This window comes from Pristiophorus japonicus, chromosome 10 (assembly GCF_044704955.1).
Source record: "Pristiophorus japonicus isolate sPriJap1 chromosome 10, sPriJap1.hap1, whole genome shotgun sequence".
Taxonomy (NCBI): Eukaryota; Metazoa; Chordata; class Chondrichthyes; family Pristiophoridae; genus Pristiophorus; species Pristiophorus japonicus.
The window spans coordinates 64,326,300-64,470,478 of record NC_091986.1 but is presented as its reverse complement, the minus strand read 5'-3'; the positions used below and the strand labels follow the sequence as shown (position 1 = coordinate 64,470,478).

At 45.6% G+C, this 144,179-nt stretch overlaps 1 protein-coding gene across 1 annotated transcript; it reads right to left on the bottom strand.

Moving 5' to 3' along the window:
* Positions 1 to 30,251: 30,251 nt before the first annotated feature.
* On the bottom strand, positions 30,252 to 116,866 carry LOC139274595 (putative methyltransferase-like protein 21E). The gene is made up of 6 exons (XM_070891275.1): positions 116,833 to 116,866; positions 114,937 to 115,094; positions 105,285 to 105,402; positions 94,535 to 94,615; positions 36,552 to 36,697; positions 30,252 to 30,413 (listed from the first exon to the last, which is right to left on the bottom strand). Exons 1-6 carry the CDS (start codon positions 116,864 to 116,866, stop codon positions 30,252 to 30,254), a joined length of 699 nt encoding a protein of 232 aa, XP_070747376.1.
* Positions 116,867 to 144,179: the final 27,313 nt, after the last annotated feature.

Genomic DNA, 144,179 nt, shown 5'->3' with positions numbered 1-144,179 from the left:
TGCCTTCTGCGCCGATTTTCTTCCTCCGGAGTCTTGCCACTGGAACCTGGAAGGTGAGGTCGGGTCATTTCGGCTGAATCACCTCACAGTTGGGTTGAGCGGTCTGTGTTGTCTCCACGCAGTCGAGTTGAGCGGCTGGTTTCTCAGGTGCTGTGCTGGACCCAACTTCGGGGCCGTGGAGAACGTCGATCGCTGGAGGTTGGAGGTTTTCCTAACTCCAACGGATCTTTTTCATCCACCTTCTTCCTAGCAGCGTTGGACCATACCAGCAACGATCCACAAAGGTAACTTGTGCAGCGCGCCATTATGGGACACCTGGACATCCAGGCTGAAAAAGACTGGGATGGTGACGTTTGTGTAAGTGAGCAGCTTCACTTGGATCGGGATCATTTTAGGTCGTTCGACTGGATTGTCCCAGAATTTCTCAAAGGCTGCCTGATTCATCAGTGACTGGCTCGCCCCAGTGTCCACCTCCATCGTGACTGGAACACCGTTGATTTCGACTTCCATTTTCAATGGGGAACTCTCGGTGGTGCTGGGAAACACTCCGTACACCTCATCGTGGGGCTGAACTGACTCATGGACTCTCTCTTCATCGTTGCTGGAGTCCGGATGATTGGCCAAACCTTCATCGACTCGGTGAGTACAATTTCTCTTACACATTTGCTGGAGATGGCCCTTCGTGTTACAGCCTTTGCATTTATAGTCTTTGTAGTGGCACTGGTGGGCCCTGTGATTTCCTCCACAGTGCCAACATGGGGTTAGCCGGTTGGCCCCATGTGGCGGACTCGGGGTTCTGTTCTCTCTTCCCTGAGAGAGACTGCTTACATAAGAACATAATAAGAACATAAGAATTAGGAACAGGAGTAGGCCATCTAACCCCTCGAGCCTGCTCCGCCATTCAACAAGATCATGGCTGATCTGGCTGTGGACTCAGCTCCACTTACCCGCCCGCTCCCCATATCCTTTAATTCCCTTATTGGTTAAAAATCTATCTATCTGTGATTTGAATACATTCAATGAGATAGCCTCAACTGCTTCCTTGGGCAGAGAATTCCACAGATTCGCAACCCTCTGGGAGAAGAAATTTCTTCTCAACTCGGTATTAAATTGGTTCCCCCGTATTTTGAGGCTGTGCCCCTTAGTTCTAGTCTCCCCGACCAGTGGAAACAACCTCTCTACCTCTATCTTGTCTATCCCTTTCATTATTTTAAATGTTTCTATAAGATCACCCCTCATCCTCCTGAACTCCAACGAGTAAAGACCCAGTCTACTCAATCTATCATCATAAGGTAACCACCTCATCTCCGTAATAAGCCTAGTGAATCGTCTCTGTACCCCCTCCAAAGCTAGTATATCCTTTCTTAAGTAAGGTGACCAAAACTGCATGCAGTACTCCAGGTACGGCCTCACCAATACCCTGTACAGTTGCAGCAGGACCTCCCTGCTTTTGTACTCCATCCCTCTCGCAATGAAGGCCAACATTCCATTCACCTTCCTGATTACCTGCTGCATCTGCAAACTAACTTTTTGGGATTCATGCACAAGGACCCCCAGGTCCTTCTGCACCGCAGCATGTTGTAATTTCTCCCCATTCAAATAATATTCCCTTTTACTATTTTTTTTTCCATGGTGGATGACCTCACATTTTCCAACTTTGTATTCCATCTGCCAAACCTTAGCCCATTTGCTTAACCTATCTGAATCTCTTGCAGCCTCTCTGTGTCCTCTACACAACCCGCTTTCCCACTAATCTTTGTGTCATCTGCAAATTTTGTTACACTACACTCTGTCCCCTCTTCCAGGTCATCTATGTATATTGTAAACAGTTGTGGTCCCAGCACCGATCCCTATGGCACACCACTAACCACCGATTTCCAACCCGAAAAGGACCCATTTATCCCAGCTCTCTGCTTTCTGTTAGCCAGCCAATTCTCGATGTCCACAGCCAGATCAGCCATGATCTTGTTGAATGGCGGGGCAGTGCAGGGGGGTGTTGGAACGGAAGGGGTGGGCATGTTTAAAACCAAAAAGAGGTAGACACCAACGGTTTGAGGTCATTCCCTAAATTACAACCCAGCCATCCCAGCCGAGTCACCATCCATACTCCTCCAACACCTCCTATGTAGCCTCCTTCAACCCTACAAAATCTTTATGCTCCTCCAATTATGGCCACTTGCACATCCCCAGAGTCTGAACACTTCACTTAAGTTACTTTACAAAGGCAGTCACACAAATTACTTCCATATACTATTTGGATATAACAAGATCCCAGAAACAGCAATGAGATTCTTCCAATTCTGGCCTCTTGAGTATCCTTGATTTCCATCGTTCCACCATTGGAGGCTGTGTCTTCAACTGCCTCGGTCCTAAGCTTTGGAATTTCCACCCTTAACCTCTCCGACTCTCTACCTCTCTCTCCTCCTTTAAGACTCTCCTTAAAACCTACCTCTTTGACCAAGCATTTGGTCAGCTGTCTTAACATCTCCTTACATGATTTGGTTTCAAATTTTGTCTGATAATGCTCCTGTGAAGCGCCTTGGGATGTTCTACTCCATTAAAGGTGCTATATAAATGCAAGCTGTTATTGGTGTATAGCTTTTAAATACATCAGGAAAATCTACCTGTCACTTCTTTTGAAGCTGACTGCTGGTTGCATTTCGGAGATTTTTAAAACCTCTTTATCAACTGACCATTTAAATCAAATAGCTCCTTTTAAAAAAAACATCTGTAGCTGGACTTCCTAGGTTTTGAATAGCTGACCTCTTAACTGACCTGAACTAATGAGAAAGTTTGTATATATTTGAACACTGTATGCTCGGTAGCCTTTCAATCTGCTACCAGGGAGATGATAACAATAAGATGTTGCCAACATTGCATCAAGTTAAAGCTGCTGGAAGATTCAGGCCTTTCTGGCAGTTGAATTCCCTAAACACAATGACTGAGTTACAAAGAGACAAGCACTACGTCAAAATTTGGACCAAGGAATGCATCATATTTTTTCACATTGCTGCGAGTGTTTCATAACTGGTTCATCCTTGTCATTTCTGGTAGACTGGAAGTTTCGGGAAGGTGCTTGGCTGCTATGTAAAACATTAATCCATTACATGTCTGAATGTTTTTTTCCCCTTGAGGGAATTTTGCAATCCCAGAGATAACCCTGTTTATAAATTTTAAAACCACACACCATAACACTGAACAATACCCTAATAACAACACTATTGCAATGCAGAGTTTGAGAGTAGCCTTATTAGAAAGAATAAAGAAATAAAGACTTACATTTATATAGCGCCTTTCACGACCACCGGACGTCTCAAAGCACTTTACAGCCAATTAAGAACTTCTGGAGTGTAGTCACTGTTGTAATGTGGGAAACGCGACAGCCCATTTACGCACAAGCAAGCTCCCACAAACAGCAATGTGATAATGACCAGATAATCTGTTTTTGTTATGTTGATTGAGGGATAAATATTATTTCGGACACCGGGACAGTCAAGCACCTTCCCTAACTTTCCAGTCTACCAGAAATGCAAGGATGAACCACTTATGAAACACTTGCATTTGTGTAGCTTGTGACAAAATATGATACATTTCATAGTCCAAATTTTGATGCATTTCATAGTCCAAATATTACTGCAACATCATTGTAATGCTACTAAAAACTGTGCTTGATTAAAAAAAGAAACCTTTTAAAAATGATTTTTGTTCTGCTTCTCTTATATTCTCTTCAAGATCTCTTATCTGTCTCTTCTGCATTCATTATTATAACTTCATTTTCATCATGTATTACTTGTACTATCTATATAATTTTGATTGTCTAAAGCTCTCTGGATTCAGGAATTGTGTCTTTGGAATCGGGGAATTGCAAATGTCACTTCAATGTTTAAGAAAGTAGGGAGGGATAAACCAGGTAACTACAGATCTGTCAGATTAATATCAGTTGGAGGGAAATTAGTGGAATCTATCAACAGAGACAGAGTGACTGAGCATTTGAAAAAGTATGAACTGATCAAAGAAATCCATCTTGGATTTGTGAATGGTAGGTCATGTCTGACTAATCTAGTTGAATTTTGGAGAAGCATGGATAGAAGAGTATCTGTGGGTGATGCCTATATGAATTTCCAGCAAGCATTCGATCAGGTTTTGCACAATAGATAATTAGCAAAAATGAAAGTGCATGGAATTGAAAATAATCTTATGAAATGGATTGATAACTGGTTGGGAGATAGAAGAGAGTGGGCAGGGATAAAGCATTTGTTCTCTGATTAGTGGGATGTGACAAATGATGTTCTCCAGGGACTTGTATTGGAGCCTCACCATATGTAATATTGACGTGGAGGAAGGAATAGACAGTTGTAAATCTAAGTTTGCAAATACTACTACTTCGTAAGGTTGATGTAGATGTAGAACAACAACTATAATTTTATGTTCAGGTGATTAAGCCAGATAATTGTGTCAGAGAGTGTATCGCTGTGATGCCTCCTTTATATTTATGAATTGGTCATTGAGTCGTTATACGTCCATGATCCATTCTGGGTGACCACACGGGTGAGTTTTCAGCTGTAGTTCAGTGGGTAGCATCCTTGCCTCTGAGTCAGAAAGTCGTGGGTTCAAGTTCCATTTCAGGGACTTAAGCACATAAATCTAGGCTGACACTCCAGTGTAGTGCTGAGAGAATGCTACACTGTCAGAGGTGCCTTCATTTAGATGAGACGTTAAACTTTTACGTACACTCTGCTCTCTCAAGTGGACGTAAAAGATCCCACAGCATTATTTCGAAGAAGAGCAGGAGAGTCATTTCTGGTGTCCTGGTCAATATTTGTCCCTCAATCAACATAACAAAAACAGATTTTCTGTTCATTATCACATTGCTGTTTGTGGGAGCTTGCTTGTGCAAAAATTAGCTGCCGCGTTTCCTACATTGACATTTCAACAGTGACTACACTCCAAAAATATTTCATTGGCTGTAAAGCGCTTTGAGACGTCCAGTGGTCGTGAAAGGCGTTATATAAATGCAAATGCAAGTTTTTTTTTTAATTCTCCATTTGTGACTCAAGTATCCACAGCTACCATGGTTTCTGTGGATGCAGTTTAAGATTGGCCATAAACTTCGCCAAAGATCAAAGCCAGGGATCCTCTGTACTGTGTCTGTAAGCACGCTAGTAATGACTCCACGAGGCAAGGTATTGTACTTGAACTGTGGTGACCTTACTCCATTTATTACAGCTCCTGAGTGCGGCGACAGCATAGAGAGCTCCCTTTTATACCTGGTTACCTGTCGTGTACAGGTGATCCCTGGGTCTCCACCAGTTGCACCCTCTGGTGGTACAAGCATAGTGTATACAGTGCGAAGGTACATCCAGTAGTCTTATGTATCTGTACATTGAGTATACAGGGAGTATACTTACGTTATACATACACAACATCACTCTCCCCCTCTTGTGCCACTGGCCTTTATATTGTGTACTCTGGCCCTAGACTGGAATGCCCAAAGCCCTTGCATCTTGTCTATGCTTTGGCTAAGCTCTCTCCCCCAAGTCCTTATTGCCGCAACATTGGGAAATGGTCAGCAATGGACGGTTTGAGATTGCAGTGGGGGTTGAGTGGGTTCTGGGTGTGATCTATGTATGTCCATGGCTACAAACATACATTTCTCCCCCCGCCCCCACCCCCCATACATAGACCATGTGTGTGGCTCAACACTTGCATATGCATACATGTACAGAAAGAAAGAACAGAAAAAAATACATGGGATTAAATACATCACTGTTTGGGTTCTGCAGTAGTGAAACAAGTACATTTTACAGGTAAGTTACATACATGGTATCATAGTCTTGCCCCTGGGTTGTGTAGGTGCAGGTGGGTGAGGACGATGGTTCCAGAGTGATCGGACTGTGTCCAGGTTGTCTGATAGCAGCGCTGCACCCTCTGCCAGCTGGGTGGGCTTGGATGACTCACCTGGCTGAGTCTCAGGGCTTTTGCCGTTGCCTAGTAGTGGGCAGGGCCACAGGAGTATGTGGCCTCCCTGTCCTCCTTTGAGAGTTGCGGTGTCTCTTTGCTGCCCTTCAGCGATATTGGGAGCCTGGTCAACCCAGGTTCCGTTAGGAAAGCTGGAGGGTGCTAGCCTCTTGCTCCCAGTACTGGCCCTGGTGGCCAGAGAGGTAAAGCCGATCAGGGGCAGGATACTGGTAGTGGTGCCTTTGCTGTCCGCTGATCGCTGGCCCTGCAGCTAGTATGCTCCCTCTGTGAGTGGCCATGGTCCCTGGGGCATTACATTGGTCCCAGAGGCGCAGGCTACATGGTTGGGTAGCCCGCTGGACCTGGGTGCTTCCGACGGGAGGTCGCCCTTGGTTTTGTCGGCATGCATGTAGAACCCAGCATCGCACGTCATCATTTCATTTACTCTCACAATACATTGGTTCCAACCGCAATCGACCGACTTATCATGGTTAGTTACATTTACATACTTGAATTTGTCAATTACATCTCTTACATATGTATCACCAGCACCGCTGTATAAAGAATGGAACTGTCCCTTTAATCGTGATGGGTTGCCGGTCTCCTTTATGAGGGCCTTCCAATCTTTACCCCAATCCGGTTCGCTGCTCAGCATCGCGTGTTGCTCCATCAACACTGCCCCTCGTGGCCTGGCCGCCGCCATCTTTACTTCAAGCGCTTCACCTTGTGTTTCGAGCGCCATCTTCTTTCTCTCCATGAGGTAGGTTGCGGTGAATCTTTTCTCCCCAGGTTCTGCCATCGAAGCAGGGAAGTTGCCTTCTGCGCCGATTTTCTTCCTCCGGAGTCTTGCCACTGGAACCTGGAAGGTGAGGTCGGGTCATTTCGGCTGAATCACCTCACAGTTGGGTTGAGCGGTCTGTGTTGTCTCCACGCAGTCGAGTTGAGCGGCTGGTTTCTCAGGTGCTGTGCTGGACCCAACTTCGGGGCCGTGGAGAACGTCGATCGCTGGAGGTTGGAGGTTTTCCTAACTCCAACGGATCTTTTTCATCCACCTTCTTCCTAGCAGCGTTGGACCATACCAGCAACGATCCACAAAGGTAACTTGTGCAGCGCGCCATTATGGGACACCTGGACATCCAGGCTGAAAAAGACTGGGATGGTGACGTTTGTGTAAGTGAGCAGCTTCACTTGGATCGGGATCATTTTAGGTCGTTCGACTGGATTGTCCCAGAATTTCTCAAAGGCTGCCTGATTCATCAGTGACTGGCTCGCCCCAGTGTCCACCTCCATCGTGACTGGAACACCGTTGATTTCGACTTCCATTTTCAATGGGGAACTCTCGGTGGTGCTGGGAAACACTCCGTACACCTCATCGTGGGGCTGAACTGACTCATGGACTCTCTCTTCATCGTTGCTGGAGTCCGGATGATTGGCCAAACCTTCATCGACTCGGTGAGTACAATTTCTCTTACACATTTGCTGGAGATGGCCCTTCGTGTTACAGCCTTTGCATTTATAGTCTTTGTAGTGGCACTGGTGGGCCCTGTGATTTCCTCCACAGTGCCAACATGGGGTTAGCCGGTTGGCCCCATGTGGCGGACTCGGGGTTCTGTTCTCTCTTCCCTGAGAGAGACTGCTTACATAAGAACATAATAAGAACATAAGAATTAGGAACAGGAGTAGGCCATCTAACCCCTCGAGCCTGCTCCGCCATTCAACAAGATCATGGCTGATCTGGCTGTGGACTCAGCTCCACTTACCCGCCCGCTCCCCATATCCTTTAATTCCCTTATTGGTTAAAAATCTATCTATCTGTGATTTGAATACATTCAATGAGATAGCCTCAACTGCTTCCTTGGGCAGAGAATTCCACAGATTCGCAACCCTCTGGGAGAAGAAATTTCTTCTCAACTCGGTATTAAATTGGTTCCCCCGTATTTTGAGGCTGTGCCCCTTAGTTCTAGTCTCCCCGACCAGTGGAAACAACCTCTCTACCTCTATCTTGTCTATCCCTTTCATTATTTTAAATGTTTCTATAAGATCACCCCTCATCCTCCTGAACTCCAACGAGTAAAGACCCAGTCTACTCAATCTATCATCATAAGGTAACCACCTCATCTCCGTAATAAGCCTAGTGAATCGTCTCTGTACCCCCTCCAAAGCTAGTATATCCTTTCTTAAGTAAGGTGACCAAAACTGCATGCAGTACTCCAGGTACGGCCTCACCAATACCCTGTACAGTTGCAGCAGGACCTCCCTGCTTTTGTACTCCATCCCTCTCGCAATGAAGGCCAACATTCCATTCACCTTCCTGATTACCTGCTGCATCTGCAAACTAACTTTTTGGGATTCATGCACAAGGACCCCCAGGTCCTTCTGCACCGCAGCATGTTGTAATTTCTCCCCATTCAAATAATATTCCCTTTTACTATTTTTTTTTCCATGGTGGATGACCTCACATTTTCCAACTTTGTATTCCATCTGCCAAACCTTAGCCCATTTGCTTAACCTATCTGAATCTCTTGCAGCCTCTCTGTGTCCTCTACACAACCCGCTTTCCCACTAATCTTTGTGTCATCTGCAAATTTTGTTACACTACACTCTGTCCCCTCTTCCAGGTCATCTATGTATATTGTAAACAGTTGTGGTCCCAGCACCGATCCCTATGGCACACCACTAACCACCGATTTCCAACCCGAAAAGGACCCATTTATCCCAGCTCTCTGCTTTCTGTTAGCCAGCCAATTCTCGATCCATGCTAATACATTTCCTCTGACTCCGCGTACCTTTATCTTCTGCAGTAACCTTTTGTGTGGCACCTTATCGAATGCCTTTTGGAAATCTAAATACACCACATCCATCGGTACACCTCTATCCACCATGCTTGTTATATCCTCAAAGAATTCCAGTAAATTAGTTCAACATGATTTCCCCTTCATGAATCCATGTTGCGTCTGCTTGATTGCACTATTCCTATCTAGATGTGCCGCTATTTCTTCCTTAATGATAGCTTCAAGCATTTTCCCCACTACAGATGTTAAACTAACCGGCCTATAGCTACCTGCCTTTTGTCTGCCTCCTTTTTTAAACAGAGGCGTTACATTAGCTGCTTTCCAATCCCCAGAGTCCAGAGAATTTTGGTAGATTATAACGAATGCATCTGCTATAACTTCCGCCATCTCTTTTAACACCCTGGAATGCATTTCATCAAGACTGGGGGACTTGTCTCCCTTGAGTCCCATTAGCCTGTCCAGCTCTACCCCCCCTAGTGATAGTGATTATCTCAAGGTCCTCCCTTCCCACACTCCCGTGACCAGCAATTTTTGGCATGGTTTTTGTGACTTCCACTGTGAAGACTGAAGCAAAATAATTGTTTAAGGTCTCAGCCATTTCCACATTTCCCATTATTAAATCCCCCTTCTCATCTTCTAAGGGACTAAGCAGCCTTGCCTCTGAAAGGCACCAGTCGGTTCACAGTACTTGCCAGTTAGAGTCCTGGGGATGAGTCTTCCGCTTGGAATCGAAGGCCGAGATCATGAACGCCTGGCTCATGTTAATTGCCTTCTGCAGGGTGACGGGGGTGTCTGCAGAGAGCAGCTTGTGGAGAATGCACTCGCGGCCGATTCCAATAATGAAGATGTCCCGCAATTCTTCGGTGAGATCAGGGATCCTCTATTGTGTCCATAAACACTCTAGTAATGACTCCACAAGGTGAAGTATTGTACTTGACCTGTGGTGACCTTACTCCATTTATTACAGCTCCTGAGTGAGGGTATAGCGTGGTTAGCTCCCTTTTATACCTGGTTACCTGCAATGTACAGGTGACCCCCAGTCCTCCACCAGTTGCACCCTCTGGTGGTACAAGCTTAGTGTGTACAGTGTGAAGGTACATCCAGTAGTCTTATGTAACTGTACATTGAGTGTACAGGGAGTATACTTATGTTATACATACACAACACTCTGCACCAGGTCTTTCACAAGTTTTGCAATGACACTATGTTCGGGGGCACATTAAGCAGTCAGATAGAAGCAGGAAATTGCAGAGACATAGGCAGACTAAGTGGGCAAAACTATAGCAGATGGAGTTCAATATGGGGAAGTGTGAGGTCATCCACTTTGGATCAGAGAAAGACAAATCAGAATACTTTCTTAATGGTGCAATTCTAAGAGCTGTGGAGGAAGAGATTTATGTACACAAATCACTACAAGCTAGTGCACAGTTACAAAAGGTAGTCAATAAGCGAAATGAAGGCAGCTGAAATTCAATCGTGAGGTAGTGCTGCTTCAGTTGTGCAGAGACTTGGTTAGTCCTCATATGAAGTATTGTGTTTAGATTTGGGCACCAAAGCTCAGGAAAGATATATTGGCCTTGGAAGGGGTACAGCGTAGATTCTTCAGAATGAAGCCAGCGCTTGAAGGGTTAAATCATAAGGACAAGTTGCATAAACTTAGCTTGTGTTCCCTTGAGGGGTGATCTGATCAAGGTGTTTAAAATGAAAAAAGGTATTTGATAGGGTTGAATGAAGAGAAACTATTTCTTGAGCAGGGGGAATCCAGAACAAGAGGCTATAATCTTAAAACTAGAGCTAGGCCATTTAGGAGTGAACTCTGGAAGCACTTTTTTTACACAATTGGAACTGGAGATCTGAAACTCGCTCCCCCAAAAGGCTGTGGATGCCGGGTCAATTGAAATTTTTAAGACTGATGTTGATAGATTTTTCTTAGGTAAAGTGTATCAAGGGAACAAAGACAGGTAAGTGGAGTTGAGGTACAAATCAACCATGATTTAGTTAAATGTCCTTCTCCTGCACTTTATTTCTATTTTAACATTCAAACTTGCCCATTCAGGAGCTACTCCACAACCTATGCTCCATTCTAGAGCTGGAACCTACATCACTAATATTCACCTTTGATTGTTTTTGAAGGCTGATTCCAAACACTTTGTCAACCAGAAGTTTGAAAATGAAAGTTTGACCTGTTTGTATCAGTGAGAGAGTACGCCAAATTTCCATCTATACTTCAGATCAGTGATCAAGAGAAATAAAAATAGATGTAGTGGTCGAAATTGGTTATGGCCGTTTTTGAGGCGGTGTCAATGCCTGACTGCTGATTTTAGCGCCAGGCATTAGGTGCAGCCTTAAATTTCCAAATTCAGTTTTTATGCCAAAAGATGAGAGAGCAGCGCTCGAAGTGGTGTTGCATACTCCTCCTCGGGCGCTAACGAGGCGGAAGCTCAGGAGGCCAACACAATTTTGCGACGGAAGGCTGCGAAGCTGGAAGAAAAAAAACTAAAACTTCTCCGACCCACACACACACACTTCCCCACTGGTACAACTAGTAAATAAATGTTGAAATTAATAAAATTACCTTGATCTCTGGGCGATTTCGCCTGGGATCCGTTATGTTCACACCACTTTTTGCAGGCTGTACGAACGCCTGCCGGTAAGGCCACCATCGGAGCGCAATATCAAGACAGCCGCGCCAAGGGGGTGTTGCACACTGGATGACGTCACCACGAGGGTGGCATTAGAGGGCGCCACATTACCTCTTGGCATCTCCACAGAAGACCATCCTAATTTTGACGGAGGCATGGACGCTGCTTAATGCCAATAGTAGGCCTTGCCGCCCATCGCCGGTGTTAATGGACGGCATTATCAAGGGAATTTCGACCCCTTACATTTATATAGCGCCTTTCATGACAACCGGATGTCTCAAAACGCTTTACAGCCAATGAAGTGCTTTTTGAAATGTAGTCACTGTTGTAATGTAAGAAACATGGCAACTAATTTGCGCAAAGCAAGCTCCCGTAGTGTGATAATGACCAGATAATCTGTTTTTGTTATGTTGATTGAGGGATTAATATTGTCTACGACACCCGGGATAATTCCCCATGCTCTTCTTCGAATAGTGCCATGGGATCTTTTGCATCCACCTGAGAGAATAGACAGGGCCTCGTTTTATTGTCTTATCTGAAAGTCAGCACCTCTGACAGTGCAGCACTTCCTCAGTACTGCACTGGAGTGTCAGCCTGATTTATGTGCTCAAGTCCCTGGAGTTTGACTTGAACCCACAACCTTCTGACTCAGCTGAGTGTGCTACCCACTGAGCCACAGCTGACATGAAGCAAAAATGAGATCAAGAGTTAGTGTGCTGGAGGTGGAGGATTACTCTTCACTAATGAAGAGGGCCAGGTTTGTACATTCAATGGTTTTGATATCAGAAGTGAACGTGATTTGAAAATATAAAGAAATAATTTTTGCACGTTTCATCTTGTGTTTGAAATTAATTCAGCTGTTCCAGATACTTAAAACATGACTTATAGGGAGGTTGACGTTCCTTGCTCAAGAAAGTGCAAAGTATAAAGTGATACATTCTCGGGCCAATGGCAAGCTGAGATCCACATCTCCAAACAATGGTATCTGATTAGCTGAAACTGGGCTGTCCTTTTTTCAACCCAATGTATGATGCTCTGGCCATTCAACAAGTTTGACCAAACCTTCTTGGAAAAGTAACAGCAAGTTTACAATGCTCGTCGTTAATAATGCATAAATCGGCCAGAAAATTCAAGCGAAGAAGAAATACGCCGTGAGTTGCAAATCTCCATAACTTGGTGGTCGATTTGAACCACTCCGCCATTTGCATCTCCCCCTCAACCTCCCCGTTATTTTTAAGAACGTTCTGGAATTGTACATTAATTCCCCTTGAGCTCACTGCAGAAAATTAAGACTGGAACGTAACATGTAAGTACCCTTTTAAAGAAGTGATCATTGTCTATCAACCTCTAGTTGCCAATCAACCTCTCTGGCCCAGAAAAGGAACAATTTACACTCATGAGTCTCATTCCTGCATGTTACGTTTTGTTACTTTTCCTTTCTGTCTCTATTTTCATTCTCTTAATCCAATCTTTATTTCCTTTGGTTTAAATTCGATTTATGTAATTGATTAGTATCTAATTCACCCTCCTTCCCCGTTGTTCCTGTTTCTTTCTCAATCCTTCAAACTCATTGGTTAAGGTGATAGACTGTTGGTCCCGGCATTCATTAAATCCCAGATGCCCCGTTGCCCCCATTATCAGCTCGAACTCACAGGAAGTTACGGTGCAAATTATATTCGAGCTGAAGGGTACAGGACAAAGTCTAATAAATGGCACACCCTCCAGCAAGATCTGGCCCATTATCTTGGCAGGCACTGCTCAACTTTCGCTTGCAACTCGCAAAGGATTCATAGAAAACGTAGAAACATAGAAAATAGGTGCAGGAGTAGGCCATTCGGCCCTTCGAGCCTGCACCGCCATTCAATGAGTTCATGGCTGAACAACATTCAAACTCAGAAAAGTAGGAATATCGTGTCACCTTGGCTCGATGGATAGCATGCTCGTCTCCAAGCCCTCCAGGGACTTGAGCCCAGAAATCTAGGATGACACTCCAGTGTAGTGCTGAGGGAGTGCTGCACTGTTGGAAGTGTCGTCTTTTGGATGAGATGTTAAGCCGAGACCCCGTCTGCTCTCTCAGGTGGATGTAAAAGATCCCTTGGCACAATTTGGAAGAAGATCAGGGTAGTTACCTGGTGTACTGGGGCCAATATTTATCCCTCAATCAACATAACAAAAACAGATTATCTGGCCATTTTCACATTGCTGCTTGTGAGAGCTTGCTTGTGGGTAAATTGGCTGCTGCGTTTTGTACATTACAACAGTAACTACATTTGAAAAAATACTGAATTGGCTGTAAAGGATTTTGGGACATCCTGAGGTCATGAAAGAGATGATATAAAAGGAAGAATGTTTACTTAAATGACTGTATCTATATACGTAACAGACAAATGGATGTCAACATCGTTTTAGGGACTATTCTATGATTGGGTTTCTGGAACCCAGTGCCTGCAGGGAGTGCAAGTTAGGAAATATTAGGCCTGAAGCCTGTGTTTTTCCATCCATCAGATCTGTGCTATTCGAGACCAGCTGTTCTGTGCCGGGAGTACTGATTGCTTTGCTTGTAATGTTTTAGGGAGCTTTTTCAATGTCCCTAGGGGAAAGTCCCATGTATGGCGCAGCACCGAGAATCGGATCTTAAAGGTTCCAGGTTGGACACCTGGTAAGTGCCTCATTAGGCAACTGCGAGTTGTTTGATATTGGGACTTTATGCTTCCAGTGCTATGGAGGGAAGGGAAGGGGGAATTATCTAGAAGTCCCATTGCTGTCCGATATTCAGCAACTCTAACCACGTATTGTAGCCATTGATTGAGGAAATTATGCCCTCACAACACAACAGCCTATCAATACCTATCATTCATAAAAATGGGCATGTGGTAAGTTATCGGAGGGTTACTAGAACCCTGAACCTAGCCGCTTAAGGAGAAAAGTGACAAAGAAAAAGATCTGCTTGTTCTGGATGTAGAATACTTGGGGTCAAAATTCACTCCCGGCGGAAACGGGTCGCACTTACTATTTTTAATGTGTTTTGGCCGCTGCCCATTATCAAAATTCAGTTCTTTGTCATTTTTTTTCAAGCGGGATGGAAATCGTTCAAAATGGGGGCAGAAGTGGGGCGGGAAGAGTGTCAGCCGCTGTCACTCATCAACGCCGGGCTGGTGATGTCATCACGCTGGCGCGTCAAAACGCCTCTCCTTCAGTTAAAGGGGAGAACCGCTGCGAACTCTGCAGCTTTAGAAGTTAAGTCCACTGGGCCACTAGGGAGGGTTTCGGCCAGACCAGCGGCCTGGCATTTTGGCGGCCCGGCCAAACCCGGGGCTTAATTGTCGGGCTGATCTGGCAGTCGGCCAACAAAAAAAAATAAGATTGCGGCCGCGGCAGTCGGCCCTCCCCTTTAATGGAAGGCGCACTGCCATTTTATACACACTGCGACCACAATGCACCGACAGAAAGAGCTCTCGGGGGCACCAAGTGAAAGCTGGAAAAACTTCTACGGTGAATTTTGCTTGCGAGACGGGACATCGGCGGTGAGCGCTTTGATGATTCACTTAGGAAGGTTCAGCAGCAGCGGGGCAGAAGTGGGGACGTCCGGAAAAACCACTGGGGAGAATTTTGTGAACGCCGACCATTCGACAAAAAAGAATCACCGGCTATTCGAGACCACCGCGTGGCTGCCACTTTCCAGTGGTAACGAGTCTTACCAGGAGGTTGAATTTCGGCCCCTTCACTTTACCATGTGCTCAATTTAATCTCTAGGAAAAAAGACAATGGGTTGGATTTTACACTTTTTTTGCATGCATAATGCCCACTTAATGTCCATTTTACTGCTGAAATGAAGTATAACGCCCAGATAGCGGCCATTTTGGCACAAAATAGAAACTGACGCCCATTTTTGGGACACTTATCGCCGAGCGTTACTTTCCCCATGTGCATCACCCCGGGAAAAAATAATACCGCCCGGAATTATCAGAATGGGGAAACCAACGACCATAATATTGCCCAGAGTTACTTTCGGCACATAATTAATGCCGAGATTCAATAATACTGACCAGCCACTTTATTTTGTCGTAAAGATCATTTTTGCTTAAACTGACACCCAGTATATCGCCCAGCATCAGTTTCACCACCTCGCACAAATCTCGCCCATAATATCGCTCAATCAAGAAAACGCCGGGAAAAAGTGGAACTAACCGGAACTACTCAAAGTGGCATGGACACCATGTTCTAAATCACATGTCGCATCATGTAAAAGACTGCTCTGCTTCAACCTCGGGGGAGTTCAGATGTACTCTGGAGGTGTTTGGAGGTGATGTGAACATTTGAACAAACATCTTTATCATACTGTGGACGATTGGAATTTAATAGGTAGCTTCGTCTGGACATTCATTCTTTGTGACCAATTGGTGGAAAACAGAGAGCTATTGGAAAGGGACCTGTCCCTTCTCACCCTCTCTTGATGACCAATTACATGCTGCAGGCTCGAGATGGCCGTAGGTACGCTCCACAGCATCATGTGCCCAATGTAACACATGCCAGACTGATGAGGAGAACCAGACGTTACACCTCCCGCAAGTACAGGGAGAAGCAGTCTTACCTCAACTTGCCCGACACCACCTGCCTTCCGAGACTGTGCTTCCACAAAGAGGTTATCACTGAGGTATGCCAGCTGATAAGGGGAGATCTGCAGCCTACCAGCACCATCAGTCCGTCGAGGTCAAAGGCATCGCGGCACTGTCGTTCTACACATTGGTTTCTTTTCAGGCCTCAGCTGGCAATATTTGCCACACATTGCTGCATTAGACAGGTAACTGAAGCCCTGTATGCACGCAGGATGGATTTTATCAGCTTCCCTATGACCAGGGAGGCTAATGACTAAGAGGGATCTAGGATTCTACTGAATTGCAAACTTCCCCAAGGTGCCGGGAGCAATAGGTACACACATCATTATGCGGGCATCTTTGCAGGATGCAGAGGTTTGCAGGAACCACAAGGGATTCCACTCCCTGAATGTGCAACTCATTGTCAACTACCAGCAAATTATTATGGCAGTGAATGCTAAAATTCCAGGCAGGATCCATGATGCTCACATCCTACGTGAAAGCACTGTATCTGACTTGTTTAACAATCAGCCACAAGGTCAATGCTGGATGCTTGGTGACAAAGGATATGGCCTCGCCACCTGGCTGACGACCCCCTGTGTGACAGTCACACCAAAGTCGAGAAGCGATACAACGAGAGCCACAGAGCCACTCACAATATCATGGAGAAAACCATTGGAGTCCTTAAGCAGCGCTTTAGATGCCTGGACCACTCTGGAGGCGAGCTCCAATACCACCCTGAGCAGGTAGCTCAATTTGTGGTGGTGTGCTCCATGCTGCACAACTTGCCTATCAGGAAGGGACAAGAATTGCCAGAAGGGTCTGACAGTCCAACTAACCAGAGAGAGGAAGAGGAGGATGAGGAGGTGGACACTGACATTGGGCCAAACAATCAGGCTGACACTGAAGCCATGTCCCCGCCCCCCTGTAGAGCGCATGAAAGGGCTTGTGGTGGCATCATAGATGTAAGACTCTTGCGTCAGGAGCTCATAAATGAGCGCTTTGCCTGAAAGAACATTGGTGATATTTACAAGGCTGACACACTGCTGGGTGTGCAGGGTCATACTTCAATGGTGGGCATCACCTTGGTGACAGTTAAAGTTTAAGTTGATTGAAGTTAAGTGTGATTATACCCATTGATGTTAAGGAACCACTAGTGTGTAACGGTACAGCTATCTGAGCCAATGTGCAACAAGGTTTTGTTAAATAAAAAACATTTAAACCAAACAGTTATCTGAAATCATAAGTATTTCTGTAAAAACCTATCCTTTCCCGCCCCCCTCTCCCCGCGGCTTCTCATCCCCATCTCTGCCCCTTCCCCTTCCCCTCCTGATTCCAAGCCGCCTGACCAAGGAGCTCCTCAGGCGCTGCTTCATTGGTGGGGATGACGGCCGAACCGCTGCTTGGACAATACGGCACAGGACGGTCCCGAGGTGGGAACGTGCTCTGAGCCAGAAGCAAGATACTGCTCCTGGCTCTCATGTCGTTGGCAATGGGGGTGCGGCACCTTGGGGTGCAATGCCAAACTCCGGGACCACTGGGAGCCCTCTACCACCAGTGTTCCTGGCTACCAGCTCCAGGGCCTCCTCCATCCCTTCCATGTTATATATTATTTGTTGGACAAAAACTCTGTGCTAACTATGTTCTTGGTGCTTAGTAGGCTTCTTGCTGCTGGTGAATCTCCCTCGTGCCACCCAAACAAACACATACCACACCCACACACGCTTTCAGTCCCTCTTGCTCCCTTTCTCTCTGTCTCCTCTTCGGCACATGTAATGATGACCCCTGACCTCCTGAATCGTGGGAAACGAGCGTTGCCATGCCGTTGCTAAGGACGGCGACACTTTACGGCAGAATGTCAGAGAGATTTAATGCTAACGCCCATTTCAGATCGCTCCTGGTAACACCCAATGTTAAAAATGGAGACGAGAGGCTTTGAGAATAGGCAACAAGCCGGCGATCTGAAAAATCCATTTTTACCCCCAACGCCGGAAATACCACCCATTTTTAGGCGATCTGCACAAAAGTGTAAAATCTAGCCCAATATCTGATTAATTAAACGTAAAAGTGTAGTTCACTGTTTGATCACATATCCTTAACTAAGCAGCACATCTTTATCAGACTACTTTTATTATGACTAAAGAAAGAGAAGCCCTGTTATTAAAGGAATATGAAATGAAAAGCTAAAGAGTCTCCTGCAAAAAGCAAGACTGACAATCTCACCTGTAGAATGTTTGTGTTGGTATTTTCCTCAGAGCTGTCCATTTTGTCTGCACATTGTGTGGGAGCACATCCTGCCTGGAACCTGAGTTTATTTTAACACGTTGGATGCTGCCGAGAGATAAAAGCTTGTATTTATATAGCGCCTTTAACGTAGTAAAATGTCCCAGGGCACTTCACAGGAGTATGATAAGACAAAAAAAATTGACACCGTGCCACATAAGGAGAAATTAGGCCAGATGACCAAAAGCTTGGTCAAAGAGGTATGTTTTAAGGAGTGACGTAAAGGAGGAGAAAGAGGTAGAGAGGTGGAGTGGTTATGCAGGGAATACCAGAGCTTAGAGCCTAGACAACAGAAGGCACGGCCAGCAATGGTTGAGCGATTATATCAGGGATGCTCAAGAGGCAGAATTAGAGGAGCGCCAACATCTTGCGGGGTTGTGGGGCTGGGGGAGGATTAGAGATAGGGAGGGGCAAGGCCATGGAGGGATTTGAAAACAAGGATGAGAATTTTGAAATCGATCTCACTGTCTTTTCCGGAGTTGTAAACCACATCATTCTAAAAAATGGAAGGAGTGTGAAACAGTTAATTTTATCTCAGACCTAGGATATTTGCAGGAGTTCCTCAGGGCATCTTCAGCTGTGTCATTAAAGACCTTCCCTCCATCATTAAATCAGAAGTGGGGATATGCGCTGATGATGGCACAGTGTTCAGTTCCATTCTCAATTTCTCAGATAATCAGGCAGTCCGTGCTTGCATGCAGCAAGACCTGTACAACATGCAGGTTTGGGCTGATAAGTGGCAAGTAACATTCACATTGCACAAGTGCCAGGCAATCACCATATCCATCAAGAGAGAGTCTGACCACCTCCCCATGACATTCAATGGCATTACCATTGTTGAATCCCCCACCATCAACATCCTGGAGGTCACCATTGATCAGAAGCTCAACTGGATAACCCACATAAATTCTGTGACTACGAGAGCAGGTCAGAGGCTAGGTATTGAGTGATGAATGGCTCACTTCCTGACTCCCTAAAGCCTTTCTAATATCTACAAGGCACAAGTCAGGAGTGTGATGGAATACTCTCCACTTGCCTGGATGTGTGCAGTTGCAACAACACTTAAAAAGCTCGGCACCATCTACGACAAAGCAGTCCATTTGATCAGCGGTACACCCCTTGGTTTAAACTTCCACTCCCTCCATGATTGACACACCATTGCTGCAGTGTGTCCTATCTTCAGGATGAACTGCAGGAACTCACCAAGGCCTCTTCGACAGCACCTCCCAAACCTGCAACCTCATCACCTAGAAAGACAAGGGCAGCAGGTGCATGGGAACACCAGCACCTCCATCCTGACTTGGACATATATTGCAATTCCTTTATTGTTGCTGGGTCAATATGCTGGAACTCCCAAACTAACAGCACTGTAGGAGTACCTTCACCACATGGACTGCAGCAATTAAAGAAGGCGACTCACCATCAGCTTGTTAGGGCAACTAGGGATAGGCAATAAATACTGGCTTTGTAGTGAGGCCCAAATCCAGAGAATTAATTTTAAAAAAAGAATAGCCTCTTCAGTCAAATAATATATTCTTGCTTGGGCCTCAGGAATTGTACCCCAACGTGATTAATTTTATTTATAACAGGAAGGTAGAACATCAGGAGCAAATAATATAGCTCATCTTTGTTTTAGATGACATTCCATGCACTGCATTGCTCAGTCTGGAGTACATTTGCAATGTTTTGCCTCCAATGTGCAATTGTGTTTAACCTGGCCTGCCCCTTTAAGGCCACTGTCCAACTACAGAATGTGCAGACGATCTAAATAGGCACAATCCAAGGTCAATTCGAGGCTAATTGTTGACATAATGACAGCTTTTTGTAAATCCCTGGAGGATGTCATGGTCAGAAAAATAAAATCAGAAGAAAATAATTATCGTTTATACTCTTCTTAGTGCTTTTGAGACCTCGGACTGAATTTTCGGCTTTTTGCGTTTTCACCCATATCCAGGCACAATTCGCGGCGGATTTAGCGCTGGGTTAACATTAGCGCCAGAGCGTGTAACTTTCGCCAAATGAAAGTTCATGAAGAGTGTTAGCGTTAACTCCAGTGTTGCACCACACAATTTGTGCACCGAAGCCGAAAATTCCAGCACTAAAATAAATAGTTCGGTATGCGCATGTGCCATGTATAAGGGCTGGCGCTGTTCCCTGCATTTTTCCTGTAGCTGTCGCGCTGCAAAAATTATGTCCGTTGTGTCCCGTAGGGGACGAAATCCGCACTGTGACTCCGGGAGGAGCTCCTCGGCCACAGGGAGAAGACGGTTGAGAAGGACTCTCGCGAGATCTTACAAATCCCCTGGGAGGACAGGCGCACCAACATCAGCGTCCTCATCCAGGCCAACATCCCCAGCATTGAAGCACTGGCCACACTCGATCAGCTCCACTGGGCAGGCCACATAGTTCGCATGCCAGACACGAGACTCCAAAAGCAAGCGCTCTACTCGGAGCTTCTTCGTGGCAAACGAGCCAAAGGTGGGCAGCGGAAACACTACAAGGACTCCTTCAAAGCCTCCCTGATAGAGTGAGAAATCCCCACTGACACCTGGGAATCCCTGGCCCAAGATTGCCCGAAGTGGAGGAAGTGCATCCGAGAGGGCGCTGAGCAGCTCGAGTCTCAATGCCGAGAGTGTGCAGAAATCAAGCGCAGGCAGCGGAAAGAGCATGTGGCAAACCAGTCCCACCCACCCCTTCCCTCAACGACTATCTGTCCCACCTGTGACAGAGTCTGTGGCTCTCGTATTGGACTCACTTCAGGAGTGGAAGCAAGTCTTCCTCAATTCCGAGAGACTGCCTATGATGATGATGTTCTGGATTAGTTCATTGATAATGTTGTTGAATGATCACACTGCTAGATGCAGCTAATTATTTTAAGTTATTTTATTAAAGTTTCACAATGAAGGTTACATTAAAAGTTTACCATGTTACAATGTTTACTGTTAAATTATGCGCAAATGAGCCCCTTGATGTGTAACGTAAAAATGCGATGGGCTCAGGCTCAGGCTTAATGGAACACTTTTACACATGTAGACAGCAATAAAACGACATTTTTGGTTGTGTATTTTTCTTGATTTGTTTCATCCTAAGGCCACATTGTCATTTATTTTTTTTTATTCCTGTAATATTAACTTCCGCACTCAGGAGTAAGAAATACTAAAGTGTTCATTGACACCATTGCATCAGTTAATGCATTGCAGGCGGGGCAGTGAGGCCCAGTGAGGCCTCCTTGGCACCCACTGTGCCACCATAGAGTGGTTTGGCCCGGCCAGCAGCGTGACACCCAAGGGGGGTGCCAGGCTGCCTATTGGTGGCCCGGCCGAAGTAGTGGCCATCATTGTTGGGCCGACTCAGGACAATTAAAACAAAATGGCGGCTGTGGCGGTGCGCCCTCTCCTTTAAAAGGGGTTGCCGCCGGATTGTAAGGGGTTGGAGTGACAGGCGGGCCGCCCTCGGCCTGGGGGCAATTGCAGATGGGTCAGACCCTCCACCTGCCCCCTGTCAATAAGGCCTTACCGCCACGTTACCGCCTCTTAGGGCGGTACTGTCCTTTAAAAAGGAGGAAAGTATGGCCCCAAAGTATATTTACAGTTTATTTTAAAAGAGTCTCTATGAACTGCAACAAACAGAACTCATGAGAAAAACTACAGCAAAGTCTCACGATAAAAGCAGTACTACTTCTCCAGAAAAATGCAGTAAGTGGAGAACGATTACACGATACAAATTATGTGCGTAAAATCAATCCCAGTCATTTAGAGCAGTGCGATTTCCAGACATGATTGATGGGGGAATTACCCAATCATCTCCATTCTTGCCGAGAAGAGTGATATTACCATGTGCAATCAAGAAATTCACTCGATGACAAGCAACATATTTAAAACACAAGTGGGCTGGATCTGGGGTTCTGCTTATTTTGGGGCGATAATGGCAGTGGGATGGTAACGTTTGCGCCCGGGGACAGTTTGCGGCTCAGTCAGGAAAATTAATCAATTTGGCCCTGAGTATCGAGCGAAGCACTAAGGGAGATGTTATACACCTCTTTTAGGGCGCAAGGCTGGCTGATCAACTGAAAATCCGTTGCTAAAGAGCCGGTCTCGGAGTAGTCTAAGAGAGGATTCTGTGGCAAAAAAAAATCGGACCTAAAAACACAACCATTCCCAGTACCTTAAACACCTCACAATAAGCTACATCGCAAAAATAAAACAAAACAATCAGACTTATCTCATTCATTACTTACTTCACGCACCACCACCGGGACAGCTCTGACCATCTGGTTTTAAGGACGGTCCCACCACGGTGCGCTACGGGGCACTAACGGGTAAGCGCAACAAATTCCACTACGCGGTTGAAACCGATGGCATTGCACGCCGGTTCGACGCTCCCAGGCGGTAATATGCAGAGGGATATGAAACTATACAGGGAGACACAGGGAAGTAAAATGGAGGCAGAAGCAAAAGGTAGAAAGGAGATAAGGAAAAGTGGAGGGCAGAGATATCAAAGGCGAAAAAGGGTGACATTACAACATAATTCTAAAAGGACAAAGAGAGTTAAAAAAACAAGCCCAAAGGCTCTGTGTCTCAATGCGAAGAGCATTCGTAATAAGGTGGATGAATTAACTGCGCAGATAGCTGTTAACGAATATGTTATAATTGGGATTACAAAGACATGGCTCCAGGGTGACCAAGGCTGAGAACTCAACATCCAGGGGTATTCAATATTCAGGAAGGATAGACAGAAAGGAAAAGGAAGTGGGGTAGCATTGCTGGTTAAAGAGGAGATTAATGCAATAGTAAGGAAGGACATTAGCTTAGATGATGTGGAATCTGTATGGGTAGAGCTGCGGAACACCAAAGGGCAGAAAACGCTAGTGCGAGTTGTGTACAGACCACCAAACAGTAGTAGTGAGGTTGGGGATGGCATCAAACAGGAAATTAGGGATGTGTGCAATAAAGGTACAGCAGTTATCATGGATGACTTTAATCTACATATAGATTGGGCTAACCAAACTGGTAGCAATACGGCAGAGGAGGATTTCCTGGAGTGTATAAGGGATGGTTTTCTTGACCAATATCTCGAGGAACCAACCAGAGGGCTGGTCATCCTAGACTGGGTGTTGTGTAATGAGAGAGGATTAATTAGCAATCTTGTCGTGCGAGGCACCTTGGGGAAGAGTGACCATAATATGGTAGAATTCTTCATTAAGATGGAGAGTGACACAGTTAATTCAGATAAAGGGCCCTGACTTTAAAGAAAGGTAACTTCGATGGTATGAGACGTGAATTAGCTAGGATAGACTGGCGAATGATACTTAAAGGGTTGACGGTGGAAAGGCAATGGCAGGCATTTAAAGATCACATGGATGAACTTCAACAATTGTATATCCCTCTCTGGTGCAAAAATAAAAAGGGGAAGGTGGCTCAACCGTGGCTAACAAGGGAAATTAGGGATAGTGTTAAATCCAAGGAAGAGGCATATAAATTGGCCAGAAAAAGCAGAAAACCTGAGGACTGGGAGAAATTTAGAATTCAGCAGAGGTGGACAAAGGGTTTAATTAGGAGGGGGAAAATAGAGTATGAGTAAGCTTGTAGGGAACATAAAAACTGACTGCAAAACCTTCTATAAATATGTGGAGAGAAAAAGATTAGTGAAGACAACTGTAGGTCCCTTGCAGTCAGAATCAGGTGAATTTATAATGGGAAACAAAGAAATGGCAGACCCATTGAACAAATACTTTGGTTCTGTCTTCACTAAAGAAGACACCAATAACCTTCTGGAAATACTAGGGGACCGAGGGTCTAGTGAGAAGGAGGAACTGAAGGAAATCCTTATTGGTCAGGAAATTGTGTTAGGAAAATTGATGGGATTGAAGGCCGATAAATCCCCAAGGCCTGATAGTCTGCATCCCAGAGTACTTAAGAAAGTGACCCTAGAAATAGTGGATGCATTTTCCAACATTCTATCGACTCTGGACCAGTTCCTATGGATTGGAGGGCAGCTAACCCCACTTTTTAAAAAAGGAGGGAGAGAGAAAACAAGGAATTACACACCGGTTAGTTTGACATCGGTAATGGGGAAAATGTTGGAATCAATTAATAAAGATATAATAGCAGTGCATTTGGAAAGCAGTGACGGGATCGGTCCAAGTCAGCATGGATTTATGAAAGGGAAATCATGCTTGACGAGTCTTCTAAAATTTTCTGAGGATGCAACTAGTAAAGTGGACAAGGGAGAGCCAGTGGATGTGGTGTATTTGGACTTTCAAAATTCTTTTGACAAGGTCCCACACAAGAGATTAGTGTGCAAAATTAAAGCTCATGGTATTGGAGGTAATGTATTGACATGGATAGAGAACTGGTTGGCAGACAGGAAGCAAAGAGTAGGAATAAACGGGTCCTTTTCAGGATAGCAGTCAGGGACTAGTGGAGTACCGTACGGTTCAGTGCTGGGACCCCAGCTATTTACAATATACATCAATGATTTAGACGAATGAATTGAATGTAATATTTCCAAATTTGCAGTTGACACTAAGCTGGGTGGCAGTGTGAGCTGTGAGAAGGATGCTAAGAGGCTGCAGAGTGACTTGGACAGGTTAGGTGAGTGAGCAAATGCAGTATAATGTAGATAAATGTGAGGCTATCCACTTTGGTGGCAAAAACAGGAAGGCAGAATATGATCTGAATGGTGACAGGTTAGGAAAAGGGGAGGTGCAACGAGACCTGGGTGTCATGGTACATCAGTCATTGAAAGTTGACATGCAGGTACAGCAGGTGGTAAAGAAGGCAAATGGCATGTTGGCCTTCATAGCGAGAGGATTTGAGTATAGGAGTAGGGAGGCCTTACTGCAGTTGTACAGGGCCTTGATGAAGCCACACCTTGAATATTGTGTACAGTTTTGGTCTCCTAATCTGAGGAAGGACATTCTTGCAATTGAGGGAGTGCAGCGAATGTTCACCAGACTAATTCCCGGGATGGCAGGACTGATATATGAAAAAAGACTGGATCGACTAGGCTTATATTCACTGGAATTTAGAAGAATGAGAGGGGATCTCATAGAAACAGATAAAATTATGATGGGATTGGACAGGTTAGATGCAGGAAGAATGTTCCCGATGTTGGGGAAGTCTAGAACCAGGGGACATAGTCTAAGGATAATGGGTAATTCATTTAGGACGGAGATGAGGAGAAACGTCTTCACTCAGAGAATTGTGAACCTGTGGAATTCTCTGCCACAGAAAGTTGTTGAGACCAATTCGTTAGATATATTCAAAATGGAGTTAGATGTGGCCCTTATGGCTAAAGGGATCAAGGAGTATGGAGAGAAAGCAGGAATGGGGTAGTAAAGATGCAAAAATGATCAGCCATGATCATATTGAATGGTGGTGCAGGCTCGAAGGGCCGACTGGCCTACTTCTGCACCTATGATCTATGTTTCTATACTCTGCACCCCCGCAAAACTGGCAACTAATTTCCCGGCGGGGTGCTAGGAGGTGGCCGGCCGGCCGCCCAGAAACCATTGCCAACTCCATTACCGCCTCTTCGGTGCGTGAACAGAGGTGGCAACAAGGCGAAAATCCAGACCACTGATTTTGGAACTTCATCTGAGATAGTTCCAGTGAAGAACAAATCAAAGAAGGCTAATTCCCTGCAAGTGAGTAGATTCTGCAAATAGCAGAACCTTTGAATTAGGAAAATGTATTCAACGGTTTGTGTCCCAACACTTGTAGTGTATAAAAAGGTATTTAGATGCATCTTATTGAAAATGTAATGCTCCAATAAGCAACAACCGTGTTCGTGAAACAGTCTACAAGACTCTCTAAGTATCTTAGAGTGGAGATATGTATTAATTTTAATTAACTGTGTCCGCTTCCTTTTTAAACTGTTATTTTTATGTGGAAGTGAGCATGGAACTGCAGTTGTTAATATGCGCAGCACTTTGCAAGATCATAAAGAAAATCCATTCAGGCTTGCTTGTTTCTTTTAAATCAGGGGTAACTATCAGTGATACGCTGTAAAAGTATGTTTACAACGCTATTCCTTCCTGTTACATAATGTAGCAATACCCCCAGGATAAATTTTTTCCCATAAATTGGGTGTCACCCGCATTCCTGCACGTAACAATAACCATAAGCAACAACAACAATTTGCATTCATATAGCACGTTTAACATCCCAAGGCCCTTCACAGGAGTGTTATCAGACAAAATTTGACACCGAGCCACATAAGGAGATGTTACTCAGGTGCTTGGCCAAAGAGGTAGGTATTAAGGAGGGTCTTAAAGGAGGAAAGAGAGCTAGACAGGCGGAAAGGTTTAGGGAGGGAGTTCCAGAGCTTAGGCCCTGGGCAGCTAAAGGCAGGTTTCCTTTTGGTAAAAGATCAAAGTATAAGATATTCTTAGTGAGATTTTTGAAAATGAAATAAAATGTGTGCCGCACCATGCATATAATATAAAATAACAGAAGAGCACTCAAGTGTGCTGTACTCTTGAAATACAGTCTTGGCCGCCTGTAATTACTATGTGATTATAAAGCGATTTCTGCTGCAACAATAACATGAATCTGATCTCATACTCGGCAGACGGGGACCAGCTTCTCCTGGTTTTAATTGGGCAGGTAATATGTGGACAAGTTGTAGGTGCATCAGCTCGCAATTTTTAAGCATATTCGAGGCACTCTCACGTGTCAATCACAATTAAAGTGACCATTTGCTTCATTCTGAATCTAGTTATGGATGGAATTATGGATAGTCAGGAGTGAATAAACTACAATTAGGTTTCGGATAATCAAACAAGTTTGTATACTTTAAAATTAATTTATAACTCCTTATCATTTTTCTGCAAAACTTTTGTCTAATACTAGTGGATCTCCCTTGGCATGTTTGGCCAATGATTCAAAGGATGCATTATTTTAGAATGCTATGAATATTAAGACATAGTGTGTGTCATTACTTTTACACACACACATACACACACATTTATATAGCACAAAACTTGAATTTATATAGCAGCTCTAACATAGAAACATCGCAAAGTGCATCACAGAGGACACACTCACTCACACACACACGCGCACAATCTGTATTTGAATGGATTGTGTTCTTAGCGAAATTGCTGACAGCACTTTTTTAAACATTGATCAAAACAGCATTTCATCTTCAGAAATAATATTACAAGCAACAGAATCATTGGCAAGTGAAGGCATTACAACTGCTGATCATCCCTGCAATCAATTCTTTCAAGTTGATACTGTGCGCTCTTCCGAGGGATCAGACTGACTGTCTGTTGCCTGCCGAGCTCAATGGACCAGGATTATCATTCTAATCCAATACAGCATCATCTTCTAAATCTGACTGCTCTTCTAAGATGTGGCATTGTCTGCAGGAAAAAAAATCTTTCACATCTTCTAGCTACTGCAGTGTGCCTTATTAGCAATGCCACTTGAGTCCATCCTGATTGCTAGCATCACATAGCAACATCTGTTCTAGAGTCAGTGGGGGAAATCAACAGACTCTCTGAAATCATTAGGAACCGGCTAAAGTTACAATAAGACTCATTTTTACTACAGTTGGAAGACATTATGATCAGAAATGTGTGCAGAACTAATCTTTATTCATCACTGTCCTTATAACTGTGCTAGGACACTGACACTAGTTATTCTTTTGCCATCTCTTTAATTTGGGGTGCAGGGGGATGATCTTCTGCTTCGACTGGCTCCTCCCCCACGTACATCAAGATCTAGAACCTTCTGTCATGGTGAAATTGCCCAGGGCCACAGTGCACCATGACTGTCCTCATTATGCTCTCTGGACAGCATTGGAGTGATAATCCCCAGACCTGGCCAAGAGCCTGAAGCGGCTCTCAATGGCTCAACCACCTGTCTGGTGGACGCACTTAGCCAATTGTATCTCTCCTGTGCTTCGGTCCATGTGACGTGAAAAGTCTCATCAGCCACGGCAGCAAGGGGCATGCCTGAGCACCGCAGATCCATCGCCTGTTCCTGAGTTTGCGTGCGATGGCCGACTTGTATGAATGCATCATGACAGGCCCCCGTGTGCTGAGCATTCTAGTTCAAGATGTGCAGCCAGGAGTTGCCTACCAGCAGAACATTGAGGGAGTGTAACCCCTTACTGTTTTGTGGTTTTGTGGGTTCTGAGGGGGAACCTTTAGTGCCATGCAAGTTCCATCGATCGCCCTCAATACTACTGGGAAGCCAGCGATCCTGTAGAAATGTAATGACCTCTGCCCTTGTTCCATCACAGACATTCCACATCTGATGGACTCTCCAGCACTATGGAAAGGGGTATCAGTCACCTGCTGAATGTAGGTGCCCCTTGAGTAATCTTGCACAGGCCCTCCGTGGGTGCCTGGAAGGATCCAGAGCCAAGTTGAGGGCTGTAGTGTCCTTCACTTCTAGAGTTAAGGCTCTGCTGCATATGGACCGAGGGCTTGAAATCATCATGGGGCAAGTCGCACAGTCAACTCCTCAGACAGCTCCTGGAACCTCACTTGAGGCCTGTACATATGTTGGACCGAGTACTAACATGACTAACATGTAGGGTGCTATCTCTGCCTATTGTGCTTCACTCTTCAAGCCTTCTGTCTCTGGTTCTCTTCCTCTGCTTCCTCCACCCTCCCCCTCCCCCACCCCATGATAATGGCAAGCAGTGGTACAGCCAGCAAAAGAGATATTCTTATTTATCAAAAGTAATTTAAAATGGCTGTCTACCGTAACAGAATCAGAACGGCTTTGACGCTTCCTGGAGCAGCTGATTTGCATCTTCATAGAATTATCAAACTTTACAGGAGGAGGTCATTCAGCCCATTGTGTCTGTGCCAGCTGACAAAGAGCTATCCAGCCTAATCCCACCTTCCAGCTCTTGGTCGATAGCTTTGTAGGTTACGGCACTTCAAGTGCACATCTAAGTACTTTTTAAACACTATGAGGGTTTCTGCCTCTACCACCCTTTCAGGCAGTGAATTCCAGACCTTCACCACCCACTGGGTGAAAAACGTTCTCCTCAACTCCCCTTTAATCCTTCTGCCAATTACCTTAAATCTATGTCCCTGGTTGTTGACTCTTCTGCGAAGGGAAATAGGTCCTTCCTATCCACTCTATGTTGTCCCCTCATAATTTTATACACCTCAATTAGGTTTCCCTTCAGCCTCCTCTGTTGCAAAGTAAACAACCCCAGCCTATCCAATCTTTCCTCAGAGCTAAAAATTCTCCAGTCCAGGCAACATCCTCATACATCTGCTCTGTACCTTTTTAGTGTAATCACATCTTTCCTGTAATGTGGTGACCAGAACTGCACGCAATATTCTAGCTGTGGCCGAACTAGTGTTTTATGCAATTCAAGCATAATCTCCCTGTGCTTATATTCTATGCCTCGGCCAATAAAGGCAAGTATCCCAAATGCCTTCTTAACCACCTTATCTACCTGTCCTGCTACCTTCATGGATCTGTGTACATGTACTCCAAGGTCCCTCTGTTCCTCTACACTTCTCGGTCTCCTACCCTTTATTGTGTATTCTCTTGCCTTGTTCGCCCTCCCCAAATGTATTACCTCACACTTCTCCGATTGAATTCCATTTGCCACTGTTCTGCCCATCTGACCAGTCCACTGATATCTTCCTGCAGTCTACAGCTTTCTTCTTCATTATCAACCATACAGCCGATTTTAGTATCATCTGCAAACTTCTTAATCATACCCCCTATATTCAAGAGTAACTTCTTCAAGTGACTATGGGTGCCTGTGTGACTGAAAACCTGGTTGTAATTTGAAGAAATCCTCTGAGGTAGCGCAATTGCAGGATATATACATGTAAGGCTCCCTAGCTTGGCGACGAGGCCATTATTATGAGGCGAGATGTGTTCGGGCAGAGAAATAGATAGACGACCCAGGAGATTTGGGCGTATCATAATTACGCGGCAAATCACTTATGCCCAATTTTCCGTGAACTGTTAAGTATTTGCTTTGCGCCCGGATTAGGTGTGTCTCTGAGTGGAAACACCGTAGGAAATTCCAGGAAATCGATTGATGTAATTGGATGAAATAATCGGCTGTTTGACTCCACGACAATTCAGCTCCTCAGCAATATGTGACAACCGAGATTCACTGTATTTGGTTGCCAGCATCAATTCATTTTCCTGTCATTTAATCGACAAAACAGAAGCAACTTTCAAAGTGAGCGTTTACAAAATAGTAACCATTTGGAGTGATCATTAATGGTATTTAGCCCAGAGGTGCCAGCTGCTATTGCTAATGATCTCTACAAAGCAGTTATCAGGATAGTGGAAAGTGGCCACTTTGAAAGCCGCTTTTACTGTGTAGATGAAGCAATGAAAATTCTATTAGCACCGGAATTGAGACATGATGATCTAAGAGATAAAGGAGCCTTCTTTAAAAAAACATATCAATGGAGACACATCGTGATGATGATGGTGCTGCTGACATCAGCAAGTGTCTGCAATATCTTCCCCCGTCCCCAATCACTCCCTTCCTCCTGTCCTCTCCTCTCCTATCTGCTCTCTGGTGACCGGCCTTCCTACCCAACAGTCAGACAAGCTCTCAGTCTGGCTGGCCGCCGAATGGGAAATGGAGAAAGAAATTCCAATCAGGTCCTGTCATTAAATTCTTCAGGTCCTCTGCGTTACACACATTTCCGGGATTCGCAGCTGCTCAGCACTTCCCCCTCCACTCCCCTACTCCCTGCCCCTCCCCACACCCCCCCCCCTCCGTAAATAATGGCCGCAAGGAAAACTGATACCCGAACTAAATGAAGAATAAACTCGACTGGAGCAGGATATTTGGAGGCAAATGTGGAAGTATGTAGTTCTGATGGAAGAAATAGACAAGTTGCAAAAGGACATTGAGGAGATGTTGGGTAGTCAGCCTTGGTACATGAAGTTTTGGAATGCTGGACTCAATGTGCTAGTACATCTGTAGATATGGATCATATCACACGTACTGGTTGTTGTGCAAGGCGTAGTATTGGTAATCTTGCTGTTGTTAACCTGTCAGAAATATAACTGACATAAGAGGTATGTCATAGCACGAGCAATAGCCAAAACATTGGATGAAGGGAATATAGACAGTCCGGCAGAAAGAACTTATCTTGTATAACCTTGATGGGAAAGCCAACAGATGGGTTCTGCAGTTCGGGAAGTAGAGTTGCCTAAACGAAGGGACAAACCTGGGCCTCACCCACGAGGAATTAACTGGGAAATGGCCTGGATTAGGCATATAGCCAAGGGCCATAAGGGGGGATTGTAAAAATGTAAAAGTATATTTAAAAATAAAATAAGGGTATGGAAAGAATCAGTATGGAAAGAATCACATTAAAGGGTGTAGCTCATGCTTGTGTGCTTATCTTTAAATCTGCAGAACAACAACATTGCAATAGACTGAGATAAGCACCTCATGAGCTGAACAGATAAGATGAAGTTGCTGTGGAACAAACCATTCAGCAGCTCTTCTGATAAGGGTCAACGAATCAATGTAGTTCCGCTGATTAAGCTGTAGGCCAACCAGTGGTCATAAAAAGGCTTTGCATGAGGGTCGCACAACTCGGAAAATGTGTAACTGTGTGTAGAACTATTACTCGGGGAAGATCCTTTCTTAGGTGGCTAAGACAGATGCTTTCCCTGCATATGCTTGAATAAAGATCGTAAAAGTGAATCTTATCCTTGGTTTGGTTTATTACCAATCCCCTTTTTGCTCCATCCAGTGTTCATAGTTGGACACGTTGATGGCACTGGGGGGTGTGGTGGTCGGGGCCTTGGTAATGTTCACTGTTGCTCGAGTGGTTGATGGGGCCATAGTGGTGGGTTTATCTCGGGGACTGACCCTCCAATACCATTCATAGGCATCTGCACACTGGGAGGGCTGGCACATTTTCCACTCGCCCTCCCCTTACTAGGGTATTCAGAGAATTGAGTGAAAATTGGCATGCCTTATCTGCACCCCTCTTTCCTGGGTGCAGGCTCCTTGTCCCCCCTTTAGTACAAAACACACTGCAGTCTTATTCACCCTAAGTGTTATTCCCTTATTACTGGTCCATCCCCATTGTCAATGCTACGCCCCGCTATGTTGTCTTATGCTCGTTAGTCCAACATTGCAATTTAAGTCCACTGTTGCTCCGACTGTCACCGTCAGTGCTCCTGGTTCTTTATCACAACTAATGTCGTCGGAGTCCCTGTAATACAGTCCTTGCTGCCCCTCAGCCGGTTGTTCTCGATATAAGGAGGAATTACCCCATGTTGTTTCCACGAGTACCAGAATCCTGTAAAAAAATAATGTCCCTGAAATTTCGGCCTCCTCGAGTCCATATGGAGTTCTTACAGACCCGGGAAGGTATTGGAAATGCTGGTTTCTGTCTAATAAAGCGCAGGCCTGTTTCATCACCTTCCCTGTAAAGTGTGTGCCTTGACTTGAGTCCAACTGTAGCTGCATTCCCCATCGGGGTGTTATTTCCTCCGCTAAGATTCTGACCACAGTTTCGGCTGAGCAATTCCTAGTGGCGAAAGCTTCTACCCACTTCGCAAATTGATCTATTATAACGAAGCAGTATGTGTTCCCTTTGTGGCTGGGTAGCGGTCCAATAAAATCTATCTGTAGGTTTTCCCAGGTCGGGGTTGATGTCCTATCCTGAACTTTATTTTCCCCCCTGGATTGTACTTCGCGCATGTCACGCACTTTCTACAATGGTTTTCTACATCTCCACCCATACCCTTCCACCACCAATATCGGGACATCGAATTTATCATGTTGGTACTACCTGTATGGACATACCCATGGTAAATGCTCAATAGGCTTTCCTGGATGCACTCTAGGGCTATCACATTCCTATCTTTCCTCCATGTCCCGTCTGTCCCTTGCTAGGCTCCTCTCTGCTTCCACCCCTCCTTTTCCTGTGGAGTAGCTTCTCCCTGTACCTTAAGCATGTTTATTTACTCTCTCCATTTTACACATCCCATTAATTACAATTCATATCTCATTCCTGATACCTGGAGGAGCTTTACTGTCCAAAATTATTAAATATTAAAGACAGAAAACATAGATCAAATGTTCTAACTTGGTCCCCATTATTATACATTTTTTTAAATTCTTTATAACTGTTACAGTTTATTTTCCTTCTGGCATATGGGAAAATATTCACTTTCAATTAAGAAATTTAAATTAATAATGCCCAATATCTTTAAAATTTCATCTTGTTGTTTGATGAACCAAAAAACACATCTGTTAGCAGAAAGGGTTAACTCCTTTGCAGGCTTGTTAGAAGGCATGATATCATTACTTTTTTAAAAAACTTTCCCTAATATGAGAGACGTGCTCAGAATTCATCTCGAGCACGACTGTCTCTCATCAGAGAATACCGCATTTTAGATTGCCTCTAAACTTTCTAGCATTATTTCCAAACTGTCCAGTATCATCCATTTTAAAAAGGTTTCCAAACCCGAATCTTAAATCTCTGTTACTGAACTAAAAACTCACACGTAATTTAAAATAAAATGTTCCAAACAACCAAACAGCAACTTTTATTTTTCCCAGCAAAAATCATTATCAACATCTTTTTTCTCATAGCCAATATGTTATTAACTAAACACAATACAGAGCCGATAAAATAAAACAAAATAGCACACAGTAAATTACGTCACTTTTCATATTCTTCTTTCTTCACATGCCTTTTCAGATTACTGTAAAAATACTGAATATAACTAGAGAAACGTTAGTTTTGTATTTAACAAATATTCTACACAAATGGAAAAAGAGGGCAGAGCTTCCCTTAGTTTGTAGCTCTGAGATATTTATGCAGGCTCTTTAAAAAAGTGACACTAAAGAAGACAGTGCTTTTTAAACGTTCAAATAACAAATGAAAAATTCATTAACTCCCACCTCAAATACTCCACAGTCAAGAAAACTTTCACACAAACACACATACTTTCATAAAAGCTGAAACTTTTAAACAACATCCTTTCAATCAATAAATATTTTACCTCGGCAGCTTAAGTGTCGGTATTAACTTGTAACTTTCTCTTTGATTAGTTTCACATTCTTCTCTGCTCGCATATATACCAGAGACCCCTCTGGTCCCCATTCTTTCCTGTTGGCCATTTTACTAAGATCGCTGGGGTCATCACACCTTCCCAGTAGGTTACTTTTGTACTCCCTCTTGTATGCGCTGTGCAAGGTTAATACTGATTCATTAGTATTACCTCCATTTCGCCCGCCGCGCTTCAGGACCTACTCATAACCTAATTCGTTCTTATCCCTTGGTTTCTGTCCTTCCGTGGTTCGCTATAACTTAGTTCTTTATACATATTACCTCCTTCCCCCTTCATGATATTTCAGTTCTAACTTGTAGGTGGTATTTAAAAGGTACTCATTCCAATAGCTTCCACATCGTCTAGGTCGGAGAGTCTGTATCCTGTTCGTAATGCCAATTATTGGGGTAAAAGAAGGCTTCTCTTCTTCAGGGTAGATCCCTGAAATAAGGAATTGACACCTGCCCTTATAACAACCGTGGAATCAAACAGATAAAACCTTGGATTCACTTTTACAATCTTTATTCAAGCATATGCAGGGAAGCATCTCAGTCTTAGTTGCCAAAGAAAGGACCTTCCCCGAGTAATGGCTCCACACACAGTTATACATTTGCCGAGGTGTGCGACCCTCATGCAAAGCCTTCTATGGCCACGGGTTTGCCTACAGCTTTTCAGCGGAGCTGCATTGATTCATTGACCCTTATCAGAAGAGCTGCTGAATGGTTTGTTCCACAGCATCTTCATCTTATCTGTTCAGCTCATGAGGTGCTTACCTCAGTCTATTGGAATTTTGTTGTTCTGCAGTTTTAAAGATGAGCACACAAGCACAAGCTACGCCCTTTAACCTGATTCTTTCCATACTGATTCTTTCCATATCCTTATTTCGTTTTTAAGTATACTTTTAAACTTTTACCCCCTTACAATGTCACTTTTACTTTTTCCAGCACAGAAACAGACCATTCAATCCAACAGGTCCATGTCAGTGTTTATGCTTCACAGGAGACTCCTCCCACCTTACTCCATCTCACCCCATCAGCATAACCTTGTATTCCTTTCTCCCTCATGTACTGACCTAGCTTCCCCTTAAATGCACCTATGCAGTTCGCCACAAGCACTCCCTGTGGCAGCGAGTTTCTAAATCTCACCACTCACTTGAGTAAAGAACTTTCTCCTGAGTTAATTTTGTGCATGATTTCTCACATACACACACACCCACACCTTTTCCCTGTAAACCCATGTTGTGTTCAGATTTTTGTGGCCTGGCTAAATGTAAAGAACTGTAATTTATCAATACAGTAAGTGTTGGTGCAAAACCTATAGCAAGACTGTTGTTTAGTATGACAGCATACCACCTCTCTCAATTCGGCTTTGCTTAACTCTTGGGATCGACTTCTTACTCTAATCCCTCTCTTTGCAGGTTACAAATAGAGAACGAGACTGTTAATTTAGTTATCTGCACTGAGATTTGCCAGGGGCTTTGGGGAGCATACTAGCTTGACCAGTCAGCTTTTTAGGTCAAGTATGACTTTGTAAATTGTATTTTATATTATTACCTGTTCAATTAAGTCCCAATTGTTGAAAGCAATAAAGAAATCTGCTTTGCTTCAAGCAGACATTTTTGGCCCAGATAACAAATGTAAGAATTGTACATTAACTCTTTAATGCGTAAGTTTAGAAAAAACAAAGAATTTCACATATCGCCATCTCAGGACATCCCAAAGTGCTTTACAGCCAATGAAGTACTTTTGAAGTGTAGTCACTGCTGTGATGTCGAATCCATTCACTGCCACACTACCAGATCAGGGGCTGGATTTGAGGCTTTTCTGTTTTTGGGGCGAAAACAGAGATGGGGCAGAAGTTACCAGCCGGGAATAGTTTGCCCTTTGGTAAGGGGCCCTGCATCAGGAGGTGCAGCGTGAAGAGAGGCGTTGTACACTTTTCGTGGCGCAATGATGGGAAACTCACTAATTAAACTGCCGGCAGTGTGCACTCTGAGCGAGAGAGGCCTGGGCGGGGGGGGGCGGAGTACTCTTAAAAAAAAACACAAAAACATTCCCAAAATATTGTCCACGCCACCACAACACAAATCGTTAAAAAATTAAAAGAACAAATACTTGCATTTACCCTTCGGAGTATTTTACCTTCCTCTGTGCCGCCGGTTATGCTGGACCACACTGATTTCCCAGGCGGTCACTGCGGGTGCACTTTTGGGTGGGCGGATCGGGCAAAAGTCCAAAGTACTGCCGATGTCGCGACGAGAGGCGTTCCACACCCGGCGCAGCTCTTCCCGGCGATGCTGCTCAGTGCTGCCGCAAAACCGGACCGAAGGATCGCGACAGGATAGGGAAGACCTGAACGCCGCCATTCACGATGCTCCGGGGCGAAACCTGGAGCAAAAAGGAGTGGAAAATCCAGTCCCATATAGCATGTTGTAAACTTATCTCCAAAATAAATGAATTGAAGTAGATTTGACTTTGATATACAGTTATAGAGAATATTTGAAACATTATGCAAAACAAATCTAAAAATAAATTGTCCCTGAGCCTCCGGAGTACACCTCCGGCACTGAAAAAATATATACAAAAGTATCTGGTGTCTCTGGAGCTTCAGAGACTTCGGGTCCTGGGCCTGCAGGTGTATGCCTGCGTAAAGGCCCATGGACCCAGGGATGCAGGCAGTTCAGAAAAGTCCCTGGACTCATGTGGGCCAGGCCAACAATTAGAAAGGGAGATTTCTCATAATGAGAAATCCCCAAATAAATATATAATTAACTCAATTCTAATAAAATTAAATATTCCCGTGTTCAAAATTAATTAAAAGTCCCTTTGATTAAGCATTTAAAAAACATTTTTCTTGAAAAGAAATAAAAATATTTTAATTCGACTCAAAATTTACATCAAATAATTTAAAATGTTTTTGCATGTTTTACTCATTTAAAAAATTGGAATTCAACATTTATTTTAACCCTTACACTGGTAAAAGCAGGCCCTACGCCTGCTTTTACCAGGCGCCAGGGTTTCGTGGGCATTCGCTGGGCAGTGGTTGAGCAAGTAGCCCAATCTTGCGCCAGCGAGAATGATTTTGAGGTGCCTGTGGACTTGACAGATCGCAAGTTCTGGGTTGTCGCGCATACGCAGCGCAGGCAGAAACCCAGAACTTGCGGGGCCATTCTGAGGATTTACGACGTGCACACGCCATCATTGGACGTGTAACATCAGGGCCAATTAATCCAATCCATTAAATCAACAAAGCAATTTATTCTGCACTGTCAGGAACCATCTGTTCAGCAATGCAACTCTTGAAGTCTTTCTCTCAGCATAAAGTTCCATTTAATCAAGGTCAGCTCTCATATCAATACTGAAAAGGATGCCAAGGCATATTTAAAGCACCGGATGGGACCTAGGAATCTGATTTGGATCTCACACCTATATACTAACATTTCTGGTTTCATATTTGTACTGTTCCTATTCTCAAACAAAATAAAATTCAGGAGTAAATAGAGCAGTGTTTTTTTCCTACATATATATTTCATAGCAGATTGGAGTGCAGCCACAAGCTCACGTAATTTGACCTTAGTGGTTACTGGGACTATATAAAGGGTTACAGAAGTGTTCTGATTTGCACATGTCAAAGATTTCCTGCAGTCTAATGCATCCTCTTTCAACCATGGTCCATGTTTGAACTTACCCATCTGAAAGGACAAACATCTTGGTGACCACAGTATCTGCTCCACAGGCAGGGGTTTACAAACCTTTGCAATTGGTATTCTGTGCAGGTATTTCAGATTGAAATGGGATTGTTGGTGCAATTGCAGCAACTCTTACTTACTGAAGATGTTTTTAAAGTAGTTGCAATGTTTGAAATGCTGCTCCATTCAAAATGTTAGAGACCTGACAACCAAATCACATCTCTCTGATATTGCAAAGGGAGAACCTGATCATGGAGGACCCATCCTGATCAAGTTTACTAGTGTACATGACTTTTAACTATACTACATCCTGGGGCAGGAGCTGTTTTTTTTTTTAAACAGTCTTCCAATCCTGCTTAAAATAATCAATTATTGGGTATTTGCATGCTTCCCAAAACATGATCGAAAGTTCAGATTAATTTTCTCAAACTCCACACTTTTCTGCTAGCATTTTCAGCGACCTTCACTGATCTATCCTACAAAATCCAAAGAATTCGCAGTTGTCATTGGACCACAAATTGGCAAATTTTCTAATTACTTATTGCAATACTCCTCATACAACTATTGGTAGAACACTATCAGAGTTTTTTCTCAAACAACAGCCATGAACCAGGTTCTCGTTGTTAAAACCAATCTTGGCACAGTCAGTAGAAGAGAAACAATCACACAGAAAGAGAGTCATGATAGAGGTAGAGTAAGAGAGAGAAGTGTGAAGTTGAATCAGAAGGTGAGAGTGAAGAACCATCACCATAAATGGTTACCAGGAAGGGTAGTGAAGATATGTGGTCCTCGCACATATTTGGTCAAGCTGTTTGATAATCGAAAGGGTAGGTTTGTTCACATTGATCATAGTTTAACTACAGATGTGGAAGGAGTTGAAAGTTGGAATGATTCGATTATTTCTGATGAGTCAGATAGTCTTGTTACAAGTAGAACACCAGTAGAAAATCCTACATCGGGTGTACTAGAAACAAATCCAAGAGAAAGTCAGAATTTAAGTCTGTGTCCAAGTCAAGCAGACAAACTGTCTGAAGTTGTAGCGAGTCAAAATGTAGATCAAGGCTTGCCGTTGGAGATAAACTCTTCTCAGGCTCAGCCTAGAATGAGTCTACTTTCAACACCAAGTTTGGAAAGTTCTGTTCGAGAGTGAAGGTGTCCTCTTTGAAACAGAAAACCAGTGATTACATTTGATTTGTAAATATGGCAAAATATGTCCATATCTTTAGTTGTGTGTATCACTCAAGTTATGTATGATGATTATTTTGTTATGACTACTTCTTCAATAAGGAGGGAGAAGTGTAATAGAGCTCCCCCTCATGGACTATTGCTGCATCTAGTGGACTACTATGGTACTGTAACTACTATTGTAAATAATAAAGCATCATGTGGCAAGGTCACATGATTACAGTTGAGAGTCATCTTGTAGAGTGTGTTTGTCAGTGATGTCGTAAGAATATATCACAAAGACTCCATGAATATCTCCATCCTCAATGATGGTGGAGCCCAGCACGCAAGTGCAACCACCTGCAGCCAGAAGTGCCAAGTAGATGATCCATATCGGTCTCCTCCTGAGGTCCCCACCACCACAGAAGCCAGTCTTCAGCCAACTCGAACTCATTGGATATAGCAAAGGCTATGGGCTCCAACAACATCCCGGCTGTCATGCTGAAGACTTGTGCTCCAGAACTAGCCGCGCCTCTAGCCAAGCTGTTCCAGTACAGCTACAACACTGGCACCTACCTGACAATGTGGGAAATGGCCCCAGTATGTCCTGTCCACAAAAAGCAGGACAAATCCAATCCGGCCAATTACAACCCCATCAGTCTATTCTGAATCATCAGCAAAGTGATGGAAGGTGTAGTTGACAGTGCTATCAAATGGCACTTACCAATAACCTGCTCACTGGTGCTCAGTTTGGATTTCGCCAGGACCACTCTGCTCCAGACCTCATTACGCCTTGATCCAAACATGCACAAAGAGCTGAATTCCAAAGGTGCGATGAGGTGAGAATGACTGCCCTTGATATCAAGGCAGCATTTGACCAAGTGTGGCATCAAGGAGCCCTAGTAAATCTCAAATCAATGGGAATCGGGGGAAACTCTCCACTGGTTGGAGTCATACCTAGCACAAAGGAAGATGGTTGTGGTTGTTGGAGGTCAATCACCCCAGCCCCAGGACATTGCTGCAAGAGTTCCTCAGGGCATTGTCCTTGGCCTAACCATCTTCAGCTGCTTCATCAATGACCTTCCCTCCATCATAAGGTCAGAAGTGCAGATGTTCACTGATGATTGCACAGTGTTCAGTTCCATTCGCAACTCCTCAGAAAATGAAGCAGTCCATGCCCGCAAGCAGCAAGACCTGGATGACATTCAGGCTTTGGCTGATAAGTGGCAAGTAACATTCCCCTTGATATTCAATGGCATTACCAACGTCAAAACCCCCACCATCAACATCCTGGGGGTCACCATTGACCAGAAGCTTAACTGGACCAGCCACATAAATACTGTGGCTACAAGAGCAGGTCAGAGGCTGGGTATTCTGCGGCGAGTGTCTCCTGACTCGTCAAAGCCTTTCCACCATCTACAAGGCACAAATCAGTGCAGTTCCAATGCTCAAAAAGCTCAACATGATCCAGGACAACGGAGCCTGCTTGAATGCCACCTCATCCACCACCTTAAACATTCACTCCATCCAGCACCGGTGCACCGTGGCTGCAGTGTGTATCATCTAAAAGATTCACTGCAGCAACTTGCCATGGCTTCTTCGGCAGCACCTCCCAAACCCGCAACCTCGACCATCTAGAAGGACCAGGGCAGCTGAAACATGGGAACACCATCACCTCCAAGTTCCCCTCCAAGTCACACACCATCCTGACTCGGAAGTAACTCGTCGTTCCTTCATCATCGCTGGGTCAAATGCCTGGCACTCACTCCCGAACAGCAGACTGCAGCGGTTGAAGAAGACGGCTCACCACCACCTTCTCAAGGGCAATTAGGGATGAGCAATAAATTCTGGCCTTACCAGCGATGCCCACATCTGTAAACATTGGATCCCCAAGAATTGTTGGACATTATCTGGACATTGCGTATTAATATTTCTCACTGCAGAAAAGCTGGAAGCCTGTTTATAATAAAGCCTGTCATGGAGTGCTGGACCAAGTACAGGGGGAACCAAGGAACCGTTGGCTCAGGACCCGAGTGTCAATGAGTTTACCCCGGATTAGGGTAAAGTCCGAGAACTGTTTTGACAATGAGGATCTCCAGAACACGGAGGCCGGTGTGCTCCGTCTCATGAGTCGGGCGTTCAAGGCCAGCGTGGAGGAGGAGGTCAAACCAGTTAAAGGGAAGGTTCACGAGATCAAGTCCAGTGGGGGTAGTAAAAGGGATTGGCGCAAGGAAGGGGTTAGTGCAGGGAAAGCTAGGATATGTTTTGGGTGTGGGAAGACAGGACACTGGAGGGGAGACTGCCCGGCCCCGAGGAGGGGGCAAGGCAAAGGTGATCCTCCAGTGCCTAAGACAAAACCTGTCGAGGTGAAGGGACCGACCGCGGAATAATTTGATGTTCTGGTGGTCGCCCTTCGGACAGTTTTTGTGCCAGAGCAGGGAAGGGTAGACGCTGCCGTGAGCAGCGAAATCCCGACCGCTCCGGTAATCCCACCACTCTGACTAGCACGCACCCAGCCTGAGTACCTGTGTTCGCTCATGTATGATGAGTGGAGCAGACCATGTGTGAGGATGGGGTTGGAGAAGTTAGAGGGGAAGTGCTTGTGGACAACGGGGCTTCGAGCACGGTGATCCATGTGAGTAACCCGACCGATTCATCCTGGTCCAGCGAGGCTCCATTCAGTCTCGTGGGGTTCACCGGGAATGAGCAGGTGGGGGCGAATAATGGTGGGGAGGACTTTGTTTTAGAAGTAGCAACCAACGGGGACAGTTTGCTCCAGGAGCGGCACGGCAAACTGAGGCCCGTGGTGTACTCGTCAAGAGTCCTCACAGATGTAGAACGAGGATATCCCAATTGTGAGAGACATCTCCCCAGCCATGCATTGGGCCGTGAAGCACTCCCAGCTCTTCATGGGGTCATCCCAGATCATTCTACTAACCCACCATACCCTCACTCAGATGTTATTAGATGGGAGGATAAAAGACGGCACAGTGAGCAGTGCTTCATGTAATTTATTGCTCTCACAAATGAATCTGAGAGTGCAAGGCCTGTGTGAGCCCAAGCTGGCAGCTAACATGATCTATGCAGGGGCGGCCCATAAGTGTTCAGCAGAGGGAGCATGGGACGTAGTTATAGGATTTCAGGCCGGGTTATACCCCACGGGCCGTGAAATATATGTCAATATGTCAACGGATCCAGTTCGGTGGTAGCAGGGGAGCGTTTCACCGGGTGCAGGATTTGTGGCCCAACGGCATGCATTGCAAGGGCCATTAAACTCCCGAGCACCCTGAGCGCTCAGCATGCCGAATTGTCGGCGGTGGTGTATGTTGTTACCCACGCCGATGAGCTCCTGACCCCATACACCATCTGCTCGGATTCCATGTTCACATACAATTCGTGCATTGAATACTTGGCCATCCGGTCTCGTCGCGGTTTCACATCCGCAGAGGGGAAGCCCTTTGCAACCAAACCACTGTTTAAAGTGTTATGTCTATAAGCACTCTAGTAATGACTCCACGAGGCAAGGTATTGTACTTGAACTGTGGTGACCTTAGCCCATTTATTACAACTCCTGAGTGAGGGTGTGCTCCCTTTTATACCTGGTTACCTGCTGTGTACAGATGACCCCTATGTCTCCACCAGTTGTACCCTCTGATGGTACAAGCATAGTGTATACAGTGTGAAGGTACATCCAGTAGTATTATGCAACTGTATATTGAGTGTACAGGGAGTAGACTTATGTTATACATACACAACATCACTCTCCCCTAAATCTTGCACCACTGGCCTTTGCATTGTGTGCTCTGGCCCTACACTTGAGTGCCCAAAACCCTTGCACCTTGTCTATGCTTTGGCTAGGCTCTCTCCCTGTTGACCTCCAAGTCCTTATTGCCACAATATTGGGAAATGGTCAGCAGTGGACGGTTTGAGGTTGCAGTGGTGGTTGTGTGGGTTCTGGATGTGATCCATGTGTGTGCATGGCTACATACATCCATTTCCCCCTACCCATACATAGGCCATGTGTGTGGCTCAACACCTGCATGTGCATACATGCACAGAAAGAAAGAACAAAAAAAAACCATAGGATTAATTACATTACTATTTGGGTTCTGCAGTAGTGGAACAAGTACATTTTACAGGTAAGGTACATACGTGGTATCACAGTCTTGCCCCTGGGTTGTGTAGGTGCAGGTGGGTGAGGACGTTAGTTTCAGAGTGACCGGACTGTGTCCAGGTTGTCTGATGGCAGCGCTACGCCCCCTGCCAGCTGAGTGGGCTCGGATCGCTCACCTGGCTGAGTCTCAGGGCCTTTGCTGTTGCCTAGTGGTTGGCAGAGCCACAGGAGTTTGTGGCCTCCCTGTCCTCCTTTGAGGGCTGTGGTGTCTCTTTGCTGCCCTTCAGCAATAGTGGGAGCCTGGGCATCCCAGGTCCCGTTGGGAAAGCTGGAGGGTGCTAGCCTCTTGCTCCCGGTACTGGCCCTGGTGGCCAGAGAGGTAGAGTCGATCAGGGGCAGGGTATCGGTAGTGGTGCATTTGCCGTCCGCTGATCGCTGGCCCTGCAGCTGGTATGCTCCCTCTGTAGTGTCCTTACACCTTACTATAGAATCACACGAGGCATGTACTGCAGACAAGGTCACTACGTGACCTGAACCTTTATTCCCAGGACCAAGAAGTGCTGACCCTGCGTGGGACCTCACTTTATATACCTGGATGACCAGGTGAGAAGTGTCTCCCACAAGTTTACCCCCTGTGGTCAAGGTGTGCATTACTCAGGTGTATACAGTGTACAGTGTTGTTACATAAAGGTTACAGTTATGTGAAGGTTACAAACATGATATCACCTCCCCCCAACGTCTTTGGGTCAAAGATTGAGTCTTTCAGGCGGTCGCGCTCTCTCGTGGAGCGCCGCAGTTGGGGCTCTGGTGGTTGCGCCTTGGCATGCGTCTCTGTTGCCTGAGGTGATTCTGGCCTGTCCGGGCTGGCCACAGGGACTGTGCATGCTGGTGAATGTCCTTGTTGCTCGTTCACGGGCAGTGGTGTGGTTGAAATCTCATGATCTTCCTCAGGTTCCTCAGTGTCCATGCTGAACCTTTTCTTTACTTGGTCCAGATGTTTGTGGCATATCTGCCCATTGTTAAGTCTGACCACTATGACCCTATTCCCCCTTTGCCAATTACAGTACCCTCAAGCCACTTGGGTCCCAAAGCGTGATTGAGAACGAATACAGGGTCATCGATTTCTATGCATCTCCCCACTGAGTTGCGATCATAGCACTCGATTTGGGACTGGCGCTTGCCTTCAACAATGTCTGACAGGGCAGGATGAATGAGGGACAGCCGGGTTTTAAGCGTGCGTTACATGAGTAGCTCCGCGGTCAGGACTCCCGTGAGCGAATGCGGCCGGGACCTATAGGCCAGCAGGAGGCGCGATAGGCGGTACTGAAGGGAGGGTCCTTGAATCCGGAGCATGCCCTGTTTTATGATTTGAACTGCACGTTCCGCCTGGCCATTGGAAGCCGGCTTGAACGGTGCTGTCCTGACGTGTTTGATACCATTACCCGACATAAACTCCTGCAATTCGTAGCTAGTGAAACACGGGCCATTATCGCTAACCAGGATGTCCGGCAAGCCGTGGGTCGCAAAGACCGCACGCAGACTCTCCACGGTGGTGGATGTCGTGCATGAATTCAATATGATGCACTCGTTCCATTTCGAGTATGCATCGACAACAATCAGGAACATTTTTCCCATGAACAGGCCTGCGTAGTCTACGTGAATACATGACCATGGCTTGGTGGGCCAGGGCCACGGGCTGAGTGGGGCCTCCCTGGGGGCATTGCCCAGCTGGGCACATGTCGTACACCTGCGAACACAGTGTTCCAGGTCTGAGTCAATTCCCGGCCACCATACACGTGACCGGGCAATGGCCTTCATTAGCACGATGCCTGGGTGCTCGCTGTGGAGTTCCCTGATGAATGCTTCCCTTCCTTTCTGGGGCATGACTACCCGACTGCCCCATAGCAGGCAGTCGGCTTGGATGGAGAGCTTGTCCATCCGTCTGTGAAACGGCCTGACCTCCTCGAGACACGCTTCTTGTGCGGGCACCCAATCCCCAGTCAGGACACATTTCTTTATCAGGGATAGGAGGGGATATCTGTTGGTTCAGATTTTGATCTAGCGGACTATGATGGGGGAGCCTGCGGTGTCAAAAGCCTCAATGGCCATGACCATCTCCGCGCTTTGCTCCGACGCCCCCTTGGTGGTCACCAGTGGGAGCCTGCTGAGCGCGTCAGCGTAAATTTCGGTGCCTGGCCGGTGCCGTATGGTGTAGTCATACGCAGCCAGCGTGAGGGCTCACCGCTGTATGCGAGCTGACGCATTGGCATTGACAGCCTTGCTGTCAGACAACAGGGATGTTAACGGTTTGTGGTCCGTTTCCAACTCGAACCTTCTGCCGAAAAGGTACTGGTGCATCTTTTTCACCCCGTAGACACATACGAGTGCTTCCTTTTCAACCATCCCATATCCTCGTTCTGCCTGGGAGAGTGACCTGGAGGCATAAGCCACAGGTTGGAGTTGGCCCTCATCATTACTCTGCTGCAACACGCACCCAACCCCATAGGATGATGCATCACATGTTAAAACCAGTTTCTTACAGGGGTTGTACAAGGTCAACAGCTTGTTAGAACAGAACAGATTCCGTGCCCGATTGAAAGCCTGTTCTTGACAGGCCCCCAAAACCATTCACAATCCTTACGCAGGAGCACGTGCAGCAGCTCCAACAATGTGCTTAAGTTCGGCAGAGAGTTCCCCAAGTAGTTCAATAGTCCCAGAAATGACCGCAACTCCGATGTGTTGCCGGGCCTGGGCGCACGACGGATCGCCTCTGTTTTGGATTCGGTAGGCCGGATCCCGTCTGCGGCAACCCTCCTGCCCAAAAACTCGACCGCCGGGGCCAAAAACACATACTTGGATTTCTTTGGTCGCAAGCCTACCCGGTCCAGTCGGCGTAGCACCTCCTCCAGGAGGTGTTCCTCGGTGTCTCGACCCGTTATTAGGATGTCATCTTATAATATGATTGTTCCAGGGATGGATTTAAGCAAGCTTTCCATGTTCCTCTGGAAGATAGTGGCCACTGAATGAATGCCAAATGGACACCTGTTATAAACGAATAGCCCCTTGTGCATAGTGGTGGTAGTCAGAAGCTTGGATTCTTCAGCCAGTGCCTGAGTCATGTAGGCTGAAGTGAGGTCCAACTTGATGAACAGCTTGCCACCTGCCAGCTTGGCAAAAAGATCCTCCGCTCTTGGAAGCGGCTATTGGTCCTGTAGTGACACTTGGTTGATGGTGGCCTTGTAGTCACCACAGATACTGACCGAGCCATCCGCTGTAAGGACAGGAATGATGGGGCTTGCCCAGTCACTGAATTCAACAGGCAAAATTATGCCTTCTCTTAGCAGCCTATCCAACACACTCTCAATTCTCTCACGCATCACAGCTCTGGCTTTGTGGTGCACTGGTCTGGCGTCCGGAGTGATGCGTATCACTACTTTGGTGCCCTTAAAAGTTCCGACACCTGGTTGAAAAAGTTGCTCGAATTTCTGTAGGACTTGTGAGCATGAATTCGCTCCACAGCTGAAATGGCGTGCACATCCCCCCATTTCCAGTTCATCTCAGCTAACCAGCTCCTCCGCAAGAGCGCGGGACCATTCCCCGGGACAATCCAGAGTGGCAGCCAGTTCTCTAATCCATTGTGTGTGACCACCAAGTTTGCACTGCCTAGTACTGGGATGATCTCTCTGGTGCACATCCGTAACTGCGTGTCAATGCGTTCCAGTTTGGGCCTGTTAGCTTTGAGTGGCCATAGTTTTTCAAATTGTTGGCCACTCATAAGTGACTGGCTGGCTCCTGTGTCCAGCTCCATGTGTACCGGGATGCAATTTAATAGAACTTTCATCATCATGGGTGGTGCTTTGGTATACGAGCTGTGGACGTCTGCCACATGAACCCGCTGGACTGCAGCATCCATAGCTTTGCCCCAAGCATCACCCTGCCTTGCAGACCCCTCGTCTGGTTCCTCTGCCTCGTAAACTTGCCTCGCTACGGGCTTTCTGCACATTCTGGCCAGATGTCCACTGAAGTTACAGTTTCTGCAGATAAATTGCTGAAACCTACAGGTTTTCACGGCATGTCTGCCACCGCACCTCCAGCATAAGCTGAGATTATTGTGAACAAAGGAACTGTTAACAGGCATTCCTCTCTGATTGTCTCTTTGATTACTCCTGAGTACTCTGTTGCTGAGTGTCAATGTTCCCATCCCGGGGCGCATTGTCCCTTGTGATGGCATGAATTGCCGATCCCCCTGCCATTGTCTCTATTGCTGGTCCACCCTGGAGTCTGTTGCTACCTGGCCAGTGTCGAATTGCCCTTGCCTGCCTGCGGGGTTCTGAATCTCGTTTACAATGTTGGAACCAGGGCTGCGCGCGTAAATTATCTTGGTCTCCTCTTCCCCTGCCATGAAGGTCTGAGCTATCAACGTTGCCCTTTCCAAAGTCAAGTCCTTGGTCTCAATAAGCTTCCTGAAAATCCCGGCATGACCAATGCCCTCAATGAAGAAATCCCTTCATACCACCACCCCTGCAGGTGTCTGTGAGCTTATAGAGGCTGGCCAAACGCCGAAGGTCCGCGACGAAGTCCGATATGCTTTGTCCCTCCCAACGCCAGTGTGTGTAGAATCGGTGCTGGGCCATGTATATACTGCTCACCGGTTTGAGGTGCTCACCGATCAGAGTGCTGAGCTCTTCAAAAGGACATCCGTCAGCTTCTCGGTCTTTCATCAGCGCATACGTCTTGGAATCACAGCTGGTCGGTAGATGTGCCCTCCGCTTGCCAGCCACTTCCTCTCCCAGCCAGTCCTTCGTGCTGAATCTCTGCTGAAGCCTCTCAACGAAATCGTCCCAGGCCTCACCAACACAGTACCGTTCCTCTGTGCTAGCGGTGGCCATCCTCATGGGTTGCTGATTCCCGTTTTTCGTCGCCAAATATAGTGTCCTTACACTTTACTATAGAATCACATGAGGGCATGTACTGCAGACAAGGTCACTACATGACCTGAACCTTTATTCCCAGGACCAAGAAGTGCTGACCCTGCATGGGACCTCCCTTTATATATCTGGATGACCAGGTGAGGAGTGTCTCCCACAAGTTCACCCCCTGTGGTCAAGGTGTGCATTACTCAGGTGTATACAATGTACAGTGTTGTTACATAAAGGTTACAGTTATGTGAAGGTTACAAACATGACAACCTGTGTGTGTGGTCACGCTCCCTGGGGCCATACATTGGTCCCAGAGGCACAGGCTACATGGTCGGGTAGCCCGCTGGACCTGGGTGCTTCCGACGGGAGGTTGCCCTTGTTTTTGTCGGCATGCATGTAAATCCCGGCATTGCACATCATTACTTCGTTTACTCTCACAATACATTGGTTCTGACAGCAATCACCTGAATTATCATGGTTAGTTACATTTACAAACTTGAAATTGTCAGTGACATCTTTTACATATGTATCACCATTATCACTGTATAAAGAGTGGAACTGTCCCTTTAATTGTGATGGGTTGCTGGTCTCCTTTAAGAGGGCCTTGCAATCTTTACTTCAGGTGCTTCACCTCGTGGTTCGGGCACCATCTTCTTTCTCTCCACGAGGTAGGCTGCGGTGATCTTTTTCTCCCCAGGTTCTGCCACGGAAGCAGGGAAATTGCCTTCTGCGCCGATTTTTTTCCTCCCGAGTCCTGCTACTGGAGCCTGGAAGGTGAGGTCGGGTCGTTTCAGCTGGATCATCTCTCAGTTGGGTTGAGTGGTCTGAGTCGTCTCCACACAGTCGAGTTGAGCGGCTGGTTTTTCAGGTGCTGTGCTGGATCCAACTTCAGAGCCGCGGAGGACGTCGATCGCTGGAGGTTGGGGGTTTTCCCAGCTCCAACGGATCTTTTTCATTGATCTTCTTCCTAATAGCGTTGTACCATCACCAGCAACGATCCACAAAGGTAACTTGTGTATCGCGCCGTCATGGAACACCTGGACATCCACTCTGCCAACGACTGGGATGGTGTCGTTTGTATAGATGAGCTGCTTCACTTGGATCGGGATCATTTTAGGTCGTTCGATTGGATTATCCTAGAGTTTCTCAAAGGCCGCTTGATTCATCAGTGACTGGCTCGCCCCTGTGTCCACCTCCATCGTGACTGGAACACCGTTGATTTCAACTTCCATTTTCAACCAGGAACTCTCGGTGATGCAGGTAAACACTGTACACCTCATTGTGGGGCTGAACTGCCTCATGGACTCTCTTCATCGTTGCTGGAGTCCAGATTGTAAAGTCCTTACTCTACAATATGAAACCACATGGGCACATTCTGGGGACAAGGTCACTCTGTGACCTTAACTCTTTATTCACAGGACTCCAAAGACGATGACCCTGCATGGGACCTCCCTTTTTATACCTGTGTGATCAGGTAAGGAGTGTCTCCACAAGTTCACCCCTTGTGGTCAAGGTGTGCATCTAGGCATACAATAATACAGTGGTGTTACATTGTGGTTACATGCATGACACAGATGATCGGCCAACTCTTCATCGACTCGGTGAGTATGATTTCTCTTGCACATTCGCTGGAGGTGGCCCTTCGTGTTACAGCTTTTGCCTGTATAGTTTTTATAGCAGTACTGATGGGCCCTGTGATTTCCTCCATAGCGCCAGCATGGGGTTAGCCGGTTGGCCCCATGTGGCGGACTCAGGGTTGCAGGACTTGGGGTTCTGTCCTCTCGCCCCTGAGAGAGACTGCGTTCAGCAGCCCTGCCTCTAAAAGGCACCAGTCGGTTCACAGTACTTGCCGGGTTAGAGTCCTGGGGGTGAGTCATCCGCTTGGAACCGCAGGCCGTTCTGAGCTCCTCATAGGTTTTGGTTGTTGTCTTCGCTGGGGCTTGCAAGTTCCTGATGAGGCCATAGACGGTGGGCCCATAACTGGTGAGCAGGATAGCTTATCGGCCAGCGAGGCCGGGTCGTCTCCCACCAGGTTGTTCGCAATAAAGAAGTGGTCGAGCCTTTCCACAAAGGCCTCCCAATCTTCCCCATCGGCGAATTGTTGAAACTTCCAAGGTTAGCCATTTTCGCGTGGAAATTCGTAATCTCGTCACCAGTTGTAATATCTATAAGCACTCTAGGCAAGGTACTTGAACCGTGGTGGCCTTAGTCCTTTTATTACAACTCCTGAGTGAGGGTACAGCATGGTGAGCTCCCTTTTATACCTGGTTACCTGTTGTGTACAGGTGACCCCTAGGTCTCCACCAGTTGCACCCTCTGGTAGTACAGGGATAGTGTATACAGTGTGAAGGTACATCCAGTAGTCTTATGTAACTGTTCATTGAGTGTACAGGGAGTAGACTTATGTTATACATACATAACACAAAGGATCTTAGAGGCCACAGGAACCCCGGAAAGCCTTTACATTCATAAAGTAAAGGCCTTTCCAAGAGAGAGCCCAGAGGGGAAGGCAATCAAAAGGCTGATGACCTAGCCAAGGAGGGAGCTAAAACAAGAGTGTTTTGGAGCCCATACGGGTCCAGCCCAGTAGCAACGATCCGGGACAATGGGGGAAACACAATGGAGTGTAGGGGTAGCATTGGCCCCGGACTTAAGGAAAATTCAGGCACAGGATCCCATCCTCAGGTTGTCCTGGAGCAGCTGGTTAGGGGAGAAAAGGTAGAAGGCCCGTTCAGGGTAGCGGGCATTACTTTAAAGGAGGGAATGCTTTTCAGTGGAGATCAGTGGGTGGTTCCAGAACAGCACCAGAGGGAATTCCTCCAGATAGCCCACGGGGGCCCAGGAGCAGGACATCCAGGGCTGGAGACTACCTGGCAGAGGGTAGAACAGGCAAGGTGGTGGCCACAACTGAGGGAGGTGTGCGCAGCGAACAATCCCGATCCCCAGAAAAGAAAGGTTCCCATGGGGCACACGAGAAGGGTAGAGGGACCATGGCAGTCGGTACAGGTCAATTACATCGGGCCATTGCCCACCGCAAAGTGGGGTTACAAGTACTGTTTGGTCCGAGTGGATGTTTTATCAAAGTGGGTTGAAGCCTTCCCTTGCCAATCATTGGCAATGGCAAGGATCTTGGTAAGGGAACTGTTCTCTCGGTGGGGACTGGTCCAGATCATGGAATCTACCAGGGGAGCCACTTCATGGGGCAAGTCATGCCGGCTACCTTAAAAGTGTTCAGGATAGAAGGAAAATCGCATGTGGCTCTCAACCCACAGTCATCGGGGGTTGTGGAGTGACTTAATCGGACCATCAAAGAAAGGTTGCAGAAGAAAAGAGGACAGTCCCTGAAAAAGTGGCTGTGGTTCTGCCGTTTGTGTCATGTATCCTATGTGGTTACTGCTTGTACTATTACAAGGTGCGCCACCAGAGGGCACTGCAGTGGGAGACTTGCAGGTTACCTGTGCAGGTGTGCCAGGCCTAGTATAAAAGGCAGGCCACCATGTGTGATCCTCACTCTGGAGTTGCATTAAATGGACTAAGGCTACTATAGTTCAAATACAACACATTGTCTTGTGGAGTCATTATCAGAGCATCTGAAGACATAACAATTGGCGATGAGATTACGGACCTTCACGCGAAAATGGCTACCTTTGGTGCGTTGCAGCAGTTCGCCGATGGTGATGATTGAGATGCCTTTGTGGAGAAGCTCGACCATTTCTTCACAGCAAACGACCTGGCAGGCGACAATCTGGCCACAGTGGCTGATAAGCGCAGAGCTATTCTGTTAACTAGTTGTGGGCCCACCGTCTATGGCCTCGTCAGGGACTTGCTGGCACCAGCGAAAACAACGACCAAGACATACGAGGAGCTTGTAACGCTGATCCAAGAACAACTCAAGCCCAAAGAGAGCATCCTCACAGCCAGACACCGGTTTTATACCCACCGATGGCCCGAAGACCAGGAAATCGCGAAATATGCTGCAGACCTCAGGAGGCTGGCGGCACCGTGTGATTTCGGCGACCACCTCACCGAAGCGCTACGGGATATCTTTGTCATTGAAATCGGCCACGAGGGCCTTCTTCACTGGCTACTATCTGTGGATACCAGTCACTCTGCAGAAGGCCATCTCTGTGAGCCAAGCATTCATGATCTCGACCTGCGGCTCTAGGCGGATGATGCATCCTCAGGACTCAAACTCGGCAAGTACTGTGCACAGAATAGCGCCTTTTAGAGACTGGATTGTAGAATGTGTATCTTCTCAGGGGAGAGAGAACATGCCCCCGAGTCCCTTAACTCAGAGTCCGCCGAGGGGGGCTAATCGAGTAGCACCATACTGGCGTTGCGGAGGGAATCACAGGGCTCACCAGTGCCGCTTTAAAGACTATGTATGTAAAGGCTGCAGCACAAAGGGCCACCTCCAGGAATGTGTAAAAGAAATCTGACTCATTGTGTTGATGAAGAGTCTGCAGATGGCCATGACTCCAACGTGGATTATGAAGCGATAGTCAGAGGGGCAGCTCAGCCCCACGTTGAGGTGTATGGCATGTTTACCTGCACCACAAAATGTTTCCCATTGAGGATGGAAGTCGAGATAAATGGCGTTCCAGTCTTCATGGAAGTGGACACGGGGGAGAGCCAGTCAGTAATGAATCAAAAAGTTTTTGATAGGCTATGGGACAATCAGGCTGAACGATCCAAGTTGGTCCCGGTTCAGGCAAAGCTGCACACCTACACCAATGAACTTATCCCAGTCGTTGGTAGTGCGGATGTAAAGGTACTCCATGACGGCGCGGTGCACAGGTTATCCCTGTGGATTGTTGCAGGTGATGGACCAGCGGTACTCGGAAGAAGGTGGATGGAGAAGATCCATTGGAGCTGGGAAGATTTCATCCCTCCAGCTATCGACGTCCTCCGCACTCAGAGGAAAACAAGCCCTCACCTGAGGTTGGATCCGGCACCAGAGAGCAGACCAGCACAGCACCCGAGGCACAGACCACTCAGCACGACTGCGTGGAAATGATCCAGCTGAGATGACCCGAACGCACCTTCCAGGCTCCAGTGGCAGGACGCCGGAGGAAGAAAATCGGATCCAGAGGTGACTTCCCAGCCTCGGTGGTAGAACCCGGGGAGAAGAGGATCACAGCAGTCGACATCATGGATGGAAGAAAGATGGCGCCCAAACCACGAGGTGAGACGCTGAAGAAAAAGATGGCGGCGGCCAGACCACGAGGTGCAGTGCTGATGGAGCAACACGTGGTACCAAACGGAGAAGAGGATTGGGGTAAAGTTAGCAAGGCTCTCTTAAAGGAGGCCTGCAACCCACCACACTTAAAGGGACAGTTCCACACTCTCAATCAATGTAATAGCAACTGTGAGTTAGATGTAAAATGTGTAATTGATGATCAGAGTTGTGTACATGCAATAAGCAAAGAAAAGTCACGCAATCGCGATCGGAGCTACAGGTTATTTACAATGAGTAATGAAATGTTGTGCGATGTCGGATTTCAACTGCATACAGTCAATGCAGCGGGCAAACACCCATCGGGAGCACACAGGTCCAGCGAGCTACCCAATGCTGTAGCCTGCGTCCCTGGGACCAGAGGGATGCACCACGGAGTTTGGCCACATGCAGCTAATATATAAAAGCTGCAATGCGAGCGATCTCAGGAGGGCAATGGCACTGGTATCAATACCCTGCCCCCGATCGGCTTCACCTCTCAGGCACCCGATGGCACCAACTGCCACGAGCCTGAAAGAGCAAACCGCGCTAAGTCGCAGCCCCCAGACCCTATCACCACCAAGGCCACACCCGGGAACGAAGGGTCACCCGCAATAGTTCGTCCAAATGAGACTGGGACCAGCCAGGATCCCAAACCAAATAACGCCCAGGAAAGCGAGTCAGCAATTCCCTGTGCACTGCTAGACGACTGCTCCTCAGGGAGTAGCAGCGACCCAGAGTGCAAGAAGAGGCCAGGGTGGTCACAGGAGCAACGGCAAAAGTCCCAAGAGCAGGCAACTTAAGCCAACTGGGTTCCCACTGCCAGCACTGGGCACCACGCCACCACCAGACTACCTGGACACCATCCAGCAGTTCTGGCACTAGTTTGCCCTCATGTACCGGTGCTGACCCCAGCACTGACTCCAAGTATATACCTGCCCATTCAAATGTACTTGCCTCACTACGGTACTACAAATGTAATACTGTAAATGCAAATTTTTTTTTGGACTTGAATGTATATGAATGTAATGAGCCAACGGCACAATCTGTAAGTGAGGGGAGGGGTGGGCAGGAAGTGAATGGAGTGGTCATGGATGCACAAACAGAAACCACCAGCACCTCTACTGCCAATGAAATACCACCTACTCACCCAAGATGGAAACGACCCTCCAAAGGTCAACCAGATAGAGCTAAGCGCAGAGCACAGTCAATGCAAAGGCGATTTGCACTAAGGACTTGGGGGAGAGTGATGTCATGTAAACATAGAAACATAGAAATATAAATTAGGTGCAGGAGCAGGCCATTCGGCCCTTCGACCCTGCACAGCCATTCAATAAGATCATGGCTGATCACTCAACCTCATTACCCCTTTTCTGCTTTCTCTCCATACCCCTTATGCCTTTGGCCGTAAGGGCCCTGTCTAACTCTCTTTTGAATATATCTAACGAACTGGCCTCAACAACTTTCTGAGGTAGAGAATTCCACAGGTTAACCACTCTCTGAGTGAAGAAGTTTCTCCTCATCTCGGTCTTAAATAGCTTACCCCTTATTCTTAGACTGTGACCCTTTGTTCTAGACTTCCCCAACATCGGGAACATTCTTCCTGCATCTAACCTGTCCAATCCGGTCAGACTGTTATATGTTTCTATGAGATCCCCTCTCATTCTTCTAAATTCCAGTGAATATAAGCCCAGTTGATCCAGTCGCTCCTCATAGGTCAGTCCTGCCATCCCGGGAATCAATCTGCTGAACCTTTGCTGTACTCCCTCAATAGCAAGAACGTCCTTCCTCAGATTAGGAGACCAAAACTGAACACAATGTTCCAGGTGTAGCCTCACCAAGGCTCTGTACAACTGCATTAAGTCCTCCCTGCTCCTGTATTCAAATCCTCTAGCTATGAAGGCCAACATGCCATTTGCCTTCTTTACCACCTGCTGTACCTGCATGCCAAACTTCAATGACTGATGTACCATGACACCCAGGTCTCGTTGCACCTCCCCTTTTCCTAATCTGTCACCATTCAGATAATATTCTGTCTTCCTGTTTTTGCCACCAAAGTGGATAACCTCACATTTATCTACATTATACTGTATCTGCCATGCATTTGCCCACTAACCTAACCTGTCCAACTCACCCTGCAGCCTCTTAGCATCCTCCTCACAGCTCACACCACCACCCAGTTTAGTGTCATCTGCAAACTTGGAGATATTACATTCAATTCCTTCATCTAAATCATTGATGTATAATGTAAATAGCTGGGGTCCCAGCACTAAACCCTGCGGCACCCCACTGGTCACTGCCTGCCATTCCGAAAAGGACCCGTTTATTCCGACTCTCTGCTTCCTGTCTGCTGACCAGTTCTCTATCCACTTCAGTACATTACCCCCAATACCATGTGCTTTAATTTTGCACACTAATATCTTGTGTGGGACCTTGTCAAAAGCCTTTTGAAAGTCCAAATACACCACATCCACTGGTTCTCCCTTGTCCACTCTACCAGTTACAATCTCAAAAAATTCTTAGAGATTTGCCAAGCATGATTTCTCTTTCATAAATCCATGCTGACTTGTATCGATCCTGTCACTGCTTTCCAAATACGCTGCTATTTCATCTTTAATAATTGATTCCAACATTTTCCCCACCACCGATATCAGGCTAACCGGTCTATAATTCCCTGTTTTCTCTTACCTCCTTTTTTATAAAGTGGTGTTACCTTAGCTACCCTCCAGTCCATAGGAACTGATCCAGAGTCAAAAGAATGTTGGAAAATGATCACCAACGCATCCACTATTTCTAGGGCCACTTCCTTGAGTACTCTGGGATGCAACCTATCAGGCCCTGGGGATTTATCGGCCTTCAATCCCATCAATTTCCCTAACACAATTTCCTGACTAATAAGGATTTCCTTCAGTTCCTCCTTTTCGCTAGACGCTCGAACCCCTAGTATTTCCGGAAGGTTATTTTTGTCTTCCTTAGTGAAGACAGATCCAAAGTATTTGTGCAATTGGTCTGCCATTTCTTTGTTCCCCATTATAAATTCACCTGATTCTGACAGCAAGGGATCTACGTTGGTCTTCACTAATCTTTTTCTCTTCACATATCTATAGAAGCTTTTGCAGTCAGTTTTTATGTTCCCAGCAAGCTTCCTCTCACACTCTATTTTCCCCCTCTTAATTAAACCCTTTGGCCTCCTCTGCTGAATTCTAAATTTTTCCCAGTCCTCAGGTTTCCTGCTTTTTCTGGCCAATTTATATGCCTCTTCTTTACATTTAACACTGTCGCTAATTTCCTTTGTTAGCCACGGTTGAGCTACCTTCCCCATTTTATTTTTACTCCAGACAGGGATGTACAATTGTTGAAGTTCATCCATGTAATCTATGTATCCTACATGGTTACTGCTTGTACTATTACAAGGTGTGCCACCAGAGGGCACTGCAGTAGGAGACTTGCAGGTTACCTGTACAGGTGTGCCAGGCCTAGTATAAAAGGCAGGCCACCATGTGTGGTCCTCACTCTGGAGTAACATTAAATGGACTAAGGTCACTACAGTTCAGGTACAACACATTGTCTCATGGAGTCATTATCAGAGCATCTGAAAACATAACAGTTTGTCCTGATGGGGGTCCGAGCCAGCCTCTCCAGAAGCACGGGGTATTCCCTGCATGAGCTCATGACTGGTAGGGTTATGCGCACCCCCACCCATGTTCTGGCACCGGTTCTCACAGCGGGGCATGTGAGAGAGATAAACAGGGAGAAGTTTGTCAAGAATCTGTTCGAACACTTGAAACAGATTCATTGGCAAGCTGCCAGCAACATGTGGAAGCAGCACTGGAGCAATCAGTTGCTGCTCGAGCTCCGGAGAACCCACGAGTGCAAGATAGGGAATCAGGTCATGGTCCGCAATTACACTGGGGTGGGCATGTTTGAGCCTTTGTACATGGGACCACACAGCATCGTAGTTAAGGCCAGTCCCATGGTGTATGCGGTTAAACTTCCGAAGCGCACAAAGTGTTCCATGTAAACCAGTGCAAGTTGTTTAACCCGGGCGAAAGAGCGAGAAACAGAAAGAAGCACCAAAGCGCTGTAAACAGCATGGTGGACGCGGGTCTTCCTCCCATTGTTTGGGAGTGAGGAGCCCGTGGTGGTGGTGGTTGGAGGAGTAGGAGGATCCCACGGCCGAGAGTACTGTGGTCGCCTCCTTACACACCGCCGAGGAGCCGTTAAAGGCCCAGGGTCTCAGAGACCTCGCGTAGCCACCCAGAGACGGGGGGCAGTGTATATAGTTTCCTTCTCAGTTTCGTGTTTTTAAAGAGTGTGTTTTGATGTGGAGGTATACCTTCTCACAGAAAAGTTGCTGTTTCTTTGTATCTTCACAGGAAATTGAGAGAAAGATGGAGACAACCCTGGTAATCGTTTTTTGGAGCTTAGCCGGAACAGGGTATAGCAGGAGGGGGGGCGCCTAGTTGTCCTTCCTCTACGGATGTACTGGGGGGAGCGGACCCACCGTGACATAGTGGGGTAGGACAGGGGACACAGATGGGATGCAGCCTACTTCCACGAGGGAATGTGGCCAGGGTGGCTGGGGTCAAATTCGACAAAATACTCCAGCCACGCCGGGCTCACATACGGGGAGGCTTCCAGACCGCATCCCAGACTGAAGGTCACAGCCACACGGATTAGGGCGACCGAGGACTAGCGCCTATGCTTGAAGTGCAAGGGACACATTCCCTTGGGACGGTGGTGGTGGCTCAGGAAATTGAGTCAGGACATGGGGAACCAGACAGCGGATTGGGAACGACTGGGGAACGATACGTACTGACAGATCACGGGGTCAAAGGGGGGAGTGGAAGTGTGCTGGGACAAGTGGTGGAAGGAGGAACAGGGAATTTGTGTGTGTATATGTGGGGGTCAGAACGGATCTGCCCAGCAGGTGTGTCGATTGCCTTTTCGAGGCAATGGCAGGACGTCGGGGCTGGGATCAGATGGGATTGGAGTATGGACTCCTGCGTGATCCCAGACCCTCCCAACACAATAAATGCCACTGAACTTGTCGCACACGAGAGGAAGCCCCTGCCCACAGCCCCACCGGTACAGACAATAGAAGTTAGGTGTCCAGCCACCACACCAGGCCCAGGGAATGGTTTAGTTTTAGTCCCGATGGGAAAGGTTTTATTCCAGGGGGTGCATTACGGGGTCGCTTCGGTCATTTTAAACCTAACTGGGGTACATCTGCTCAAGTGGTGTCCAAAAGAAACTGAGCAGCTGCATGAGGCGCTCATTAAAAAAATGTTCCGCCAGTTCTTTGAATTCAGTTACGGGGATGTGAGTTGGGAAAGCTTGTACGATATGGGAGTGAGGGATAACGTTAGTCCGGGGAGACAGAGGCAAGGGGTGCTCAATGATGTCGCCATGACGTTTAGCGCGGGTACATCTCTCGTCAATAGTACGGACGACGTGCAGCTGCAGATGCAGATCAGTGGTTTAAAGGACCAGCTGCGGAAAATCCTGGGGGAAGGGAACGCTGTGGTAGGGTCAGAGTTAGAGGACCAGACAATGACTGTCCATTTAAAGGAGGTTATCGCAGGGCTGGAGACACATGCAAAGACTGTAAATGCATTAATAGGGAAGGACAGGAATACCTCGGCACAGGCAGCACGAAACGAAGTGTGCGTGTTGTACGGTGTTTGGTTGCTGAGCGAGGGGCGCAGTCATTTAGACAACCTCCAGCAGGGTGGCGTTCCGTGATGGATCAGCAACCGGCACCACACAGCACTCAGCCCGTACAGTAATTCGATGAGCCCGTGTCAGCTCTGTCTAGCCTCCGAAGCCTACCCAGTCCCAGTGGATTGTGGTCGGTCCAACCACACAATCATGGGAATAGTGTTGTGTATGCCGGTAATGAGCGGGACATCACAGCCAGCGTCGGTATACAGAGTGGAGAACATTGGGGTCATACGGGAAGGGGTGCACGTGCGGTATCATGCGGTCCCACCATTTGTTATAAAGTGGGAGCACGCCATGACTGGCACTGACCTCAAGGGGTGCCAGAGCAGGGGTGCACACATCATATTGTGTCCCCAGCATTTGAACGCTTTCGATCGGCCAGAATGCGGGTTTGAATCAGAGAGTCGAGAGCCCATCAATTGCACCATGGATGTGAGGGCCCAGAGCCACATTCCACCTCAGGTAACATATGTGGGCAATGGGACATTCTGCGTAACCACGAGTGTGGACCGGTATCGAGTGCACCGGGACACTTGGTGTCTGGTCACCGACAGCACTTGCTGCTTCAAACCCCACGCCGAAGTTCAAGTGGCACAGGAACGTATTCCGATGCCAGAACCATCCACAGTACACATTACAGTAAACGACACGATCCCGAACCTGCAACAGCACATTACCCAGTTTGGGTATCAGATTCCTTTTCTGCCGGAACACCTAACAACATTATTAAAGGCCATCGAGCTATCCCAAAAACATTATTTCACACTGGAACAGATGAATTGGGACACAGGGAAAAGAATTAAAGGGATAAATTCCCCGCTCTGGTGCGACCTTGGTATAAGTGTGGAGGTTCCTCGGTGGATCCGGATATGCTCACATGCTCTCGTCATTGTACAGTTTTTGATTGTGATATACCTGTTGTGTATTTCTTGTAAAAAGAGAATTCAGGCGCTCCGGATTCGATGGGAGGCCGTAGTTAAATAACCTTGAATGTAACTTCCTGTATCTATATGGTAACAGTGCGATGCACGTTTGTATTTCGGGGACGTATATTCGGAGTGTTTTAAAAGTAAAAAGGAGAGGATTGGGTGGGAACCACGATGCTTACTCACCAAAGGACATTGATATGTTCTAGTACTCTTGAAATATCATAGGGGGAACTGTAGTCATCACGTCCCCAAGAATTGGACATTATCTGCACATTGCGTTTTAATATTTCTCACTGCAGAAAAGCTGGAAGCCTGTTTATGGGAGGGGCCCAGGTACTTTTCCATCCACGTCTGATGGGCAGGGGGTGGTCTGGGAAGACAATGGCCTGGATAAGGCAACTCACCACAGGCAATGGGAAAATGGAGGGTCCATTGTTAAGCAATATGAACTCGGCAGAGTTAGATCAGATGAACTGATCAGTGATCAAGCTGGATGAGATAACCCTGAGAGGCGGGAAACCAGAACACTAGAAAGCCATTAAGCCGCAGACCGGTTGGAAGCGTAAACCCCTCACTGGACTCAAAACAGGAAGCCTCAAAACAAGGAAAACTTTATTGGTCCAGGAGAGGCAAACAAAAAGGATCCTTGAAACAAGGAAAAACTTTATTGGGCCAGAAGAGGCAAACAATTTTTGCATATAAAAGGGGCCGTGTGACCACATCTCTTTCTCTCTTGCTCTCGTGTGTTTCACCTCTACCAGAACCAAGCACTCCGTGTGGGACGGAGAGAAGAAACCAGTACGGCACCAGAAGAGACACGTTTTCGCTAGGAGAAGCAATGAGTAAGCCAACGAATCGGTGAGCATCATCCCTGCCCACGCATCTTTAAGATCACAGCCACTGTGTGAGGAGATGTAGTGGGTTCTCCCAACCAAGCCTTAGTAAGGGTTTTAGTGGGGAGGTTTTTGCTGCAAGGACCATGGGACATATACTGTGGATCCGAGCAGAGGGTTTCGACGTTGGGTACTTTGCGATAGGGGCGGTTCAGACATGCCAGGGTCACTTCTGTTTTGGACGCAGTGGGTCTGATCCCGTCTGCTGCTACCCTCTTCCCCAGGAATTCTACCTCTGGAGCTAAGAAGACGCACTTCGCCCTTTTCAGTCGCAGCCCTACCCGGTCCAGGCTGCGTAGCACCTCCTCCAGATTGTGGAGGTGTTCTTCAGTATTGCAACCAGTGATGAGGATGTCGTCTCGAAAAACCACCATCCTCGGAATCGACTTGAGGAGGCTTTTCATATTTCGCTGAAAGATCGCGGTGGCCGAACGAATCCCGAACGGATATCTGTTATACTCAAACAATCCCTTGTGTGTCGTGATAGTGGTCAGCTTCTTCGACTCACTCGCCAGCTCCTGGGTCATGTAAGCTGAGGTCAGGTCCAATTTTGAAAAATGTTTGCCACCGGATAGCGTCGCAAAGAGGTCCTCCGCTCTCGGTAGTGGGTACTAGTCTTGGAGTGACACCCGATTGATGGTGGCCTTGTAATCGCCACATATCCTGACCGACCCATCCGCCTTGAGCACCGGCACGATCGGGCTCGCCCAGTCACTGAATTCGACTGGTGAGATGATGCCTTCCCTCAGCAGGCGGTCCGATTCGCATTCTATCTTTTCCCGCATCATGTATGGCACCGTTCTGGCCTTGTGGTGTATTGGCCTGGCGTCCGGGTTTATGTGAATCACTACCTTGGTCCCCATGAAAGTGCCGATGCCGGGTTGAAATAATGAGTCAAATTTGTCCAAGACCTGTGAGCACGATACTCGCTCCTTAGAAGAAATTGCATTGACATCGCCCCATTTCCAGTTCATGACAGCACGCCAACTCCTCCCCAGTAGTGCAGGACTGTTCCCCGGGATACTCCAGAGTATTGTATTGTACTACATCGTCACTGTGTTTATTTGTTTTGCTGTGTTGAGGTAGCTTTAATAAAAGCATTGCCGGTTGTGACCAAGGTATTTGTCTGTGACTCATTCAACTGTTCAGTACAATAATCACTACCAGGTTGAGAACTATTGTAACTTGGGGGTGCATCTAAAACACTTACACATCCCAGAACAAATAATTAAAAAAAAATCTCTTTGTATTCTCCCTTGTATTACTGTCCCCTGCTATCCCTGTACTTAGTGTACACCTCTTTTCGTACCCTCAATTGTTCCCTTATGGCTTTATTCAACCTTGGAGTCTCATTAATGTTTAGCTTGTTCTTGTTTTTTAGTGGAATATATTTTCCTGGACTCTGTTGAACACGGTTTTAAATGTTTTCCCCTTCTGTTCTCCATTACTGTTTGCCAATATTGTTGTCCATTTTATTTTACCAAGCTCTATTCTCAGCCCCTCAAATTGGCTTTTCTCCAATCTATTATCTTGATCTTCATCACACTTATGTCCTTCTCAATTATTATCTTAAAGCGTATTATATTATGGTCACTATTGCCTCGATGTTTGTCCAATTTTACTTCTTTTATCTGCTCTGGTTCATTCCCCATTACTAGCTCCAATCTCGAATCCTCCCTTGTTGGTCATCTTACCAACACTCCTGCAGTATCCCGGCAGTGACCCGCTCCCCCCACCAGCGCTCCATTGCTGCCAATCCATCTTAAGTGCATCAACAGAGCATGCACCGCCGATGTGCTCCCCACCCCCGAACGCAAAATTCTGTCCTGAAAATGTTGCTGCCGCCGATCGGTGCCACGAACAGCTTTTTCTATCGGTGCACTGTGCTTGCAGTGCTTGTAAAATGACGGTGCACCTGCCATTAAAGGGGAGGACCTATTGCCGCAACCACCATCTTATATTTTTGTTGGCCGAATGACATGTCAGGCCGACAGTTATGCCTCCGGATTTGGCCGGGCCATCAACAGGCAGCCTGGCACACCCTCTTGGGTGCCAGGCCACTGACCCGGCCGAAACACTCACTGGTGGTCCAGTGGACCTAACTTAAAGAATCACAGAGCTCGCAGTGACCCTCCCCTTTAAGTGAAGGGGAGAGACGTGGTGATGCGCCGGCGTGGTGACATCATCAGCGTTATGCTGATGAGTGGTAGCGGTGGACACTCCGCCCGCCTCCCACTTCCGCCCCCTCTTACTGAACTTCCGCTGCCATTATCACCGACTTCCAGGCTGCTCGAGAAAAAAAGCCAATGAGCAGAACTTCGTGCAAGATGGCACCACATCTATCATTGCATTAAAACAGTCGAAACATGGTAGGTGTGCTGCGTTTTTAGCGGGGGGCAATTTCGGCCACAAACTGGTCTGTACAACAATAAAACAGAGGAACTGGAGGCAATAATATATTGCGATGAAGCAGACATAGTAGGGAATACTGAAACATGGCTACAGAAACATTGCAGGGTATAACATATTTAGAAAAGATAGAGAGGGTAAAGGAGAGGTGGAGTAGCTGTACTTATAAGGAATATGGCAATAGAAAAAGTGAAGCAGCTACTGGTAAGACAGAAATAGAATTCATGTGGATAGAGATAAAATATAATAAAGGATTGATCACTTTAATAGGGGTAGTCTGCAGATGACCTAATAAAGGAAAGGATGTGGAAGAAAATATATGCAAACAAATTAAGAAAATGACTAAAAAACATGGAATAATAATCATGGGGGATTTCAACTATTCCGATATTAATTGGTCAGAAGAGGTAGTCAAAGAGTAAAAGGGAATGGAGTTACCACAATGTGTACAGGATTCCTTTCCAACCCCATAAGAACATAAGAACATAAGAATTAGGAACATGAAAAATTGGTGGCCATTCTGCGTGGCTGCCAATTTCCGGCAGTAACAAGCCTAAAGGGAAGGGAAATAATATATGTCTGCTTCATCGCAATATATTATTGCCTCCAGTTCCTCTGTTTTATTGTTGTACAGACCAGTTTGTGGCCGAAATTGCCCCCCGCTAAAAACGCAGCACACCTACCATGTTTCGACTGTTTTAATGCAATGATCGATGTGGTGGCATCTTGCACGAAGTTCTGCTCATTGGCTTTTTTCAGCCCTTTTAACTCACTTTATTTTTAACCATCTTTTTACACTCTTGTTCTATAATGCTATTTATTCCCTGGCCATCAATGTCCTCCCTTACTTTATTCATTCCTATGCTCTCCTTTCCTGTTTTGTTTATAATTAGGCTAGTTTTATTTCTTGTATATCTTTACCCTATCCTACTAGTTAAAGCCTTTGCCACCTCCCTATTTACCCTTTCCAGTAGAACACGGGTCCCATCAGTACAGCTCTTTCCTATCCCAGTACGGTGCCACTGTCCCATCAAAAGGAACCCCTCTTTCCCACATGTTATACCCTATCAAAGGTGCCAGAAATGTCATGGTCTGTTACTTTACAGTGTGCACTGAGATAATCGCTCCAGGATGTGAGAGTGTCACAAGATGATGGATTTGGTTTAAAGCCAATTTGAGACTGTTCCAGATTCTGGGCTTTTCCGGACTTTCGATTTGTTTCTGATATCACGAATCCGGAAACACCCGAGCCCAGGTTCGGGTATTTCTGAATTTCTGAATGTCAGAAAGGGGGAACATTCTGGATTCCGGAACTCCGGATTCTCGACACTGCACCTGTACTAATCTACATTATTGGATCTGACTATGATCCTTAGTTAGAAATAGGTTCACGTTTTGCTGCTTCCTTTTCAGATAGAACACGAATCGTCAGGAACAGTTAAATTAGATCAGCCAAAAGAACAGTCAAGCCTTCAGACAGGTTTTTGAGATTTGGAGCATCGATGCTATCTAGGTCAACATTCTTTCTGCGATAAGCTTATGAAGGAATTGTCTAATCGAGGTTACCAACACGATAAAGAAGTGTGTTTTTTCTCTTGGAACAGAAAGCTCAAAGTTGGAAGTAGAAGCTTACTGCATGTTTTACAATAAGAACTATGAAACCTCATGTGTAGTCCAGGATATGAGTTTTTTTAATATTTGCTGCAGGACCTCAGTGAAAATTTACCCCCCAACTACTTTATATATTTGTTAATTCTTCCCTCCTCCACATCTTTTCCTCAGTTATTTATGGAATCCAAAATTAAAAAAACTCCCCTCACTTCCCATGGTGTTCTTGTGGTTCTTGCCAAAGCTGTTGTTGGTGTACATGTATTGTGGCTAGCAATAAAGAATCCAATAGATAATTTCCTGGAATTTCTCAGGGGAGATTGGCAGAAAATTGACGGAAACCCTGTTGAGAAAAAGAAATGTATCCGAGGGAAATTAATCAAGTAAAGTTAAAACCATAAGCAAGGTTTACAGAAAAGACACATATTGCTGAGTACAGGGAAAACTGCTGAACTCAACACTTTGAGAACAGAATGCTATGGCACCTCTGAACTCATTAATCGGTTTGCTGTTATCAAGGCTAGAACAAAGAGCAAAGCAAACAGAGCCCATTTGTTACAGGACAAATTCTCCTTAGAAAGGGCCATAGCTGAGGTCAAGGAACTCTCAAGAAGATAGTATCTGGCACATGCCCGAGTACAAACAGCTTATAGTAGTAAAACCAAGACAAATGGTTGGGGATGGAGACAGTAATCGTAGAAAAAACAAACTGCAGAGGTTAGCTAGGAGCCACATAGTGTTATATGAGATAACGGGAGACAAAGACTGATTGAGGACACTCCAGGTGTGTTTGGTAAACCTCTTCAAGGATGAAAGAATCACACAAAACAAATGGATTTGGAGAGGAGTTCACAGAAATGATGTAGCACATGACTAATCAGATAAGAGGCATACAGGATGAATTGCTGGAATTGTATGTACCAATGAAATCATTGTAATTGTATTAACCAATGTAATCATGGCAGTTAGGCGAGGATTTGTGACACATTAGGGGAAACAACCAATGGAACACTTCCGCGCTTAGCTTCATGATTTTGTATGAATTTTGACTGTATTTTGAATGTATAAAAATAGCAGCCGGAGGTTGTTTGGAGAGAGCGGTGGAGGTGTATCCAGTGCAGGACTGGTGCGAGCCATCTCTCCCTTGATCGTTCGAGTAAAAATAAACAACTCTTCTCCACATACAGACTTGTGTTGAGTGTTATATTTAAATACTCCACAACAATTGGCGCTGTGAGCAGGGTACTTATAGGGAACAGACAGATGGGCGTTCATAGAGCATCACGAGTAAGTATATTTAAACTACCACTCATAATCCAATGTAAGCTTTTACGAAACATGTCAGTTGCCTGGGGTACCTAAATCTGTGAAAAGTCTGTTATGGTGCAAAGGACTTGGGGTAATTTAAATGTGGTGTATATCCGTCACTATATAAGTCAAAGTGAGAAACCGGTAGTGGTTGCAAACTCTAGGTTTAAGGAACTAGATCAGGGAGACAATCATTATTGTTAGTCCAACCGGACGTTAGAGTTGTCCAAGGGCTTGGAGACAGTTCACAGAATCCGATGACGGGGTAGACATGCCCAAACGTGAGATTATAAGGTATGGATGGGATTGTAGACTCCAGGGAGGGACAATCAGTATCTAAGAATACAGTTTAAATCGATAGGGAAATTGCGGTGGGGCCGTAGACTCTGGGTTTAAGTGAAATCAAATAGAGGGACAGTTAGTATCTGAGAATACAGTGAAACCGATATGGGGTAGACGTACCAAACTGAGTATGTCGTGTAAAGATATGCTGGACTGGGGGCCGGATGACTCCCTGAGTAGATATTTTTTCAGACGACCATAAGAAACTGATAGTGACTATGTTAAGTGACGGGTGGGATCCCAAAGAAGACCCCACTAAACAAAAAAAATGGTGGGAGAAACAAAAACACAAGAAAACTGCTAAGGCAGGGTTGATGGTGGTTCATCAGTGCTTACAGTATAAGGCCACAATTAGAGGAATTGCGCAAATTAAGAGTAGAAGTAAGTAGTTTAAAAAAGGCACGGGCGATTTGGACCCCAGGACGATGAGGACACAAAAGTAAGCCATAATGAAAAGGACACACAGGACGAGGATGTACCCCCACCGCTGTGTGACCCAGTGTCCGCCACGGTGCCTGATTGGTCCGACTGGCCCAACAGTGAGGAGGCTTCCGTGGCTTCGCTGATGGTGTAGGCGGGCGGGCGAGCCAATACCCAAATAGCTAATTATAAAAGTTTTACTCCTATGGAAAAACAGGGTGTACTAAGATCTCTAGGTGCTTTAAAACTCCGGAATAAAAATGTAGAATTTTGGAAGTGTTTACAGGAGATGTGTGACATACATGACATGCATGAGCAGGATGTGTACCAACTAGTAAGGGCGAAATGTCTGCGGGATAAATGGAACGGTCTACAAAATCATTTTACAGCAGGAGCCTGGCTCCCAGAGGTTAGACAAATGGCCTATGACCAGTTCCAGACAGCTGTCCAGACTGCTTTGGGGGACAGCCAGCCCAATTGGGGATTAATTATGTTAGTAAAACAGCACAAAGGTGAGAATAGTAGCGATTATGGGGAAAGATTGTGGACAGCATATCGGGAATCATCGGGACAGCTCAACCCGCAGCGAGACGATATCCCCTTTTGCAGGATGTTTAAGGATGGGTTGACCGCCGAGCATCAGAAGATCCTCAAAATGGGGGTCGTAGCGGCCAATAATTATAACGACATAGTAAGGTGGGTGTGTGAGGTTGACCATGTAACCAAAGCCGGCGGTAAACAAATTAAAACTGAAGTAGCAGCCACAACGGGAACATCACAAGATGGTCTGGAGTGCTATAAATGTGGGAAAAGGGGACATAGAAAGTCTGAGTGTCGGTCAGCCGCACAGCAGTGTCAGAATTGCCATAAAACTGGACACACTAGCGAATGGTGCTGGGTGACGGGCAGGGCTCAAGAGGGAAAGGGACCAGGAAAGGGAACCAGGAGAACCAGAACGGACAACTGGACAAAAGAGCAACTGCTCCAGGCCTTAAAAGACCTGGCAGCAAAATGAAGTCCAGCGGCCTCCCTTCAAGGAAGAGATGACCCGCGTATCCATGTGACAGCGGTGTTAGGGGGCCAGCAGTGCGATATGTTAGTTGATATGGGGGCATCAGTCTCTATTACCGACCTTCGCCTACCCACCACATGACACCATGTCGGTGAGGGGAGTAAGAGGCTCGGTCACAGTAGCCAAAGTAAGCGAGATTATTTTGTTAGAATTAGCTGGGATCCTACTACCGGCCCAATTTTATGTAATGCCCAACAACGAGGGCACAATATTAGGGATAGACTTATTAGATCAACTAGGAGCATTAGTAGACCCCAGGGAAAGAAAATGGTATGGATAAAGGCGAACGGTCAGAAAACTAATACCTTCGAGGAGAAGAGTAATTTTGATGGGCATGCTAACGTGGGAAGTGTCCAACTTCTTGAAAGGGACTGGGGGAGGGCACTGGACAAGTGGGGAGCTATCTGTGAAAGGGTAAAAGGAGTTTGGGCTACCTCAAAACAGGACTGCGGGCTGGTAAAATGCAAGCCTGTGGTGATCCCAGGACCCGAACATACTTCCCACTGCCAATACCCGATAAAACCAGAAGTCACACAGGCTGTGAGACAGATAGTGGAGGATTTACTGAAAAGCGGTATACTCCGAGAGGTAGAGGGAACAACAAATTCCCCTGTTTGGCCCGTACGAAAGCCGGACGGATCGTACCGGGTAACTATTGATTATACCGCCCTCAATAAGGTGACTCCCCGTCAACATCCTATCGTGGCCAGCCCGGCCACAATATTTAATGCATTAAAAGCAGAACACAAGGAATTTACCGTATTAGGCATAGCCAATGGATTCTGGTCCATGCCCTTGGCAAAAGAGTCCCAAGATAAGTTCGCCTTCAGAGTTGGCGACCATCAGTGCACCTGGACACGGGTTCCACAAGGGTTCCACTATAGCCCGGCCATATTACACCGGACTATGAGTCGAGCCATAGAAAAGGTGGTTTTAACCCCGAACAGGAGTACTATACTACAATACGAAGATGATCCACTGATAGCATCCGAGGACGATAGTGGGCACACAGGAGCCCTTATAGAGATCCTGGAAGTCCTGCAGGACGCAGGATTCAAAGTAAACCCCAAAAAGGCACAGATCGGACAAGCCGCGATACAGTAACTGGGACACGAGATATCCCAAGGAACTAGGACCATGTCCAATGATAGGAAGGAGGTCATTAAAATCATGCTCCGACCAAAGACAGTCCAAGGAGTGCGTAAGGTCTTGGGGTTCTGTAACTATTGCAGGAGTTTTGTACTTAACTTCGCAGCAATCGCAGAACCAGTACAGCGGCTGGTGAAGGGGGGAAAGCCATCCCTAGAAACCATAGAGTGGGGCCCCAAACAGGAAGTAGTATATGGTAATCTAAAGGAAGCCTTAATGTCAGCTCCAGGGCTGGGACTCCCGAACATGGATCTCCCGTTTCATATATATTGTGAGAACCAGGGAGGCTTGTATGGAGCCGTGGTGACACAAATACATGGGGATAGGATGAGACCCACAGCTTAATATTCGACACAGCAATCACCAATGGCTGCCAGCCTGTCCAGATGTGTGGCCGCACTGGATTGTGCCACATGGGCCGTCAAAGTTAGCCAACTCGTCATAATGACAGGAGAGATAATACTGCACACAAAACGCACACTGGTGGAAATGTTAAATACAGGGAAGCTCCGGGCCGTCTCCAACATCCACCGGGCAAAATGGGAGGCAGTCCTATTACCACATGATGAGTCAGTGAAGATAGTTAGGGTCACTGGGGAAAACCCCACAGAGGGAGGGGAGGCCCACGAGTGTGACGCACTCGAATGGGAAGACTCTCCAGGGAATCTGAGCGAAGTAGCCCTTGAAGACACAGACCTTATACTCGACGTAGATGGGTCTCGACGGTATGTAAATGGCCATCCCCGTACAGTATGGGCAGTGGTGGATCAGAACCTATAGGTAGTGATGCAAGGAGCACTAGACGGAGGTCTCTCAGCTCAGGTAGCCGAATAAACCGCATTAACCGAAGCCCTGTTATTAGCTGAAGGGAAGACGGTGAACATATACACAGAGAGTAGATATGCCTTTGGGGTGGTGCACAACTATGCGGGGAAGATGAGGACTTGTCACCTCAGGAGATGAGGCCATCAAACATGATGGCCGAATGCAACGACTGTTGGATGCTGCTAGTAAACCCGCTATAGCGGCCGTTATAAAGGTCAAGGCCCACCAGCAAGTGCTAGATGAGACTCAGCGGGGAAATAAAGCTGCAGACAATGCTGCCCGAGAGGCGGCTACGTCTGCTGAAGTAGAAGTAGAACTAGTTTGCAGCTTTACCACAGAGGAAGACATAAACACAGTAAAGTTACATACAGATGTAAGTGTTAGAGAAAAGAGAGAATGGGAAAGAAAGTGAGGAATACTAGGTACAGATTCAGTATGGAGGAAGGACGGAAAGGTGCTGGCCCCGTCCTATATAAGGAAAATGCTCATGGAACTGCATCACAGCATCAACCATGGGGCCGACATTGCCAGCGATGTATCACATGCGCACAACATAAGCCAGGAAGGGCCGTAAAAATAAAGATGGTCCCGGGGGGCATGGGAAAACGTACAGATAGATTTCACGGGGCCACTGCCAAATTCCTGAGGACAAAAGTACTGTTTGGTAATTATAGATTTGTTTACCCGATGGGTGGAAGCCTTTGCAACTCGGAATTACACAGCCACCACAGTAGCACAGATCCTAGCAGAAGACGTAATTCACTGCTGGGGAATACCCACCCAAATAGACTCAGGTCAAGGAATTCATTTCACGGGTCAAGTAATGAAAGAAACTTGCAGAATATTCGGCATTAAACAGAAGTTCCACACCCCATATCACCCCCAAAGTTCTGGGATGGTAGAAAGAATGAATCAGACCCTTAAAACTGCCCTGAGCAAAGCAATACAGGAAACAGGGCAGGCATGGCCTGAACTCCGACTGACAATATTAATGAGGCTACGTACCAACCCAAACAGAACCATGGTACTAACCTCGTATGAATTAATGACAGGGCGTGCAATGAGATTACCAGAAGGAATAGTGACAGGAGGAGCTGAATTAGGCCCCTTACGAGACAGAATCAAAAAGTATGTGATGGAATTGAGTGTTGAAAGGTATGTGACAGGAGGTCCGAGAAAGAGAGAGAGAGGAGGACAAAGACGGTGGGACAAGTACCTCAGCTATAATCCATGAGGTGGGAGCTAAGGAGCTAAGGTTAAGGAAGTGGCAGAGAAACCAGGAAACGAGGTAATAATGGGAAATGTAGAAATGGCTGAGACCTTAAACAATTATTTTGCTTCGGTCTTCACAGTGGAAGAAACAAAAACCATGCCAAAAATTGCTGGTCACGGGAATGTGGGAAGGGAGGACCTTGAGATAATCACTATCACTGGGGGTGGGGGGGGGGGGGTAGTGCTGGGCAGGCTAATGGATCTCAAGGTAGACAAGTCCCCTGGTCCTGATGAAATGCATCCTAGGTATTAAAAGACATGGCGGAAGTTATAGCAGATGCATTCGTTATAATCTACCAAAATTCTCTGGACTCTGGGGAGGTACCAACGGATTGGAAAGCAGCTAATGTAATGCCTCTGTTTAAAAAAGGGGGCAGACAAAAGGCAGGTAACTATAGGCCGGTTAGTTTAACACCTGTAGTGGGGAAAATGCTTGAAGCTATCATTAAGGAAGAAATAGCGGGACATCTAGATAGGAATAGTGCAATCAAGCAGACGCAGCATGGATTCATGAAGGGGAAATCATGTTTAACTAATTTACTGGAATTCTTTGAGGATATAACGAACATGGTGGATAGAGGTGTACCGATGGATGTGGTGTATTTAGATTTCCAAAAGGCATTCGATAAGGTGCCACACAAAAGGTTACTGCAGAAGATAAAGATACGCGGAGTCAGAGGAAATGTATTAGTATGGAGAGAGAATTGGCTGGCTAACAGAAAGCAGAGAGTCGGGATAAATGGGTCCTTTTTGGGTTGGAAATCGGTGGTTAGCGGTGTGCCACAGGGATCGGTGCTGGGACCACAACTGTTTACAATATACATAGATGAACTGGAAGAGGGGACAGAGTGTAGTGTAACAAAATTTGCAGATGACACAAAGATTAGTGGGAAAGCGGGTTGTATAGAGGACACAGAGAGGCTGCAAAGAGATTTAGATAGGTTAAGCAAATGGGCTAAGGTTTGGCAGATTGAATACAATGTCGGAAAATGTGAGGTCATCCACCTTGGAAAAAAAAACAGTAAAAGGGAATATTATTTGAATGGGGAGAAATTACAACATGCTGCGGTGCAGAGGGACCTGGGGGTCCTTGTGCATGAATCCAAAAAAGTTAGTTTGCAGGTGCAGCAGGTAATCAGGAAGGCGAATGCAATGTTGGCCTTCATTGCGAGAGGGATGGAGTACAAAAGCAGGGAGGTCCTGCTGCAACTGTACAGGGTATTGGTGAGGCCGCACCTGGAGTACTGCGTGTAGTTTTGGTCACCTTACTTAAGGAAGGATATACTAGCTTTGGAGGGGGTACAGAGACGATTCACTCGGCTGATTCCGGAGATGAGGGGGTTACCTTATGATGATAGATTGAGTAGACTGGATCTTTACTCGTTGGAGTTCAGAAGGATGAGGAGTGATTTTATAGAAACATTTAAAATAATGAAAGGGATAGACAAGATAGAGGCAGAGAGGTTGTTTCCGCTGGTCGGGGAGACTAGAACTAGGGGGCACAGCCTCAACATACGGGGCAGCCAATTTAAAACCGAGTTGAGAAGGAATTTCTTCTCCCAGAGGGAGCAGTTGAGGCTAGCTCATTGAATGTATTCAAATCACAGATAGAGAGATAGATTTTTAACCAATAAGGGAATTAAGGGTTATGGGGAGCGGGCGGGTAAGTGGAGCTGAGTCCATGGCCAGCTCAGCCATGATCTTGTTGAATGGCGGAGCAGGCTCGAGGGGATAGATGACCTACTCCTGTTCCTAATTCTTATGTTCTTATTATGTAGACCATATGAGGTGTTAATTAATGGAGATAAATGCGCTTGCTTGAATATGGAAACACTGGTCCCAACTGAAAGAATATAAGGGTACGGTGGATGGCGGAACCTCGGCTACTCCCGGTAATCCACTCCTTAAGGTACGCCTTAGAGTAAGGAGTGGAGGGACGCATTAATAGATGGACTTTTCAGGGGATTAGAATTAATATTTGCAATATTAGGAGTACTGGTGATAAAAAAATTGATCTGGAAAAGGGCACGTCCGGAGAAACGGTGCAAACAATTTAGCTGAAATAGAAATGATAAGGATCTCTTTGAACCCTGGGACGCCAGGCTGTAATCTCTTAACAGGAAGATGTGGCTTGTTGTGAAGATCCTGGTGGGCGCATCAATCCCCATGAGCCTGGGAGGAACCGTCAGGAGGATACTACGAGACTCCGGTTGCATAGGAGACAGAATTTATACGGAAAAAGGAACCCTCTGCGGGAAGTGCGAACAAGCAGAACTATACGTGGTATTGAATCCAAACGACCCTAAGGAACGCAAATCGAAAAATGGTATCTGGATATGTATGGACACTAGTCCGGGTTTCATGGATGTATCACAATAAAATATAACAGCACCGAGAAAGGATGGACTCCCCTCGAACCATGTGCGAATGGGGTCGAGTTTGAGTCGGGGTGGAGGGGGACCATCTGGGTAGCCCGGTTGCCTAGTTCGGCATGGGAAGGGATCATATATAAAGCAGTCCCTACTACCACAGCCCCAGTTACTACTGCCCCCCTGGAATGCCCAGATATGACCAGGGGGGCTCCAGGAGGGCTAGCGATGAAACAAACTAAAGACAGAATCCACTTCAAGGTGCGACAGCGGGTGATTACGGTATTTTTAAACCTGACGGATTTAACAATCCCCAGTTTTTGTGGACCAGAATGGTTGCACTTTATAAGAATTTGATACTATGAGCCTTGCAAGGGCCAGAGTCTAACACCATGAAATTTCTGGTGACCCGAAAGACGAGGAGAAAGAGGGCTTTTTAGAAATGGGCTATGCGGTTGGGGTCGCAACAGTCAACATGATAGACCTTCAGGCTATAGAAGGGCAAGTCAGTACTTTAACCCGTACCTGAAAGGACTGTTAGAAAGAGGAGATGATAACAACAAGCTGCAGACCCAACTTGGGGATGGGGCCGAACGGGAGATACTGCAGGTAGCCCACACTTTGAGAGATCATGCAAAGACCATTAACCTATTGAAAGACCGAGCCGCTAAGGCAAGTGCGGCCACCGTATGTGACAGGTATGGAGCATGGATGCTGGCCTCAGTGGAACATAATTTGGAACAGTTACAGAACGGGGAGGTTCCAGACTGGATAACTAATAATGTTTTTTAAATTTGGACACTGGATAAAAATCCTATCCAAACCTGTCAGGTTCGGAGGAATAGCCACACATGGGTCCCTGAGAATAGATGTGTCACTAGCCACCAGAACATAATAGGGTTCGTAGTAAGCATTCCCCAGTATAACCTTATTAAAGGACACGGTCTATATAAGGTTATAAACATAGGGGAAGTAAGAAACCAAACACGAGTAAGGTACTACAAGCCGCATCAGTATGTTGTTAAATATAGGAATAAGACCAAGGGCGTGTCTATAACAGATTGTTCTCAGAATAACCAGGTTGTGTTATGCTGAGAGTCATTTCAGGAGGCCAAGGATGACTATGGATGGCCTGCCAAGCAAAGGAATGTGTCCTAAGCACCACACCATGGGCGTTGGACTAGGAAACCATAGCGCCATCACAAGGAGATGGGCAATGGTGTGTCAGCATGACAGCTGCTAACCTGACTGTGGGAGGGGAAATAACATGCCCCATCAGACGCCCTAACTTCTGTCTGAAGCCCAAACACGAAATCAACATAAAAGGGTATATATTATACCCAAGTTGGGGAAAGAAACTGTCAACGGTAGAGGGTAGGCATGATAAAAGCGGGGTATAAAGGTTTTGAGGAGCCACAAGGAAAACCAATCCCTAAGTTAAGTGAAGAGCAGATTGCATTGGAAAGGAGTGTGTTTGAACAACGAAGCAAATACGTCGTCTTGGAGGAACAAATCGAAAAACTTCAAAAGGACACTGAAAAAGAGCTGCTGAACCACCGTGGTATGCTCGGTTTTACAACCTTGGACTAAATATGCACATACACCCTTGGATTAGAATTATATCCCATGTGTTGGTCATAGTGCAGCTGGTAGTGGTACTGATACTCCTGGCAGAATATGCAGGCAGATACAAGAGATGCAGAATGAAAACCTTGGCTAAGGCCATGAACAAGGAACAGAGGAAGCCTTAGCTCGGTCCACATAAGGGGGAGCAATCACAAAAATGGCATGAGTACCTGATATGAGTCGTGAGTGTCCCAATCCTATTGCCTGATCAACGAAGTCAGGGTGGGAGACACACGAGTCTAGGTAGGAAAAAAACATTATTGATCATGGTGGGTATTTGGGATAACCATCTGATCAAATGGGGATTGTAGAGGAAAACAAATTAATCAGAGGAAAATTAATCAAGTAAAGTTAAAACCATTAGCAAGGCTTACAGTAAAGACAGAAAAGACACGTGTTGCTGAGTACAAGGAAAACTGCTGAACTCGACACTTTGAGAACAGAATGCTGTGGCACCTCTGAACTCATTAATTGGTTTGCTGTTATCAAGGCTAGAACAAAGAGCAAAGCAAACAGTGCCCATTTATTACAGGACAAATTCTCCTTAGAAAGGGTCATAGCTGAGGTCAAAGAACTCTCAAGAAGATAGTATCTGACACATGCCCAAGTACAAACAGCTTATTGTAGTAAAACTAAGACAAATGGTTGGGGATGGAGACAGTAATCATAGAAAAAACAAACTGCAGAGGTTAGCTAGGAGCCACATAGTGTTATACGAGATAACGGGAGACAAAGACTGATTGAGGACACTCCAGGTGTGCTTGTTAAACCTATTCAAGAATGAAAGAATCACACAAAACAAATGGATTTGGAGAGGAGTTCACAGAAATGATGTAGCACATGACTAATCAGATAAGAGACATACAGGATGAATTTCTGGAATTGTATGTACCAATGAAATCATTGTAATTGTATTGACCAATTTAATCATAGTAGGTAGGCAAGGACTTGTGACACGTTAGGGGAAACAACCAATGGAACACTTTCGCGCAACGCTTCATGATTTTGTATGTATTTTGATTGTATAAAAATAGCAGCCGGAGGTTGTTCAGAGAGAGCGGTGGGAGTGTATCCAGTGCAGGACTGGTGCAAGCTGTCTCTCCCTTGATCAATTGAGTAAAAATAAACAACTCTTTTCTCCATAGTCTAAGGATAAGGGGTAAGCCATTTAGGACCGAGAAACTTCTTCACCCAGAGAGTGGTGAACCTGTGGAATTCTCTACCACAGAAAATTGTTGAGGCCAATTCACTAAATATATTCAAAAAGGAGTTAGATGTAGTCCTTACTACTCAGGGGATCAAGGGGTATGGCGAGAAAGCAGTAATGGGGTACTGAAGTTGCATGTTCAGCCATGAACTCATTGAATGGCGGTGCAGGCTTGAAGGGCCGAATGGCCTACTCCTGCACCTATTTTCTATGTTTCCATATACAGACTTGTGTCGAGTGTTATATTTAAATACTCCACAACAAACACTAAGAGAGAACCTCTTAGGAAATTCTACCTCCAAACTAATTGAAATAACCTTATTAAAGTAACACTTTTAATTAGCTTGGGGCTATATAACAAAACATACAACCAACCAGACTGCCTCAAGAGAGTTCCTCAACTTTAATCTGGAAATTTTTCGACTCCTCCAGTGTTACATATCCATCTCCTGTCCTTGTAGTCTTTCTGAATCAGATTGCCAATACTAACATTAATTACTGTGTAATTCTGAGCAGATTTGAACTGTGGACTAACATCAACTAAGAATTAGATTAAGATTACCTCAATTCCTTTCTTAATTTCCTTAAAACCAGTAGTCTGAGTTGAATGGAAACCCAAATAGAATCATAGAATGATACAGCACAGAGGAGGACATTCAGCACATTGTGCCTATGCTGACTCTTTAGAAGAGCTATCCAATTAATCCACTCCCCTGCGCTTTCCCCATAGCCCTGTAAAAATGCAGGCAGTGCATTACAGATCACAACTTGTTCTGTAAAGAAATGTTTCCTCATGTTGCCTCTGGTTCTTTTGCTAATCACCTTAAATCTGTATCCTCTGGTTACTGACCTTTCTGTCACTGGAAACAGTTTCTCCTTATTTACTCCAGCAATGCCATTCATGATTGTGAACACCTCTATCAAATCTCCTGTTTGATAGCCAAAAATCTCTGCCAAAAGGAGAACCACCCCAGTTTCTCCAGTCTCTCCACACAACTGAAGTCGTTCATCCCTGGTACCATTCTAGTAAATCACTTCTGAACTCTCTCCAAGACCGAGACATCGTTCCTAAAGTGTGGTACCCAGAATTGAACACAATACTCCAGCTGAGGCATACTCAGTGTTTTATAAAGGTTTAGCATAACTTCCTTGTTTTTGTACTCTATTCCTCTATTAATAAATTCAAGGATCCCCTATGTTTTTCAACAGTCTTCTCAACTTGTCCTGCCACCTTCAAAGATTTGTGTACATACACCCCATAACAATTTAAGTTCATATTGCCCCTCCCCGTTCTTCCTACCAAAATATGTCTTCACACAACACTGCATTAAACTTCATCTGCCAGGTGTCTGCCCATTTTACCAGTCTGTCTATATTCTCCTGAAGTATATTACTATCCTCCCCATTGTTCACTACATTTTTGAGTTTCATATCATCTGCAAACTTTGAAATGATGCCCTGTATATCCAAGTCCAGGTCATTAATATATATGTCAAAGGTTAGGTGAGTGGGCAAATGCATGGCAGATGAAGTATAATGTGGATAAATGTGAGGTTATCCACTTTGGTGGTAAAAACAGAGAGACAGACTATTATCTGAATGGTGACAGATTAGGAAAAGGGGAGGTGCAAAGAGACCTGGGTGTCATGGTACATCAGTCATTGAAGGTTGGCATGCAGGTGCAGCAGGCTGTTAAGAAAGCAAATGGCATGTTGGCCTTCATAGCAAGGGGATTTGAGTACAGGGGCAGGGAGGTGTTGCTACAGTTGTACAGGGCATTGGTGAGGCCACACCTGGAGTATTGTGTACAGTTTTGGTCTCCTAACCTGAGGAAGGATATTCTTGCTATTGAGGGAGTGCAGCGAAGGTTCACCAGACTGATTCCCGGGATGGCGGGACTGACCTATCAAGAAAGACTGGATCAACTGGGCTTGTATTCACTGGAGTTCAGAAGAATGAGAGGGGACCTCATAGAAACATATAAAATTCTGACGGGGTTAGACAGGTTAGATGCAGGAAGAATGTTCCCAATGTTGGGGAAGTCCAGAACCAGGGGTCACAGTCTAAGGATAAGGGGTAAGCCATTTAGGACCGAGATGCGGAGGAACTTCTTCACCCAGAGAGTGGTGAACCTGTGGAATTCTCTACCACAGAAAGTTGTTGAGGCCAATTCACTAAATATATTCAAAAAGGAGTTAGATGAGGTCCTTACTGCTAGGGGGATCAAGGGGAGAAAGCAGGAATGGGGTACTGAAGTTGAATGTTCAGCCATGAACTCATTGAATGGCGGTGCAGGCTAGAAGGGCCGAATGGCCTATTCCTGCACCTATTTTCTATGTTTCTATGTTTCTAAAAGGAACAGTGGTCCTCATACCGATCCCTGGGGGATACCACTGTATATTTCCGTTCAGTCTGAAAAACAACCGTTCACCACTATTCTCTGCTTTCTGTCCCTTAGCCAATTTTGTAACCACTGCCCCTTTAATCTTATGGGCTTCAATTTTTCGAACAAGTCTATTTTGTGGTATTTTGTCAAATGTCTTTTGAAAGTCCATATACACAACGTCAACCGCACTATCCTCATCAACCCTCTCCATTACGTCATCAAAGAATTCAATCAAGTTAGTCAAACACACCAGAGCTAAAAAGAAAATCAAGTTTCCCATTTTACACTTGCACTAAATTCTTTGCTCACGTTAGTGACTGGAGGAATGTTTCTAACTCATTGCACCACCCAATCACCCTCCCCTCTACTCCATAGCCATGTATGAAATGTAGCATGACATGCAACTACATTTTAAGTGATGAGATTTTGCAAAAGAAAAGATAACATGGAATATGTAGTGATATGGAACAAATAAGAGGGACATTTAGCTCGTCACTAAAACAATTATCCAAGCATACCCAGGTAGTAAAGAAACAAATCAAATGCTGGACTGCATAGCAAAGAGTATAACATAAATCAAAAGAGCAATTTTAAAATTGAATGGGACATCAGTCAGTGAGACCACATCTCAAGCACAGTTCTGGTCACCCACATCGAAAGGGATATGTTATAGGAGAGGGTTCAGCACGTTTTACAAGATTATTACCAGAACTTACAAAATAGAGCTTTGAGGAAAAGGTGAGCCTCGGTGACCCTGGATGAGCCGAGATGGTTAAGGGGGGGACTTGATTGACGTTTTTAAGATTCTGAAGGGGACAGATACATTTTTCCGATGTATGCTGAATTCCAAAATGAGGAAAATAGATAAGGAAAATAGGCAACTTAAACAAAGTTTGTTTAGCAAAGGGTTGGTCAACATATGGAACAAATTGTCAGTGCAGGTTAATAAAAGGGAAATACACAAGTTCCTTTCAAAGGATTCATGATTATTAGTAATTGTTCATCTTCTTTGGACCAGAAGAGACAAAGGAAGAGAAAAACAATCTCTTTGTAAGAACTGGCATCACAAAGTGTACACAAAAATCAATACAATCATTGTAAACAGAAGTTGATCCTGGCATATTAATTAAGTAAATATTCTTTAATCATATATACATATCACATAGATAACAATTACATTTTGAAAACAATTAATTCATTAAAAAAATGAACATACATGATTGTCTTTCTGGCATATGCTATATATCAATATAATTCCCAGCAGGGCCTTCTTTCTATATTCTTGCCAGAAAGAACACTGTCTCCAATAGAAGATATTCAGAGCCGATTCTGACTTACTGCTTCATTCATGCTCTTTATGGCTGCCATGTATGGCAGATTTATCATGGACGTATTTTGCCAACCTTTTGTCTTATCCTATACCAAAATGGTTATTTTTAGCAAAATTAATTAGTGTTTTAACATGCTGGTAGGAGCTTGTTTACAATAAAAAATTGCAAACATCTAACTTTGTTCTTTTTTTTTAGAATTTCAGCATATTTTTTCATTTTGAAAAAAGATAATTTTCTAAACGGTGGAACCATAATTTAAAAACGAATCAGAAGGAAATGGATAGTGTGGTGCTTTTAACTTAAGGTAAATATTTCCAGTAGCTAAAAAAATGTTTTTTGCAAAGGTTTAAGCAAAGTCTCTGGCAATGCTACAGAACAGATGGATGGAACACTTGGATTCCTACTTGCCTGAATGCTCAATCATTGAGTTAGTAAAGCTTCTCCTGCTGTAATGTAATAAATGCAGGCATGTTGCGATTGTGATCTTTGTGAGAGGAATATCAATTGACAGATTCTGATCCCAAGCGAATCTGTCGAAGCCAGAAATCTTGTCTAGGGACTTTTTTTTAATGTTAGGCCTGTGGATTGTTGGTAACTAAATTTGCCTTAGGAGGCTTCTTAGTTGGGAACTCTTGGCAAGAAATGAAAGCAAGGCTAGCAATATAAAATTTGCAGAAAGCAAATCACAGCCAATGTTCCTGTTAAGCTGCGTGGCCGCACAATGCTCTGGAGGTCCTACAAAGGCCGCTTGCTGGGTTCACAATGGAAATTAGAATGGGTCACGCATTTTGTTAAAGGGGTCATGTGCCCCCCAAAATTAGAAGGATCATTGATCACAACATATCGGGGGGAAAATTGCAGTCAGAGGCTTCCTTCATATGAACACTTTCGACCCGAAAATACCGCCACAACCTAGGAACCCGGTCGGAGGCCTAGACTCACTGCGCAGTGCATAGGAAGATGTCTTCGAGGTATGCAATTACAAGCCGGAGTCACATGGGCCTGGACCATCGATCACTATGCAGTATTCTCATTGATAAAAATGGGAGCTCTGTTTGTATGGACTCCCATTACTATCAATGAGAAAAACCCTAAAACACCAAAACACAGCATAATAAATAAATAAAACGCCTCACATATTTAAAATTAATTAAAATTAAATGTAATTAAATGTTTTAGAAAAAAAAATATTTTTTAGATTTTTTTTAATGTGTTTTAATAGTGTTAAAAATGAACTTACCTTAATGGACAGGATTTTTAATACAAAACTGAGTGTTTACATTTAATTTTTATAAGTTTTAAAACTCTTACGCTGGTAAAGGTAAGCTATGCACTTGATTTTACCAGGCATAAAAGTTTGAAGGCCATTCTCTGGGCATGAGTTGAGCAAATAGAATCGAAGGCAACAAATCAAATAACTCGGGCATGTGGAAAGGGCTTTAAATTAAATAGTAGGGGGGAGGGTGGGGGAGCGTTCAGTTGAGCGGAAATTTAAAAAGTCAAAGAGCAAGGAGAACGCAATAGAGCAGGGTAGCGGTAGGGGAAATGATAACCAGAGTGTGACAGGAAGGAACAGAATGTATAAAAATAAGAGTGTATCAGAAAGTGGGGTCAAAGCAGGGAAAAATAATAAAAAGACAAAATTTAAAGCTCTGTATACATGCAGCATTCGTAACAAGATAGCAAAGTTGACGGCACATATAGATATAAATGGGTATAGAAACATAGAAACATAGAAAATAGATGCAGGAGCAGGCCATTCAGCCCTTCTAGCCTGCACCGCCATTCAATGAGTTCATGGCTGAACATGAAACCTCAGTACCCCATTCCTGCTTTCTCGCCATACCCCTTGATCCCCCGAGTCGTAAGGACTTCATCTAACTCCCTTTTGAATATATTTAGTGAATTGGCCCCAACCACTTTCTGTGGCAGAGAATTCCACAGGTTCACCACTCTCTGGGTGAAGAAGTCTCTCCTAATCTCGGTCCTAAATGGCTTACCCCTTATCCTTAGACTGTGACCCCTGGTTCTGGACTTCCCCAACATTGGGAACATTCTTCCTGCATCCAACCTGTCTAAACCCGTCAGAATTTTAAATGTTTCTATGAGGTCCCCTCTCATTCTTCTGAACTCCAGTGAATACAAGCCCAGTTGATCCAGTCTTTCTTGATAGGTCAGTCCCACCATCCCGGGAATCAGTCTGGTGAATCTTCGCTGCACTCCCTCAATAGCAAGAATGTCCTTCCTCAAGTTAGGAGACCAAAATTGTACACAATACTCCAGGTGTTGCCTCACCAAGGCCCTGTACAACTGTAGCAACACCTCCCTGCCCCTGTACTCAAATCCCCTTGCTATGAAGGCCAACATGCCATTTGTTTTCTTAACCGCCTGCTGTACCTGCATGCCAACCTTCAATGACTGATGTACCATGACACCCAGGTCTCGTTCGGATAGCCATCACAGAGATGTGGTTGCAAGGTGACCAAAGCTGAGAACTGAATATTCAGGGGTATTTGACAATTCAGAAGGATTGAAAGAAAGGAAAGGGAGATGGGGTAGCTATGTTAATAAAGAATGATATCGGTACAGTAGTGAGAAATGTTATGACCTCAGAATATCAAGATGTAGAATCAGTTTGCGTGGGGATAAGAAATAATAAGTGGAAAAAGTCACAGGTGGGTGTAGTCTATCGGTCCCCTAACAGTAGCTACACTGTTGGAATCAAGAAATAATGGAGGCTTGTACAAAGGTACGACAATAATCATAGGTGATTTTAATCTTCATATTGATTGGACAAATCAAATTGGTCAAGATAGCCTTGAGGAAGGGTTCATAGAGTGTATCTAGGATGGTTTCCTTGAACAGTATGTTGCAGAACCAACCAGGGAGCATGCTATCTTGGAACTGGGACTGTGTAATGAGATAAACATAGAAAATAGGTGCAGGAGCAGGCCATTCAGCCCTTCTAGCCTGCACCGCCATTCAATGAGTTCATGGCTGAACATGAAACCTCAGTACCCCATTCCTGCTTTCTCGCCATACCCCTTGATCCCCCGAGTCGTAAGGACTTCATCTAACTCCCTTTTGAATATATTTAGTGAATTGGCCCCAACCACTTTCTGTGGCAGAGAATTCCACAGGTTCACCACTCTCTGGGTGAAGAAGTCTCTCCTAATCTCGGTCCTAAATGGCTTACCCCTTATCCTTAGACTGTGACCCCTGGTTCTGGACTTCCCCAACATTGGGAACATTCTTCCTGCATCTAACCTGTCTAAACCCGTCAGAATTTTAAATGTTTCTATGAGGTCCCCTCTCATTCTTCTGAACTCCAGTGAATACAAGCCCAGTTGATCCAGTCTTTCTTGATAGGTCAGTCCCACCATCCCGGGAATCAGTCTGGTGAATCTTCGCTGCACTCCCTCAATAGCAAGAATGTCCTTCCTCAAGTTAGGAGACCAAAATTGTACACAATACTCCAGGTGTTGCCTCACCAAGGCCCTGTACAACTGTAGCAACACCTCCCTGCCCCTGTACTCAAATCCCCTTGCTATGAAGGCCAACATGCCATTTGTTTTCTTAACCGTCTGCTGTACCTGCATGCCAACCTTCAATGACTGATGTACCATGACACCCAGGTCTCGTTCGGATAGCCATCACAGAGATGTGGTTGCAAGGTGACCAAAGCTGAGAACTGAATATTCAGGGGTATTTGACAATTCAGAAGGATTGAAAGAAAGGAAAGGGAGATGGGGTAGCTATGTTAATAAAGAATGATATCGGTACAGTAGTGAGAAATGTTATGACCTCAGAATATCAAGATGTAGAATCAGTTTGCGTGGGGATAAGAAATAATAAGTGGAAAAAGTCACAGGTGGGTGTAGTCTATCGGTCCCCTAACAGTAGCTACACTGTTGGAATCAAGAAATAATGGAGGCTTGTACAAAGGTACGACAATAATCATAGGTGATTTTAATCTTCATATTGATTGGACAAATCAAATTGGTCAAGATAGCCTTGAGGAAGGGTTCATAGAGTGTATCTAGGATGGTTTCCTTGAACAGTATGTTGCAGAACCAACCAGGGAGCATGCTATCTTGGAACTGGGACTGTGTAATGAGATAAACATAGAAAATAGGTGCAGGAGCAGGCCATTCAGCCCTTCTAGCCTGCACCGCCATTCAATGAGTTCATGGCTGAACATGAAACTTCAGTACCCACTTCCTGCTTTCACGCCATACCCCTTGATCCCCCGAGTAGTAAGGACTTCATCTAACTCCCTTTTGAATATATTTAGTGAATTGGCCTCAACTACTTCCTGTGGTAGAGAATTCCACAGGTTCACCACTCTCTGGGTGAAGAAGTTTCTCCTTATCTCGGTCCTAAATGGCTTACCCCTTATCCTTAGACTGTGACCCCTGGTTCTGGACTTCCCCAACATTGGGAACATTTTTCCTGCATCCAACCTGTCCAAACCCGTCAGAATTTTAAACGTTTCTATGAGGTCCCCTCTCACTCTTCTGAACTCCAGTGAATACAAGCCCAGTTGATCCAGTCTTTCTTGATAGGTCAGTCCCACCATCCCGGGAATCAGTCTGGTGAATCTTCGCTGCACTCCCTCAATAGCAAGAATGTCCTTCCTCAAGTTAGGAGACCAAAACTGTACACAATACTCCAGGTGTGGCCTCACCAAGGCCCTGTACAACTGTAGCAACACCTCCCTGCCCCTGTACTCAAATCCCCTTGCTATGAAGGCCAACATGCCATTTGCTTTCTTAACCGTCTGCTGTACCTGCATGCCAACCTTCAATGACTGATGTACCATGACACCCAGGTCTCGTTGCACCTTCCCTTTTCCTAATCTGTCACCATTCAGATAATAGTCTGTCTCTCTGTTTTTACCACCAAAGTGGATAACCTCACATTTATCCACATTATACTTCATCTGCCACGCATTTGCCCACTCACCTAACCTATCCAAGTCACTCTGTAGCCTCATAGCATCCTCCTCGCAGCTCACACTGCCACCCAACTTAATGTCATCCGCAAATTTGGAGATACTACATTTAATCCCCTCATCTAAATCATTAATGTACAATGTAAGCAGCTGGGGCCCCAGCACAGAACCCTGCGGTACCCCACTAGTCACTGCCTGCCATTCCGAAAAGTACCCATTTACTCCTACTCTTTGCTTCCTGTCTGACAACCAGTTCTCAATCCACGTCAGCACACTACCCCCAATACCATGTGCTTTAACTTTGCACATTAATCTCCTGTGTGGGACCTTGTCGAAAGCCTTCTGAAAGTACAAATATGCCACATCAACTGGTACTCCTTTGTCCACTTTATTGGAAACATCCTCAAAAAATTCCAGAAGATTTGTCAAGCATGATCTCCCTTTCACAAATCCATGCTGACTTGGACCTATCATGTCACCATTTTCCAAATGCGCTGCAATGACATCCTTAATAATTGATTCCATCGTTTTACCCACTACTGAGGTCAGGCTGACCGGTCTATAATTCCCTGCTTTCTCTCTCCCTCCTTTTTTAAAAAGCGGGGTTACATTGGCTCCCCTCCACTCGATAGGAACTGATCCAGAGTCTATGGAATGTTGGAAAATGACTGTCAATGCATCTGCTATTTCCAAGGCCATCCCTTAAGTACTCTGGGATGCAGTCCATCAGGCCCTGGGGATTTATCGGCCTTCAATCCCATCAATTTCCCAACACAATTTCCCGACTAATAAAGATTTCCCTCAGTTCCTCCTCCTTAATAGACCCTCTGACCACTTTTATATCCGGAAGGTTGTTTGTATCCTCCTTAGTGAATACTGAACCAAAGTACATGTTCAATTGGTCTGCCATTTCTTTGTTCCCCGTTATGACTTCCCCTGATTCTGACTGCAGGGGACCTACGTTTGTCTTTACTAACCTTTTTCTCTTTACATACCTATAGAAACTTTTGCAATCCGCCTTAATGTTCCCTGCAAGCTTCTTCTCGTACTCCATTTTCCCTGCCCTAATCAAACCCTTTGTCCTCCTCTGCTGAGTTCTAAATTTCTCCCAGTCCCCAGGTTCGCTGCTATTTCTGGCCAATTTGTATGCCATTTCCTTGGCTTTAATACTATCCCTGATTTCCCTTGATAGCCACGGTTGAGCCACCTTCCCTTTTTTATTTTTACGCCAGACAGGAATGTACAATTGTTGTAATTCATCCATGCAGTCTCTAAATGTCTGCCATTGCCCATCCACATTCAACCCCTTAAGTATCATTAGCCAATCTATCTTAGCCAATTCATGCCTCATATCTTCAAAGTTACCCTTCTTTAAGTTCTGGACCATGGTCTCTGAATTAACTGTTTCATTCTCCATCCTAATGCAGAATTCCACCATATTATGGTCACTCTTCCCCAAGGTGCCTCGCACAATGAGATTGCTAATTAATCCTCTCTCATTACACAACACCCAGTCTAAGATGGCCTCCCCCCTAGTTGGTTCCTCGACATATTGGTCTAGAAAACCATCCCTTATGCATTCCAGGAAATCCTCCTCCACCGTATTGCTTCCAGTTTGGCTAGCCCAATCTATGTGCATATTAAAGTCACCCATTATAACTGCTGCACCTTTATTGCATGCACTCCTAATTTCCTGTTTGATGCCCTCCCCAACATCACTACTACTGTTTGGAGGTCTGTACACAACTCCCACTAACGATTTTTGCCCTTTAGTGTTCTGCAGCTCTACCCATATAGATTCCACATCATCCAAGCTAATGTCCTTCCTAACTATTGCATTAATCTCCTCTTTAACCAGCAATGCTACCCCACCTCCTTTTCCTTTTATTCTATCCTTCCTGAATGTTGAATACCCCTGGATGTTGAGTTCCCAGCCCTGATCATCCTGGAGCCACGTCTCCGTAATCCCAATCACATCATATTTGTTAACATCTATTTGCACAGTTAATTCATCCACCTTATTGCGGATACTCCTTGCATTAAGACACAAAGCCTTCAGGCTTGCTTTTTTAACACCCTTTGTCCTTCTAGAATTTTGCTGTACAGTGGCCCTTTTTGTTCTTTGCCTTGGGTTTCTCTGCCCTCCACTTTTCCTCATCTCCTTTCTGTCTTTTGCTTTTGCCTCATTTTTGTCTCCCTCTGTCTCCCTGCATTGGTTCCCATCCCCCTGCAATATTAGTTTAACTCCTCCCCAACAGCACTAGCAAACACTCCCCCTAGGACATTGGTTCCGGACCTGCCCAGGTGCAGACCCTCCGGTTTGTACTGGTCCCATCTCCCCCAGAATTATAAATTATTAATAAAAAGAAAGAGTGGTCATAGCTTGGTTGAATTTCAAATTCAGATGGAGGGTGATAAAGTTGGATCTCAATCCAGTGTCCTGATCTTAAATAAAGGCGATTACAAAGGTACGAAGTCAGAGTTGGGAAAAGTGGACTGGGAAAATAGATTAAAGTGTAAGACGGTAGATAAGCAGTGGCAGACATTTAAGGAGATATTTAATAACTCTCAACAAAAATATATTCCAATGAGAAGGAAAGACTTTAACAGAAGGGAGAACCATCCGTGGCTAACTAAGGAAGTAAAGGATGGTATCAAATTGAAAACAATAGCATACAATGTTGCCAAGATTAGTGGGAGGCCAGAGGATTGGGAAATTTTTTTAAACCAGCAAATGGCAATTAAATTAAAAATAGAGGGAATATAGATTATGGGAGTAAACTAGCAAGAAATATAAAAATAGATAGTAAAAGCTTCTACAGGTATATACAAAGGAAGAGAGTAGCTAAAGTAAACGTTGGTCCCTTGGAGGATGAGATTGGGGAATTAATAATGGTGAACAGGGAAATGGCAGAAACTTTCAACAAATATTTTGCATCATTCTTCATGGTATAAGATAGTAAAAACATTCCAATAATAGATTCCCAATAGAGGAACTTAAAACAATCACTATCACCAAAGAAAAATTACTTGGTAAAATAATGGGACTAAAAGTGGACAAGTCCCGTAGACTTGATGGCCTGCATCCGACGGCCTTAAAAGAAGCATCTGCAGAGATAGTGGATGCATTGGTTGTAATCTAACAAAAATTTCCTGGATTCTGCGGTGGTCCCAGTAGATTGGAAAACTACAAATGTAACACCCCTGCTTAAAAAAGGAGGCAGAGAGAAAGCAGGAAACTATAGACCAGAGAAACATAGAAACATAGAAAATAGGTGCAGGAGTAGGCCATTCAGCCCTTCGAGCCTGCACCGCCATTCAATGAGTTCATGGCTGAACATGCAACTTCAGTACCCCATTCCTGCTTTCTCGCCATACCCTTTGATCTCCCTAGTAGTAAGGACTACATCTAACTCCTTTTTGAATATATTTAGTGAATTAGCCTCAACAACTTTCTGTGGTAGAGAATTCCACAGATTCATCACTCTCTGGGTGAAGAAGTTTCTCCTCATCTCGGTCCTAAATGGCTTACTCCTTATCCTTAGACTGTGACCCCTGGTTCTGGACTTCCCCAAAATTGGGAACATTCTTCCTGCATCTAACCTGTCTAAACCCATCAGAATTTTAAACGTTTCTATGAGGTTGCCTCTCATTCTTCTGAACTCCAGTGAATACAAGCCCAGTTGATCCAGTCTTTTTTGATGGGTCAGTCCCGCATTATACTTCATCTGCCATGCATTTGCCCACTCACCTAACCTATCCAAGTCACTCTGCAGCCTCATAGCATCCTCCTCACAGTTCACACTGCCACCCAACTTAGTATCATCTGCAAATTTGGAGATACTACATTTAATCCCCTCATCCAAATCATTAATGTGCAATGTAAACAGCTGGGGCCCCAGCACAGAACCTTGCGGTACCCCACTCATCACCGCCTGCCATTCTGAAAAGTACCCATTTACTCCTACTCTTTGCTTCCTGTCTGACAACCAGTTCTCAATCCATGTCAGCACACTACCCCCAATCCCATGTGCTTTAACTTTGCACATTAATCTCTTGTGTGGGACCTTGTTGAAAGCCTTCTGAAAGTCCAAATATACCACATCAACTGATTCTCCCTTGTCCACTCTACTGGAAACATCCTCAAAAAATTCCAGAAGATTTGTCAAGCATGATTTCCCTTTCACAAATCCATGCTGACTTGGACCTATCATGTCATCTCTTTCCAAATGCGCTGCTATGACATCCTTAATAATTGATTCCATCATTTTACCCACTACCGATGTCAGGCTGACCGGTCTATAATTCCCTGTTTTCTTTCTCCCTCCTTTTTTAAAAAGTGGGGTTACATTGGCTACCCTCCAGTTGATAGGAACTGATCCAGAGTCAATGGAATGTTGGAAAATGATTGTCAATGCATCCGCTATATCCAAGGCCACCTCCTTAAGTACTCTGGGATGCAGTCCATCAGGCCCTGGGGATTTATCGGCCTTCAATCCCATCAATTTCCCCAACACAATTTCCCGACTAATAAGGATTTTCCTCAGTTCCTCCCCCTTACTAGACCCTCTGACCCCTTTTATATCCGGAAGGTTGTTAGTGTCCTCCTTCGTGAATACCGAACCAAAGTACTTGTTCAATTGGTCCGCCATTTCTTTGTTCCCCGTTATGACTTCCCCTGATTCTGACTGCAGGGGACCTATGTTTGCCTTTACTAACCTTTTTCTCTTTACATATCTATAGAAACTTTTGCAATCCGTCTTAATGTTCCCTGCAAGCTTCTTCTCGTACTCCATTTTCCCTGCCCTAATCAAACCCTTTGCCCTCCTCTGCTGAGTTCTAAATTTCTCCCAGTCTCTGGGTTCGCTGCTATTTCTGGCCAATTTGTATGCCATTTCCTTGGCTTTAATACCATCCCTGATTTCCCTTGATAGCCACGGTTGAGCCACCTTCCCTTTTTTATTTTTACGCCAGACAGGAATGTACAATTGTTGTAGTTCATCCATGCGGTCTCTAAATGTCTGCCATTGCCCATCCACAGTCAACCCCTTAAGTATCATTCGCCAATCTATCCGAGCCAATTCACGTCTCATACTTTCAAAGTTACTCTTCTTTAAGTTCTGGACCATGGTCTCTGAATTAACTGTTTCATTCTCCATCCTAATGCAGAATTCCACCATATTATGGTCACTCTTCCCCAAGGGACCTCGCACAACAAGATTGCTAATTAATCCTCTCTCATTACACAACACCCAGTCGAAGATGTCCTCCCCCCTAGTTGGTTCCTCGACATATTGGTCTGGAAAACCATCCCTTATGCACTCCAGGAAATCCTCCTCCACCGTATTTCTTCCAGTTTGGTTAGCCCAATCTATGTACATATTAAAGTCACCCATTATAACTGCTGCACCCTTATTGCATGCACCCCTAATTTCCTGTTTGATGCCCTCCCCAACATCACTACTACTGTTTGGAGGTCTGTACACAACTCCCACTAATGTTTTTTGCCCTTTGGTGTTCTGCAGCTCTACCCATATAGATTCCACATCATCCAAGCTAATGTCCTTCCTAACTATTGCATTAATCTCCTCTCTAACCAGCAATTCTACCCTACCTCCTTTTCCTTTTATTCTATCCTTCCTGAATGTTGAATACCCCTGGATGTCGAGTTCCCAGCCCTGATCATCCTGGAGCCACGTCTCCGTAATCCCAATCACATCATATTTGTTAACATCTATTTGCACAGTTAATTCATCCACCTTATTACGGATACTCCTTGCATTAAGACACAAAGCCTTCAGGCTTGTTTTTTCAACATCCTTTGTCCTTTTAGAATTTTGATGTACAGTGGCCCTTTTTTTTTGTTTGCCTTGGGTTTCTCTGCCCTTCACTTTTCCTCATCTCCTTTCTGTCTTTTGCCTTTGTCTCCTTTTTGTTTCCCTCTGTCTCCCTGCATTGGTTCCCATCCCCCTGCCATATTAGTTTAACTCCTCCCCAACAGCACTAGCAAACACTCCCCCGAGGACATTGGTTCCGGTCCTGCCCAGGTGCAGACGGTCCGGTTTGTACTGGTTCTACCTCCCCCACAACCGGTTCCAATGCCCCAGGAATTTGAATCCCTCCCTGCTGCACCACTGCTGAAGCCACGTATTCATCTGCGCTATCCTGCGATTCCTACTCTGACTAGCACGTGGCACTGGTAGCAATCCCGAGATTACTACTTTTGAGGTCCTACTTTTTAATTTAGCTCCTAGCTCCTTAAATTCTTTTCGTAGGACCTCATCCCTTTTTTTTACCTTTGTCTTTGGTACCAATGTGCACCACGACAACTGGCTGTTCTCCCTCCCTTTTTAGAATGTGCTGCACCCGCTCCGAGACATCCTTGACCCTTGCACCAGGGAGGCAACATACCATCCTGGAGTCTCGGTTGCAGCCGCAGAAACGCCTATCTATTCCCCTTACAATTGAATCCCCTATCACTATCACTCTCCCACTCTTTTTCCTGCCTCCTGTGCAACAGAGCCAGCCACGATGCCATGAACTTGGCTGCTGCTGCCCTCCCCTGATGAGTCATCCCTCTCAACAGTACTCAAAGCAGTGTATTTGTTTTGCAGGGGGATGACCACAGGGGACCCCTGCACTACCTTCCTTGCACTGCTCTTCCTGTTGGTCTTCCATTCCCTATCTGGCTGTGGACCATTCACCTGCGATAAGACCAATTCGCTACATGTGCTACTCACATCATTCTCAGCATCGTGGATGCTCCAGAGTGAATCCACCCTCAGCTCCAACTCCGCAACGCGGTCCGTCAGGAGCTGGAGGCAGATACACTTCCCACACACGTAGTTGTCAGGAACACTGGTGTCGTCCCTGAGTTCCCACATGGTACAGGAGGAGCATAACACGTAACTGAGCTGTCCTGCCATGACTTAACCCTTAGATAAGCAACAAAAATGCTAAAGTTAACTCACTGTTATAGAAGAGAAAAAAGAAAAACTACTCACCAATCATCAGCCAATCACTTACTCCCTTGGCTGTGACGTCACCTTTCTGTTTCTTTCGACTTCTTTTTTGCCTTCTCCCTGTAGCTGCACAAGCTGGGCCTTTATAGGCCTCACCAACGGACCTCCGACGCCTCACCACGCACCTCTCGCTGACGCTGGACCCCGGACTCCCTGCTGTGCCTTTATAGGCCTCACCAACGGACCTCCGACGCCTCACCACGCACCTCTCGCCGATGCTGGGCCCCGGACTCCCTGCTGTGCCTTTATAGGCCTCACCAACGGACCTCCGACGCCTCACCACGCACCTCTCGCCGACGCTGGGCCCCGGACTCCCTGCTGTGCCTTTATAGGCCTCACCAACGGACCTCCGACGCCTCACCATGCACCTCTCGCCGACGCTGGGCCTAACATCTGTCATTAGTAAAATGCTGGGGTCCATTATTAAGGAAGCAAGAGCAAGACATTTGGAAAAGCATATTACAGACAAGCAGAGTCAGCAAGGTTTTATGAAAGGGAAATCACGTTTGACAAATTTGCTGGAGTTCTTTGAGGATGTAACGAGCAGGGTAGATAAAGGGGAACCAGTGGATGGGGTGTATTTGGATTTCCAGAAGGCATTTGATAAGGTGCCACATAAGAGGTTACTGCACAAGATAAAAGTACACAGGGTTGGGGGTAATATATTAGCATGGATAGAGGATTGGATAACTAACAGAAAACAGAGAGTTGGGATAAATGGGTAATTTTCCGGTTGGCAAACAGTGACGAGTGGGGTGCCACAGGGATCAATGCTGGGGCCTCAACTATTTACAATTTATATTAATGACTTTGATGAAGGGACCGAGTGTAATGTAGCCAAGTTTGCTGCTGATGATGGGTGGGAAAGCAAGTTGTGAGGAGGAAATAAAACATCTGCAAACAGATATAGACAGGCGAAGTGAGTGGGAAAGTATTTGGCAGATGGAGGATAATGTGGGAAAGTGTGAGGTTATCCACTTTGGCAGGAAAAATAAAAAAGCAAATTGTTATTTAAATGGAGAGAAATTACAAAATGCTGCAGTACAGTGGGACCTGGGGGTCCTTGTGCATGAAACACAAAAAGTTAATATGCAGGTACAGCAAGTGATCAGGAAGGCAAGTGGCGTGTTGACCTTTATTGCAAGGGGGATAGAGCATTAAAGCAGAGAAGTCGTGCTACAATTGTATGGGGTATTGGTGAGGCCACACCATGAAGAAAGGTTGAGCAAGTTAGGCCTATACCTATTGGAGTTTAGAAGAATGAGAGGTGAACTTATTGAAACATATAAGATACTGAGGGGACTCGACAAGGTAGATGCAGAGAGGATGTTTCCCCTTGTGGGGGAATCTAGAACTAGACGGTATAGTTTCAGAATAAGGAGTTGTCCATTTAGAACTGAGATGAGGAAGAATTTCTTCTCTCAGGGGTTTGTAAATCTGTGGAACTCTCTCCTCCAGAGACATGTGGAGGCTGGGTCATTGAATATATTTAAGGTTGGAGATAGACAGATTTTTGAGCGATAAGGGAGTGAAGGGTTATGAGGAGAGGGCAGGGAAGTGGAGCTGAGCCAAAATCAGATCAGCCATGATCTTATTAAATGGCGGAGCAGGCTCGAGGGGCTAAATGGCCTCCTCCTGCTCCTATTTCTTATGTTTGTATGTTCTTAAATAGCCCAATCTCTGCTGCGCGGATGTCCTTCTCCCAGCAATGTAGAGGATCTGTCAAGAGAAATCTTGACAGATCGGAAAAGCCGGTTTTCGGCACATGCACATTGCGCCATTAAAAGTGGATTTTGCAAGGCCTCACTGGATCTGTGCACAATTCGTATGGACCTGGCGAGGCTAGAATTTTCGGTCCATTCATTTATAAGCCTGATTTTAGGGGAGTTAACTTTAAATCTCCAAGGTAAGGACATCATTGCTTCAGAGGTATAAGCAGCTAGCTCTCAAGTTCCCTTTCTGATCCCTGTGTTTTTACGTGTTGCTTTATACAACTTTATCTGTAAACTTGGCAGATCATATATAACTTCAATATCAAATATACACTGGAATTTTTCCACAAAGGTGTTGTCTTTATCGAGCCTAAATCTCATTGTCCACAAAATGATAGTGTCATCTTGACATAAGTGATCAAAAGTCATTAGAAGTTCATCCAGGTATGGGTGACTATAAACAACATCAGCGGCCAAAACATAATCATAATGACAAGCACTTTTGGGGAAAGTTTTCTCCAAATCTACTCCCCATCTAAGTTCTCTGACCTGTGGCTGATATTTACTTCTCATCTTTGTATTTCGAGATATATTGTACTCTAAGTTGCCCAGTAAATGAGGCAGGTCTGTGGCAGTCACATAGGAACCTGCAAAAATTAGGAATGTATCGTTAGCAAGCAAGCAAAGAGCATCATCAAAAATAATGCAATATGATAGGATCTATCAGGGACGTTACTCAAAGTTTGTACACGGTAAGATCTCCTTATATAAGGAGGTATATATTTTATACTGCAATGCACCCTATGTATTGAAATTATACATATACTATAGCGCCATTTTACACATACACACATCTGGAGGGAGCCTCAATCACTGCAAGACTTATTGGAAAATTGCAGATGAGCTCCTTACAACTTCATGCTCTTTAATTTTCAGAAACAAAAATTATGATTTCCCAGTGTGTACTAATGCCGGTGTGCAGAAATGTATATTTGTAAAATGTTATTCTCATTCACTTAAACATGGACATCATTAAGTACTGGCTGAATGTAAGGGGTACTCAATTAGTTTAAGAGTTCATGGATTGGGGAGATAATATATGTTAGTATGGATAGAGTATTGGTTAAAGGACAGAAAACAGAGAGTCGGAATAAATGGGTCATTTTCAGGTTGGCAGGCTGTAACTAGTGACGTACTGCAAGGATCAGTGCTCGGGCCTCAGCTATTTACAATTGATATTAATGACCTAGCTGAAGAAACCAAGTGTAATCTATCCAGGTTGGTTGACGATACAAAGCTAGATGGGAAAGTAAGCTGTGAGGAGGACATAAAGAGACTGCAAAAGGATATAGACAGATTAAGTGAGTGGGCAAAAAGGTGGCAGATGGAGTATAATGTGGGGAAATGTGAGGTTATTCATTTTGCTTGGAAGAACAGAAAAACAGAATATTTTTTATATGGTGAGAAACTATTAAATATTGGTGTACAGAGAGATTTAGGTATCCTCGTACAGGAAACACAGAGAGTTAGTATGTAGGTACAGCCAGCAATTAGGAAGGAAAACAGTATGTTGGCCTTTATTGCAAGTGGTTTGGAATACAAGAGTAAAGAAGTCTTGCTGCAATTTTACAGGGCTTTGGTGAGACCATACCTGGAATACTATGACAGTTTTGGTTTCCTTATCAGTATTGGGGGACAAAATTGCCATGCACCCCGACTGGGGGACAGTAACCAGCTGGGGCCGGTAATTTCTGCACCTGGCACAGAAGTTCCACCCCGCCACTGAATTGGGCTTACCGCCCCCTCAAAGAAGGTGGAGCACAATCTGGCATGCTCCACTTCCTTTAGGGACGGTTCCCAGAATGCTATAGTGGGGGTGAGTGAAGCGCTACATGGATGCTCCACATAGTGCCGACATGCTTCAACGCCCCTCCCATTTGCTGAAAGGGGAGGGTCGCTGTGCACTCTGCAAGCCATTTGATGGCCTCCACTCAGCTACCAGGACAGAGTGGGACTGGGCCTGCAGCCTGACACCCAAAACGGAGTGCGGGGCTGCACGATGGCGGCCATTCTGGAGCTGATCCAACAGTCGACAATTCAGAAAAGATGGTGGCGCGGGGCATGGCACCCTCCCCTTTAAGTAGCGACCTGAGAGCGGATGTCGGCCAGCTTCACGACCCACGAAGCTGGCGTTAACATCCGTTCAAGCCAGCCTCATGGCTCACGGGGCAATTTCCCCCATGTGGCGGTAAGGGGTTGGCATGGGGCGGTGAGGGCTCTCTGTGCACGGCGACGACATCATCATCGGTTGCCCGGGGCATTAACCGCCACGTCAGCAGCCTCCGCAAACTCCTGGGCAATTTCCTGGAGCCGGTTCCCCACCCCAGGAGGCGCTATGCACCTCTAAAAAACGATATACTTGCCTTAGAGGAAGTGCAACAAAGGTTCACTGGATTGATTCCTGGGATGAGAGGGTTGTCCAATGAGGAGAGATTGAGTAGACTGGGCCTATACTCACTGGAGTTTAGAAGAATGAGAGATGATCTCATTGAAACATATAAGATTCAGAGAGGGCTTGACAGGGAAAATGCTGAGAGGCTGTTTCCCCTGGCTGGAGAGTCTAGACATAGGGGAAATATTAACCTAAAAAAAACAGCTGGCTCGGGAGCGTTAAAGTGTTAAAAATCCCGACCTGAACCCACCTCCAATGCTTTTAACGGAGGTGGGATAGTGGCGGGCATCCAAGCCACTCCCAGGAGGCGGGCTGTCTTTTAAAATATTATAATGAGGTCTTCTTTAACCTCCATTTTGAGTTTAACAGTAACAGGCCAGGTTTTACCTCGTAAAACCCAGCAGCTACAACAAGGCGAGGACTGCTGCATTCAGGAGGGATCCAGGGTCCCTGCCTAACCCAACCCCTGCAAGGCCTCCGATCCCCCCGCCCAGGCCCCCAATCACCCTCAGGCCTCTGATTCCCCCCTGCCCAGGCCCCCAATCTCCCCCAGGCCTCCGATCTCCCCTGCCCAGGCCCCCAATCCCCCCCGGGCCTCCGATCTCCCCTGCCTAGGTCTCCAATCCCCCTCCCAGGCCTTCAACCACCCCCGCCAGGCCCCTGATCCCCCCAAAGCTTCCAATCCCCTCTCCAATGCTCCGATCCCTCCACCCAGGTCTCTGATCCCCCTTCCCATGCCTCCGATGCCTCCACAAGGCCTCCGCCCCGCCCCCCCACCCCCAAGGACCCCTATGCCTCCTCCCCCTCTGCTCTTCCGGCCTTCCCCGTACTGCTCCTGGCCTCGATCCCTTCAGACCCACTCCCCGCTCCTCCCGGCATGCGATCTTTTGCAGAACCCCTCACCCCCCGCTTCTCTGGGCCTGTGATCTTCTGCAGACCCCTCTCCCCCTTCACTCCTCCCGGCTTGCAATCTTCTGCAGATTTGCCCCCCGCCTTCCCTGTGCTGCTCCTGCCAACTCAGACATCCACCCGATCCCTCCCTCCCTCCTCTGTGAGGCCTAGTGCCACAGGCCTACCACCCTGAGCCAGCCAGCATCTCAATCTGGCTGGCTGCGGGTGGGAAACAGAGGACTTCCCATGCTAATCAGGCCCTACTGTTAAATTCGGCAGGGCTTGCGGGAAACCCATTCTACCCGGAACCCCCCTTCACCAACACGCGTACCCCATTAAAATTCAGCCTATAGACTCAGGATAAGAGGGCGGCCACTTAGGACCAAGATGAGGATAAATTTCTTCACTCAGAGAGTTGTGAATCTTTGTAATTCTCTACCCCAGAGGGCTGTGAATGCTCAATTGTTGAGTATTTTCAAGGCTGAAATCAATAGATATTTGAGTCTAGGGGAATCAAGGGATATGGGGATCAAACAGGAAAGTGGAGTTGAGGTCAAAGATCAGCCATGATCTTATTGAATAACAAAGCAGGCTCGAAGGACCATATGGTTGCTATTATTTCTTATGTTCTTATGTTTAACAGGTGATTTACTGACCAAAATATTTGTGAGTCTGGAGGCCAAGGTTCCCAAATAATTGCAAGCAGGTTGAAATTGGACCATGCTATCGTATCAATAGCATGTTAGCTCATTTGTTACTGAAATCTCACACCACAAATTCAATGCAAGAGTCTGCTATAAATGCAATTAAATTACATTTGTTCTCTTTAGTTAATTCAATTTCAAATTTAAGAATGGTATTTACTGTTTGAATATTTAAGCTTATCTACTCATTAAACATTATTTTGACAAGAGTTTATTTGCATAATACAACTATTAATTTATTTTCCTTTTACAGTTAGAAGTAATAGCTTGGAACTTCTGCAGACTTTTTTTTGAGAGGGCAGAAGTTTGGCAATGCAGAGCTTCTGACTACCGTTTTCATCTGCCACTGACCTCGTCCCAAATCCTGCAGACAGCATCATTTCCTTCATAATTTTGAACACCCCTATTAAATCTCCCCTTAACTTTCTCTGCGCTAAGGAGAACAATCCCATCTTCTCTAGTCTCTCCCTCCTCCCTGGTATTAGGATAATTGAAATCCTCCATTTTAACTGTTTTTACAGCTTTATAAACTGTGCTTGCAGACTTTCTCCTCTACCTGTTTCCCACTATTTGGTGATCCATAATATACATCTACTTCTTACCTCGAACAAAACATATACTGGGGAAATTTTAACCCCAAGAATGAGTGGGTTGGGGATGGGTGGAAGTTATAAGCTTTTAAGTTTTGGGGTGGGAGCGCAACCTGACTCCAAAGTGTCCCCTTTAACAAAGGCATATAAGAACATAAGAAATAGGAGCAGGAGTAGGCCATATGGCCCCTCGAGCCTACTTCGCCATTCAATAAGATCATGGCTGATCTGATCATGGACTCAGCTCCACTTCCCTGCCCACTTCCCATAATCCCTTATCCTTTTATCGTTTAAGAAACTGCCTATTTCTATCTTAAATTTATTCAATGTCCCAGCTTCCACAGCTCCCTGAGGCAGCGAATTCCACAGATTTACAACTCTCTGAGAGAAGAAATTTCTCCTCATCTCTGTTTCAAATGGGCGGCCCCTTATTCTAAGATCATGCCATCTAGTTCTAGTCTCCCCCATCAGTGGAAATATCCTCTCTGCATCCACCTTGTCAAGCCCCCTCATAATCTTATACATTTCGATAAGATCATCTCTCATTCTTCTGAATTCCAATGAGTCGAGGCCCAACCTACTCAACCTTTCCTCATGAGTTAACCCCCTCATCCCTGGAATCAACCTAGTGAACCTTCTCTAAACTGCCTCCAAAGCAAGTATATCCTTTCGTAAATATGGAAACCAAAACTGCACACAGTATTCCAGGTGTGGCCTCACCAATACCTTATGTAGCTGTAGCAAGACTTGCTTTTATACTCCATCCCCTTTGCAATAAAGGCCAAGATGCCATTGGCCTTCCTGATCACTTGCTGTACCTGCATACTAACCTTTTGTGTTTCATGCTCAAGTAGCCCCCAAATCCCGCTGTACTGCGGCACTTTGCAATCTTTCTCCACTTAAATAATAACTTGCTCTTTGATTTTTTCTGCCAAAGTGCATGACTTCACACTTTCCAACATTATACTCCATCTGCCAAATCATGGCTGATCATTCACCTCAGTACCCCTTTCCTGCTTTCGCTCCATACCCCTTGATCCCTTTAGCCGTAAGGGCCATATCTAACTCCCTCTTGAATATATCCAATGAACTGGCATCAACAACTCTCTGCGGTGGGGAATTCCACAGGTTAACAACTCTCTGAGTGAAGAAGTTTCTCCTCATCTCAGTCCTAAACGGCTTATCCCTTATCATTAGACTATGGCCCCTGGTCCTGGACTTCCCCAACATCAAGAACATTCTTCCTGCAACTAACCTGTCCAGTCCTGTCAGAATTTTAGATATTTCTATGAGATCCTCTCTCATCCTTCTAACCTCCAGTGAATAGAGGCCAAGTTGATCCAGTCTCTCCTCATATATCAGTCCTTCCATTCCGGGAATCAGTCTGGTGAACCTTCGCTGCACTCCCTCAATAGCAAGAATGTCCTTCCTCAGATTAGGAGACCAAAACTGAACACAATATTCCAGGTAAGTCCTCACTAAGGCCTAGTGCAACTGCAGTAAGCCTCCCTGCTCCGATACTCAAATCCCCTAGCTATGAAGGCCAATATACCACTTGCCTTCTTCACCGCCTGCTATACCTGCATGCCAACTTTAAATGACTGATGTACCATGACACCCATGTCTCATTGCACCTCCCCTTTTCCTAATCTGCCGTTTTCAGATCATTTTCTGCCTTCGTGTGAGGTTATCCAAAGTGGATAACCTCACATTTATCCACATTATACTGCATCTGCCATGTGTTTGCCCACTCACCTAACCTGTCCAAGTAACCCTGAATCCTTTTAGCATCCTCCTCACAGGTCACACCGACATCCAGCTCAGTGTCATCTGCAAACTTGGAGATATTACACTCAATTCCCTCATCCAAATCATTAATGTATATTGTAAATAGCTGGGGTCAAAGCATTGAGCCCTGCGGCACCCCACTAATCACTGCCTGCCATTCTGAAAAGGACCCGTTTATCCCGATTCTCTGCTTCCTGTCTGCCAACAAGTCCTCTATCCACGTCAGTACATTACCCTCAATACCATGTGCTTTAATTTTGCACACCAATCTCTTGTCTGGGACCTTGTCAAAAACCTTTTGAAAGTCCAAATACACCACATCCACTGGTTCTCCCTTGTCCACTCTACCAGTTACATCCTCAAAAAATTCTAGAAGATTTGTCAAGCAGGATTTCCCTTTTATAAATCCATGCTGACTTGGACCGATCCTGTCACTGCTTTCCAAATGTGCTGCTATTTCATCCTTAATAATTGATTCCAACATTTTCCCCACTACTGATGTCAGGCTAACCAGTCTATAATTACCCGTTTTCTCTCTCCCTCCTTTCTTAAAAAGTGGTGTTACATTAGCTACCCTTCAGTCCATTGGAACCGATCCAGAATTGATAGACTATTGGAAAATGATCACCAATGCATCCACTATTTCTAGGGCCACTTCCTTAAGTACTCTGGGATGAAGACTATCAGGCCCCGCGGATTTATTGGCCTTCAATCCCATCAATTTTCTTAACACAATTTTCCGCCTAATAAGGATATCCTTCAGTTCCTCCTTCCCACTAGACCCTCGGTCACCTAGTATTTCCGGAAGGTTATTCGTGTCTTCCTTTCTCAAGACAGCATCAAAGTATTTGTTTAACTGGTCCGCCATTTCTTTGTTCCCATTATAAATTCACCTGAATCTGACTGCAAGAGACCTACGTTTTTTTTTCACTAATCTTTTTCTCTTCACATATTTATAGAAGCTTTTGCAGTCAGTTTTTATGTTGCCAGCAAGCTTCCTCTCATACTCTATTTCCCCCCTCCTAATTAAACCCTTTGTCCTCCTCTGCTGTATTACAAAATTCTCCCAGTCCTCAGGTTTGCTGCTTTTTCTGACCAATTTATATGCCTCTTCCTTGGCTTTAACACGATCCTTAATTTCTCTTGTTCGCCATGGTTGAGCCACCTTCCCCGTTTTATTTTTACTCCAGACAGGGATGGACAATTGTTGAAGCTTATCCATGTGATCTTTAAATGTCTGCCATTGCCTATCCACTGTCAACCCTTTAAGTATCACTCGCCAGTCTATTCTAGCCAATTCTCGTTTCATACCATCAAAGTTACCTTTCCTTAAGTTCAGGACCCTAGTGTCTGAATTAACTGTGTCACTCTCCATCTTAATAAAGAATTCTACGATGTTATGGTCACTCTTCCCCAAGGAGCCTCGCACAACAAGATTGTTAATTAGTCCTTTCTCATTACACAGCACCCAGTCCAGGATGGCCAGCCCTCTATTTGCTTCCTCGACATATTGGTCTAGGAAGCATCTCTAATACACTCCAGGAAATCCTCCTCCACTGCATTGCTCCCAATTTGGTTAGCCCAATCAATATGTAGATTAAAGTCGCCCATGATAACTGCTGTACCTTTATTGCACGCATCCCTAATTTCTTGTTCGATGCTGACCCCAACCTCATTACTACTGTTTGGTGGTCTGTACACAACTCCCACTAGCGTTTTCTGTCCTTTGGTATTCTGCAGTTCCACCCATACAGATTCCACACCATCCAGGCTAATGTCCCTCCTTACTATTGCATTCATTTCCTCTTTAACCAGCAGCACCACCCAACTTCCTTTTCCTTTCTGTCTGTCCTTCCTAAATGTTGAATACCCCTGTATGTTGAGTTCCCAGCCTTGGTCACCCTGGAACCATGTCTCCGTGATGCCAATTACATCATATCCATTAACTGCTATCTGTGCAGTTAATTCGTCCACCTTATTTCGAATACTCCTCGCATTGAGGCACAGGGCCTTCAGGCTTGTTTTATTAGCACCCTTTGCCCCTTTAGAATTTTGCTGTAATGTGGCCCTTTTTGCTTTTTGCCTTGGGTTTCTCTGCCTTCCACTTTTACTTTTCTTCTTTCTATCTTTTGCTTCTGCCTCCATTCTACTTCCCTCTGTCTCCCCACATAGGTTCCCATTCCCCTGCCATTTTATTTTAACCCCTCCGCAACAGCACTAGCAAACACTCCCCCAAGGACATTGGTTCTGGTCCTGCCCAAGTGCAGATCATCCGGTTTGTATTGGTCCCACCTCCCCCAGAACTGGTTCCAATGTCCCAGGAATTTGAATCCCTCCCTGCTGCACCACTCCTCAAGCCATGCATTCATCTGAGCTATCCTGCGACTCCTACTCTGACTTGCACGTGGCACGGGCAGCAATCCTGAGATTACTACTTTTGAAGTCCTACTTTTTAATTTAGTTCCGAGCTCCCTAAATTTGTCTTGTAGGATCTCATCCCATTTTTTACCTATATCGTTGGTACCTATATGCATCACAACAACTGTCTGTTCACCCTCCCCCTTCAAAATGTCCTGAAACCGCTCCGAGACATCCTTGACCCTTGCACCAGTGAGGCAACATACCATCCTGGAATCTCTATTGCGGCCGCAGAAATGTCTATCTATTCCCCTTACAATCGAATCCCCTATCACTATAGCTCTCCCACTCTTTTTCCTGCCCTCCTGTGCAGCAGAGCCATCCACGGTGCCATGGACTTGGCTGCTGCTGCCCTGCCCTGATGAGTCATCCCCCCCCAACAATACCCAAAGCGGTGTATCTGTTTTGCAGGGGGATGACCGCAGGGGACCCCTGCACTACCTTCCTTGCACTGCTCTTCCTGTTGGTCACCCATTCCCTATCTGGCTGTGTACCCTTTACCTGCGAAGTGGCCAACTCACTAAACGTGCTATTCACGGCATTCGCAGCATCGTGGATGCTCCAGAGTAAATCCACCTGCAGCTCCAGTGCCGCAATACGGTCTGTCAGGTGTTGCAGGCGGATGCACTTCCCGCACATGTAGTCATCAGGGACACTGGAAGCGTCCCTGAATTCCCACATATTACAGGAGGACATAACACATGTCCGAGCTCTCCTGCCATGACTTAACACTTAGATTAACTTAATTTGGCAACAGCAATGATAAAGAAAAAAAAGAAAAACTACTCATCAATCACCAGCCAATCACTTATCCCCTTAACTGTGATGTCACCTTTCAATTTCTTTCTACTTCTTTTTTGCCTTCTCACCCTGCTGCAGCTGCACCGGCTGGCCTTTGATAGGCCGCCTCATGAACTCCCCGCTCGAAGTCCCGCTGCCTCTCCGATGTCGGGCCTTTGATAGGCCGCCTCATGAACTCCCCGCTCGAAGTCCCGCTGCCTCTCTGATGTCGGGCCTTTGATAGGCCCCCTCATGAACTCCCCGCTCGAAGTCCCGCTGCCTCTTCGATGTCGAGCCTTTGATAGGTCGCGTCACGAACTCCCCGCTCGAAATCCCGCTGCCTCTCCGATGTCGAGCCTTTGATAGGCCGCCTCATGAACTCCCCGCTCGAAATCCCGCTGCCTCTCCGATGTCGAGCCTTTGATAGGCCGCCTCATGAACTCCCCGCTCGAAGTCCCGCTGCCTCTCCAATGTCGGCCTTTGATAGGCCCCCTCATGAACTCCCCGCTCGAACTCCCGCTGCCTCTCCGATGTCGGGCCTTTGATAGGCCGCCTCATGAACTCCCCGCTCGAAGTTCCGCTGCCTCTCTGATGTCGGGCCTTTGATAGGCCCCCTCATGAACTCCCCGCTCGAAGTCCCGCTGCCTCTCCGATGTCGGCCTTTGATAGGCCGCCTCATGAACTCCCCGCTCGAAGTCCCGCTGCCTCTCCGATGTTGGGCCTTTGATAGGCCGCCTCATGAACTCCCCGCTCGAAGTCCTGCAGCTTCTTCGATGTCGGGCCTTTTTTCGGCCGCTTCACGAACTCCCCGCTCGAAGTCCCGCTGCCTCTCCGATGTTGGGCCTTTTATAGGCTGCCTGATGAACTCCCCGCTCGAAGTCCCGCTGCTTCTCCGATGTCGGGCCTTTTATAGGACGCCTCACGAACTCCCCGCTCGACGTCCCTTTGAGGATTTTAAATTGACAAGATCAAGATGGGAGTGCCTTGAATGTGTTTGACATTGCATCAGAAGAGGAAGACCATCACCTTCAACGGCATCGACTACATGCTGTGATGGGGTCAGCACATACACAGGGGAGAGGTGGACAGAGGGAGGTGCACAGGAGGAAGTTGCATAGGAAGGAGGAAGACAAGAGAGGGCCCAAGGTTGCAGGAGGCAGTACCCACATCACAGCGTTTACAGACAAAGGCTCAGCTTCCTTGACCTCTTGGAAGAGCAGTGCTTCCACAGGCTGAGGTTGTCATGTGACGTGTTGGCAGATATCTGTAACCTCCTACAGGAAGACCTGTTCCCTGCTGGACCTGATGGCCATGCATTATCAATGGCTGTGAAAGTGACTGCCGTCCTCAACTTTTTCGCCTCTGGATCCTTTTAGGGCGCTACTGAAGACAAATAAATGCATAAGGCAGGTCACTGATGGCTTGATTGCCAGGGCCAACAATTATGTAAATTTCCTCTGTGATGACAATAGCCAGAATGAGTGTGCACTCAGATTTGCGTCTATGGCCGGATTCCCCAGGTACAGGGAGCCATCGACTTCACACGTGTGGCAATCTGAGCACTGCTACAGCAACCAGGAGCTTCTTGCTCAGTACTCACATCTCCCTATGGTAAAATTCTCTAAGACAGTCCTTTGTTTGAGGAACATTATATGAATGAAAGACATTATTTTAAAAAATGGTCTTTACTCACCAAGTATGCCAGCAACAATTGACACCAGTCCTGTTCCTGATCCTATTTCAATTACATTTTTATCATTGAGACTATTCTCTTTTTGGCTGTGTTCCAGGTAATAACACAACACCAAGGCCTGTGTGATGCAGCAATAGAAATAGGAGTTAGTTTATGTTACGCAGTTGAACATATTTTATTCTATGGCCAGCAGTGGTATTTTTATTTCTATTTCTATTTCACTTTCACTGTTAACAAAGACTTGAAAATTACAAAAATTACAAAAAATAAGTCTGGAAAGGGAGCGAGAGCGGCAGCGGCAATAAAAGGAGTGCGGAGTGCAGGCCCGAGACCGGGCTTACAAGTGTGCAGGCAAATAGGGAATAGGTGACCGCCAGACAGAAGAGGAGGACCAGGCAGGTAGTGCAGGAGTCCCCGGAGTACATCTCACTCTCCAACCAATATTCTGTTCTAAGTGCAGGTGGGGGTAATGGTTCCTCTGGGGAGTGCAGCCAGAGCCAAGTCCATGGCACCACGGGTGGCTCAGCTGCACAGGGGGAGGAGGAAGAAGAGTGGAAGAGCAATACTGCTAGAGGATTTAATAGTCAGGGGAGCAGACAGGCATTTCTGCGTCCACAGATGTGACTCCAGGATGATATGTTGCCTCCCTGGTGCCAGGTTCAAGGATAACACCAAGCGGCAACAGGGCATTCTGAGGAGAGAGGGTGAACAGCCAGAGGCCGTGGTCCATATCGGTACCAATGACACAGGTAGAAAGAAGGATGAGGTCCTGCAGGCAGAGTTTAGGGAGCTAGGAGAGAGATTAAAAAGCAGGACCTCAAAGGTAGCAATCTCCAGATTACTCCCAATGCCACATGCTGTGAGTACAGAAATATGGGGATAGAGCAGATGAATGTGTGGCTGGAGAATTGGTGCAGGTGGGAGGGCTTTAGATTCCTGAGGCATTGGGACCGTTAATGGGGGAGATGGGACCTGTACAAGCCAGATGAATTGCACATCAACAGAGCTGGGACCAATATCCTTGCTGGTGAAGGCTTGTGGGAGAAGAAAAATCATCTGTAACCTGTTTGCAAGTAACCTCGGGGGATGGGCATTACACACTACAAGCAGTTTGGAATTCAAACAGGAAGTTTAACAGAACTGTGTAAAGTTTGAATTCAAACAGGAAGAGGCATCAAACAGGAACAGGCATGTTGAAGGACATTTGCGTTGGCCAATCAGTGAAATGGTCAAGTTATCTCTGGCCAAACAAAATTGGACATCTGGCTGTTACACGGGATTAGTTTGTTTGAGGTGCTATAAAACCCAAAAGACAAAGGAGATCTTTCTCTTGAGCCAGGCCGTCAACAGGAGTGTGGTCCAGCCAGACACACTGAAAGGCTTTTTAATCTATTGGTCTGATTAGCCATAGGATAATTGTAAACAGTTGGATATGTATATTGTGAGAGGCTTTGTGCATGACCAGTTAACATAGGAGTGATTTAATTGTATGTAACTGGGGGAATATGATAACTGTAAAAGTTGAATATATACATTGTGAGAGGCATTGTGCATGACCAGTTAACGTAGGAGCATATACATTGCAAAGTTTAAGGTTATTTTTAATTGTACGTAACTGGGGCAATTGGGGCATAGATGTTGTGAAGTGTGAATCTAAAATCGATAATCTAGAGGATTTTTAGTTTTGGTTTTTGATTTTAAATCTGTATGCAGTAGTGTTGAGTTCGGAACTTATAGTAATTTTGAATCTTTTTTAAAAAAGTATTGGAAAATCTCAGTGTTTTTATGTCTTGATGTTCGAAACCCATAGGAAAAAGTCCTACAGCATGGCAACCATGAAGGGACATTAAGCTAAGAATGCTTACTAGGGGAGATTAAAAAGAAAGGAATGTCTATGGATGAATTGTTCGTGAAATATATTCACAGTAGAATCAGCTCAATTGATCCATGGGTACAGGACATAAGGGAGGGGGAAGACCCCACCCAGGAAGCGAGAGAGTGGACAGAGGGTCCACTCAATAAACCACTGAGGCACAAGGCAGTGTGGCTGATGGCTTACCGCAGGGAGTCACATAATAATCGGTAAAAATTGAGAGAACTAGAGAAGGCGATTGAGGAGTTAAAAAGGAAAGCTAGTGATAGAGAAGCAATGATTAATCGCCTGCTCAAGAAGCTGGAAGAGTCGTGGAATGGCAGAGCAGCCGATAAACTGTGACAGGAAAGCACAATAGAATACTTGCAGTGCCAGGTTACAGAGTGCTCGAGGGGGTGCGGTGACTATAAGGGGGGAGTATAAAACAAATTTTAGGCAGGCCCAGGAGGCTGAGGAGACAGCCAGAGCAGCTTTTAAGGTGCTGCAAAAACAAAGAGAGCGTGAGACTGATCACACAAGATGTGTGCAGAAGAGTCAGAAACTAGGAAAAGAACTGGGCATAAAAAGAGATATTATTTGCCTAATGAACCCCAGTATGGAATAAGAGGTGGAGGAAAGGGAGGAGTCTGATGATGGGTCCCAGTACAGGAATGTAAGGCCTCCACCTGAGATGCCTGCACACCTGGCGCCGATGAACCCCATGTCGGAACAAAGGTTTGTGCCGCCTGAACAGGACAGCCAAACAAGGGCATTGCAAAGTGATTATGTGGTCGCCTATAACACGATCCAGCTAAAAATATGGTTCAAGAAGTAGCGAAGCTGGGAGTAAGGGACAATCCTGAGCAGAGGTATCAGGAGATTAAGGTGGTGCAGAGAAAGGTTGTGAAACAGAATGGGCAGAAGGACCATGCGGAATCCAAAAAGAACTTCAAAGAGTTTAAATATAAGATAGGGATTCAGAGAAGAACTGCACTTGCTATATCTTTATGATCCGGAAATGTGTTATGCTGATTGTTTAAAAGACAGGGAAAAAAGAAGCAGATATTTGGGGAATGGATGAATTTTTGTTAGTTTGAAAGTCTGTCTTTAAAAGAAAGCTTGTTCTGTTTGTTTTAGCTCCACCCATTTTTTTCCTGGGCTAGAGTGATGTATGGAATGTAGAGAGGCCCCTGTGTGCTGGAAAAGATAAGGTTTGAAGTTAGTTGCTGACTGCTTAAAAAAAAGGAGAAATTAGTTTAAAAAGAGATATTCAGTTGGAATCCAAACCATGAATTGAAGGCAGATAGCGGAGAAAAGTGCTAAAAACTGTAGGGGGCATAGATATAAAGTAATTGGAGGGAGGTTTAGAGAAGATATGAGGGGAAATTTCTTCAGGTGGGGCGGGGAGTTCTGAAACTCACTGCTTGAAAGGTTGGGAGAGTCAGAAAACCTCACCACATTTAAAAAAATACTTGGATGTGCACTTAAAATGCCGTAACCTACAGGCATCAGAAATTGAAAATAGGTTTAAGGAAAAATGGATAAATAGTTATGACTGAATCAAAAGAAGAAAAGGGAAACTCATGTCTCTTTTCTACTGTTCTAGTGTTTTTCTTTGATGTTTCAATGTGAATGTTAACGTTGTAGAAAAGCATGTGCACTGTTCCTTTGTGGGCTGTGGTTCCTCCTTTTTTTCCAAGTTGCATTGGTTAGTTTAAGATTTAGTTCTCGATATGAGGCAATCAACATCAATAATTGGTATTGTTTTTTAAAAAAAATTTTGGACCAATGTGTGACTGGGGAGAAAAGGATGAAATACTATTGTGTATGCAGTTGTTTTACTGAATGTATTTTAAAAGCACAGAGACTTTGCAAAAGTAAAAGTTTTTTTAAACTGGAAAGACTGCAAGTTGTGTGACTGAAGTTGACATTGATTGATGGTGTCTGTTTTAGTCAGCTTGTGAAAAAAAGGAAGTTAACTGTTTTCACAAGTAGCTGTGAACTCTTTTAATTCAGTAGGTGACACCTTTTGAATATTGGAAATTTTCTTAATTTGAAGAGAATATTTGCTCCTGGGGTAGAAGGAATTTTATGATCATGTTACAAATTAACCCCTCGGGCTCTTAAGCAGAGTCACAATGGATTCTCTGTATCATTTGTTTTAAGTAGGTGACCATCGGGAAGAACGGGTGGAATTGGCGATGCTGTTTAAAGGGGTTGGTGGATTGTGCCTGAGGGATATCGGGAGGGTACACCATCATAATCAACTACACCTGGCCCCGAGTAAAACACAGGAATGGGAGATAGGGGACCAAGTTATGGTCCGGAACTACGTGCGGGTGAGTGTTTTCGAGCCCCTCCACAAGGGACTGTTCAGTATATTGTCTCAAGTGCTCAAATAAGACTAGTTGGCTGTCCATCCCAGAATTAAGATTTGCCTCAGGCCATGGGACTCAAGCTGTGTGCTTCTGGAAGGCTGGGGGAATTGATTGTACCATATTGCTGGATTAGGCAAGTTATTGTTGGAGAAATTTCTGGCCAAAGAATCACACTGGGACATATATATGTGTAGCAAGAAATTGGACAAGAGATGCGACCGAATGTCCTAATCATCCCCAGCTGGTAATTCAATTAGTTCGGAAAGGGTGGGAAGAATTGCCGGGAGAGAAAGATGGGTGTTCTATTCCATTTCCAGGTCCTAGCAATGGATTGGTGTTGGTTCCCGGTGAGGTAGTTATGTTAAACAATGTCGTGTTGGATGAAAGAGAATTAATCATCAATATATCCAGCCTCAATTTGCCAACTTGGTGTAGTAGGCCTAGTCGAAATTGGCTACGGGATCTTTTGAAACAGTTGTTTAAGGGTTTTTGGAGGGAAAACAGTGAACAAAGGGAAGAAGCAGAGAAAAGGGGAGAACAGATTGTTCGATCACCGAGGAAGAGGAAGAAGCGTAGCTTGTGGAATAACATTTTAACCATGTGGAATTCGGCTATAGGGTGGATTCAAATGGGAGATATAATGAATTTGGATAGTCAATTGAGCCAATTGAGGACCAAGGTACAATGGGCATTAAGCAACCAGGGGAACATAGGGTCACAACAGCTAGATGCAGAGGTGATACTTATGATCGAGATAGTCCGACAATTGGAAATGCATGCTTGAGCTATAAATGATATCATTAGAGGAGTTCGAAATGCGCCACATGAGGCGGCTTTGAATGATGCTTATGTAATGTTGATTTCTTGAATATTCAAGACACACAGGCCAATCTGGATAGGAGAGCTGGGGGTAGGGTTTTAATGTGGGCATCAGACAAACACTTACGGGCAGACCAACGGTACGTGTCTAACCGCACAACATATCAATTAAGAAATCTCACAGTTGTGCATGCAGCCCCTCACGAATGTAATGGTTCCAGTGATGATGGTCTCATGAGGATAGTTATCCGGATGCTGGTAATGATGGAACCATGGGTACACATGGTGCATAATATTGGTTTTAGCCAAGATGAAATTGTGTTCAAATACACCAACCCACCTAAATATGTGATAAAACGCAATGGATAATTTTATTCAGTTGATTTGGATCAATGTAAAATTCAGGGGCTGACTGCAATGTGTATGTATGACGTGTTTATGAACAACGAGATGATATGTGGTTTTAATGTTACACACATTTCTAAATATGAGTGCCAACTCGCAGCTGTAAGAAAGCAGGCTTCTACCAATGTGATGTATAAAGCCACAGGTATATATTGTCTAACAACAACCAACACACACTATCGGTACAGACAGCGCAATGTTACTACTTGTAATGTAAGGATTGGGACCGTATGTATTACACAACAATCCTCTATTGGAGCAGAAATCTACCCACATTAATGCATCTTCCATGAAGGAAGAGTTAGGGGATTATCTCTTTAAATTCAGATTTGAGCTACCTTAGGTTAATGAAAATTTGTCGGAATTGATGACTCAGATCCAGGATGTGCAGAAAGTGTTCCAGGTGATCAAGGGAAAGAATGAGCAAAACAATGAGATAATCCTATCAATAGTAGGTGACACACCCAGCTGGTGGAGTGGGGATCAATAGAATTGAAGTTGCTCCATGGCTGAGATCATGTTCACAGTTGTTGATGTGGGTATGGGTATCATGTATCATTTTGCTGATGATAGAATAGATATTGCAAGTTCGAGTCTGCAGACAGCAGAAGGATCTTTCTAAGGCAATGGGAGTGTGGTTACTTAATGATAAGGAGCCATATTGTGTGTTTGTAAGGAGCCATAATATGCATTTGTATGCACCCTTCGCCTTTGTGATGTTTCAAGAGTTAACTGGATTATTGACATCTTCTTGCAGTGCTATATCTATATGTTTGGTGTCTGAAGAGCTGGCTGCATTATGTGTGTCTTTTTTGGAGTAGTATGGAAATGTCTACTAATGCAGGTACATGAGAGTAATTTAAGGGAAGACTGAAGGCTTGTGGGAGAAGAAAAATCATCTGTAACTTGTTTGAAAGTAGCCTCGGGAGATGGACATTATACACTACAAGCAGTTTGGAATTCAAACAAGACGGGAGTGTGGTCCAGCCAGACACACTGAGAGGTTTTTTTAATCCATTGGTCTGATCAGCCATAGGATAAATGCAAACAGTTGGATATGTATATTGAGAGAGGCATTGTGCATGACCAGTTAATGTAGGAGCATTTTAATTATATGTAACTGAGGGAATAGGATAACTGTAAACAGTTGGATATATACATTGTGAGAGACATTGTGCGTGACAAGTTAACGTAGGAGCATATACATTGCGAAGTTTAAGGTTATTTTTAATTGTACGTAACTGGGGGAATTGGGGCATAGATGTTGCGAAGTGTGAATCTAAAATCGGTAAGCTAGAGGATTTGTAGTTTTGGTTTTTGATTTTAAATCTTTATGCGGTATTGTTGAAAGTGCGACTTATAGTCATTCTTAATCCTTTTAATAAAGTCCATTGTCTTACACAGAGGGTGGGGGTTAATTTGCTAGTGCTGCTGGGGAGAGTTTAAACTAGCTTGGCAGGGGGAAGGGAACCTGAGAATAAATTCAGATGGGAGAGAAGCAAAGCTGAAATTGGAAAGCAAAAAAGTAGAAAATGAATTACGAGTGTACTATAGATCCCCAAACAGTCAGAGGGAGATGGAAGAGCAAATATGTAGGCAAATTTCTGCAAAGTGCAAAAACTATAGGGCAGTAATAGTAGGGGATTTCAACTATCCTAATATTAACTGAGATAAAATTAGTGTGAATGGTATAGAGGGTGCAGAATTCCTAAAATGCATTCAGGAGAACTTTTTTAGCCAGGATATAACAAGCCCAACAAGGGAGGAGGCGTTTCTGGACTTAGTTTTACAGAATGAAGGTGGGCAGGTGGGAGAGGTATCAGTGGAACAACATTTTAGTGCTAGTGATCATAATTCAGTTAGATTTAGGGTAGGTATGGAAAAGGACATAGACAGACTGGGAATAAAAGTTCCCAATTCAGGAAAAGCCAATTTTGCGAAGCTGAGATGGGATTTAGCCAAATTGGACTGGAAACAGCTCCTAGAAGGTAAATTAGTGTCAGAGCAGTGGGACGCATTCAAGGAGGAGACCCTGAGGGTTCAGAGCCCTTCAAGAAAAAGGTTGGGACTAAGAAATCTAGAGCACCCTGGATGTCAGGGGATCTACAGGGTAGAATAAAGAAAAAAAGGGAGGCTTATGACAGATACCGAGGGCTCAATACTGCAGAAACCCTTGAGGAGTATGGAAAGTGCAGAGGTGTATTTAAAAAGGAATTAGGAAAGCAAATGAGAGAACATGAAAATATTTGAAATCGGGGCATTGTTTAACTGGGAGCCAATGTTGGTTAGAAAGCACAGAGGTGATGGGCGATCTTGACTTTGCGGGGTTAGTGTACGGGCTGCTGAGTTTTCGATGACTTCAAGTTTTTGTAGTGTGGAATGTGGAAGGCCGGCCAGGAGTGAGTTGGAGTAATCAAGTCTAGAGGTAACAAAGACATGAATGAGGGTTTCAGCAGCAGAAAAGCTGAGGCAGGGGTGGAGGCGGGCAATGTTACGGAGGTGGAACAAGGCACTTTTAGTCATGCTGCGGATATGTGGCTGGAAACTAATTTCAGGGTCAAATATGACACCTAGTTGCAAACAGTCTTGTTCAACCTCAGATTGATGCTAGGGAGAGGATGGAGTCAGTGGTTAGGGAACGCAGTTTGTGGAGGGGACCAAAGACAATGGCTTCCCAAAATTTAATTGGAGAAAATTTCTGCTCATCCAGTACTGGATGTCGGACAAGCAATCTGATAATTTAGATACCAAGCAGGTGTCTACAGAAAGGGTGGAGCAGTAGAGCTGGGTGTCGTCTGTGTACATGTGGAAACTGACTCCTGTTTTCGGATGATATCACCAAGTGGCAGCATATAGATGAGAAATAAGAGGGTCCAAGGACAGATCCTTGGTGGACACCAGAGTTAACGATGTGGGAGAGGGAAGAGAAGCCATTGCTGGAGATTTTCTGGCTACGATTAGATAGATGAGAATGGAACCAGGCGAATGCAGTCCCACCTGGCTGGACATTGGTGGAGAGGCGTTGGAGGAGAATGGAGTGGTCAACTGTGTCAAAGGCTGCAGACAGGTCCAGAAACGAGAAGGGATAGTTTACCTTTGTCACAGTCGCAAAGGATATCAATAATTTAGACTTTAATATAGGGGGCATGATTAAGAAGTTTGCAGATGATGCTAAAATTGGCTGTGTGGATGAAGAAGAAAGCTACAGGAAGATATAAATGAACTGTTCAGATGGGCAAAACAGTGGCAAATGGTAATGCATTTGGGGAGGACTAACAAGGCAAAGGAATACACATTAAATGGTAGGACACTAAGAAGTGTAGTGGAACAGAGGGACAGAGTGCATGTCCACAGATCCCTGAAGGTAGCAGGCCAGGTAGATAAGATGGTTAAGAAGGCATACGGGATATTTGCCTTTATTAGCTGAGGCACATAATACAAGAGCAGGGACATTACTTGAACTGTATAAAACATTAGTTAGGCCACAGCTAGAGTACTGCGTGTCGTTCTGGTCACCCCATTACAGGAAAGATGTGATTGCACTTGAGAGGGTACAGAGGAGATTTATGAGGATGTTGCCTGGACTGGAGGATTGTGGGTATGAGGAAAGATTGGATAGGCTGAGTTTGTTTTCTTTGGAACAGAGGAGGCTGAGGGGAGACCTTATTGAGGTGTATAAAATTATGAATGGCCCAGATAGATTGGATAGGAAGGACCTATTTTCCTTGGCAGAACCAGTGAGCATAGATTTAAAGTAATTGGTAGATGGTTTAGAGTAGATTTGAAGGGACATTTCTTCACCCAGAGGGTGGTGGGGGTCTGGAACTCACTGCCTGAAAGGGTAATAGAGGCAGAAACCCGCATCACATTTAAAAATTGCTTGGATCTGTGCTTGAAGTGCCGTTATCTACAGGGCTACGGACCAAGACCTGAAAAGTGGGATTAGGCTGGATAGCTCTTTGTCAGCCGGAGTGGACACGATGCGCCACCACCTTCCGTGCTGTAAATTTCTGATTCTCTGAAATGATTTTGGATGACACTCATGGACATTCTTTTGTTCGCTGTTTTATCAGATGTTTAAATCCATTTAAAATAGTGGACAGAAGAATGCCATACAAACACACTATGCATTTGTTCACCAATATCAGAAAAAGTAATTTCTAAGCCGTATTGTTTTACAACAGACAACAATACTTACCGATGGCCATACATATGCACCATAGCAATCTGTGGCCTCTGTAATCTTGATTTCATACCCTGCAAATTGAAATCCTTCCCAGGATGTGCTTTTGAAAACATTTGGCACCCATCGTCTTTTCATGATTTCTGATGATATCTGTTCATCTTCAGTCATTTCTGAAGAAAATGAAAAATCTTAAATATTGCAAAGAAAGAATATTCATGAGAATTCTATGGGTTGTAATTGCTGCTACTTATTTATCTATCTGCCACACAAAGAGACTTCTGGGAGTGTAAACACTAGTGAAAAAGGTTAGTGTAATAAAAATAATCACTTTTCTAGTATCAAAATTTGATTTTGTTTTAATTTTGCACTTCTATTTATATCATGTATTAAAAGTCTTGCATTTAACTTTCTATTTGTCATACTTGCTTCCTGTTGTCACACTTCTGACTTCACTGTTACCATCACATATTAAACCAATCTTTAATTCATAAAGTAAATGAGCGGTACTCAGAACTGGAGAGGCAGCTAACATGTCAATAAAAATAAGGAAAGCAATTGGAAAATTGATAATGAGTAATTACGACTAACTTATGAAAACAACCAGCACTGAATGACCAGTCAGGAGAACCTAACAATAATAAAGTTCAAAAGCAAAAGAAGAATCACATAAAACACTTCTTGAAATCATTTTCATGTCATTTTTTCCCATGTTGGTTACATTTCACATGTCCAAAATAAGGTTTTAAACAAAATAAAAAAGAAAAATTACATATTTCATAGTCTCTTTTTATACCTTCATTTTCTTTACTTAAAAGCCTTAAGCTCTACTTACATGGGGGCCGATAGAACAATGCATGTATTCCGGTGGGTGGAAGATGGGAAGGTCCTGGGAACCCCCCCCTTCCCCCTCCCCCCCCCACTTCAATGATAGCCAAATATTGGAACGTCCAACTGCATGGGCAGATGAGCATCAGAGGACTGCCTGTAGTGGTGCTTGCACCACTGATCCCATGCAAATTATACATCCTCCGATGGACCCCACAAGCACCAGCAGAGTCAACACTGGTATAAGCTTGGTGTAACTGTCGGGATCATGTCCCATGGATTTTTGTGATCTCCTCCGCAATCTCCAACCAGGCTGTTTCGGTTTCTTGGGGAGGTCTCTTCCACCCATTGGAAGGGAAAAGGATCTCCTTGCATACTCTGACTCTCTCCACAAGTAAATAGGTGCAGCCCTCTGCCTCTGTGCAGTAATTTCCAAACTGTTTGCAGCACTCCAATGCTGTAGTCCACTGACTGCACTATTTACATTAACGTGGCCATGGCCCCTTTAAATATCCTGGCTGAAAGCGTGTCATGGATGACACCAGCTGACCTGCACTATTTAATAGGGCTGGGTATCGGGCAGGGCGGGGCCCTATGGATGTAAAGTCATTTTGTGCAGCAGGATGGGGCCAGCAATGGGGGTCGCGACCTGCCATGGCAACCGCCCACATCGGACCTGCCCAGGTAGGGAAAACTCCGGCCAAAGACAGAGAAAGAGAGAAACAAAAGCAATGACAACAGTTGTGGTAGCTATTGGAGAAAAAGGGCATATCTTTGATCTTGTAATTGTAAATTCAGTTTTTTTCCTATGCTTATCACAGAAAGACTATTTTTGAATTCAATTCTTAAAAAAAAAGAAATTGAATCTGCATAGTTTCAAACAATAAAATTCGTAGTGAAATTAAATACCAAGCATTATGTTTGAGCATTTGAGTGGATTAACTGCTTCATGTATAACTCAGGACATTTCTTGCTGATATTGTTAATCTAGAGCTTGTCATCAGTACAGATAAATACCAGAGCCTTCCACGTATAATTTTTCACTTTAAGATTTACTCTTATTGATATATTAATTTTTCATACCTTTCTCAATGCTGGTCTTTTCTGTATTGTTCATTGTCACAAGTTATAAATCTCTGCATAGATTAAAAATTTTTTTGGGGATTTGAATGTTTACACAACAAAATCATATAATAAAAAAGTACATAATAATACAACATTTTTGGAATGTGTAACCTTGTAACTTTTTCATCTGATATCAGAAATTGCACAAGAATAAATCTGTAGAACGCTATCTTTCCAATAAGACATTAGGCCAGATTATGATGAAAGAATAACAGCATTGAACGGCGCACGTTATTAGTGCGCAAATCAGCCAGCAACTTGTGATGAGGACGAGATACCTGGAGATTGAGGATCAGCACAAGTTGCTGGCCGACTTCTGCCTTTCCACCATTAGCTTTGCGAAAATGGTGTCTTGCGCTTAACCTCCCAGTGAGTTTCATAAAGTTGCTGCATTTACACATTAATTGCCCATTAAACTTACCAAAGAGATTAAGCCTAGTAATCATCTGCCTAATGATAATTGTTAGTGACTGCCAATTAACCTCTCTTGCCCTGAAAGTAAATAATTATAAGTGTGGAGTCTCATTCTTTCAGGTTTTGAATTGTTTTAGGAGATTTTAAAATTGTCAAATTTTAATTTTTCTATTTTTTCTTATTTTTCCTTTCTCTCCTAATCCATTATTTCTCTCTTTATTTCTCTTTCTGCACCCGATTTGACATTGAATTCATGCACACTAATTCACCCTCCTTCCTCTGTTTATTTCTCAATCCTTTAATCTCATTGGTTGTTTTGTCCCATTCTTCACCCAGATGCCCCGTTGCCCTCGCTGCACCGTTATCAGCTCGCACTTCCAGCAACCTACAGGGTAAAAAATATGTTAAAACCTAAACATGCACGAACAAGTCTAACCAACGAGGCATGCCACGAGATGTTCCGCTCCTGCAAAATCTGGCTCAATAACTGAGGCCTCATCTGTCTGTTCAGGTGGGCATAAAAAATCCCATAGCACTTTTTTTAAAGAATAAGGAGTTTGCTTAATTGCTTCAACAACAACTTACACTTATATAGCAAAGGAGGAGAAGCATTGAAGGAGGATTGTGTGGTCAAGCGTGTGAAAGGTTTCAGAGAGTTGGAGAAGGATGAGGATGGATGGAGCACCACGGTCACAGTCACATAGCATGTAATTTATGACTTTGATACGGGCCGTTTCAGTGCTGTGGCAGGGGCAGAAATCTGATTGGAGAGGTTCAAACATGGTGTTGTGGGACTGGTGGGTATGGATTTGGGAGAATCATAGAGGGTGAAATTAGGTGCCTTGGCGCCTCCCATTAGTGCCCCTGGGGCTACCGGGGTGAAAATGGCTTTGCGACCAGGTGCAACACTGACATCGACTCCCGCCATATTCAGCAGGAGCTTTGCGGCGGTGCTATGATGTTGCGCCTCGATCACTTTCGCCTGGAGATTGTGACGACATCACCGTGCGCATCGCCCCGGTAGTGCCCCACACCCGAAATTGACTTCGACCCCCTGCAGCAGCGCTGGGAGAAAACACCAGCAGCTGCAGGAGGTGTGCATTGGGCGGCCGCCTCTTCGGGGGCGATGATTAAAGGCGAGGTGGCCGAGGTAAGTAAAAGAAGCTTACCTTCCTTGTTCCAGTTTTTTTCATAGGATCCTGCCTGTGATCAGCCCAGCCCACCGCTTGAGTGCTGGGCTGATCGCGCGAGATCACAGCTGCTTTAGTGGTCCAGGTAGATACTATTTATATTGCAGACCTTGCAGCGATGGCTCTTCCCTTTAAGGGAGGGAAGGATCCTTTGAAAGCAGCAGCGCTGCACGGTCCCACCTGCTGACGGTTCTGCTCCACGAAGGAAGTGCAGGGCTTGATTTAGCGCTCCACTTCCTTCTTGGAGCGCAAACGGTGAATGTTTTAAACGTTTGAATTCATTAGCGTCTGGCGCTAACTTTTCAAACTTTAAAAAATTAACGCCCCAAGTGGGGCAACAGTGAATTTCTTCCCCATAGAATCATAGAATCACAGAATGGTTGCAGCACGGAAGAAGGTCATTCGGCCCATCAAGCCCGTGCCGGCTCTCAGCTCGTCCCACTTCCCCCCTTTTCTCCGTAGCCCTGCAAATCTTTTTCCTTCAGATACTTATCCAACCCCCTTTTGAAAGAATTAGACACGGTACTTCAGTTGGGGCTGAACCAGTGTTTCAAGCAGATTCATCATAATTTCCACACGTTTGTACTCTTTATTTATGAAGCCCAAGAGCCCGTAAGCCTTTTTAACTATTTTCTCAACCTGCCCTGCTACCCTCAGTGATTTGTGCACACATAGCCCCAGGTCTCTCTCGGGACTAAGCTACTCTGCCATGCCTTTACTTAACAGACTATTAACTAGAAACACTTACCAGCTCCTCACCAATCAGCTCCTTCCCTGGTTGTGACGTCACTTTAGTTGTTTTGCAGTTGTTGCTTTTGCTGTTGTTGTTTTCGCTGAAGGTTCTCTACCTCCTTGCTGCTGCCACTGCTCTGGTCTGTGCTCTCTCTGGGCCTCCCGCTCAATTTATACCCTGCCTCCTCGTTGCTGCCACTGCTCCGGTGGCAGCGGTAACACATTCAATCTCTCCACATAACTGAAGTCACTCATGCCTGGTATCATATTCGTAAACCTCCTCTGTACCATCTCCAAAAATTTAACAGCCTTCCTCAAGTGTATTGTTCAGAATTGAATAAGGAGGTCCTTGCCACCAGGCATACAGTCACTGTTGTGTATGCATGCCTGTTTACTGTGTGATGTCTGTAACACTGTTATGCAACACTGAATGTACCCTTACACTGTACACACCTTGCCTGTACCCCAGAGGGTGCTGCTGCTGGAGACCTAAGGGTTACCTGCACACTGTAGGTAATCCAGTATAAAAAAGAACACACAGCTTGTTGTGCTCACTCAGGAGCTGCAAATAAAGGACTACAGGTCTGCACAGTTTAAGTATCATATCCTGCCTCGTGGAGTCATTACTAAAGGTGCCTATATACACTACAGTCACCAGCTGAGGAGGAAGAGGAGGAGAAGGAGGAGGAAGCAGCAGGGGAGGAGGAGGAAGAGGAGGAGGAGGAAGCAGAAGAGAGGAGACAATTCAGACAGACCCTATCTGCCCGGGCTGTCCGTGATTGACTCATCCGACTGGTAGCAGTGAAGGCAACTCAATTAACCTTTTAAACCATAGTCCCACATCTTATCTTCCCTCTGTTACTGACCAGCACATTGGTCACAATGCTGACACAAAAGCCACTTCAAAAGAAACATTCCAATCCAACTTTATACATTAATCCATACAATATTATGTAAAAAATAGTCAAAAAAATCCCCCTTGTGCATTCCTTGGTGCCTGCCTTCAGTGTGGCTTTGCTTGTCCGCGTGCTCCTACAAAGTGCTACCCCAGTGGCTGCAGCGTGGCTGGTGGAAGGCTGCTGACTTTCAGTGGGGGTCACTGCAGATAGTCTTGCAAGACGACCTTCAGCAGCTCTGGGCCTAGAAAGCCCAGCTGTACACTGCACCACCTCAGCATGGGCAGCAGCAGTCTGACAAGCAACAGCAAGGGCACTGGTGAAGAGGCAGTGGTGGGAGGCAGAATGCTGTCATTCTGAGAGGGAACAGCAGGTTCATGCTCCATGATGCAACTGCCAATCACCTGGGGTGGTGCCACAGCATTCCTAGTAATCTGTTGGAGGACAGATTGCTGGACTGCTATGAGACTCTCGAGGCCCTTTTCCACACTAGTAACTGCAGCCATGATGGCAGCAGTCTGAGCATCTACTGCAGCACTCAGACATTGGGTTGCTTCCACTTATGCTGCAGTGGAAGCTGAGACATCAGCCATCAGACTTTGCATCATGGCTGGGTCCACAAGTGCTCTAATGGAGTTGGCCTCACTTCCATGCTGGAAATCTTTGGCTCCAAGCTCTGTGCAAAGCTCTATGCAAGGTTGGTGCTGGGCTCCTCCATGCTCCTTGACATTGTACTCAAGCTTTTTGGCAGGCCTGCCAGTGCACCAAGTGTTTGATTGTGCATACCCATCAGCCTCCCCATCGAAGTCCTGATCTGATTCCTGTGCAGCAGAACTTGAGTGCGACCTCGCCCACCGGGGAGCTGGCACCTGCATTACATTATCCCCCTGCCCTGGCTGCAGGTCACTCATGTCCAGTGTCTCACCACGTGAAAATCCTGCCTCTAACCTATTCCCTAAACTATGCAGAACGTCAGTATTTGAGCTGGTGGCTGCGAGTGTGAAATCAAGTGACGGTGTGTGGATTGAGGAGTGGTTAACAGACAGAAAACAGAGAATAGGGATAAACGGGCCATTTTCAGGTTGGCAGGCTGTAACTAGTTGGGTGACGCAAGAATCGGTGCTGGGGCCCCAGCTATTTACAATCTATATTAATGACTTAGATGAAGGGATCAAATGTAATGTATCCAAGCTTGCTGATGACACAAAGCTAGGTGGGACAGTAAGCTGTGAGGAGAACACAATGCGTCTGCAAAGGGATATAGACAGGTTAAGTGAGTGGGCAGTAAGGTGGAAGATGGAGTATAATGTGGGGAAATGTGAGGGTATTCACTTTGGTCGTAAGAATAGAAAAACAGAATATTTTTTATATGGTGAGAAGCTATTAAGTGTTGGTGCTCAGAGAGATTTAAGTGTCCGCATACAGGAAACACAGAGGGCTGGATTTTTGGTCTTCTGTTGCTCCTGTTAGCGTCCCGGAGGGTGGCAACGGCGACGGTGAGTACTTCCGGGCAGGTGGCCAGCTTCCAGTGCCCTGCCGAGATATTCGGTGCCAGTTTCGAGGGGCACAGAGCATTACCGCCTGGAAGTGGCGAGCCGGTGTGCATCCTCCTGGTTGCGACACTTGCTGCCGCCTGACCTGTATCACTCCATAGAGTCCCCTGCTGGGAAAGCCTGTGAAAGCAATGTTGTAAGTAATGTTGACCTCAAGTAAGTGTGATTGTTTTTTTTTGTGATTTATGTTGTGGTGGCATGAGTTATGTATTGGGAATGTTCCTGGTGTTTTTTTTTAACCCCCTCCTTGGCCTCTCTTGTGGCTCTCCGAGACCAGCTGTTTAGCTCAGGATTTTCACTCGCTCAACTGGCTTAGCACTCTAAGAGAGGTGTGCAATGCCTCCATTAGCGCTCTGCTCCAAACTCCGGGCCCAGCTGATGAATTTTGTGGTAGCAGATGCAATCCATTTGCTGGTTCCCCTGGCTAGAGAGTCTAGAACTATAGGGCATAGTCTCAGGATAAGGGGTAGGCCATTTAAGACTAAGATGATGAGGAATTTCTTCGTTCAGAGGGTTATGAATCCTTAAAATTCTCTACCCCAGAGGGCTGTGGATGCTGAATCGTTGAGTATATTCAAGGCTGAGATGGATATATTTTTGGCTCTAGAGGAATCAAACGATATGGGGATTGGGTGGTAAAGTGGAGGTGAGGTCGAAGATCAGCCATGATTTAAATGACTGGCAGAGCAATCTCAAGGGGCCATATGGCCTACTCCTGCTCCAAATTCTTATGATCCAGGCTCTACAGCTGTCTGGGGTCCTTTTAAGAGGTTCCGACTGCCTTTAAGATATGCAGGCTAGCTTTAATGGGTGCCAACCTCGCATAAACATGCAGAGCATTCAGCCACTCAGCAGTGCATTCAGCTCCGGGCAGAACGCCACAATCATGCTAATCAGTAAGCAGCCCGAAGTTAGCAAACTTTTAGGGAGTGACGGGTTATGGGGAGCGGACAGAGAAGTGGAGCTGAGCATAGGGTCAGATCAGCCATGATCTTATTAAATGGTGGAGCAGGCTCGAGGGGGACAATGGCCTACCCCTGCTCCTATTTCTTATGTTCTTATGTCTACATTCTTTTGAACATGCGCAGGGTGATTATGTATTGCGATCCCAATGCCTGTTTTCGGGGCAATCAAATTTCTAGGCTGAGAAGTTATGCTAAACTTGTATTGAACCTTGGTTAGACCACACTTGGAATACTGTGTACAGTTCTGGTCACCATATTATAAAAAGGATATAGAGGCACTGGAGAGGATGTAAAGAAAAATGACAAGAATGATACCAGAACTGCAAGGTTATACCCATCAGGAAAGGATGAACAGGCTGGGTCACCTTTCTCTTGAAAAGAGCAGGCTGACGGGTGGCCTAATAAAAGTATTTAAAATTATGAAAGGATTTGATAAAGTAGACACAGAAAGAGTGTTTTCACTTGTGGAGAAGAGCAAAACTAGAGGCCATCAATATAAGATAATCACCAAGAATCAACAATTCCAAAGAAACTTCTTTATCTAGAGAGTGGTGAGAATGTGGAACTCACTACCATGGGGAGTGGTTGAGGCGAATAGTATAGATGCATTTAAGAGAAAGCAAGATAAGCCTATGAGGAAGAAGGGAACAGAGGGTTATGCTGATAGAGTTAGATGAGGAAGGATGGGAGGAGACCCGAGTGGCGTATAAATGCTGGCATGGACTGGTTGGGCCAAATGGCCTGTTTCTGTGCTGTATTTTTATGCAATTCTTTTATAATAGAAGCATTCTAAATTATGAGTGGTTTTGATAGAGCAAGTAAAGAGGAACTGTTTCCTCAGGCAAGTGGGTTGGTAACCAAAGGTCATAGATTTAAAATAATTGGCAAAAGAACTAGAGGGCAAATGAGGAGAAATGATTTCACACAGAGGGTTTTTAAGGTCTGGAGTGCACTACCCGAAAAGGTGAAGGAATCAGATTCCATAGGAACTTTCAAAAGGCAATTGGATATGTATTTAAAGAGAACTAATTTTCAAGGTTATGGTGAACTCTTTCAAAGAGCCGGCACTGGCACGACTGGCTGAATGGTCTCCTTCTATGCTATAAGATTCGATGATTATATGATTCTAAAGTCAAAATTAATAGAATATTATGAAAACGACCTTATTTTCCCATCCTCTTCTGAAAGCAGTGACTCAGATGATGCATGGTTTCACAGCAGTTGGCAATCCTTTCATAGTTCATCCCAGCACCCATTCTTCATATGAATCTAGACAGCAAGGGGCGATTTTAGCCAAATATTTTGGATGCTAAAGAGGTAACGAGGTGGTCAAGTTGGAGTCTTAAGCTTCATCGCCGGTTTAGCCCACATTTAGCGCAAGACGGTAGAAACAGAGAAAATAGGTGCAGGAGTAGGCCATTCGGGCCTTCGAGCCTGCACCACCATTCAATCAGATCATGGCTGATCATTCCCTCAGTACCTCTTTCCCATCTTCTCTCCATAACCCTTGATCCCCTTAACCGTAAGGGCCATATCTAACTCCCTCTTGAACATATCCAATGAACTGGCATCAACAACTCTCTGCGACAGGGAATTCCACAGGTTAACAACTCTCTGAGTGAAGAAGTTTCTCCTCATCTCAGTCCTAAATGGCCTACCCCTTATCCTAAGGCTATGTCCCCTGGTTCTGGACTTCCCCAACATCGGGAACATTCTTCCCACATCTAACCTGTCCAGTCCCGTCAGAATCTTATATGTTTCTACGAGATCACCTCTCATCCTTCTAAACTCCAGTGAATAAAGGCCCAGTTGATCCAGTCTCTCCTCATATGACAGCCCAGCCATCCCTGGAATCAGTCTGGTGAACCTTCGCTGCACTCCCTCAATAGCAAGTGCGTCCTTCCTCAGACTAGGAGACCAAAACTGAACACAATATTCCACGTGAGGCCTCACTAAGGCCTTGTACAACTGCAGTAAGACACCCCTGCTCCTATATTCAAATCCCCTAGCTATGAAGGCCAACATACCATTTGCCTTCTTTACCGCCTGCTGTACCTGCGTGCCCACTTTCAGTGACTGATGAACCATGACACCCAGGTCTCGTTGCACCTCCCCTTTTCCTCATCTGCCGCCATTCAGATATTATTCTGCCTTCGTGTTTTTGCCCCCAAAATGGATAACCTCACATTTATCTACATTATACTGCATCTGCCATGCATTTGCCCACTCACCTAACCTGTCCAAGTCACCCTACAGCCTCTTAGCGTCCTCCTCACAGCTCACACTGCCACCCAGTTTAGTGTCATCCACAAACTTGGAAATATTACACTCTACTCCTTCACCTAAGTCGTCAATGGGGTCCCAGCACAGCCCTGCGGCACTCCACTAGTCACTGCCTCCCATTCCGAAAAGGACCCGTTTATTCCGACTCTCTGCTTCCTGTCTGCCAACCAGTTCTCTATCCATGCCAGTACATTACCACCAATACTATGCGCTTTGATTTTGCACACCAATCTCTTATGCGGGACCTTGTCAAAAGCCTTTTGAAAGTCCAAATACACCACATCCACTGGTCCTACCTTGTCCACTCTGCTAGTTACATCCTCAAAAAATTCCAGAAGATTTGTCAAGCATGATTTCCCCTTCATAAATCCATGCTGACTTGGTCTGATCCTGTCACTGCTTTTCAAATGCGCTGTTATTTCATTCTTAATGATTGATTCCAACATTTTCCCCACTACTGATGTCAGGCTAACCGGTCTATAATTCCCCGTTTTCTCTCTCCCTCCTTTTTTAAAAAGTAGTGTTACATTAGCTACCCTCCAGTCCATAGGAACTGATCCAGAGTCGATAGACTGTTGGAAAATGATCACCAACGCATCCACTATTTCCAGGGCCAAGGATCGGACCAAGTCAGCATGGATTTATGAAGGGGAAATCATACTTGACAAATCTTCTGGGATGCAGACTATTAGGCCCCGGGGATTTATCGGCCTTCAATCCCATCAATTTCCCGAACATAATTTCCCACCTAATAAGGATATCCTTCAGTTCCTCCTTCTCTCTAGACCCTCGGTCCCCTAGTACATTCGGAAGGTTATTTGTATCTTCCTTCGTGAAGACAGAACTGAAGTATTGGTTCAATTGGTCTGCCATTTCTTTGTTCCCCATTATAAATTAACCTGAATCCGACTGCAAGGGACCTATGTTTGTCTTTACTAATTTTTTTCTCTTCACATATTTATAGAAGCTTTTGCAGTCAGTTTTTATGTTCCCTGCAAGCTTCCTCTCGTACTCTATTTCCCCCCTCCTAATTAAAACCTTAGTCCTCCTCTGTGGAATTCTAAATTTCTCCCAGTCCTCAGGTTTGTTGCTGTTTCTAGCCAATTTATATGCCTCTTCCTTGGCTTTAACACAATCCTTAATTTCCCTTGTTAGTCATGGTTGGGCCACCTTCCCAGTTTTATTTTTACTCCAGACAGGGATGTACAATTGCTGAAGTTCATCCATGTGATCTTTAAATGTTTGCCATTGCTTATCCACCGTCAACCCTTTAAGTATCCTTTGCCAGTCTATTCTAGCCAGTTCATGCCACATACCATCGAAGTTACCTTTCCTTAAGTTCAGGACCATAGTTTCCAAATTAACTTTGTCACTCTCCATCTTCATAAGGAATTCTACCATATTATGATCACTTTCCCTCAAGGAGCCTCGGACAACAAGATTGCTAATTAGTCCCTTCTCATTACACATCACCCAGTCTAGGATGGCCAGCTCCGTGGTTGGTTCCTCGACATATTGGTCTCGAAAACCATCCCTAATATACTCCAGGAAATCCTCCTCCACCGTATTGCTACCAGTTAGGTTAGCCCAATCAATATGTAGATTAAAGTAGCCCTTGATTACTGCTGTACCTTTATTGCACACACCCCTTATTTCTTGTTTGATGCTGTCCCCAACCTCACTACTACTATTTGGTGGTCTGTACACAACTCCCACTGGTGTTTTTTGCCCTATTTGAAATTCCGCAGCTCCACCCATACCGATTCCACATCATCCAGGCTAATGTCCTTCCTTACAATTGCATTGATTTCCTCTTTAACCAGCAACGCCACCCCACCTCCTTTTCCTTTCTGTCTATCCTTCCTAAATGCTGAATAACCTTGGATGTTGAGTTCCCAGCCTTGGTCACCCTGGAGCCAATGTCTCCGTGATGCCAATCACATCATATCCGTTTACTGCTATCTGCGCAGTTAATTCATCCACCTTATTCCGAATACTCCTCGCATTGAGGCACAGGGCCTTCAGGCTTGTCGTTTTAACACACTTTGCCCCTTTAGAATTTTGCTGTAATGTGGCCCTTTTTGTTTTTTGCCTTGGGTTTCTCTGCCCTCCAATTTTACTATTCTCCTTTCTATCTGTTGCTTCTGACTCCATTTTATTTCCCTCTGTCTCCCTGCATTGGTTCCCATCCCCCTGCCATATTAGTTTAACTCCTCCCAAACAGCACTAGCAAACACTCCCCCTAGGACATTGGTTCCGGTCCTGCCTCAGTGCAGACCGTCTGGTTTGTACTGGTCCCACCTCCCCCAGAACCTGTTCCAATACCCCAGGAATTTGAATCCCTCCCTTCTGCACCACTCCTGAAGCCACGTATTTATCTGAGCTATCCTGTGAGTCCTATTGTGACTAGCACGTGGCACTGGCAGCAATCTTGAGATTACTACTTTTGAGGTCCTATTTTTTAATTTAGCTTCTAGCTCCCTAAATTCATCTCGTAGGACCTCATTCCATTTTTTACCTATATCGTTGGTACCCTTATGCACTATGACAACTGGCTGTTCACCCTCCCTTTTCAGAATGTCCTGCACCTGCTCCGAGACATCCTTGACCCTTCCACCAGGGAGGCAACATACCATCCTGGAGTCTCGGTTGCGGCCGCAGAAACACCTATCTATTCCCCTTACAATCGAATCCCCTATCACTATAGCTCTCCCATTCTTTTTCCTGCCCTCCTGTGCAGCAGAGCCATCCACGGTGCCATGAACTTGGCTGCTGCTGCCTTCCCCTGATGAGTCATCACCCCTAACAGTACCCAAAACGGTGTATCTGTTTTGCAGGGGGATGACCGCAGGGGACCCCTGCACTACCTTCCTTGCACTGCTCTTCCTGTTGGTCACCCATTTACTATCTGGCTGTGTACCCTTTACCTGCAGTGTGACCAACTCACTAAATGTGCTATTCACGTCGTTCTCAGCATCGTGGATGCTCCAGAGTGAATCCACCCGCAGCTCCAATGCCACAATGCGGTCGGTCAGGATCTGCAGGCAGCTGCACTTCCCACACACGTAGTTGTCAGGGACACTGGAAGCATCCCTGACTTCCCACATAGTACAGGAGTAGCTTAACTTGTGTCCGAGCTGTCCTGCCATGTCTTAATCCTTCGATACACTTAATTGTGCAATAACAATGCTAAATGTTACTTACTGATAAAGAAAAAAAATAGAAAAACTACTCACCAATCACCAGCCAATCACTTACCCCCTTGGTCGTGACATCACCTTTCGATTTCTTTCTACTTCTTTTTGCCTTCTCCCTGCAGCTGCACTGGTAGGCCTCGACGTCCCCGGAACTCGCTCCTCCTCCGACTAGCTCTCCGACGACGGACTCCCGCTGGCCTTTATAGGCCTCGACGTCCCCGGAACTCGCTCCTCCTCCGACTAGCTCTCCGACGACGGACTCCCGCTGGCCTTTATAGGCCTCGACGTCCCCGGAACTCGCTCCTCCTCCGACTAGCTCTCCGACGACGGACTCCCGCTGGCCTTTATAGGCCTCGACGTCCCCGGAACTCGCTCCTCCTCCGACTAGCTCTCCGACGACGGACTCCCGCTGGCCTTTATAGGCCTCGACGTCCCCGGAACTCGCTCCTCCTCCGACTAGCTCTCCGACGACGGACTCCCGCTGGCCTTTATAGGCCTCGACGTCCCCGGAACTCGCTCCTCCTCCGACTAGCTCTCCGACGACGGACTCCCGCTGGCCTTTATAGGCCTCGACGCCCCCGGAACTCGCTCCTCCTCCGACTAGCTCTCCGACGACGGACTCCCGCTGGCCTTTATAGGCCCCGACGTCCCCGGAACTCGCTCCTCCTCCGACTAGCTCTCCGACGACGGACTCCCGCTGGCCTTTATAGGCCTCGACGTCCCCGGAACTAGCTCCTCCTCCGACTAGCTCTCCGACGACGGACTCCCGCTGGCCTTTATAGGCCTCGACGTCCCCGGAACTCGCTCCTCCTCCGACTAGCTCTCCGACGACGGACTCCCGCTGGCCTTTATAGACCTCGACGTCCCCGGAACTCGCTCCTCCTCCTCCGACTAGCTCTCCGACGACGGACTCCCGCTGGCCTTTATAGGCCTCGACGTCCCCGGAACTCGCTCCTCCTCCGACTAGCTCTCCGACGACGGACTCCCGCTGGCCTTTATAGGCCTCGACGTCCCCGGGACTCGCTCCTCCTCCGACTAGCTCTCCGACGACGGACTCCCGCTGGCCTTTATAGGCCTCGATGTCCCCGGAACTCGCTCCTCCTCTGACTAGCTTGATAAAGGAGTTGGAAGTGTGCGCTAGTAACGGCTGCCCAGAGGATCGTTAAGGGGCTGATGGACAATTAAATTGCCTTCCGCATCATTAAAGGGGCTGCACACTATTTTGGTGGGTAATGCTTCATTTAATTACCTTTCCTAACAGCAACTAGTTAAACAGGAGTAAAGAAGTCCTTGCTGAGTATTTTGTGTGCTACTAAAGCCATGCACAGTTTACACTGTTCACTTGCTAATTGAGATTGACTGACTACACTGCATTTGAAGAGGACTTTTGATACACATTGGGAGACTTTCTGTGACATTGTAATGACTTCACCAATACTCTATCAACATTTTTCCCTGAAATTCTCTCAGCACTTAACCTAAAAAGAGTGAGTGCTGTGCTACTCTACCTTACTGGACATTGTAATAGAGCTCCCCCTAGTGGACTGCTAATGTACTGCAACTACTAATGTAAATAATAAAGGATCATGAGGCAAAGTCACATGATGAGAGTTTTCTGTATTAGAGTCATCTTTAGTGAATGGTTTGCAGTGATGTCATAAGAATATATCACATTGGTGATGAGGATAGGATTTCTGGATTCCCTACCTGACATTTCTTTTGGTGGATATTCATGCCAACCAACAGAGAGACTTTTAGAGGTTCTTTGTTTTGCAGAACAGCTAAAAGTCCAAGGCAAATTACAAGCACACTTGGCTGAACTGTCGACATTGCCAGAGTCCAAATGGCTGCGCCTATGGGAATAAAAGGGTGCTTGAGCGAGTTCCATTGTGACCAAGAGACTTTTGGAACATATGTGCAGCGGCTAGAAATGTTTTTCACTGCGGATAGTATCGTCGAAGTTCACAATGATGAAAACCATAACCAGGTGGTTTTAGAAAGAAAACGAGCAATTTTCCTGACTGAAGCAGGCCCTGAGCTGTATGAAATCCTGAAAAATGTGCTTGTTCCTGTCAAGCCAAAGGACAGACTATTGACAGAGATTCTAACCAAGTTAGAACAGCACTACAGTCCTGAGCTCTGGAAATTGCTGAAAGTTACCATGTTGGAACACAAGATCAATTAATTGATGAGGTTATCAGTTAGTACATTGTGGCTTTAAAAAATCTATACATTCACTGTCATTTCTGAAACTTTCAGGACCGAGCATTGCGTGACCATTTTATTTGTGGGATGAAAAATGAAGCAATCAGAAGAAAATTGTTGACAACCTCTAACTTGACTTTGAATTTAGCTTGTCAGACAGCTATGTTGATGGATATGGCTGACCAATAGTCCCGAGAATTTTGCATCATTTCCAGTCATCAGACAACCGCGGTGAATGGCCTACAGGTTAAAAGTAAAAGGCAGTTGGACCCCAAGGCATCACAATTGGCCAAGATAACAGCACACTGAAGTCGTGCTATTGGTGTCTGGGACAACACATTGCTCAAAGCTGTCCATTTGTGAAGGCAGAGTGTTGCTTCTGCAAGACAACTGGGCATCTTGTGAAGGCATGCTGACTGAAGAGTAAACTGATATTCAATGCTAGAAATAGAAAGCGGCAGGCACTACATAACATTGAGGAGAAGCAACAGGATGAGGAGGTTCTGGAGATACACATCATCAGGAGCACGAGGGTACCTAACAACAATTCACAATATATTGTCATCCAAGTAGACATTGCAGGAACCAGGTAGCCATGGAAATCGACACTGGTGCATCTGTGTGCATAGTACTGGAATCGGTATATCACGACAAGTTGAGTGATTTTCGACCGGAGAAATCGAAGATAGAGCTGCGAAGCTACTCAGGAGTGCAAATTCCTGTTGTAGGACGTATCACTGTACCGGTGAAATACAAGGATCAGTTTCAAAGATTGCCTCTCGTAGTAGTGGCAAGAGACAAGCCTGCCTTGATAGGTAGAAATTGGTTGGGATCACTGAACGTTACTAAAGCCAAACTTGGCACAGTCAGTAGAAGAGAAACAATTAAGACAGAAAGAGAATCAAGGTAGAGTAAGGGAGAGAAGTGTGAAATTGAACCAGAAGGTTAAAGTGAAGAACCATCACCATAAATGGTTAAAGTGGTTACCAGCAAGAGTAGTGAAGATATGTGGCCCTCGCACATATTTGATCAAGATGTTTGATCGTGGCAAGTTTAGGTTTGTTTACATTGATTATATTTTACCTACAGATGTGGAAGGAGTTGAAAGTTGGAATGATTTGATTATTTCTGATGAGTCAGATAGTCTTGTTACAAGCAGAGACCAGTAGAAAATCCTACATCAGATGTACTAGAAACAAGTTCAAGAGGAAGTCAGAATTTAAGTCTGAGTCCGAGTCAGGCAGACAAACAGTCTGAAGGTATCGAGAGTTCAAATGTAGATCAAGGGCATCCCTTGGAGAAACATTTTCTTCAGGCTCAGCCTAGAATGAGTCTAAATTCGATACCAAGTTTGGAAAGTTCTGTTCAAGAGCGAAAGTATCTTCTTCAAAATAGAAAACCAGTGGTTAAGTTTGATTTGTAAATATGGAAAAATAAATCTATGGGGCCGAAATTCACCCCTGCCAGAAATGGGGTGCACTTACCATGTTCTAGCTGTTTTCACTGCCGCAATGGATGCGGTGGCCTCTTGCTCGAAATTCAGCTCTTTTTCTTTTTTTCTCAGCGGGGTGGAAGTTTGATTATAATGGGGGGGGGAAGAGGTGGGGGCGGGAGCGGAGTGTCCGTCAAACTGGGAGCAGAAGTGGGGGCGGGCACAGTGTTCCTCGCTGTCAGTCATCAGCGTAGTGCTGATAACCTCATCACGCTGACACGTCACTATGGTCTCTCCCCTTCACTTAAAGGGGAGAGCCGCTGTAAGCTTTGCGATTAGTTTAGTTAGATCCACTGGGCCACCTGGGAGGGTTTTGGCCAGCCCAGCGGCCTGGCACCGGAGGGGTTTCCAGGCTGCCTGTTGCCGACCTGGTCGAACTCGGGGGCATAATTGTCGGACCGACCTGGCAGTCGGCCAACAAAAAAAAATAAGATGGTGGCTGCGGTAGTGCACCCTCCCCTTTAATGGTGGCTGCACCGGCATTTTGAAGACAGTGCAACTACAGTGCACCGACTGACAAAACTTTTGGGGGCACCGAATGGCGGGCCGAAGATTTTTCCAGGTAAATTTTGCTTCAGGGTGGAGATCGGCAGTGCGCATATTGATGACGCACTTAGGAGGATTCAGCAGCAGTGGGGTGGAAGTGGGGACTGCCGGATGTGAATTTTGCGAGCGGTGGCCATTCGACAAAAAATCGGTGGCCACTCGATACCGCCGCGTGGTCATCACTTTCCGACGGTAACAGGCCTTATTGGGAGGCTAAATTTCGGCCCCCATATCTTTTGTTGTGTATAACCATGCAAGTTATGTATAATGATTATTTTGTCATGATTACTTCTTTATTAAGGAGGGAGAAGTGTAATATAGAGCTCACCTAGTAGACTACTGCTCCACCTAGTGGGCTACTGATGTACTGCAACTACTGGTGTAAATAATAAATGTGGCAATATCAGATGATGACAGTTTTCTGTATCAGAGCCATCTGGTAGTGTGTGCTTCTATGTGATGTAAGAATATATCACAGACACCTTACAGGAGTCATCAGGAGAAAGGGTGTGGTTGGTCATTTGGATCTTGATAGGAGTTCTCCTTGCTCTGCATGATGATTTGGAGAAGGAGTTGAGGCTAGACAGAGCAGCACCAGCTTCTGCAGGAGAGAGGGTCAATGAGGGACAAGGAGGGGGAGAAGGGCTCTCAGCAGGAGGCCCTATCCACCCAGGGTCTTCAGAGAGCACTACTCCTACATTCACATGACCCAAGACCAGTGCATGAAGAAGCTGAACTTTACCAAGGAGGGCATTACAGAGATCTGTTGCCTCCTGGAAGAAAGACTCAGATGTCACAACACAGCCAGGACTGCATTGCCTGTGGTAGTCAAGGTCACAGTACCACTTAACTTTTATGCTATTGGAACCTTCCAGGTTGCCATAGGTAATATAAATCTTATATCACAATCCTCTATGCACTTTTGCACAAGGGAGGTCTCTGTGGCTCTATATGCTTTGAGGATTGACTATATATCATTCCCTGTTGCCAGAGAAGACCAGAGGCAGAGAGTGCTCGCATTTGACAGGATTGTGGGATTTCCCCATGGTCCAGGGGTCCATTGACATGTGGCGATGCGAGACCCTCATTTAAACTCTGAGGTGTTCCAGAACAGGAAGGGATTTCATTACCTCAATGTGCAGCTTGTCTGTGACCACCGACAGCGCATCATGCTGGTGAATGCCTGCTATTCAGGGGAGCTGCCATGATACATTTATAATGAGACAGTCATCTGTCCCACAGATCTTTGAGCCCTAATGCAATGTACATGGCTGGCTACTATGCGACAAGGGATACCTTCTGATACCACGGCTCATGATTCCCCTGAGAAACCCCCAAAACACCAAATGAGCACTCGTACAGTGAGAGCCACTCAGCCACCACTAATTGAGCAGGCCATTGGGATCCTGAAACAGAGGCTTAGATGCCTTGACCGGTCAGGAAGTGCCATCAGTTCACGGTTGAGAAAGTGCCCAGATTTGTGGTGATTTGCTGCATGCTCCACATGGCGATCATGAGAGATCAGCCCTTACCACCAGCAATTGTGCCAAGGGTTAAGCTGAGGAGCCACAAGAAGAGGAGGTGGAAGAAGAGGAGGTGGAGGAGGAAGAGGAGGAGGAGGAAGAGGACCAGGGGAAAGCACCAGAGGCTTCCAGGTAGATGGCTGCAGCTGGGAGGGATACTCGCCACCATGTAATTGAACAGCATTTTTGAGAATCATGCTCCACCACCAGATTCCAGAGCACTGTTGCCACATGATGTACCTTCCACAACTTAGGATTCATCAGACAGTCCATCATCGGCACTCAATCCTTTCAACCCCATTCCCATGAAAATCACAATGAAAAAGATCACTGATTCCACTACCACCCATTTACCATAATCATTGTTAATATACATCAAAAACAAACTATGTAAACATGACAGAACCAACATCACTTCAAAAATATTAAACTATTCATCCTAGTATTTACCCTTAGTGGTTATCTAGAAGTTGTCTTGCGTAACCTAGTGCTTCTACGAAGTGCAATCCTAGTGGCAGCAGCAGGCGAGGTTGATGGCTGCGGAGAGGGCAGTTCAGATGTCCTCCTGGGACACCCTCGAGAGACTGTGGGCCATTGATGGCCTTGCCTCAGACTGCTCCATCTTAGCATGGGCTTCAGCAGTCTGGGCCGCCTGGCCGACAGGCAATTGTGGCATGGTGGTGGAGGGAGCAGGAATGCTGCCATCCGGAGAGAGGCCAGAAGGTTCTTGCTCCATGATTCCCATGCCACTAGATCGGGGCATCTGTTCAGCTAGCCCACTGAACTGGTGGAGAACAGATCTCTGGACATCGGAGACATTCTGCAAGCCCCTTTCAACAAAGGAGCTCAGAGTTACCATGGCAGCTGCTTGAGCTTCCACTGCAGCAGTTTGCCATTCCACACAAGCTGCAATGACTGCAATGTCCTGGCCAATATTTTCCCTCAATCACTAAATCAGATTACCTGATCATTATCACATTCCTGTTTGTGGGAACTTGCTGTGCACAAATTGGCTGCCGCCTTTCCTACATTGCAACAGTGACTACACTTCAAAAAGTATATAATTGGCTATAAAATGCTTTGGAACGTCAGGTGGTCATGAAAGGTGCTATATAAATGTAAGCTTTTCTTTTTGCAGGGGAAGCTGTGACCTCAGTCATCAGATACTGTATGATATCGGGCTCTTCATGCTGGAGAGGATGAGTTCCAGGCTTTGTGTCCAGCCATGGATAGAGGTGGAGGCAAACTCCTCCAACTCCCTAGATACGACCAGTAGGCTTTCAGTGCACCAAGCATTTAGTTTTTTGCACCCATTAGCCTTCTTCTGAAGCTTGGCCCTGTGAAGTCATCATGTGACTCCTCTACAGTATGCAACCTTGTTCCCCCACCCTCAGGAAGGTGGCACCTGTGGTGTCCCTTCTACCCTGTGTGTCTGCTGCCCACTAGTGCCCAGTACATCCCACTGTGAGAATCCGTGTTCTACCCTAGCCTCTAACTTAGGTGTGGTGCCGATCTCTGAGATGGTGCCTGTGACAGCGGTAGTCATTGATGCAGTGCCTTCTTCCTCACTCTCCTCCTTCCCTTCTCTGGGGGACGGGGTGGCTATTTCTCATCCTGAACCTGCTCCACAGGACAATGTGCATCTTGCTCCTGGGAGCCTGTAATGAAAAAGCTGGAATGGTTAGGGTGCAATGCATGTGGCCACTATAGGAAGATGTGTGTGATGAGACCATATGGAGTTTGTGGCTGAGGTTAGGTTCGGGTGATTAGGAATCAGGAACAGTTGTGCATCTGCAAGGAAGCTGCAGTAGCCACATACCTCTAGGAAAGATGCCCCCTGCTCTGCGTCTGGCCACAGGTTCTGCCACTCCCCTCCCGATCACGGCCAGCACTGCCTCCTCAAGGGAAGTGATATCTTGAAGTTGTGCTTAACCTCCCCCGGCCAGGTCCTGCTGCTGTCTGTTATGTGTTCATTTCTCCTGGAATTGAAAGAGTGGTGATTGTGAATGAGTGTATTGGCAGCTGTGTATTTGTGTGTGTGTGAGATGCCTCACATGGTTGAAAAGCTATGCGATGTGTCTGAGGTGTGAGTAGTGCCTGTGAAGGATGTAATAGCATGGGTTGTGTGAATGTCAGTACAGAGTTAGATGGCGGATGAAGTGTCTTGAGGTTGTGATGCTGCAGTTATTGAGAAGTGTGTTGTGAGATGGGATCTTACCTTGACCATTCGTGTCAAGTCATTACATTTCTTACGGCACTGGAGCTATGTCCTGGGGCCAGGGTTCATGGCTGTCATCTCCTGGGTCATCTCCTCTCACATGCAGCCCATCAGCTACCTCTATGGCCTCCTTCTCCTCTCTACCTCCTCCACCAGAACCTCCAGTGCCGCATTGGAGAACCTTTGCGCCTTCTCTGTTGCTTCGTGCTGCATCCTTTCACTCCCAGCCCGTGCACTCCACACCTTCAGTGGAAATGTGTAAGTGCAAGCTACATATAGAGCTCCAGGAAAATTGCATCTATTCAGCGTTTGAGTTCTAAACCAGCAGCTTTCTGTGCCTGCAGGCATGTTCAAATCATGATAAGCAGCAATTAGCCCAAAAATGGTGTGCTAAATTCGCAATTTCAACCAAGCATTTCTTATTAGCACTGCATCCCTTTAGCGCCTGTTTTCACCCTTTGGTCAAAATAACCCACCCAAGCATCAGCAGGCTATTTGACCTTGGAGGACAACCTCCTTGCTCTGTGCACACATTGTATTATTCATTTGCCTTTGACGGTTAGAAGGAATTCTACATCTTGAATGAGTTGTCGTAAGATATGGGAGAATATTTCACAACACAAACAAAAGTCAAATATAAGATTAGGAAAACTAGTGGTATCATTAAAATGATTCGAACAATCAACTGTTTTATATGATTCTTTCATATGTCTTTCCTCACCTTTTAGTTGAAAGAATGGGTCTGATCACTATGCATCGACCTTGTAAATATGTTCATGATAACACCGGTTGGTATTTTTAGCAAAATCATAAACATATTCAAAAAGAATGTTGAGAAGTTTGCTAAACATATCTTCCAGATGCACAGGCTACTTCACCATGGAAGGTATTTTCCTCCCTCTATTTAATTACTGTTGACCTGTAAATGGAATTCTACATCTTGAATACACTGAAATGAACATCTTCATAAATGCACTGATCATACCACTATATAGCAGTCAGACCAAATGGGGATTTCAAATCCTGGCAGAAAGCCGGCTGGGTGAGTGGAGGCAGCAGCAGGAGGCCTGACTGATTTTATCTACCAGATAGCTGCCTGCCCAAAACAGGTAGAAAAAGGCAGCTGACCTGCAGTTGAAGTTTGGCCGCTCTCCAGCGCTCAGATAAGTTGTGAAGAGGAGGACGATTTCACCTAAGTCTGATGCGTGAGAAGGAGGGGAGCCCCAGGTAACAGAGACCCAAACTTCCCTAGTCTGGCCCAGAGGAGCACTCCTGTGCCTCATGGCCTACCATGGAAAGATTTAAAACGTACCTTAGCCTGCTCTTCTTTCAGATCAGATTTCACTGAGCGCGGGGTAGCTAGAGAATTACCTGCAATGGTTTCTCATCCTGCTCCCACATCGTTACCTCTGGTTCCCCCAAGTATTACTCCTTGGCCTCCTCCTATTTCTCATTGACATGCTGTCCCTTGGTGACATCATTCAAAAATACAGCATTAGTTTCCACATGTACGCTGACGACACCCAGCTATACTTCACCACCATCTTTCTTGACTCCTCAACTGTCTCTAAATTGTCACACTGCTTGTCCGACTTCCATGTAGAAATTTCGTCCAACTAAATATTGGGAAGACCCGAAGCTATTGTCTTCAGTCCCCACCACAAACTCCGTTCCCTAGCCACCATCTCCATCTCTCTCCCTAGCATCTGTCTGAGGCTGATCTAGACTGTTCGCAACCTAGGTGTCATATTTGACCCTGAGATAAGCTTCTGACCACATATCCACGCCATCACTAAGGCCGCCTATTTCCACCTCCGTAACATCACCCAACTCCGCCTCTACCTCAGCTCATCTGCTGGTGAAACCCTCATCCATGCATTGTTCACCTCTAGATTTGACTATTCCAACGCACTCCTGGCTGGCCTCCCACGTTCTACCTTCCCTAAACTTGAGGTCATCCAAAACTCTGTTGCCTGCGTTCTAACTCACACCAAGTCCCGTTAACCCATCATCCCTGTGTTCGCTGACCTACATTGGCTCCTGGTTGAGCAAAGCCTCGTTTTCAAAATTCTCAGCCTTGTTTTCAAATCCCTCCATGGCCTCACCCCTCTCTATCTCTGTAATCTCCTCCAGCCCTACAACCAATGTTCCCTCTAATTTTTTTCATTTATGCGCGGTCCCTTTAAATTTGCTGTGTGGTATTTTTACCAGCGGCAACAACTGGTGAGCAGCCTGCACGGGACTTCTGCACCTTAGGGGAAATGTTACCTACAACCCTCAGAGATATCGGTGCTCTTCTAATTCTGGCTACTTGCACATCCCCGATTTTAATTGCTCCACTATTGGCAGCCATGCCTTCAGTTGTCAAGATCCTAAGCTCTGGAATTCCCTTCCTGTACCTATCAGCCTCTCTATCTCTCTTTCCTCCTTTAGAATGCTCCTTAAAACCTTACCTCTTTGACCTGCCCCAGTATCTCCTTATGTGGCTGGGTGTCAAATTTTGTTTGGTAACGTTCCTTTGAAGTATCGTGGGATGTTTTACCACGTTAAAGGCGCTTTTTAAATGCATTTTTTGTTGTTGTAAAATGTACTTCATAGGACTCCGCTTTGCATAAAAGTACATGGCTCCAGCCTGATTCAGGCGGGCGTAGAACAATTCCAAAAAAAGCGGTATTGAAGTCTCTGCGAGGTGGTAATTGAGTGGGAAATTGACTCGCTTCATTTTAAATCCAGGCAGACGATGGAATTAAAATCCCCCCCACAAATGTTTCCAGTTGGCTGTAGGCCTATGTATTTCGGACAGGCTTCACTGTACTAAAATGAGTAACAGGACCTCTGTTCAGTAAGTTTTTTATTAGTAAATTTTACACTAAGTAATGCTTTTTCTTTAATTAATTATCGATATTGAAACTACAAATAGACATTTTGTTGCACATTCTCATATAAACATAGCTGATCTCTGATTAAGAGTTTTGATAGTTACTAATTTCTGTGGAACTTTCAACATGTAAGTCTCAGTCTATACATAGCGATCAGATGCACATTTGCTATTAAATAAATACCTTTGTTTTTCATGTCATTAGTTGTTACCTTATCTAAACCACGAACTCTTTTCCTGCAGGACAAAAGTTCTAAACATGTGTCTTCCAGTTTTTTCCTCACATAACTCAAGAATCGCAGAAGATTGTGACCTTAATTCAAAATTCCAATATTTGCCAACAACTTCAGTGAGGCAGAAAACAAATTGCAACAGCTGCAAGTTGACAAGGTCACACGATCCCATGTCATGTAATATCTACACTAAATAAGGCAGTAGAAGCATATAGAAATGATCGGATTTCATTCGTGATAACCATCATTGTGTTTAACAAGAGTACTCAAATCAATTTATTTGATAAATCAAAGTTAAAAAAACAGAAATTACCACTACTGAGAGTTTTGAAACATGCATTCTGTTAAATATGTGGACTTGTATTTACTCTGTACAGCCACCAGAGGGATCATTCCCCGGAATCCCAAGGGATCCCATAATTCCTTGGGAGCACAGGTATTTAAGAAGGCTTCACAGGTTGGAGAGGCACTCTGGAGACCTGCAATAAAAGACTACGGTCACACTTTACTTTGAGCAAACAGTGTTCAGTCTGACTCTTTCTCCATACACTACAACTGGTGAAGAGATATGGATAGCTAACCCAAAGATGCAGAGAACAATGGGCATCCTGGAGAAATTTTCAGAGGGAGATGATTGGGAAATTTTTGTGGAGCAACTCGACCAATACTTTATGGCCAATGAGCTAGATGTGGAAGAGAGCGCTGCCAAACGAAGGGCGATCCTCCTCACCGTCTGTGGGGCACCAAAGTATGGCCTCATGAAGAATCTGCTCACTCCAGTGAAACCCATGGAGAAATCGTACAACGATATATGTGGTCACTGGTCCAAGAGCATTTGAACCCGAAGGAAAGTGTTCTGATGGAGAGGTACCAGTTCGACACCTACAAAAGATCTGAAGGCCAGGAAGTGGCGAGTTATGTCGCTGAGCTAAGACACCTTGCAGCACATTACCAATTTGAAGGACATTTGGAGCACATGCTCAGAGACTTTTTCGTACTTGGAATTGGCCATGAAACCATACTTCGCAAACTTTTGACTGTAGAGACCCCAACCTTGAGTAAGGCCATAGCGATAGGCCAGGCGTTCATTGCCACCAGTGACAATACTAAGAAAATCTATCAGCACACAAATGCTGCTACATGTACTGAGAACAAAATGATGTTTTCGAATCGTAACGTACAGGGCAGGTCACACATACCTGCAGCTACTCGTCCGCAGATGTCTGAGTGTACCATCAAGGGTGATGAATGCAAGGCCATTAAGACCTTGCTGGCGCTGCGGGGGTGATCATCGTTTCCATTCATGCCGATTCAAAGGATACGTTTGCAAGGGCTGTGGAACAATGAGACAATTCCAACGAGTGTGCAGGCGAGCTGGTAAGCCTGTTAAACCTGCAAACCACGAGGTTGCAGAGGAGGATTACGACGAAACAGAGCCTCAGATACATGGGCAGAGATACATGGGGTACACACATTCACCACAAATTGTACCTCGATAATGCTGAATGTTGAACTAAACAGACTCCCGGTGTCAATGAAGGCTGGACACGGGCGCAAGCCAGTCCATCATGGGCAAAAAGATCTTCGAACCGTTGTGGTGCAAAAAAGCCTCAAGATCTGTCTTAACTCCAATTTGCACGAAACTAAAAACTTACACAAGAGAACTGATTCCTGTAATTGGTCTCCTACGATGGAGCGGTGCACAAGCTACCACTCTGGGTGGTACCGGGCGATGGTCCCACGCTGCTCGGCAGGAGCTGGCTGGGAAAGATACGCTGGAACTGGGACAATATCCGAGCGCTATCGCCCGCTGACAACACTTCATGTGCCCAGGTCTTAAACAAATTTCCTTCGCTGTTCGAACCAGGCATCGAGAAATTCCAAGGAGCAAAAGTGCAGATCCACCTAATTCCGGGGGCGCGGCCAATCCATCACAAGGCAACAGCGGTATTGTACATGATGAGAGAAAGGGTAGAGATTGAGCTCGACCGGCTACAAAGAGAGGGCATCATCTCACCGATCGAGTTCAGCAAGTGAGCAAGTCCTATTGTCCCAGTCCTCAAGGGAGACGGTCCCATCAGAATTTGTGGCGATTACAAATTAACTATCAATTGTTTCTCCCAGCACAACCAATACACACTACCAAAAGCCGACGACTTCTTTGCAATGATGGCAGGAGGAAAGACGTTCAAGAAACTGAATCTGACTTCAGCCTACATGATGCAGGAACTGGAGGAATCATCGAAGGGCCTCACCTGCATCAACACGCACACAGATCTTTTTGTTTATAACAGATGTCCATTTGGAATCTGATCAGCGGCGGCAATATTCCAGAGAAACATGGAAAGTTTACTGAACTCGGTCCCGCACACCGTGGTCTTCCAGGACGACATCTTGGTCACAGGTCGGAACACAGTTGAGCATCTGCAGAGCCTGGAGGAGGTTCGTAGTCGACTCAACCGCGTGGGGCTCAGGTTAAAACGCTCGAAGTGCATTTTCCTGGTACCCGAAGTGAAGTTCCAGGGAAGGAGGATTACGGTGGACGGCATCGGGCCCACCAACGCGAAGACGGAGGCAATCGAGAACGCACCGAGGCCACAGAACGTGACAGAGCTGTGGTCGTTTCTGGGACTCTTGAACTACTTTCGTAACTTCTTACCGGGTCTCAGCACACTGCTAGAACCACTGCATGTCTCTCTACAAAATGGGGGCAAATGGGTTTGGGGCAAAAGCCAAGAAAATGGCACCATGGGTGGCTCTGCTGCACAGAATGCCGGGAAAAAGAGTGGGAGAGCTATAATGATAGGGGACTCTATTGGAAGGGGAATAGATAGGAGTTTCTGCAGCTGCAACCGAGACTCCAGGATGGTATGTTGCCTCCCTGGTGCAAGGGTCAAGGATGTCTCGGAGCGGCTGCAGAGCATTCTGGAGAGGGAGGGTAAACAGCCAGTTATCGTGATACATGTAGGTACCAACGATATAGGTCAGAAGCTGAATTTAGGGAGCTAGGAGTTAAATTAAAAAGTAGGACCTCAAAGGTAGTAATCTCTGGATTGCTACCAGTGCCACGTCCTAATCAGAGTAGAGGGAGCAGGATAGTTAGAATAAATACGTGGCTTGAGCAGTGGTGCAAGAGGGAAGGATTCAAATTCCAGGGACATTGGAACCAGTTCTGGGGGAAGTGGGACCTGTACAAAAGGGACGGTCTGCACTTGGGCAGGACTGGAACTGATGTCCTGGGGGTAACATTTGCTAATGCAGTTTGGGAGTGTTTAAACTAATATGGCAGGGGGATGGAAACCTATGCAGCAAGACAGGGCGAAGTAATATGGAGTCAGAAACAGATGGTAGAAAGATAAAAAGCAATAGTGGAAGGCCGAGTAAACAAAGGCAAGAAACAAAAAGGACCCACTACATCATAATTCTAAAAGGACAAAGGGTGTTAAAAAAAACAAGCCTGAAGGCTTTGTGTCTTAATGCAAGGAGTATCCGCAATAAGGTGGATGAATTAACTTTGCAAATAGATGTTAACAGATATGATGTGATTGGGATTACAGAGACGTGGCTCCAGGATGATCAGGGCTGGGAACTCAACATCCAAGGGTATTCAACATTCAGGAAGGATAGAATAAAACGAAAAGGAGGTGGGGTAGCATTGCTGGTTAAAGAGGAGATTAATGCAATAGTTAGGAAGAACATTAGCTTAGATGATGTGGAATCTATATGAGTAGAGCTGCAGAACACCAAAGAGCAAAAAACGTTAGTGGGAGTTGTGTACAGACCTCCAAACAGTAGTAGTAATGTTGGGGAGGGCATCAAACAGGAAATTAGGAGTGCATGCAATAAAGATGCAGCAGTGATCATGGGTGACTTTAATATGCATATAGATTGGGCTAACCAAACTGGAAGCAATACGGTGGAGGAGGATTTCCTGGAGTGCATAAGGGATGGTTTTCTAGACCAATATGTTGAGGAACCAACTAGCGGGGGGGAGGGGGGGCGGGGAGGCATCATAGACTGGGTGTTGTGTAATGAGAGAGGATTAATTAGCAATCTCGTTGTACGAGACCCCTTGGGGAAGAGTGACCATAATATGGTGGAATTCTACATTAGGATGGAGAACGAAACAGTTAATTCAGAGACCATGGTCCAGAACTTAAAGAAGGGTAACTTTGAAGGTATGAGGCGTGAATTGGCTAGGATAGATTGGCGAATGATACTTAAGGGGTTGACAGTGGATGGGCAATGGCAGACATTTAGAGACCGCATGGATGAACTACAACAATTGTACATTCCTGTCTGTCGTAAAAATAAAAAAGGGAAGGTGGCTCAACCGTGGCTATCAAGGGAAATCAGGGATAGCATTAAAGCCAAGGAAGTGGCATACAAATTGGCCAGAAATAGCAGAGAACCCGGGGACTGGGAGAAATTTAGAACTCAGCAGAGGAGGGCAAAGGGTTTGATTAGGGCAGGGAAAATGGAGTACGAGAAGAAGCTTGCAGGGAACAGTAAGACGGATTGCAAAAGTTTCTATAGATATGTAAAGAGAAAAAGGTTAGTAAAGACAAACGTAGGTCCCCTGCAGTCAGAATCAGGGGAAGTCATAACGGGGAACAAAGAAATGGCGGACCAATTGAACAATTACTTTGGTTCGGTATTCACGAAGGAGGACACAAACAGCCTTCCGAATATAAAAGGGGTCGGAGGGTCTAGTAAGGAGGAGGAACTGAGGGAAATCCTTATTAGTCGGGAAATTGTGTTGGGGAAATTGATGGGATTGAAGGCCGATAAATCCCCAGGGCCTGATGGACTGCATCCCAGAGTACTTAAGGAGGTGGCCTTGGAAATAGTGGATGCATTGACAGTCATTTTCCAACATTCCATTGACTCTGGATCAGTTCCTATGGAGTGGAGGGTAGCCAATGTAACCCCACTTTTTAAAAAAGGAGGGAGAGAGAAAACAGGGAATTACAGACCGGT

Excerpts from the sequence above, each read along its gene's own strand:
- LOC139274595 (XM_070891275.1), bottom strand. The coding sequence starts at position 116,866 with ATGAACAATACAGAAAAGACCAGCATTGAGAAAG. Across the intron at positions 105,403-114,936 it reads GTGCATATGTATGGCCATCG|GCCTTGGTGTTGTGTTATTA; the intron begins GTAAGTATTGTT and ends TGCATCACACAG. Across the intron at positions 36,698-94,534 it reads TCGAAATACAAAGATGAGAA|GTTTCGCCCCGGAGCATCGT; the intron begins GTAAATATCAGC and ends TTTTTGCTCCAG.